The sequence below is a fragment of the Rhinatrema bivittatum genome, chromosome 4 (assembly GCF_901001135.1).
Source record: "Rhinatrema bivittatum chromosome 4, aRhiBiv1.1, whole genome shotgun sequence".
Classification (NCBI taxonomy): Eukaryota; Metazoa; Chordata; class Amphibia; order Gymnophiona; family Rhinatrematidae; genus Rhinatrema; species Rhinatrema bivittatum.
The window spans coordinates 58,859,085-59,003,263 of record NC_042618.1 but is presented as its reverse complement, the minus strand read 5'-3'; the positions used below and the strand labels follow the sequence as shown (position 1 = coordinate 59,003,263).

The 144,179-nt window shown below is 43.9% G+C and overlaps 1 protein-coding gene across 6 annotated transcripts; it reads left to right on the top strand.

Moving 5' to 3' along the window:
• Nucleotides 1–59,537: 59,537 nt before the first annotated feature.
• Nucleotides 59,538–122,996, top strand: PCNX4 (pecanex 4). Of its 6 annotated transcripts, XM_029598184.1 has the most exons (13): nt 59,680–59,966; nt 60,072–60,176; nt 63,410–63,545; nt 63,773–64,516; nt 65,476–65,652; nt 65,748–66,256; nt 66,574–66,680; nt 66,834–66,956; nt 77,853–78,216; nt 112,204–112,307; nt 113,012–114,066; nt 114,875–115,061; nt 122,240–122,996. In XM_029598184.1, exons 4-13 carry the CDS (start codon nt 63,828–63,830, stop codon nt 122,489–122,491), a joined length of 3,567 nt encoding a protein of 1,188 aa, XP_029454044.1. In that variant the 5' UTR covers nt 59,680–59,966; nt 60,072–60,176; nt 63,410–63,545; nt 63,773–63,827; the 3' UTR covers nt 122,492–122,996. The 6 variants fall into 6 exon arrangements, with proteins under 6 accessions (XP_029454048.1, XP_029454046.1, XP_029454044.1 ...); XM_029598188.1 differs by lacking the exons at nt 59,680–59,966; nt 63,410–63,545 and adding an exon at nt 59,538–59,665; XM_029598186.1 differs by lacking the exon at nt 63,410–63,545 and having other exon boundaries at nt 59,675–59,825.
• Nucleotides 122,997–144,179: the final 21,183 nt, after the last annotated feature.

Genomic DNA, 144,179 nt, shown 5'->3' with positions numbered 1-144,179 from the left:
CCGGTCCCGAGTCCCCCGGCACTGCGGCGTGTGCTGGGGGATGCGAGGCGGCACATGCAAGTTACGCCTGCTTCAAGCAGGCGTAACTTGCCCAACAAACGTAGGGGGGGAATTTAGGTAAGGCCGGGGGGTGGGTTAGGTAGGGGAAGGGAGGGGAAAGTGGGGGGACTCGGAGGGAATGGAGGCAGGCTGTGCGGCTCGGTGTGCGCAGGCTGCTGATTTTGCGCAGCCTTGTGCGTGCTGACCCCAGATTTTATAAGATACGCGTGGCTACGCGCGTATCTTATAAAATCCGGCGTACTTTTTAAAGATCTACCTCTAAGGGGTGGATTTTCAAAGGGTTACTCACATATATTACATGCGTAACCTCGAAAACCTGCTCCTGTGTGCGCCGAGCCTATTTTGCATAGGCCTGGCGACGTGCGCAAGACCCAGGATGCGCTTATGTCCCGGGACGTGGCAGAGGCCTCCGGCACAGCGGTCCAGCTAGCGGAGGCAGGTGCAACTTCACTAACAAAGGTGAGGAGAGGGGTTTAGATAGGGCTGGGGGGCCGAGGGAACATGTTATAAAATTGGGCGTAGATTTAAAAATCTGGCCCTAAGATGGTAAATTTTCAAAACGGGCACGTGGGCACACATGCCCGTTTTGAAAATTGGAGCAGGCATCTCACATAAATTCTTCTAAGTTTTTCGTACTCTTCGCTTTCTCTCTGTACTTGAGTTAAGTAAACTATATTAGGTTTTTTTTTTCTAGTTTATAAAGTACCAGTAAGTTTAGCATAGGGATTTGAAACGAATTGTATTTCTCTCCAACTTTCATTTTTTTTTGTTTCTTTTATTTTTGCCTGATTTTTTAGGTTTTGGTTTTTTTTTGTTCTAACAAAGATTGGAATTAATCAGTGCATTTTATTTTTGTAATTCATTTTTATCTTTTTAGTTGCTATTATTTTATTGTTGGCTATGTAAACCGCTTTGATTAATTATATAATTGTAAAAAACTATAGAAATTTAAATAAATAAATAAAATGAATGTGTGCGCGTTGGTGTGAGCCCAGAGACCTGGCAATTTATAATATACGTGCACATATTTATGTATGTTATAAAATAACTTGGCCGCGCTTATGTAACATAGTATTGTCAGCAGACAAAGATCACATGGTCCATCCAGTTTGCCCCGCAAACTTCCCATGGCAGCAACTGCTGCTCTGTGCAGGTTACCCCCATACTTTATTATGTTAAGGATAGTAATATTTAAAAGAAAAACCAAGCAACTGTCAAACCTATAACAAAATTACTGCACCATTTTTACATGGTGAGCAGTCTTCCTTGATAATTCAGACAATGCTTCTTGAACGTTCTTGGCTTTTGGACTTGGCCATAGAAGCTTTATCCCCACTGTCAGCATATCAGTACTCCAGACCATAAAAGTCGAGCTAGGTCCTCCAAACCTCCCTGGTGCTTTAGTCTGCACTCCCCCCCATTTCCCCAAATCCCTTTAACCCCTCAGGGATGCCTATTTTTATTTATTTATTGTTCCCCTCCTCCATAGCAGAAGTAAAGTTATGCAGCACTGGACCAGGGCGTGTGCCCAGACACGTAGATACTTGCAAGCACATCTCTTGGCCATACCCTGGAATGCCAATGCCTCGCCCAGGCCACCCCCTTTTTCCTCTGATACACGGGCATTGACACGTGCGCACATCCCTCCACTTTATAAAAACTGGGTGGACACTCTCATGACTTACATGCGAGCACATCTCCTGATTTTGGTATGCACCCAGCTTTTAAAATTCACCTGTAAGTCAAGAAACAATTATCTAATGAAACAAAGAAAACATGATAAAGGGGAAAAAAAAAAAGGAAAACAGACAACAATCAAGCTCCTGAAATAGGGAGAGAAGAAGCCAATTTTTAAAAAGAAAGAAACGTGTTGAAGAGGGCATGGGATAAGCACAGAAAATCCTTATTCACAAAAAAGTAAACAGATAGCAGAAGAATCAGCAGCTGGCTCTGTCTGCATAGGCATCACTATGGGATGGCAAGGGCCGGCAAGTGCCACCCCAAAAAGATAGCTTGCCACCCCTGAGGATCAGATTGGGCCTGCAGGAGCGATGGAAGAATGGTGGTCTCCTCCTTCCTGTGCCCAGGGGTGCAGAAAAGGAAGTGTGTTGTGGACCCATGCAGGCAGAAAGAAAGCAGCCCAATCGCATAGGAAGCAGAAGAAAATCTGGGTTCTGTGGGCTATGAAGGCTATGAGGAAAGACTACAGATGTTAGGCTGTTCAGCTTGGAGAAGAGACGGCTGAGGGGGATATGATAGAGGTGTTTACAGTCATGAGAGGTCTAGAACGGGTAAATATGAATCGGTTATTTACTCTTTCGGATAATAGAAGGACTAAGGGGCAGTCCATGAAGTTAGCATGTAGCACATTTAAAACTAATCGGAGAAAGTTTTTTCACTCAACGCACAATTAAACTCTGGAACTTGTTGCCAGAGGATGTGGATAGTGCAGTTAGTGTAACTGGGTTTAAAAAAAAGATTTTGATAAGTTCTTGGAGGAGAAGTCCATTACCTGCTATTAATTAAATTGACTTAGAAAATAGCCACTGCTATTACTAGCTTCAGTAGCATGGGATTTACTTAGTTTTTGGTTACTTGCCAGGTACTTGTAGCCTGGATTGGCCACTGTTAGAAACAGAATGCTGGGCTTGATGGACCCTTGGACTGACCCAGTATGGCATGTTCTTATGACTTGGAGGCCTTGGGAGAGCAGCATCAGCTCATCTCTGGCCCAAGGCAGAAGCCAAAGCAGCAGCCAATCTGCTGTACCACAGCAGAGAGAAAAGCAGGAGCAGTGACCACGCTCTCCCATGGGTCCGAAAGAGGAAGGAATTGGCTGCATCTATCTGCGTCCGGCTGGCTGGGCTGGTGGCCCGAGGAATAGGAAAGGTTCAGCAGTACTGTCCATGGAGCTCATATTACTAGTGGCCTGAAGAATAGGAAAAGAGGAGAAGCCTGGTTTTAGTGAGCGAATACATGCATATGTGGGTGTGGGATGTGCATTCATTTTGGACGAGTTAGACAATTTCAACGACATTATCTAATTTGTTCTGGTTCGGAGGACCCAAAAAACGATTGTAATTTTTCCGAAATTTCAGAAATATTCGTTTTTAGGGTTAGTGCGCGCTAACCCAAAAATCGGGGTCACTTGAAACCTCCTATAAGGCCTCCCACTGTATCATGGCATCTCTACATGGTTTTAGCTCTATACATGCTCTTTTTTTTCACTTTGGGGTACATTTTAAAAGACATCGCACGCGAACAAAAGTACGCTGGATTTTATAAGATACGCGCGTAGCCAAGTGCCCCAACACAGGCCGCTGTGTTGGGGCACTTGGCCACGCCCCTGGACCACCCATACGCCCCCGAACACCCCCCGATCCTAAACCACACCCCCTGGCCACGCCCCCAACTGCCCCTTTTTGCAAGCCCCGGGACATACACGCGTCCCGGGACTTGTGCGCGCCGCCGTGCCTATGCAAAATAGGCTTGGCACGCACAGGGGGGGTTTTAAAAGGGTTACGCGCGTACCTTATGGGGTAGATTTTAAAGAGATACGCGTATACCCCTCGAAAACCTACCCCAAACCCCTCTTGCATGTGCCGAGCCTATTTTGCATAGGCTCGGTGGCGCGCGCAAGCCCCGGGATGCGCGTAAGTCCCGGGCTTGCAAAAAGGGACGGTCGGGGGCGTGGCCAGGGTGCATGGTTTGGGATCAGGGGCGTGTCCGGGGGCATGTGGGCGGTCCGGGGGCATGGCCGAGTGCCGTGTCGGGGCCTGCCGCACCGGCGCGCATAAGTTACTACTGCCCGGAGGCAGTAGTAACTTTTCCGATAAAGGTAGGGGGGGTCTAGATAGGGCCGGGGGGGTGGGTTAGTTAGGGGAAGGGAATGTGCGGGGGGGGGTAAAAAGAAAGTTCCCTCCGAGGCCGCTCCAATTTCGGAGCGGTCTCGGAGGGAACGGGCAGCGCGCGCAGGGCTCGGCGCGCGCAAGTTGCACAAATGTGCACCTCCTTGCGCTCGCCAACCCCAGATTTTAGAAGATATGCGCATGTCTTATAAAATCCGGTGTACTTTTGTTCGCGCCAGTGGCGCGAACAAAAGTACGCACGTGCGTATGTTTTTTAAATCTACCTCTTTGCGCGTAACCCTTTTAAAATCCGGCCCTTTATATTTATTAAAATTTTTCAATACAAAGCTTTACACAGAAAAACTTGGAGATTCAATAAGTTAACAAAAACCTGAAGTTATGACAAAAAGAAAATAACTCCATTATAGACCACAAACTAAAAAGAGGGAAGAGATAAGAGGAGATTAAGAAATAGCAAAATAGAAACAGTAATTAGCATGAATTAGCAACAGGGATTTTAAAATATGTGGTCTGTACTTGTTCCTTGAGGACTGTCAAGCATCTAAGAAGGTATGGAGTTGTTCTAGAAGAAAAAAATATGAAGCAGTCTACTCTTAAACTTAACAACACATTTACAAGGGTACCACAGAAGGAAGGAGGCTCCAAAGGCCCTCATTTCCTGGCATAACAGCAGGTATCCTTTCCTAGGTATTGCTTGCTAACTCAGGATAAACCAATCTAAATATAAAAAGGAAACATTCATCTTTTTAAAGTAAACTGCATTATATAATGAAGGTCTTGTTCATAAAGGAAACCATTAAAGTTGCCCTTTCAATAAACGCAGAGTGGAGCTTTCCAACATAGCTAATAAATTATCAAATTCTATGGAAGATTGAGATCCCCTTCCTGCCTATTAGCAGCATGAAAATGCAGAAAGAATGTTTTATTGAATGCAAGAACCTTATCTGAGGGAACTTGCAAAACATCAATCAAATATTTTCTCAATATCACAGAAGGTTGTTCTCCTTGAGAACTTAGAAGACTTAATTTCAAATGTCTTGAAATTATTTTCAATGAATTCCATCCTTCTTGACAAAGTCTTTAATTATAGCATGTTTACTGACCATAACTATTTAACATCTTCCTTAAGACCACTGATCTCTCCCAAATGATCTTGATACTGTGTAAAGGTATCCTGAGATAGTGACTCCATTAGAGGAAATATTACTTTAGAAGAACAAACATCAAGTCCTAGATGGTATCATGTATTACTATTGCCAATTTAGTCACAGGATAAAAGGCCAAACAGAGACCAATTTTCTTATGTCTAGTGATACAGTCGATGATATAGAGACAAGAGACTCAAAAGCACTTAAAACAAGGCTCCCACCCCAAAGCAGAGCTGGGAAATGCTGAATCAGAATTCTCCTCTGCAGATGGTGTCAGCTTTTCAGAGCCTTCTCCCTCAAAAGACTACTGACACATATGCCCGATGATATCATCTGGTACCAGAATCTCTGTGGCAGGAGCATTCCAAAGGGACAGCAGTAGCCAACCATCCAAGGTGCTGAATGACACCTCTTCCCTAGCTAAACATGGCATTCCTCCACAGTCCTGGACACAGCAGAAGCCACAATCTCAGATGAAACACTGCCGTGGTAAGACTGAGAACTTGGAGGGAAACACTCAATTTCCCCTTCCTTTTTGGAGGCATTAGTGCAGGTAATATAAATAAATAATAAATATATTTTGTTATTTTGTATACCAGTTTACAGCATATAAATAGAATAAAATTCACTTAATATACAAAATATTAAAATTTTTATGTAATGTAAAATCTGATTGTAAGTAGATCACTCAAACAAAGATTAAAGTTAAAACTAAAATAAAAGCTAAAAATTAAATTGGCATTAAAATTACAATAAAAAGTTAAAAGATAGAACCTATTTCTCTAGGATCTGGTCATCCTTTATGTTGTTAACTCATTACTAAAGGCTTGTATAAATAACCAGGTTTTTAAGTTGTTTTTTTTAATTTTTGAAAATTTGGCTTTAATATTAACTCAGCTGGAATTGTGTTCTAGAGTTTAGGACTAGCTATTGATAATGCTCTTTCCCTTACTTTATTAAAATGTGCAGTTTTAACTGTTGGAATTAAAAGCAGACCTTTATTTGCTGATTTCAGATTGCTTTGGGGCATGTAAAAGTGAAGGGAGGCATTTACCCATTCTATTTTATCATTAAATAAAAATTTTTGAATCAAACAGAGGACCTTGTACTCAATCCTAAATTTTATTGGAAGCCAGTGTAAATTTATGTATTTATTTATTTATTTTGCATTTTTATATACCGACATTCTTGTATCAGATACAAATCATACCGGTTTACATTAAAAACAGAGTATGCAGGAAAATAGGTTTCCTAAGTCAAATATATTGAACATATTTAATAAACAAAGGATTGCTAAACACTATGAAAAAGGTTAATTAACAAAGGAAAACTTTATAAATTTATAAGTATTTGGATAATGTGATCGTATTTTCTTATACCCAATAACACTCTAGCTGCCGCATTCTGCAATAATTGAAGTGATCTTAGGGTATTATTAGGTAGGCCTAGGAGTAAAGCATTACAATAGTCCAGTTTTGAAAAAATTAATGCTTGCAAAAAGTTACAGAAACCTAGAAGATCAGTAGAGTTCATGGTATCTTCAGGCTGCCATCTTGACTCCTTCCTGCTCCATGAAAACTCCTTTTGAACCAACACGCTCCTGTGACCTGAAGTAACTCACCTGGAAGGTTGTATTTTTGGTGACAGTTATTTCAGTGCACAGGGTCAGTGAGCTTCAGGCCTTAATGACTTATTCACTGTCTTGGGTTCGTGTTTTGTTAGGTAGCTCTAGGTGAGTGAATTGTTAAGGAATTCACCTATAGGTCACTCTCTCTCTCCCTAGAACCTCATGTCATGTAAGTTTATCACATCATTGCTCCTTAGAGATAATGTATTAGTATGAGAGCAATAATTGTTTATAAGAACAGAGCAATTCAGACAATGATTTTATTTAAAAGAATTTTCTTATTATATAAGAGGAAAAAAATCTTATATAATCGACTATCTCAGATACAGAAATATAAAAGATGGTTATGCTTACCAAATACGAGTTAATTGCCAATCTGGACCCGGACTGCTTTCCATATGGAGTGAAATTGAAAAATAGCAGTACTCGAGCTCTGATTTCACACAATATTTATACTTGTCATTTGTTGACAATTTATGGTATTATTCTGGAAATTTAGGTACCCAATACACTGAAACTGAGAGAGTCACTTCTCAGAAATATTAGGTACTGAATTCCCAGTAACTGAGAACATCATTTTCCAAGAAATATATAACCCTAATACCCAGTTGCATAGATACTAAGTTTCCTAGAAATCCACACACGCAAATGTATTACCCAAATACACAATGAATCATCCATTCATAGTTAGCTGGCGAATGCCTAGCTTAGCTTTGCTACTCAGATATATGATTATATTATATCATGTACTGAAAAGAAAAGCTTATTGCTATATTGCAGTTATAATAAGTATTATATTTCTTAGCAGAAGCTTCTATATAGCTAGATGTTATAAGTTTTGGTTTTGCTTACAAACTTATGGGCGGATTTTAAATGCCCTGCTCGCGTAAATCCACCCGGATTTACGCGAGCAGGGCCCTCGCGCGCCGGCGCACCTATTTTGCATAGGCCGCTGGCGCGCGCAGAGTCCCGGGACGTGCGTAAGTCCCGGATTTTTTTTAAGGGGGCGTGTCGGGGGCGGGGACAAAATGACGCGGAATTTCGGGGGCGAGACGCGGCGTTTTGGGGGCGGGACTGGGGGTGTGGTGCTGGCCCGGGGGCGTGGTCGAGGCCTCCGGACCAGCCCCCGGGTCGGATGACGGCACGCCGGCAGTCCGCTGGCGTGCGTAGATTTACGTCTGCTTATAGCAGGCGTAAATCGAGGGACAAAGGTAAGGGAGGGTTAGATAGGGCCGGGGGGATGGGTTAGGTAGGGGAAGGGAGGGGAAGGTGAGGGGAGGGTGAAAGAAAGTTCCCTCCGAGGCTGCTCCGATTTCGGAGCGGCCTCGGAGGGAACGGAGGCAGGCTGCGCGGCTCGGCATGCGCAGGCTGCCCAAAATCGGCAGCCTTGCACACACCGATCCAGGATTTTATAAGATACACGCAGCTATGCGCGTATCTTATAAAATCCAGCATACTTTTGTTTGCGCCTGCTGCGCGAACAAAAGTACGCGATCGCGCTCTTTTTTAAAATCTACCCCTTAATTTTTAATTTTTAAAAAGACAAGGCTGCAGTTTCTGTATTTTTTTTCTTAACTTTGGGCAAAGTATCTAACTTTGTGACATTTGCCAAATCTGGGCTGCTTGCCAATTCTTTTCTCTGAGTTGAGATAAGCTCTTGGAAAATATACTATGGTGCCAACTGGCAGATTGTCAAAAAGGAACCTTTTAATTTCAGTACTAGTCATTTGCTTATGTTTAGGATTTAAACAGTAACCTCTTACCTGGGCTACCATTTTCATTGCCCTATCCTATACCAGAGGTAAGGGGCCTCTGGATGCTGTTTGAGATCTTGGGGACACATCCATGTCACTACCTTACGTATGCACCCTAAGTTCCTGCCTAAGGTGGCTTTTGACTTCCATCTTAACCAGTCGATTGTCCTTTCAACATTTTTTTCCCCAGGCCTTATGCTCACCAGGTAAATGAGCATTGCATAGTATGGACTGCAAAAGAGCCTTCTATCTGGAGTGGACAAAAGTTCATAGAATGTCCACCCAGCTTTTTGCTTTCTTTGATCAAGGTAAGCTAGGAATTGCTGTTGCCAAAAACAGATGCTAATTGGCTAGTAGATTGCATATCCTTTTGATATGCCCAGGCAGGATTGAAGCATGTGAGCCAAGTCAAGGCTCATTCTGTCTGATATACAAAAAACATACAGGGTTTCAACCACAGGTAATTATAATCATAAGCAATATAATACAAACCTGTGTGTGTGTATTATTCTATAAAGATTTATTTTAACAAATTGTATCAAAAATTCATTTAAATTATTAATACTAACATACAAAACAATTTATATTATTCATATAAACTCATACCCAATACATATTCATCACATATAAATTACAAATCACAAATATCAGGATAATTTGTTAGACACTCCCCCTTCAATATTTTGTTCTTATACATGTATCATCCACAGTGGTACCATCCTTTCAATATCTTTTCATTTCTTCTATTCCACTTGAATTCAATTTCTTCACAGCATATTCATCTTCCCAACAAGAGACTCCTGTTTCACCCGAGGTTTCATCAGGGGATATAACAGATATTTCACAACGGACCACCACTAATATAACAGGGAGCCATATATTTCAAATCTTCTCGTTTCTAAAAATCCTGAATAAGCAACTTTAACCCTTCTTACCCATATTCATAACTATATGATCAATGTGTCTTCCATACAAAAAACCAGAGCATTTCCCACCTATATGTCAATGTTTCTTCAATACGGCAACCTTTATAATTTTTATCAAACAGCCATCACCTAATCCAAAATGCCGCAGCATTTTTTGGATGAGGTGATGGCTGTTTGATGTTAATGGCAATGATAAAAATTGGCGGCATGAGAAAGGAGATTATAAAGGTTGCTGTATTGAAATCCTCTGGTTTTTTTGTATGGAAGACACATTGATATCCCCTTATTAACCATGTCTCGGAAGGAGCTGTGCCTGCTGGTGACCCATACAGTGCACCGCCACGCCTCCCATCCCGACACCGCTTGGAGAGAGGTGCTGGGACCAGATCATGAAGATGGGGAGGGGGGGTCCCCCCCACTGAGAGTCCTTCTACTTGGGGTTGACTCCTGGCTGAGATGGGGACCGCTCCTGGAGTCTGGTGAACAGAGTCATGGCCACCGGCAGGTACAAAGCAAACGTGTTCTGGGCAGACCTTTTGAAGGGGTGGGGTGGCCTTCAGCTTCCCCACCCAAAGCCTTGAAAAAAGGACTCTGGCCCCACCTCCTCTGGCTCATGCTTCCTGAGTTGCTGGGTATCAGGAATTCTGGGACTTATAGTCTCCTTTAACATTATCTTAGTTTTTCTTTGCTCAGTGGTGAGAATATTGGCCTTGTAAACTAGGGGTCATGAGTTCTTTTCTCATCAAAGCCTTCAACTATCCATGTGCATGTCCATAAAGACAAACTGTTGCCTTCCAAATGGTCTTCAAGTGGCTTGTTGGTCTAGAGGCACGACTCTCACTTTGGGTGCGAGCAGTCCTGGGTTCAAGTCCCAGGCGAGCTCTTTGACTTGTGCCCACAGGGATCCTGGGTGGCAGAGAATAGAAATTTTCCCTGCCTCAACAGGAACTACAAGTCCTGTACTAGCTGAGTTTTTTCCTTTGCTTAGGGAGGAATGTGGCCAGGAAGCTGCTCCTGAGTTCTCTTTTCTGAGCAGAGAGCTACTCTTGAGCTCTCTTCTTCCCTTAATTTCAAGGGAAAGCTTTTTCCCCTGGCTGCAGCTGCTTCTCCTCCTAGGAGGGGAAGAAACTCTTTTTTCGTTTGGGTAGCTTTCTTTTTGAAGAGGAGACCTGCCGCTGCTTGCTTCATTTAAGGTAAATGCTATTTTCTTCCCTTCCTAGGCTTAAGCACCTGGGGATGCAGCAACACTCCCAGCTCTCTACTCCTTTAGTTTTCAGTTACTCCTGGCCCTTTTTGTGGGCTGTTAGTTGTGTACAGAGTTTGTTTTCTTTTTTAGAGATTGTTTGCCAAGTTAAGCGTTTGTATTGCTTGTTGGAGTTGTCTTTTGTTTTGTTTTTTTGTTTTTTTTTAAGAGTTTGCTGCATTAAGAGTTGGTTTTGTTGAGTTAAATTGCTTTGTCCCTCCCTGAGTTTGTTTGTTCACTGCTCTTTTGTTTGTTAGGATCTCTCTCCTGTTTGGTGCTTTTGGGTTCTCAGGTAAAAGAGGCACTTTCATCAAGCACAGAGCCTGAGTGACCTGTACACAGCCCTTTTTTCCTAAACTCTTGTCTTCTTTCTAATTCCCCCTCCCCTTAGTCTCCTGAGCTTTTTCTTCCTTACCTGCTGGTACCCCTTCCTCCCCTTGCCCACTGCTGAACTAGGCCCTTTCAGTCCTAATATTTTTTCCTCTTACTCCCTTCCCATCCTTTATTTATTTATTTATTTTTTGCCTTTTCACACACAAACAAAGAAGAGTTGGTAACAGCAGAGGGAGGCACTACTACTATCAAAATTAAGGCCCTTACTAGAAAAGTTCCCCAGATGGCATGGGCTCCCAGAGTGGGACCCTGTGTATGGTTCCCTGGGCAGGAATCCCGATGGTGGCTCTCCAGGTGACACTTCTGCAGAAGTCCCCAGTCCTCAGGAAGAGAGACCACCAGACAATGTCAACTCATGGAGAGGGAACCCTATGAACATCTTAGGCACCCAGACCAAGGAACACCTGGAAGGACTGACCTGGCCCAGTCCGGGGAGAGCACCCTCGTGCTACCAGTGGCCCTGGAGAAGGAGAGTTGCTGATGGGGATTGAGCCCCTAGGAGGAAGCACACAAATAGCCTTCGGTCTCCAAGGGGAAAACCCAGGAGCATCCCTTAATCCCCAGGGTGGCACCAACTCCCAAGGAGAGAACAAATTCAGCACCCCCAACTCCCCAGGGAGGAATAAACTGCCTGCCCCTGAACCCCAGGGAAGGAATGACCCACATACTCAAGGTACCAGGGAAGAAACCCAAGGGGGGAAAAGAAATTTTAATGGATGGAAGGGGAGGAGCCAAGCCTGAGCACCCAAGCCCGTTATCAAATCCTATGCGGCTGTAGTAGCCAGAACCCCCCTCCCCCACCCACTAGGAATGCTAAAGCTAGAACCACAGCACCTCAGAGAGTCATCATGGGAGGACGCTGTAGCCTAAGCTGTAAACACGTTGTATGCTGCGAGATGCTTGCCTCAGGGGTTACACATTTGTAGTAGGGATGTGAATCGTGTGCCCGATCGTCTTAACGATCGAAATCGTCTGGCAGGAGAAGAAAATCATGTTTGGCACGATTTTTTAGTTAAAAAATCGGTTTTTCCGATTAGTGCGCACTAACAGGAGTTAGTGCGCGCTAACAGGAAGTTAGCGCGCACTAACAGAAAATGATACAATTTGACACTTTTCAGGTCAGTTAAGGTCAGTTTAGGAATGAATATGTATTCCTATTGGCTGCCCTCTTATTTATTCATGTTACCAAGGTTCCCACTGACAATAAATGGGGGATGGAAAATGGAAACAGTTGGTAGCTTGACAAAAAAAAGTAATGTGATCAGTCAATGTGACTAGAACTTGTGCCCTATCCCTGATACCGGGAGTGTTGTGATCTTCCTGCATGCAGTGTCGTATCCCTGATACTGGGAGTGTTGTGATCTTCCTGCACGCAGTGCCCTATCCCTGATACCAGGGGTGTTGTGATCTTCCTGCATGCAGTGCCCTATCCCTGATACCAGGAGTGTTGTGATTTTCCTGCACACAGTGCCCTAACCCTGATACCGGGAGTGTTGTGATTTTCCTGCACGCAGTGCCCTATCCCTGATACCAGGGGTGTTGTGATCTTCCTGCACTCAGTGCCATATCCCTGATACTGGGAGTGTTGTAATCTTCCTGCACGCAGTGCCATATCCCTGATACTGGGAGTGTTGTGATCTTCCTGCACGCAGTGCCCTAACCCTGATACCAGGGGGTGTTGTGATCTTCCTGCACGCAGTGCCCTAACCCTGATACCGGGAGTGTTGTGATCTTCCTGCATGCAGTGCTGTATCCCTGCTCAGTGCAGGAAGATCACAACACCCCCGGTATCAGGGATAGGGCACTGCATGCAGGAAGATCACAACACTCCCAGTATCAGGGATATGGCACTGCGTGCAGGAAGATCACAACACTCCCAGTATCAGGGATATGGCACTGAGTGCAGGAAGATCACAACACTCCCAGTATCAGGGATATGGCACTGAGTGCAGGAAGATCACAACACCCCCGGTATCAGGGATAGGCACAAGTACTAGTCACATTGACTGATCACATTACTTTTTTTGTCAAGCTACCAACTGTTTCCATTTCCCATCCCCCCAACCATCACCTCAGTGGGAACCTTGGTAACATCAATAAATAAGAGGGCAGCCAGCCAATAGGAATACATATTCATTCCTAACTGACCTGAAAAGTGTCAATTTGTATCATTTTCTGTTAGTGCGCACTAACTCCCGGTTAGTGCGCACTAACCCGATTAACGATTTTTTAACGATAAATCGTTAGAATTCCTATTGTATCGTGTTCTTTAACGATTTAAGACGATTTTAAAATTATCGGACGATAATTTTAATCATTGAAAAACGATTCACATCCCTAATGTGTAGTGGGGGCAGAGAATGTCCACTGCACCAGCAAGGACAATGGTAAGGCGGTCATTTACTTGCATTCTCTGGCATTCGTTCAAAAAGCCCTAATTACTAGGTTGGTGGTAGAGGCCATTTTCCACCATCTGGAGCCACTTGATGCGCAGGGAGTGAGGATAGTCCTATCCAATGTACTCCCGTTTCTCACGGACACTGGGCTGAGGCAGCAGCTGAGCTTCCTAGAGGAAATGAAATCCTCCATATCTAGCTTTCCCCTAGGATTCAAGAGCCAAACCATGAAATACATTGAGCCCCATAGAAGGCAGGCTTGGATCAAATTTCCCAGGGGAAAAGAGGAGGTGGAAGGATGGTTTTCTGTGTGGGATGGTGACCACTTGTATAAGATCTACTTTACCACATCTGAGGACCGGTGATCTTGCTGCATAGCGGGGCATTTCTGTAAGAACTGTCCCTGGAAGAAAGAGTAGTTCCAGAAGTGGCAGGAGACCACCTCTGCAACCGGTCCTCCCAGAGCTGCAGTGCTCATGACTGGTACCCTACACTCCAGGACCCCCTCAACCCTGGGAAGGCCGGTCAAGGAAATCATTCCAGCTGCAGATAAAATGGCAAGGCCAGATAAGCAAGCTGTAGCACCCATTTTTTCGATCTCCTAGGACCTGATCTCTTGCAGGTCCTAGAGGAAGCCTGGGAAACTGGCGTCTTACCTCTTTCCAGTCATCGCGCAGTGTGGACCCTCTTACCCAAGGAGGGAGACCCTTGTGACATTTAGAACTGGTGTTCAGTCTCCCTACTGTGCACAGACTATAAGATCTTGACCAAGGCAGTTACAACGGCTGAGGTCCATGCTAGAGTGTGCGTGGTTCACCCCGACCAGTCCTACACTGTCCCGGACCAGATCATCTTTGACATCTTTTTGGTCCAGGACCTTATCCATTATTGTCTCAAGCATGGTCTATTGGTAGACATTTTGTCCCTCGATCAGGAGAAAACCTTCCATAGGGTGGATCACAAATACTTTCATAATCTCTTTCCTTGGCCTATGCTGCACACTATATGCAAAGGGTTGAAGGGCTAGAAACCAACTCATTATTCTTGTATTGGCATCCTTATTCCTGTAAATATTTATTTATTTAAGAGGTTTGTGGTCCATTACCAAGATGAACCATCATCCCAACAGATAATGCTGCAAGGGTTTCATTGCCCATTTCACTGCCAGAGTTTTCTTTTCAAGCACAAGTATATAACCTCTCAAGGAAGGAGTTTTTGACTGATATACACTATGGGTATTCCTGTCTCTTTTCTTTTGGACTAAAATGACCCCTAACTCTACATGCAAGGCATTCATTCACAACTAAACTGGACTTGTAAAGTCCGTGCAAATATTAATTCTGAGCAAAGACTATTTTTATGGTTCTGCCATGCCCTCTCTGCTTCCTCAGTTCACTAAATATATGATATGATTTCCCTTTTTTCAGCAATCTGGTTAATGGTTCTGCCTTGGTGGTAAAGTTTATAGAATAAAGAGGTGGTACTTCTTTCTTCATGATTGATTAAGGAGCCTGTTATCTAGTACTTGACGTCTTATATTTCCATATCCTAATGAAGATATTATTTTATGATGTTTGTTTGTCATTGTATGTTCGTTTTTTATGAATGGTGGTTTGTAACTCACCCGGAATTTGAAATAAAGTGAGTAATAAATAATTTTAAACATTAATCTTTAATGAGTATTGCAGATACTGAATCTCCATCTTCCCAAGAGAAATTTCTTTTGAGTTAGCCATTAGGCTTGTCTTTCTGAGGATATTTACTAGTGCCTACTGGTATTTGAGATGAGTGGTCCAGTCTGTGTTAAACATCATCATGTTGTCTAAACAGGTGAATGCACATTTCAAATGGGGACATAGCAGATGGTCCATTAGTTGCTAGAACATAGCAATGACCTGATGTAGCCCTAAAGGCATTACTTATCAACTGGAAAAGATCCTCATGGATAACAAACTAAATATCACATTTTCTATAGTCTTTGTTGACAAAGAAATGCGCCAGTTGTCTTGGTCAAATCTAATGTGGACATAAGCGGGACAATTTTCAAAATTCCTTCACTGCTGCAAAGTATGCCAATACTTTTTACCTGTAGTCTTTGCATCACTTTTCAAAGGAAAAATAAGCATGTATTTTTACTTTGAAAACTGCCTCAGGAAAAATTACCCACAGAGATTTTCACCTCATTTTCTGCAGAAATATGTTTCAACAAAAATTCTATGCACAAGTATTCATGTAATTTGCTTTTCTGCCCTAATTCTGCCCCAGGAATGCCTCCACTGCAACACAGGTAAAAGTGTACACCTAATGGAAATATGCATGTAATTTTACATGTACACAGTGGGCAATTGTCAGACACACAATTTACATGGGTAACACACTTTTTACCCATGAAAATCCCTTTCAAAAATTTTTTCAAAGTGTGCTTTTTCAAGCTTTTCAATTTTTCATTCATTCAGGGCACTGGATATGCATCAATATAGAGACATCATTGACTTTTCTAAACTTGTCACATTTGGTGGCTCACAGGATGCTCCCATGAGCTGCCACGCTCACCTCCAATGCCGCTTAGCTGATTCCCTTCTGTGGCAGCAGGATGCCACCTAGCCTCACAGCAGGATGCCAACACTTTGCTAACAGATGACTTTCCTAGGCATGCGTGCAGAAGACTGCCTGTTAGTTAAAGGGCCTGCAGCGGGAAATGGGCCGTGGTGCCTGCTGATGACATCACCAACTTAGCCCTACTTAAGGGCCCTCCAGATAACCTTTTTTCATCTCAGCAACAGATTCCTTGGTATATACTTCGGTCCCAGTACGTGTTGCTCTTTGTGTGTGCTTTGCCTTTACCTGGTTTGTTCCTTGCCTTGTTCATCTCTTGCCTTGTTCCTCATCTCCCTGTTCCCCCCTCGGCTTGACTTCCTGGATCCTGACTCTGGCTTGGACCCGGAAGTTTTTCGATTGCTGCCTTGACCTGACCCTTTGCTTTGGACCTGGTCTTGCTCTATCTGCCGCCTACCCCAGCTTGTTCTCCATGTCTGCTGCCTGCCCCGACCTATGCTCGGCTTTGGACTCTCACTATTGGACTGACCTAGAGATCCACCTAAGACCGCCAGAACCCAAGGGCTCAACTTGCAGGGGAGGTGGTTGGTATAGGTAAAGCTCCAACTGGTTCTGCCACAGGGCTTCTCCACCAGCTGTCGGTGTGGGCCTAGTGGCCTTGCTCACTAGGTAGCGCCAACCACATCACTGCACAAAGGGGTACATTTTCAAAAACAGTGCGTGCGTGAACAAAATTACGCTGAATTTTATAAGATACGCGTGTAGCCGGGGTCGGCACACGCAAGGGGGTGCGCACTGCCTGTTCCCTGCCTTGGAGGGAACTTTCCTTCCGCCTACCCTCACCTTCCCCTCCCTTGCCCTACCTAACCCACCCCCCGGCCCTATCTAAACCCCCCTACCTTTGTCGGCAGATTTACGCCTACCTGAGGAAGGTGTAAATCTGCTGGCGCGCCATCACCCGACCCGGGGGCTGGTCCGGAGGCCTCGGCCATGCCCTCGGACCCGCCCCGAACCGCTCCCGGACACGCCCCCTCCTGCCCCTTTTACGAAGCCCCGGGACTTGCGCGCGCCGGCGGCCTATGCAAAATAGGCGCGCGCAGGGCTTTTAAAATCCGGCCCAAAGGGTTCAGACTTTCAGCAAAACTTACATTAATGCAGAACTTGATAGCTCAATTTGGTTTCAAGACTAGAATAAGAGAACCAGTTGTCTATCAATTCCTCTAGAACCCCCATTTGCAAAAAGGTTTGTACATCATATAATACTGCATCCCATTTGATTTAAAGGAATCCTTAAGGTCTCTGCTTAATTATTGCCCCCAGGGTCCATGTGAATTTTATGGTCTATCACCCTGTTTTTTTCTGTCAATTCAGAAACACATTTTTGTTAACTTCAATTAAAACCGCTGTGATCTTCATTTGGAACAATGGTATATAAAATGGCTAAATAAAATAAATAGAAATTTTAGTCAGTACTTTTCTTTGATAGCTGGTTCCCTATATCAGTGGTTCCCAACCTTTTTTTGTATCATACGGCACACCAGGCAGAAAATTCATTTCATCGTGACACACCATCACCATCATAATTTTCTCTTCTCTTCTCACTCCTCCCGGACATCATCATCTTCCCTTCCTTCTCCCCCCACACCTCGTGACACATTCAGCTTTCCTTCCATCCACACCCCTTGGCACATTCAGCTGTCTCTTCTCTCTCCTATGTCCTGGAACTGGAAGAATCGGTGAGCAGTGCTTACCTGGTGCTGCTTCTTCTGCTGCCAGCTTCCCTCTGCGAAACTGCAGAGGGCCAGCAGGTCTCACAAGACTACAGGGCCCATACAGTTTACACTGCAGAGGACAGCTAGTAAAGAGGAAAGCAGAAGCAATAGATTAGTGCTGCTTTATGATCCCCCCTCTGCTGGCAGGAGGACATCTTCTAGGCCAGGAAGAAAAGAATATGAAGACTTCCTCTCAGGCTTTTTTCACGGCACACCTGTACTGCAGCCATGGCACATCAGTTAAGAAACACTACCTTATAGGCACCCTGTATGTACCCCTTAAATGTTCTGGTGTAAAATTATTCTCCCCAGCTCCTTCAGTCACCAGTGCAGGTTATAGGCACCCTATATGTACCCCTTAAAGGTTCTGGTGTAAAATTATTCTCCCCAGTTCCTTCAGTCACCAGTGCCCAAACGATTCTCTCTTAACTATTTTTTGTACCATTTGGTATAGCAGACAGGATGGAAGTGATCCAGAGAAGGGCGACCAAAAAGGTGGATGGTCTTCATAAAATGTCTTATGAGGAGAGATTGAAGAACCTAAATATGTATACCCTGGAGGAGAGGAGGATCAGGGGTGATATGATACTTGAAAGGTTTTAATGATCCATGGTCAACAACAAACCGTTTACGTTGGAAAAAAATCAGTAGAACTGGGAGTCATGATTTGAAACTCCAGGGAGGAAGACTCAGAACCAATGTCAAGAAGTATTTCTTCACGGAGAGGGTGGTGGATGCCTGGAATGCCCTTCCGGAGGAAGTGGAGAAGACTAAAACTGTGAAGGATTTCAAAGGGGCATGGGATAAATACTGTGGATCCATAAAGGCTAGAGGATGGGAATGAAGAGAAGAGCCATGGGGGTGGCTTACTGGAATGGAGGCTACTACCTGTTGATTACTGCCCTTACTCAATAAGCCTTCACACTGTTAATGCAACTCCAACATTGCTCTCTGCTTCAACGGCAAGTGGAAATGTGGAAAAGAGGATTTGCATTCAGATAACAACCAACAAGGACTGAACTTCACAAACTGGGTAAACAAGCGTGAGGATAGCTTGCTTATTACGGCGGTTACTACCCTAAACCAATTAAGCCTGATACATCACTTTGAATGTATATACAGCGTTGCTTTCTGCTTAAACGGCAGGGATAAATGTGGAAAAGAGGATTTGCATTCAGACAACATCCAACAAGGCATTGATCTGTGCAGTCTGGATAAACAAGCATTGGGGTAACTTGCTTGATGCAGCGGTTACTACCCTTAACCATTAAGCCTTATGCTCACCTTTGATGCAACTCCAACATTACTCTCTGCATTAATGGCAGGGGATGGCAGGAAATTTGAATCAAACAGTTACCAACAAGGGCCCTGAACTTGGTGGTTGGTGAAACAGATAAGTATGGGAAAATAAATGTGGGAGCTTGTTGGGCAGACTGGATAGGCCGATTGGTCTTTTTCTGCCGTCATTTCTATGTTTCAATTCATTCTTTAATCTGAAAACAGTTGTGGCTTACGAGCTGCTCCCTCCATATATTCCCCCTTCAGACCCTCGAAAAAGGAAAACTTGAGATTTTCATCTCATATGTAGCCCTGTTAAAATTATATGCAGACCCTCCAAAGTCCTGGGGCTCTTACTCAGGGTCACTTGGGGATGTGATGGACTCAGGATTCACCTCCTCACCATCAAGATCTCCTTCCTCTTCCCTACTCTGGCTACCTGAATCCCCGGTGGAGTTATGGGATGGACCTTGTCTCTTCTACTCCCTCCACTGGAGTGGTTTTAGGGAAAAGATGATGGTTTAGTGTAACCTGCTTGCACTTTGTTACCTACCACAAGAGTCTGATGATCAGCTCTTCTAGTTAGCGGAAGACATTCTTTCAGACATCTAAAAGCCTGAACAACTAAAATTTACAAATGTATTTAGGGAGATAAAATTATGGCCAATATCACAGCAAGAGAGGGTACTACAAGTTAGTTACACCTCCTTATGCCAAATTTCCTTAGATGAGAATGAATGGAATTTTGTACCTAATGCAGATTCCCTTACCAACTGATAGGTCATAATTCTATTAGAATTAGATCTTCAAGCGGGTGCAGGTATCGTGTTAGCTGGGGAACCCTTGGGAGAATGTTTAGAATCAGGACAACAGCAAGCATGGATGTTTTGACCTTGCTAGAGGTTCCAATGCCAACAATTAAGGCTTTCATCCATGCCATACTATATCTTTTAACCCTTTTCCCGGGTTTCTAACATCTTGTGCTCTCTGTCATTCTCCCTTCCAAGGGCACCATTAGCTCTGAGCACACAGGACCTATGCCCTGACTCTAACAGTCAGTGCCCTAAGACTCTGGTAGGGTTGCTAAATGTCAGATTTTGCACCTCTAAGTATAGTGTTCTTGTTGCATTCATGGAGCCTTAGGCCGAGGCAAGGTTGACGCAACCTGCAGAGAGGAGCTCTGCAGGTTTCCACTGTTGGCAGGTGGGCCCAGACAAGGCAGAGTCCCAGCTGGAGTTTATCCTTTACCAGCCCACATTCCCCTCGGGTTGAGCCTTTGGGTGCTGGGACTGGCAGGCTTTAGGTGGAGGACCTCTGCTGTTGGTGGAGAGATACACTGAGATGGCTGGGTTGGAGTAGGCGAAGGTGGGGCATGTCCAGTGGCAGGCAGGAGTCAGAGGCAGGCAGCAGTCTAGCATATTCAGGGACAGGCAGCAGTCAGTGACAGGCGGATGTCAAGCGTATCCAGAGGCAGGCTGAGGTCAATACCAGGTATGTGTCTGAAGGGAATGGCAGGACAGATAGGCAGAGCAGGAAGGCAAGGAGAATAGGTGGGCAACGAGGGAAATGCTGAAGAATAGAAGACAAGGATGCTCTACTGAAGAACTGAAGACAAGGACACTGGAACTGAAAGCAGGAATGCTGGAACAAGAGACAGGACATGGAGCAATACACACTACTACTGGAATAGGGAGAACTGTTGCTCAGGCGCTGGAGTGGTGTCAGGAAGGGCCTTATATAGACCTGAGTGGATGATGTCCTCAGGGAATGCCTCAAAGCTTTTCCCGCCACCCTATAAATAACATGATGTCTGGCATACGTGTGCCCAAGGAGGTGTAGGGCCAGGTGCAGATGGCAGCATCTTGCTGCATGGCGTGAAAGTGACATCCTGCCATGTGGGTGCCAGGAGAAAGAGTGCCATGTTAGAAGCTTGGATGACAGGCCTTGCTGGGAAGGTGAGTATGGCGGTCTGCAGGATTAACCCGTGAACTGCCGAATGTAACAGTACTCCCCCCTCCCCAAGCCCCCTTCCTGAGGCCTGGGGTTTCCTGTTGGACCGTTGATGAAGTCCCTCAAAATATTACAGTCCAGAATGTTGGAAGCTAGCTCTCAGGAATTCTCTTCCAGTCCATAGTTTTTCCATGAAAGGAGGAATTCAACCTTCTTGCCCCCTACGGCGGGAGTCCAACACTTCCTCGACTTCATATACTGTATCCCCATCAATGGGTTCATCTTGTGGTTCTGGTGGTGCCCTAGAAGGCCATGAAAGTACCACTGGTTTGAGAAGTCATACACAGAAGCAACGTGGATCTTTAATGTGGGTGCTAAGTTTAATTTATAGGTGATGGTCCCAGTTGGCGGAGTAAAGAAAAGGTTCCAACAAAGCATGGGGCCAGGTGCATGGAAGGGAGTCACAAACATGTCATTTGCTTAGCCTGACTTTCTTTCCAATTCTGAACTGAGGGGCTAGTCTTCCATGGGCATCTATAGTCTTCTTTGCTTGATTAGTGGCTCTCTCAATCAAGTAATTGTTCCATTCCCATAGTTCATGCAATTCCTGGGCAAAGAGTTGAGAAGCTGGTGCGGGCACTGTTATGGGCAGTGGTAGTGAAGGCAGTGGTTGCTTCTTATAGACCAGCTGAAATGGAGAAGATCCGGTGGCTGCATTGATATGGGTATTGTGAGAAAATTCGTCCCATTGCAGAATAGTGGACCAGTTATCTTGGTACTTGTTATCGTATGAGTGGAGGAAGGTTTTGAGGGTGTGATTAGTGTGCTTGGGTAAGTCATGCAGACTAAATACATGGCGAGTGAAGAGGCAACCAATGATTGATTTTGCCAGTTAGAGCAATGAGAGCTTCTAGCAAGATGAGGAGATCCCAGGAATCAAGCTCGACTTTGATTTTCCCAGAGAGGCCTTCTAGGAAGATGGCAACTACACTGTCCTCTCGCCAGTTTAGTTTGGAAGCTAATGTCCAGAATTCCAGTACATATTCAGCCAGAGTTTGGGAGCCTTGATGGAGATGTAGCAAATCAAAGGCCATTACTGCTGCACAAACTGGCTCCTCAAAGATAGTATGGAACTGCTCCATGAACTGTTGAAGATCAAGTAAGAGGGGATCCCCTTGCTCCCAGAAGGGAAAAGCCCAGGCCAGCACTGTACCATCAAGCAGAAAGAAGGATGTATTTGGTTTTAGCTTGGTTGTCAGGGAATAGTGGCGCCTATAACTGGAAGTGCATTCTGCACTGTTTCAAGAATTCCTGACATTGCTTGGAATCCCTGGCATACTGGGATGGAGCTGGCAACTGGGCCACTGGCTGACTAGGTGCTTCCCAAAATTGTGGTGCTGGTGCAAGTGGAAAAGGCACTGTTGGAGTGATCAGTGCATCCAGACAAGTGGAGAGTTGATCCATTGCAGCGGCCAGGAGCTCCAGGGTACCTTGTTGGTCTTGCAGCCTACGGGCTATGCCGGGGATGGCCTGCTGGGATGTCAAGTCTGCTAAGTCTATGGCCTCAGCAACCTGTTATATCTGTGGACCCTTGGTCCAAGGCAGGATTGATTCTACCTGAAGGGAGGAGCCCTGGAGGTTCCCATCATTGGCAGGCGGACCCAGGCGAAACAGAGACTGTTCAGGACCTTCACCTATACCAGCCGTTTCTCCTCAGGTTGAGCCTTTGGGTGCTGGGGCCATCAGGACTTAGGTGGGGGTCTCTGCTGATGGCAGGAGAGAAGGTCTGTGGTAAGATGAGTCATAAGCAAGCAGAAGGCAGGCGTATCTGTGGTCCAGGCAATGGTCAGAGGCAGGCAGCAATCAGGTGTATCCGAGGTCCAAGCAATAGTCAAACCAGTTATCCATCTGAGGGAGGAGAAGAGGGATGATAGGCAGAGCAGATAGGTGAGGACAAGAACAAGCAGGCAACGTGGATGGAGCAGATGGGGATGAAGACAGAAGACAAACAGAAAACAGCTGTATGAGGACTGAAGACAAGCTGGACGAAGACTGAAATGCTGTAAACAACACGCACTATTTATTTATTTGTTTATTTAACACATTTATAAACCGTTTTACCAATCAAAGATTGAACAAAGCGGTTTACAGCCATAAAAATCAAAATCAAAATAATGAAAATTCAAATAAACTAAAATATAAAAGATAGAATAAAAATACAAATAATATCTTGATCAATAAAATTAAAATCTCTAAAAGGAATAAAACTATTACATTATAAAAAAAAAAGAACAGAGAGAAAGCTTAAAGAATTAACGTAAGAAGCCTAAAATAGATAAAGACTACAAACGGCTAAATTCCCTGAGTTAATCCACTATTGTGCCTGTTCTGAACTCTCAAAAGCTTCCTTGAACAAATAGGTTTTTAAAGCTCTTTTAAACTCCTTTCTATTATAAATTTGTCTCAAGTCATCTGGAAGAGTATTCCACATGATGGGGCCGGTCACTGAAAAAGCTTGTTGTCTAGTTACATTAAGGGCTGCTGTTTTTACTGTGGGAACTTCTAATAAATTTTTTTCCTGCTGATCTAAGGTCTCTTGAGGGCTTGTAAACTCGTAATGTAGAACAGAGCCAGATGGAATCAATATTATTTAACAGAGAATGAATGACCATAAGAATTTTATACCTTATTCTAAATTTAACTGGTAGCCAATGTAGTTTCTGCAAAATTGGAGTAATATGCTGTTTGATGGGTGTTGCAGTAAGAAGCCTGGCTGCTGAATTTTGGATTAGCTGCAAAGGTCTGATAGTCGAGTCTGGTAAGCCCAAATACAATCCGTTACAATAATCAATTTCTGAGAAAATTAGTGCTTGCAAAACTGATCTATAGTTATGTGAAAATAATAAAGGCCATAATCGTTTTAACACATGAAGTTTGAAAAAAGAATTTTTTACTATTTTGGCTATATAAGAACATAAGAACATAAGAAATTGCCATGCTGGGTCAGACCAAGGGTCCATCAAGCCCAGCATCCTGTTTCCAACAGAGGCCAAAACCAGGCCACAAGAACCTGGCAATTACCCAAACACTAAGAAGATCCCATGCTACTGATGCAATTAATAGCAGTGGCTATTCCCTAAGTAAAATTGATTAATAGCCATTAATGGACTTCGCCTCCAAAACTTATCCAAACCTTTTTTGAACCCAGCTACACTAACTGCACTAACCACATCCTCTGGCAACAAATTCCAGAGCTTTATTGTGCATTGAGTGAAAAAGAATTTTCTCCGATTAGTCTTAAATGTGCTACTTGCTAACTTCATGGAATGCCCCCTAGTCCTTCTATTATTCAAAAGTGAAAATAACCGAGTCACATCTACTCGTTCAAGACCTCTCATGATCTTATTTATTTATTTATTTATTTTAAGTTTTTTGTATACCGACATTCGTTAAGAAAACATCGCATCGGTTTCCATAGAACAATAATTGGCCAACAGGGCTTTACAATGCAACTGATAAAAGAACTAGAGGGGGGGTGGGGAAGGGGAAGGGGGTAGAGGGAAGAGGCTTTACATTGAAACTGAAAAGAACTTGAAGGGGGGGATGTGGAGGGGGGGTAGGGGGGTAAGGGAAACTAATGTTAAACTGTACAAATAGTTAAACGCAAAAAACCATACTTAAATGCAAGAATAGAATATGTACAATAATATACTAGGATGAGAGAATTGAGGGGGGGAATTCAGTCGAGGACCTGGAGGGCGAGGGGAGGGGCGGGTGGTGCAGGAGAATAGGAGTGAAGAGAAGTGCGGCTCATGTGTAGGCTCGTGTGGTCTCACCATGGAGCAATATAGAGGCATTATGACATTTTCCGTTCTATTAACCATTCCCTTCCTAATAATTCCTAACATTCTATTTGCCATAAGAAACACCTGACATGCTACGCATTTCAATTCTTCATCAGGGGCGACATTTAACTCTTCAAAAAAACAAAACAAGAACATATTAGTTTAAATAGTAAAATGACATTACATTTTAACATTTGAAAAATGTGGCAATTACTGTTGTTTGAGAATAGATCCCACTTCTCCTCTCTCAACATAAATGGCATCTACATTCTCACATCACACGCTTTACTATTTTATTTAAAAAAAGACCAATAGAAAAAGGATACTAAAAAAAAAACTCAACCAATCAATCTTCTCACATGGTAGCCAATCAAATCAAAAAGCCTAAATCAATGTATACCAGTCAATAGCTTTGTTCATTCCTGCCGGAGCAACTGTGTTTAATCTAAAAATCCACTGCTGTTCTTTAAAGTTCAAAAGCAAAGTAATGTCTCCCCTTCTGTTTGTTTTTACTACCAAGTCAATGACCATCTAATGTAAGTCATCAAAAAGGTGATTAAATTGAAGGCAATGCTTGACAATTAGAGCTTTCACTTTTTTCAAAGACAACTACAATGTTCTCTTATTCTGATTTTTAAAGAACTTGATGCCCTTCCAATATATAAAAGTGGACAGCTTCACATGATCAAATATACTACATTGGATGTATTACAATCTGTACTGTGTTTACATCTAAAGAACATTGAATCAGAACAAATATCACAATTGTTACAGGTCATATGTCCTTTATGTGATTGCTCTTCATTAATGTATTTAAATAAATCAGCACGAACAACAAGATTTTTTATATTTTTTCCTCTTTTATATGTAATCAATGGAGCCTCTGAAAAAATGGGATGTAAAGCCATAATCCCCCAATGGCATCTTATATTTGAAGCTATAAAGACTGATTTTGTAGAATGTGGTAAAATACATGTGAGTTGTGGAAATTCTGATTTTTCATGATATTGTAATAAATGACTACGATCCGAATACAGAGCTCTGCGGTAAGCAGACAATTACTGATTGTGGGTAACCACGTTGAACAAATCTCTGAAATAATATCTCTGCTTGTTGTTTGTTATACTCTGTACATTTGATGTAAACCAGTGTGAAGCTACCATGAATATCGGTATACAAAAATAAATAAACCATCCATAGAAGATCATATTTGTTTTAAACAAAAAAATTGTCCCACTGGTAAACCCTATTTAAAAGAGGAGGGTGAAATGTCTAGAAATTCAAATAGTTATTTCTATCTGTACTTTTTTGATGAATTGTAGTTGACAAACTATCCAGCGTTCTAACAATATTCAGATCTAAAAATACAATTTGCTGAGAATCAAAACCATTGTAAATTTCAAATCTGAGTTAACTGAATTCATCCATTGATGAAAGCTTTTTAATTCCTCTTCATTAGAGCCCCAGATAAAAAATTTAAAAAAATTCGATATAACATATCGATATCATTATTTTAGAAAAATAGGGAGACACATAAATGTAGTTCTCTTCATATTCTGACATGACTAAATTGGCCAAAGATGGAGCTATCAAAGATCCCATACATTATCCATCAAAGGAAAAAAATTGTTCTGTATAATCAATTTAGCCACGTTTTAACAAAAAAATGATTCAGAATACGTAATTGAATCTCTGACTTGGACAAAACATCAGTAACCACTCTCATAGCTGATTCATGAGAAACATTTGTATATAAAGAAATTACATCCATAGTGATTAATAAATACTCAGATGGTAATGATGGTAAATTATTTATATTATTTAATACATCAGTAGTATCCTGAACATATGACTTCATTTTTAATACCTGTGGTCTTAAACATTTATCCAAAAGAATGGATAATGGTTCAAAAAGGGATTCATTACTTGCCACAATTGGGCTTGCTGGAGGATTTTCTAAAGTTTTGTGAATCTTCGGCACTCCGTACATAAGAGAGAGAGAGATGTAACAAATGAATAAACCTATAAAAGGCCACGCGATATTCAAAAGGGTCATAAATATTGGTCAGTACAAACGATAATCCCAAAGTTTGTGTTACAGGTTGTGTAGATAAATTGATTACTACTGATTTGGGCGTACTTGTGAACAAGTTAGTGGACCGACCCACAAAGGCTGTGTCACATTGCTGGAATTTCTGAATTCTTTTTGTTGATAAGGTTGGCAATGCCAATGAGGACGACTGCGTCCTAAAAAATGCTGATGAAATCCAGAATCAATTTCACCAGTCTTAACACGTCCATCATCAGAGTCTTTTAAATCATTAGATAAACTTTCACTGGAGTGATCAAATGATACTTTTCTTTCTATAGGCCTTTTCTCATCTTTGTCCAACCAATGATATACTTTATTTGAAGCATAATCCATTTCACCTCTTCTTATTAACTTTAGATTGCTTCAAAAAAAGATTTAAAACAATCAAGAGCCTCTTGTAGTTGTGACAACATTTGATCCCAAGTAAGTAAAAAGAAAAATATTTTTAAAAATCACCTATTTTTGTGGATAATGTTCTGAGACCGATAATTGAAAATAAGGGAAAATTATTTATGCTGGATGTTCCAGCTTTGTGAAACCATCTTTCAGTGATTATATATATATCCCTAATATGATGGTCTCTCTAAAATCTCTATTACTTGGGTTTATTGATTTTTACTAGTGTATTTTTCACCTGGGTATTATTTGGTTCGTTTGGTGATTTTTTCCATTTGGAAAAGCGTACTTTTTTCCATTTGGCAGCGTACTTCCTTTGTTGATCCTGAGAGTGGAAGATGCACAAACCTGAGCTCTGCATAGAATATCACAGAAAATATGTGGCTCAGCACACAATTGTTCAGATGACTCAAATCCTATGGGTATTCACAACATGTTTCATGTTTTCCATTTTGAATAAGCTGAAGTTCCCATAGCAAACCCAGTTACGGCAGCGTAATTAAAACACTTCTTTGTTCCTGTCCCAGTTATGGCAGCAATAACAAAAATATATGAAAAGATCCTACTGGGTGACTTCTTTTTCTCATCCTGAGCCTTATTCAATTACAGCTACATTTTTAAAGCCCAGCGCACGCAAAAATCAGGAGATACGTGCGTGGCTGGGCCAAGTACGCACCGAGGGCATTTTCAAAACAGCTCAGCCAAGCGCATATCTTCCGGTACGCGTGGAAGTGCTGGGTCTTCGTAAAAGGGTGGGGGGCTTGTTGGGACAGCACCATTAGGCCTCCATTAGGGGGGAGGGTACGTTGAAAAACAAAAAAAAATAGGAAAGTTAGGATAGGTTTAGGGGTTGGGGAGGAGAGGGGAAAAGGGAAAAAGGACAGGTAGAGGGATAGGGAACTAGGCAAAGGCTCGATTGCCTCATCGCGTGTGGTTTAAAAAATCCCCCCCGCACACACCGATACAAAATCGGGCGCACATGGGTATCATATTTTATAAATGCGCGTGGCAATGCACCATGCTATAAAATGGTGCATCCATGTGTGCATGCCGGGAAATGAATATCTTAAAATCTACCCTTAAAAAATGTTCCCATAGGCACACAATGGAAAAAAGCCTTTAATGATGAAAGCCCATGTGCCTTGTAAAACTATAAGACTATAGTTGATCAACCAATGGCACAAACAAATGGCAGGTCACACCAGGTAATCAACCCAGAACCTTTCTGACATGCAGCAAATGATTTCCTTTTCCCCACTGCAACCAATGGAAGGTGAAGGCTGCTGCTGGCCATAACCCAGTACCTTAATCACCTCAATGGCAGGTGTTACAGAACGCTACAAGGAAAAGAATACAAGTGCTAGCTTAAAATAAAGCTAGAGAAACTACAGTAAAACAGAAGAAAAAAATAATTCACCCACTTTACAAAGCATCAATTGAACCTAACTATACAGAAGTCAACTATGCTAAAATGCAACCCCCAAATGCATTCAGTGGCACCACATGGGCAAAATAGCTTTCCATGGCTTTTCAATGCCAGTCCTCGTTTCAAGCTCACCTTCTATTCATGGTCACTAATATAGGTGCCTCAAAATAAATGCTTAGTTTAGCTGATTTATCACACTATCATCTTTACATAGGAGGGAAACATGAATTTCTAGGATATTCAGCTTTTACATCATTTATTGTTTTTTACAGCTTTTAACATTTCTAATCAGCATGAATGTCAAACTCAATTGCCCATAAAAAGAAGAGAAGCATTCTGCCAAAAAATAAAATAAAATAAAGCGAGCAAGAGAAATAGACAAAGAATAAACTAGGAATTTACTATTTCCAATTCCAATTTGTGTCAGCATAGCCTATTGTTTAGCAAACAAATCCTAGCTGGGGCTGTTTGTGTTTGTTCAAAAGCAATGAGCACTTTTCTTTCATTGCACTTGAATCCGCAGCTGCTCTAACTGCTTGGAAAATAAGGAAACTAAACTACCATAGCCAGGGTGGGCAAACTACTATGCGCTTGCACATTCAACTAAATTTGTATTTATTGATTTTTGCCCTGATGGTCACAGAAAATTCATTTTTTTTAGATGAGAAAAATAATTTTCTCCCATTTTGTCCCATTTTCCAGAGCCAAGTTTTGAAAATTCATTTACTTAGGAAATAGAAGATACAGATTAAAAAGAAAATGAATGAAATAAGAGGTTGGCTTTGCCCTGCTATACCTGCTGTGCTGTGTTATTCCTGTCTTTTCAAACAGCCTGTGAACAGGAAGACAAGGAGGAGAAAGTTTCCAGAGTGCACAGACTCCTTCTACGGGGACAGGAACCAGACAGCTGGGTAGAGCTGGCCTTGAAGCCCCCCACCCAAAAAAGGAGAGAAAAATTAGCAAAACAAACCCAAGTGTAATAAAAATGTATATTATAGATAAATCATGTCCAGCACCAAATTTGTATGGGGGGGGGGGGGCACAGAGAGGGCACTGTGAATTTCAGGGTGGGCAAGTGCCACATGCCTTTTCCTCCAACCAATCAAAATGCTCCAGCCAGACTGGGGGATGGGGGAGCCTTGCCTGCCCCCCACTGCCCCTCTGGAGTCACTCGATCATGCTTTCCCTGCACATAAGGTATAAAATAAGCTGCCAGCAGAAGACGAACAATTTCATTAAACCAAGTAAATACGCATTCTAGATTTCAGACTTTTATTTAGTCTCCTTCAAGGCTTATAATAACATTATAATGGCGATGGTGGACAAAATTGCCAAATTCTTTACAAGACAATCTTCCAGGCTCATCAGCATAGACAATCTTTCCTTTCACTTCTGCGGTAATAGGAAGATTTCAAGCAATATCTTTTGATTGGAGTTGGACTTGAAAATGACTTGGTTGGGGGCCTTATTTTAAATGCAACAAGACTGAAACGTAAAGTGCAATTTCCCATGCAGTCTGAGGAAAGAATGAGCCACTTGTCCCAGTTCTCTTAATTGTCTCTGATTGCTGTTTGTGCTGCCCAGTCACTTCTCCATCTTCAAAATCACCTTCAAGGGTTCCAGCACTTTCTGCCTGCTCTGTTTTTAATCAAGAAGGTCTAAACAGCAAATCATTTGACCATTACAGCAGCAGGGGTCTTTATCAGACTTCAAATTATGTTTATCTAATTGACCTTAAAAGAGTATTTGAGTAACAGCTTAGAGGGCACATCACTGGCACTCAACCTGGCAGTTACTACTGTATACCATGGCTTTTTGTACCAGTTATTCTTATAGAAATGGACATTCATTTTCTCTGACCTTTTTTTTTTTTTATTTTGCTGGGAGCATTTATTTAGCTATTTGCAGTCATATTACCTTATAGCAGGTTCCAGTGTGATATTTAAGGGTGTTTTTCACCTGCTTCATATTTTGTCTTTTCATACAATGTATTGTCCTTCATGTTTTTATGAACACGTTCTTTACATCTGCAGCTTCTAGTAACATGCAGTATCTTGCAAGAAAGATTTCACGCCATCAGTTTTTAATAGCCTTATTATAAATGTAAACACCTAATATAAACCTCCCCCCCTCATACACAAAATACTTGAATACCATATAATATTCCCTTGCAGGACAATTCAGAACAGAATTATAACTAGGAGAGGCTATCTTCAGATGTGTTGTTTGATATTCTTGCTCTTTTGCGTCCTGTATTTTTTACTCTTGAGTATAGGATCTGTGCATAAATTGTTCTTCATGTAAGGCATGATGCCTAAATGGCATAAACAAAATTAAAATATCAGTAATATAAAGAGGTTTAATTCTGTTGGAATTTTTTTTTTATCCCTGCTAATCTATTAGCAGCAAAATAATCTGCAGGGAAGGAAAAAAAAAAAGCACAGCTTTGACAACTTCATATTAGCTGGCTGGAAATCAGAAGGCAGTTTGTCTGCCACCCTTATCATTACCTTTACTAATGTCTGCAGAGGGCACTATAACACAGAGCAAGGCAATTCAAGCCTCAAAATACTAATTTCCTTTATGTACCTTGCTCCAGAAGATGCAGTTCTGGTAATTCAAAACAGCCACAATGTAGAAACATTCTTTCCTAGAGCACCTTAGAAACAAACCAACTTACAGTATTGGTATGTGGATATACAGTGTTCCCAGTTTTGGTGAAAATGCCTGAAATGGATAGATGTTACCAGAGATAGGTTGTAACATGAGAGACTGCCATATTTTACACTGAAGTCCTGAAAGCAATAACTATTCTGACCCTCTACATTACAGAAATGCAACACTGAACATATAAATTAATATGATACAGTCCAATATCCCATTCCAAGAAAAGAATTGAAATAATTTCTCCTTATTTTGGGGCTGGCACACACTAGGAATGTTTTCTTCCATTCCTGGAGTCATTTTATATCCTACTTCGTATATCAAGGCATTCACACTCTCTAATAGGCATTAGCTAGGGACCAGAGCATGGCCACATCCACTTGACCCACAGCAGGCTCTGAAAATGGGAAAAAAAAAAGGCTTTTATTTAAAGAGGTAATTCTTCCTTTGACAAGTTCTAAACTATACATCAGCAGGGGAATATTTTAGCCCAGCTGTTTAAAGGGTATCAAAGTAACAATGTCTTTCAAACAATTTTTATACTGGGGTTTTGAAAGTCATTCATGGCACCAAAAGAGCAAGTGCTTGACACTCCATCAGTTTCAAGTCAGGGCAAGCTGCTCCCCCTAGTTCCAGTATTACTGCTCAGTGGATACAAACTCCAAACCAGAGATTGCTTACTCTAGTTCTTATGGACCATAAGCAGGTCTGCCTATCTGGATATTCATAATGAATATTCATTGTATGCATTCTAATTTTTAGCAGTTAACAAATAGTTTGGTTACCCTGATATACGGAAAAATATTTGCATTGGTCTGATATATAGCCAATTTAATTTACACACAAACATCATGACACTTTTTTGGTATGCAAAGAAATATCTTATCGAGGAGCCTATGCATTAAAACGTATGCTTAAAATATTTGAGTGCCGTTAGCAATAATTTTCATGTGGATACTAAAGCGTCACTTAACATACAGTGCACGAACTCTTTTAGCATACATGCTAAACATTAGCCTTAATGGTGTACGCACACTATTAGCATACAAACCAATGCATAAAACTATAATGTTGTTATAATAATAACATCTGTGTGCCAAATTCCATGTGAATACGATTACACAAATTAGCACAGTCATGGGACAATGAGCATGCTTAGTTCTCTTCCTCTTAACTTTGCCTCCTTATTTCAAAGTTGTAGAAAGTAAGACCAACACATAGTTGGATGTCGGCACTGATCCGAAGCAGGTGAACTACTGGATTGCAGGAGAGGAGGTGAAGGAAGAACAGAAAAGAACAACTAGGTCTACCAAAGGCACTTCAGATGTCTGAAGAACTGCAGGAGGAAAGGGAGGAGAGTTGCTGGAGGAATCAGAGCCGGAGGCTAGACATAGCACTTTTGAAGCTGATGCACAACCACACCAATAGATATTTTACTTCGTGCATCAAGAAGAGAAAGGTCCCCCAACATCCAAACCTTTTGCAGGAAGACAGCACTTGGCTAGAATCTCTCTAATTTGCTTCATACAGTTGGAGCAACATCTTGTAGAAACATTAGGTCTAAATGTCAACAGTGCCCACTTGACTCCGCAGAGACAGAATCCAAAAGACAGTAGGGGTGTACATTTGTTTTAATGAAATGGACATTATCAACAATATTGTCTATTCCGTCTAGTTTCATGAATATCGAAAAACGAAAGAAAAAATGACAAAATTTAGTGTAAATTGGTATTAGTGCGCACTAACTGAAAATGTTACAAATGACTTAAAAAGTGTCAGTTGTGGGTTTGTTGGCTAGAGGTATGGTTCTGCATTCCTAATGGCTGTATCCTTAGTTACTTGTTTGTTTTGCTAAGGTTGCAAGGTGGTCTTTGGGGGGGTGGGGGGGGGGGGGATGGTGCGGCACGACCTGCCAAAAAGTACATAATTATATAATAATGGTTTTTCTGGTTGTTTGATTGATGCTTTTCTTCTTTGTGTGGTTTGAAGAGAGAACAATTCTTATTCAATTGAGATGAGAGTGATTTTCTTGAGATGACAAATTAAAATCATCTGCAGCTGGTGACTGATTTTAATTTAGTATCAGTCTTGGGTGGGGGGGGGGCATTCTAATTTATAACTTTTAAGAGCACTAGAATATTGTACTAGTGGCTCTGACTGTGCCTGGCTGGCAGGCAGTCAGACAGTGGTAGGTCTAGTCAGAGGTGGTGGTCATTGAGGGCCATCACTTATCCTGGCTGTGTGTATTGACTCTTGCGCACAATGCAATGGCATACTGTGAACTCAGTGAGTGAATGCTAAGGAGTAGATTTTAAAAAAGAGCGCGATCGCGTACTTTTGTTCGCGCAGCAGGCGCATAGCAGGCAATCGCGTACTTTTGTTCGCGCAGCAGGCGCATAGCCGTGCGTATCTTATAAAATCCTGGATCGGCGCGCGCAAGGCTGCTGATTTGGGCAGCCTGCGCCCGCCGAGCCGCGCAGCCTGCCTCCGTTCCCTCCGAGGCCGCTCCGAAATCGGAGCGGCCTCAGAGGAAACTTTCTTTCGCCCTCCCCTCACCTTCCCCTGCCTAACCCACCCCCCCGGCCCTATCTAAACCCCCCCCTTACCTTTGTCCCTCGATTTACGCCTGCTAGAAGCAGACGTAAATCTACGCACGCCAACGGACTGCTGGCGCGCCGTCATCTGACCCGGGGGCTGGTCCGGAGGCCTCGACCACGCCCTCGGGCCGGTGCCACGCCCCCGAAACGCCGCGTCATTCGGCCCCACCCCCGACACGCCCCCTTAGAAACCCCCGGGCCTTACGCGCGTCCCCGGGCTCTGCACGCGCCGGCGGCCTATGCAAAATAGGCGCGCGGGCGTGCGAGGGCCCTGCTCGCGTAAATCCGGGCGGATTTATGCGAGCAGGGCATTTAAAATCCGCCCGTAAATGAATACTGAGTTAATAATTAATTAATTATAATATCTGCCAGTTATGAGCCGGGCTGGAGGTGATTTTTTTTGTATTTAAACATTTTTTTATTGTCAATCCACAAGTACATGTATCTGAACAGTAATCATTCGAATGCCATACAACATTATTTTAACATGCGCATGAACAAAGTGATTGACCAGTATTATAGATACGTAGAAACTAGCCCCAACCCTCCCCCACCCCTCCCCACACAATCGGATTGACACCATGGATTATACAGATTAAAGGAATAAGATAAATGATACAAATAATGCAAAAAGGATAATAGTGAACAGTAAGTAAGAGAGTGGAGATGCTATTGACACACATAAGCACAATGCCACAGACATGTTGAAAATAGGCCTGGAGTCCATTCGAACATCAGTATGCAGACTATTCTTTATGGGATCACTATGTACAGGTAATTTTAGTATCAAATAATACTGGGTACTATCTGGGCATGCCCTTGGCATATGTCATTGCTGAGCTTGAGTATCAAGCCAAAGTTTATAGGGTTCCCACGTTCTCTAAAATGCCGCCAGTCGGTCGTGATGTATTGCAGTGAGCCTTCCCAATTGATAGAGTATATTCGTTGGAAAATGTTGGCCATAGTTGGTGTATTGGGTTGTTTCCAATGTAATGCTATCTCTGCCCTGGCTACAATAAAAACTTGCAAAACTAACCTTTGTGTGTCCTTCTTATATTCTGGTGGTGGTAGCCCTAGGAGGGTGTGCCATGACTTTGCGTCTACAGGCATATGTAGTAGCTGAGAAAGCCACTTAAACACCACTTGCCAGAATAGGATAATCTTAGGGCATGTCCACCAAATATGATAATAAGTACCCAAGTCCCTGCATCCCCTCCAGCACTGGTCCAAAATAGTTGGGATAAATCTATGAAGTATTACTGGTTTGTAGTGCCAGCGGTAGAGTAACTTATAGCAATTTTCTTGCAACCCAGCAGAGAGAGAACATTTGTGAGCCATAGTGTGGATACTATCCCATTCCTGATCTTCCAGAGTCATCTGAAAATCAGTTTCCCAGCGGGTTCGATATTTATGTGGACAAATCTTTTTTCCATTAAGAAGTGCATATATTTTTTAGATAACGCGTAGTAGTAACGTGTAGTAGTATGCTTGCAAAAATTTTCAAACACAGTACCAATTGTCTGAACCGTGCCTGCCCTAATCCCCTTGTGAATAAAGTGATATACCTTAGCATGCAGTAGGAAATTATGTCATCAATTGGGTAGAAGGCTTTAAGCTGATCCCTTGAAAGAATGGCACCCTGTTGTACAACATGCCCCAATCGCTGAATACCAGCTGCAATCCAATATTTGGGGGGATTGGAACGGTCATAGATGGGCACGACCATATAAGTAAATAAGTGTGTCATCAATGAATAGTGCTCATGCCCTACTAGCGTGGATTTCTACCTTTTCCAAACCTAGAGAGAAGCATTCAGCGCATACGGAAAGTGTTTAAGAGTGCCCCAAGAGGAGCGAGACTGCCATGGAATTGCAGAGATTGGGAAATTCCCCATTAACGCTTGTTCTAGACGAACTCATTGTGGAATATCATGTGTGCGATGAATTCCTACCAATGCACGAAGCTGTGCAGCACAATAATACCATGTCAAGTTAGGCAGTTGTAGGCCCCCTCTAATTTTAGGTTGGAATAATGTGGCCCTAGCAACCCGTGGTGGTCTTCTACGCCAAATGAACCCACAAATAATTGGCTGCCACTTTTTTAGCGTGAGTGATGGAATACTAATGGGGATTGTAGTGAAAAAATGTAAAAATCTGGGAAGAACATTCATCTTGACTATTGCTAGTCTCCCCAGCCAAGAATGAGTATGTCTCAACCACTTTTCCAAATTTTCTTGTATGGAGGTGAGGAATGGTTGATAATTTAAATCAAACAGTTGTTTTGTGTGACAGCCTAATCGAACCCCCAAGTACTTAAGTGAAATGGTGGCTCATTTAAATGGAAATAACTGGTGCAAAGCTCGTACTGGTAAAGTTAAGTTAAGAATTTCAGACTTTTCAAAATTAACCTTCATGCCTGATACAGATGTAAGCCGTCCCAGTTCCTCCATTACTCCCTGTTATGATAATTCTGGTTCTGTAAGAGTGAGTATAACATCGTCAGCAAACAGTGAAATCTTAAAGTGGGTAGCTCCCCTAGATACTCCTCGTATACCAGCAGCCCCCCTGATTCTTGTGGTAAAGGGTTCTAAAAAGAGGGCAAACAACAGGGGAGATAGCGGGCATCCCTGTCTAGTCCCCCTTCTGATTGCAAAAGAGGACCCATAGCTACCATTGGCCTTAACCCTAGGATAAGGTTGTTCATAAAGCTTCCTTATCCAATCTAGAAAGGACTCCCCAAAGTCCATGGTGAGTAAAGTCTTAAAAAGAAATGCCCAATGAACCAGGTCAAATGCTTTTTCAGCGTCCAGGGCGAGGAGAACAGCAGATATTTTGTCTTGATGAACGAGGTCTATGATGTCCACTATTCTATGGACATTATCCGCGCTGCTAGCCCTGGTACAAAGCCTACCTGATCACTGTGGATCAAGCCGGGAAGTACTCCATTTAGCTTAGCAGCCAATACTCTAGCCAGGATTTTCAGATCTATATTTATTAATGATATCGGTCGGTAAGAGCTACACCTGGATGGGTCCCATCCTGGTTTGGCCAGAACTGTGATGCCCGCAGTATTAGATTCTTTAGTAAAGGAGGCACCAACCAATAAGGAATTAAATGCTTTGGTCAAGGGTCCTATTAAAGATAAGGCAAATTTGCGGTAGTAGGTACCAGTGTATCCATCTAATCCAGGCGCCTTCCCCGGTTTTAGTTTTAGTTTTTTAATGGCTGCTAAACTTCATCAGGCTCTATAGGCTTGTCTAAAATTCTTTGGGGTAGATTTACAAAAAGGGCGCCCTCGCGTACTTTTGTAGGCGCATCAGGCGCAAACAAAAGTAGGCTGGATTTTAGTAGATACGCGCGTAGCCGCGCGTATCTGCTAAAATCCTGGATCGGCGCGCGCAAGGCTACCGATTTCGTGTAGCCGGTGCGCGCCGAGCCGCGCAGCCTACCTCCATTCCCTCCGAGGCCGCTCCGATTTCGGAGTGGACTCAGAAGGAATTCGCTAACGCCCTCCCCTCACCTTCCCCTCCCTTTCTCTACGTAACCCACCCCCCCGGCCCTGTCTAAACCCCCCCCTACCTTTGTTGGGGGATTTACGCCTCCCAGAGGGAGAAGTAAATCCCCGTGTGCCAGCGGGTCGCTGGCGCGCCTAGACGCAACCCAGGGGTGGTTCCGGAGGGCGCGGCCACGCCCCCGGACCTCCCCGGGCCGAAACCACGCCCCCGGGCCCGCCCCCGAAACGCCGCGTCCCGCCCCGAAAACGGCACACTGCTCGGCCCCGCCCCGACACGCCCCCGACACGCCCCCCTCGGAAAACCCCGGGACTTACGCGAGTCCTGGGGCTCTGCGCGCGCCGGTAGGCCTATGGAACATAGGCGCACCGGCGCGCAAGGCCCTGCTCGCGTAAATCCGGGCGGATTTACGCGAGCAGGGCTCTTAAAATCCGCCCCTTTCTGTGCAGAAGTAAGTGTTGGTAATTGTACCGACTGCAAGTAGCCATCAATAGCCTCCTCTGACATAGAGGTATCCGGAGAGTAAAGCTGAGTGTTGCATCTGGTCTTCGACGGCTTCGCCCTGCCTACCTCTCTCTATTTGTGGCTCCTCCCGCTCATCTTGGACTGATGGCCGCCGCTGCGTCTGCTTTCCGTTCTCTCCGGCATCCCCGGACCGGCTTTGGTGCTGCCTCCCGCTATTCTCCTTCAAGGTACCTCTAGGGTATGTGCGCGCACGCCGCCCTCATCTTTATCTTCATGTTGGCACGAACCTCAGGGGCATCCCCCTGTTCTGACATCATGACTCCAGGGTATATCTGCCTACAGTATTTGCTAGCTCATTGAGTTAGCAACAGGATTCTTACAGATGGGATTCGTTCTCTGTTCCTAAGCTACTCTGCCACGCCAGCTCTACGTGGAACTCTTGCTACCCTTCGGGGTCGCTAACGGGGTACCCGCTCCTTGGGGGCCTCTCTGCTTCTTTCAGGTGCTATCAGGAAACCGGTACTTGCTCCTCGAGGGCCCATGTTCCCTGTGTTGCTGCCTGCTACTTCTACCCTTCTACTTGGAAGAACTAACTTATAGTCACCATCAGTAGGTATAGAAAACATCTCTCTCTACAGTACTGCTTCGCCGGAATCAGGTACTCGCTCCTCGAGGGCCTGTTCTCTGTTCCGGTGCCAGACCTCTCGTCTAGTGGAATCTCTGCTACTACTAGTGAGTACAACACCACTAAGTCTCTCTACTCTAAGGGATCAGGTACTCACTCCTCGAGGGCCTGCTCTCCCTGTCTTGAAGCTCTCATATTTCTATTTGGGACTCTGAATGCTAATCTTATTGTGTACTCATATCTCTCAGTCTTTTTACACTACAGCACTGCTCAACAGAGGATCCGTTGTCCCAGCATTCTGTGAGAGACACACCCAGCAGGGCTCTACAACCACTACTCACTACTGCCACCTCTGATGGTTCCATAAACTGTTTAATAAAAGATTCAAATCTGTGTTTGTCTGTCTGGAGTTTAGCCTGACACTGTGGTCCCTCATGGGACTGCCCCCCGTGGCTGTGGTCAGCTGCCACAGTGTCCAAGGATCCAACCAAACACCATTAACCACAACACTGGGAATAAAAATCAGTAAAAGAGTTGCGGATTCCCTCTGACGTGGTAACTATCTGCCCCTGGGTATCGTGAATTTTGGCTACTACCATTTGAGCTTAAACAGCCCGCAACTGTTTTGCCAGATACTTCCCCGCCTTATTACCCTCCTCAAAAAATTGTTGCTTCAGCAATGTAAGGTAGTAACTAACAGTTGTGTCATCCAATGAATGTAGCTGGTCCTTAACCTTCAATATTTTCTGGTAGGTCACCTCCGAATTGGTGGTGCTATGGGATTGCGTTAAGGACGACAATTCCAATAGCCACGAAGTACGCTGGCCCTCCCGTTCTTTATTACAGTGGGCTGCCCGGGCAATGCATGTACCCCTTACAACCACTTTGGAACATTCCCAAATCATCAAGGGGGACATGTCTTCCATTTGATTGTCCTTAAAGTAAGCTTTTAATTGGTTCTCCACCTGACTGACAAAGGTAGGATCTTTGAGCAGGCTATCGTTAAGTCGCCATGGGCGATACCCCGTTTCTGGGTCCCAAAGGTAGCATTCTGCCCAAATCGGAGCGTGGTCGGACCACGTTATATTGTCAATGTCTACCTTTTGGACCTTATTTTGTAGGGATGTTGATACAAAAAGATAATCAATTCTGGTGTAGGTGCAATGTGGACTAGAGTAGAACGTGTAAGAGCTGGAGTGTGGATGTCTATCTCCGAAGAAAACTCTTGGAAACCTCAGACCAATATTCTGGACAAAGAGATGCTTCGTCAGTTCCACATCGCGCATCCTTCAAAACCCAAACCTGGTACCCGAAGAGGAGATCACCCTTTGAAGGGGGGTACTATTGCAACCGTCGCTGCCCGATGTCTCCACTCAGCCTACCTTACCTCTTTGGCGACTCCCTCTTTGGTGGAGTTTGGCTGCTGCGACATCATTTTGCCATCCTCCTCCGGCGTCCCCGGACTGGCTGGACGCTGCCTTCCGTCATGTTCTCCTGAGGCCTAACGGCACGCACGCGGCACAGCCCCGACTCAAGTACCAGCTGTGGTGTGAACCTCAGGGGCATCCCCCTGAGATGACATCATCACCAGATATTTAAGGACTCTTGTTTTGCTAGCTAATCGAGTTAGCAAAGGGTTTCTTACCTAGCTGCCTCCAGGTATCGCTGCGGATGGGATTTGCTCTCCGCTTACCTTGCTACTCTGCCTCCTCTGACTTTACCAGGGGTACCCGCTCCTCGGGGGGCCTCACTCTCTCTTTTGCTTTTCAGGTCACAGTCTGGAACCGGTACTCGCTCCTCGAGTGCCCACGTTCCCGAATCTGCTACTGAATATAACTTCTGCCAGGAAGTCACCGCTGCCTACAATACCAGTGAGTTACCATGTCTCTCTCAGAGCTTTCCCTGGAACCAGGTACTCGCTCCTCGAGGGCCTACTTCATTCCAGCTCCTGGGCTGTTCCAAGAGACTATTGTGTGAGTGTTACCACCAAGGTTCTGTTCCTGAACTCTGCATACTCTGCCTACTCACTATCTCAGTTTCTCTACAGCTCAGCCATCCTAGGATCGCTGTTCCAGTGCCTGAGGGACTACAGCCCAGCCGGGCTCTTCCAGCTCACTACTGCCATCTCTGGTGGTTCTCTAAAACCGTTTAATAAAAGAACTAGTGTGTGTCTGTCTCCCAACTCTGAGCCTGACCGGTGGTCCCTCTAGGGATCTTCCCCCGTGGGTGTGGTCATCTGCAACTGGCTCAAGGATCCACCCACAATTATCACAAATAATAACAGAGACAGAGAATACTGGCGGGCTGATGTCAGTGCAGGGGTATATATACTGTGTTGTCAGCTTTGCTCCATCTCTATTTGCTGGTAGAGGTGCATAACCCATTGATTTTGGATCCATCTGTTCGTATGCTAAGAAATCAGAATTTATAAGCGTTATATTTAAGCTCAACTTTGCATTTCAGAATTACACAATTACCACACTAAATTAGCTCAGCTGAAAAGTAATTAAGCCAAGATATTGCACAAGTTCAGGGTCACATCTGGACTTGTGCACCACGGGTTAATCCAGAGAAGCACCTTTTGGTGAATGACAGATAAAAACCCCAAAATTTTTACAAATGTCTCCATGAGATATGATGGAAGAAAAATGATGAGAAAAACTAATTGGCCAAAAGTCTTTATAGGGAATAAGTGGCAAGAACTGCCTCTCAATTATGGAGCAGACCATAGTAAGTACCTGAAACTCAGTTTAGCTTGCAGGTTTACTGCAGCAGTTAAAGTTCTGTTAACAAAGTTCTCTTGGCAGAGTTTGGGGAATCAGCGTAAAAAGCCACAGATCAAAGCCCTTAACAAAGACTCTTTCGGATAATGTTTCAAGGATAATGTCTGTCTGGGTAACTCAGAGTCTCTCTTGAATATTCAGTTCCATAAGATTTCAACGTTGATCTGGATTGGATATTGCCACCTCCAATAAATACAGGATTGGTGGGATGCAAATGATCTTGTCTGGGTCCTAATGCATAGGAATAGTCTCTGACGCTCCTTAAAGTCCATCAGCAACACAGGTTTTAGTACAATACCCATTTCATAACTGGTCTCAGGCTGGATAAAATTTTTTACCATATTCTCAGTTCTGGTCCAAGGTTCTCCTCTAATGTGAGAAGTGAATACAACTCTCTGATAAAAAGAAACAAACACAGTCATCTCTCCTCTGTGTGAAAAACAGTCTCATATAAAGTTGCCAAAATTATCACAATGCAAAACTCCATGTTTGCATTGCTTTAGGTCTGCACCTTTTATTCAGTTTGTGTGCACATCAGTAGGCCTCAAGTTCATGTTGCACATCCTGTTTAGGGACACTGTTGTTCATCCTACAGTTCCTCCCTTGTAAGATGGAATGTGCTGCAAAGGACACATTGCCTCTTGCAGCTAAACTAGCAAACATATATGTGCAAGATGAACTCAGGATAGCACAAGATAATAATGATAAATGCAATTATATAATTGAATAATAATGCAAAATTAAATCAACAAAATAAGCATCAATATCTCATTGATTAAACTTCAATGTAATATCATCAGTTAAATGTAATAACTATTGAAGAATATACTCAAAATATGTGATTAAGTAATCAGGCATGAATTATAAATTTGAGCAAAAATATTTCACTTAATATGATTATGTGAAAATTAAAATAAATGTGTTATGTGAGCTAGATAAATTATATGAGCTCACACCCTTTAAGTATCTCAAAATTAATATCACTTAAGGTATTATGTAATATCACAACTCAGTAACTTGGCATTGCACTAAGTCTTGCAAACGCAGTGGAATGGAAGTAAAATAGTTTCGCCCACAAGAAATAATGGCCTTAAACTTTCAGTTCATGAAAAACAAAATAATATAATGTATGAGCAAAAGAACGCCAAAAGTAGGAAGGGCATATGTCGAAACATAGTCCGTCTATAAAATGTCTACATCACAGGCATCCTAATGATAACTTGCAATCTGCATGGTGTCCAGGTCCACAAACAGTTCAATAGTGTAAACGTCTTTAAAGTCCAACAAATAATCTAACTCTTTACTGAAGTTACTAGCATGTCCCCGAAACACATCTAGGATCTCTAATTCAGAGGGGACAATTTCTGGTTCCAGGTAGTACAGGAAAATTTCTCCCATGTCCACTATGGACATACATTACTTGGCAGAGGCATTCTGTCAAAAAAACATCATGTTTACTATAAGAAACTTATCTAATTTTGTAGTGTATTAATTAGTCAAACATTATTTACAACAGCAGCTTTGGCAAACAGAAAAAGCATCATACTTAATCATGGTTACTTTGCATTTCTCCTGTACATTTTTAGAAGAAAAACCTCAAAAGTTCAAAAAGGGTTTACCAGGACACAACCAATGTATGTCCTTTGTGTATTGGCACAGCTCTAACCCCTAGATTTATCAAAATGCTATAAATATAGCAGAACGAGTGCCCGCAATGAAAAAGGGGCATGGTTAGTTTAATTACCCTGTTTTTGCAATTTATCGCACCTGTGCTATTTTTCGCTTCACATGCTGATTAATACACGAGAGAGAGAGAGACTCTATATAGTCAGTCTGTCACTCTCTATATATGTAGCACTGTAGAGGGGGACTTTGAAATAGGGTGAGTTTAGGAAAGTTAGGGGGGGAAGTGTTACAGAAACATTCGGAGGAATTCATAGTAAAATTTACATCACTAAAGATTTGTAGTCATTTTAATGGACGAAAAGTATAACTAGAGTAGATTTGTGTTGTTCACTGCCAATTTCAGCACTGATTGAGAGGAAGGAGGGGTAGCCACATCCTCTTCGGACCCTCGAGGTGCATCAGTGAATGGCATCAGGACTGTTGGAGATCATTGCGGACCCCCGGCACCGATAGAGGATTGGCACTCCTCACCACGGGGTCACTTTGGGGGCATCGCAGAAAAAGCCGGTGCATCCCCATTCCCGGCACCGTGCATCAATGGGGATTGGTGCCGATGCTGCTTTGGCTTACCTCTAAGCTCTTCCCAGTCCTTTCCCGGTGGCGAGGCTGATGACGAGGAACCCGATGTCCTTGGCCTGGAGGAGATCGACAACGGTCAGTTTCTGGGGCTCTTATCCACAGACAGCATCGATAGAACTGATGGTCCCATTGATGTCGATGGCTCGGTGTCCATCGATGTGGCTCCTTGGTCCTTTGATGCCAATGCTGCTGATGTCTCAGACTTCTTCGAACCGAAGAGCATCTCCATCTTGTCGAATCAAATCTGAAGTCCCTTTGGGGTCATTTGGACGCATAAGCGGCAACCTTGGATGTCATGTGATGCCCCCAGGCAGAGGATGCATATCTTATGCGGATCTGTGATGGACATGGTCCTCAGGCACCGGGGACATTGTTGAAAACCAGACGTGACCATGTCGAACGAAACAAAAGAGGCATGAACAGAAAACGATGGCGGGGGGGGGGGGGTCAATGGCCGTCAGGCACCGAGGCACTGCCGCCACAAGGAATGGACTGTGAAAGAAAACTTACCCGAATCATCAAAAACCCTGACTAGGAGATATTACAGGAAGGCTACAGAGAGGGACCCGGCGACTGGACAATGAAGAAAAACCCATAAAATACGTGATAAAAAGCAAGTTTTCCACAAGGCCAAAAAACAGCCAAAGTGAGCTCACTCACACTGCGAGGCTTACAGCTCTGCAGAAAAGAAGAAACTAGAGGAAGTGACCCCCAAATGGATGCATGCTATAGGGCATGCTGGGCATGCTCAGTGTGCCTAGTCAAAGTTCTAGAAAGTTTGACAAAAGTTTTCTGCATCAGGGCTCTTTCTGATGATATCACCCATGTGCAAGGACTACCATCTTGCTTGTCCTCGGAGAAATGCTGATAGACTGTAGAGGAGATGGACATCAGGGACAGTGAACTGCCGATATAAACCCAAGCAACTAATGCAGCCCCGGAGGAACAGATCATAGGTTCCTGCACTGTGGGATCCCAGAGTGGAAGGCTTAGTTCAAACCTCTTGCTGTGCATACAAAATGGTCTCTGGACCGGCCGCAGCACACCAGGAACCGACTGCACTATCAGCCCCACGAGAATGATCCTCCTCCAGAGAAGATATTTCCTTCTGTTCCCCAAATTCATCTCTCTCTCTGCACAGCCGTGACTCAACTCTCTCCTGCCCAATCTGCCTCTGTGTTGCGCAACACGTACAGACCACAGACTTTCCTCCATGCTCCACCAGAGAGGACATACCCCATTCACTGCGTAAAACAAAACAATCTTGTAGGATGTGTAAAAAAGTTTTTTGGGGGTTTTTTTTTTACTCACTGTGACACTTGCTGAAACACTGCTGGACAATATTGTGCATCCCAAAAGGAAATACCATCCTGTGCAGAAATCTCTCTTTGTTTTTTTGTTAACTTTATGAAAATGAACAAGGCAAAAGAAGAATCAGAAACAAACCCAGGGTCCTTTCAGGTCTTTTTTTTTTTTTTTTTTCAGGAGGGCCAGTCAGAGAAGAAAAAGAAAGGAAATGGGAAGAAGCAGAGCAGCACAGAATGAAATGTGGAGCCCAAACCAAACCCTTGGAAATCCCCTGCTCCAAGGCCATGCTCAACTGGGAGAAGGAACATACGGCCTTCACTGTAGGAGTCAGCGGCAGATTCCTGATGAAGACTGGCCCGGGGATTCGCTGCCCAGGCCGGCCCAGGAGATACCATGTGGTCTGCCGAGCGCGGCTCTGTCACGGCTACGCTCGGCAGACCACGTGACTAGTGCAACCAGCCCACCGGGGGATGCCCAATCCCCCGATAGGCCAATCCGCCCCTGGTAGGAGTTGATCTTCCGATCCAATCCTTTTCAAACATTTTAACTAGGCTTCATCTGAGAGCATGGGACATGTTTCTCCTACCATCTGCTGGAGACAGAGAATACTGGCAGGCTGAGGGCAGCACGGGAATCTATGTAATTTGACATCAGCAAGCTTGTTAACCTCTGCTTCAATCTGCTGGTTGATGGGACATAACCCATGTGTTTAGACTGGTCTGGCTGGCTGAAGAGAAAATATCAGTTTTGGGAATATGCATTTCTTCTATCTTGTACTTTGCTTAGTGTAGGAGGAAAGAAATTTCTCTTTCTAGTTCTCCAGTTTTGCACTACATGCAGACTGGCTTTTTGTGGTTTCTATTCCAGAGTTTGTCTTCACATTTGTAATTTTTGGTCTTTAATTCTTTATTTGGTGAAGGCTAGATCTGTGTTCGTGATCGAGGTGAGGTATTTTATTAGCATGTAGGCATTTGTATCAATCTTATTTGTTGTGTTTTGTCAATAGAACATGCATTGGTGGTGCTCTGTTGCCTTTTCATAGCTAGAGCTATATTGATTTGAGTCCTTGGAATTACTCTGCTATGGTATGGCAGGTTTGCTACACATGTGTGCTTAATATTTTATTTTCAGGTTTTGTATTTTACAATGTGCCTGGTAGTAGAGGCAGTTTGTTTTGCTGTTACTGACATATAACCAAAAGCAGAATATCTTTTTTGTCAGGTGTGTTGTATAGGGAAATATCCTAGTTTTGCTCTGCACGCATTGTTGCAGGTGAGGGGTTTCCTGCTGATGCAGAGGATATGGTACAATTAGATCTTACCTGCTAGTTAGCTTTCCTTGAGTCCTGACAGACCGGTAACCTGTGGGATTCTCCCTCCCATCAGCAGATGGGGCACAGCGTGAAAGCTTCCTCTTCTGTTGTCACTACCATAAAGGCTGGCCCAGCAGAAGGGAAGTCAGAAGTCTTTTGCCAAAGTATGGCTTGTTGCTTGTACTTTTATATCCTTTTTCTGAACTCCTCCCTTCCCCCCCGGCCTGTTCCCTTGTTTGTTCGCCCTCCTCAGGATAAATTCCCCTGGTATTTTACTTCCTGCAGTAAGGGAATCCAGAAAAATAAAACATAATGAAAATGGTAACGAAAAGCGGAAGAACAGTCTGCCATTGCATTCCGCTCTGCTCAAAAGGGAACTGAAACGAGGCTAAGCTAAGGAGCTATGGGAGCAAGGCGCTTGGGTTAAACTCAATTTAAACAGCCGTTGCTGACAGCAGTTTCAACTGTGGGATTCAGAATAGCACAGGAAGTCTCAGTACTGCCACCCTCATCACTGAATTTTCAGTCCCTGGATTACAGCTGTTAGAAGGATTTTTTCTATAAACTGCTTTATGATGTGAGAAACATCTTTGACGTAGACGCTACAGCCAGCATGGTGATTTTCATCCCTTACTCCAATGGCACTTTTCTCTAACTGGTTTACTTAGCCGTGTGGCATTTTAAACCTAGTTACGTCTTCAGCTCCCCCTGCAGTGGCATGGAGGGAGCATGATAAGCAATTTTTGGGTGTCCAAATCATCAGGATTTGTTCCCCCTGAGGAAGCCAGGCTGGCGAAAGGGCCTTGTCGAGACATTATAACAGCATACCCAAAGGAACACCTTTTTCTAGAGTTTCTCTGTTGGCATACTGTGATTATATGTGATGTTATAAATTATAATCTGTTTGTATAAATGCTTCTCTGTATTCTTGTCTTTTCACTTTGTGACTGTTATTGATGAGTTGTATTTTAGATCAGTCATCTCATGTGGTTAGGTTTACCATGGTATAGTTTCAAAGTATACACATTCAACAGTGTTAAGGGTGTGACACATTGTTTCTAATGCTCCTGAAGGGAATGTCAGAATAACCTTGTGTCAGGTTTAAAGTGGTTTGTTTTTGTTTACACTTATATATGCGAATAGACTTTAATAAAGAATTGTAGTTAAAAACTACATTGTAACTTGTATTTGCTGAATCTCATAAGTGCTTTTGCCCCACTCTTCTTGGAGTGGTTTTTTTTTTTTGGGTAGGAGGGATCTAGACTGATCTGTCAGGAATCAAGGAAAGCCAATTAGCAGATAAGATCTAATTGTACCTTCCTCATCTTCCTGCCAGACCTGTGGGATGTACCTAAGCTGTACTCGCCCCGGGTGGAATCCCAAGCACTACTTCTAGGACCCCTGTACTAAAATTTGTCTGCTCTCTTTCTCGTAAATATAATCTATAATGCTTTGTAAAAATGTGGATGGATGCCCACGTGGCTGCCCTGCAGATATCCCCAGGTGGAATCGCTCTGAATTCTGCCCAAGACATTGCCTGTGCTCTTGTAAAATGCGCCCTCAGCCGGTCTGGTACCGGTTTGTTTTCCATTATGTAAGCTGCCGCCATTGTCTCCCTGATCCATCTGGCGACTGAGGCCTTGTTTTCTGGGCCCTGCAAACAGGATAAATAGCCTGTCTGACTTCTTGAAGTCACTTCCAGATATTTCAACAGGCACCTGCGAACATCTAGGAACCTCAAATCTCTGTGTTTTTCTATGCACTCTGCCTTCCTAACTCTGGGAAAAGAAGGATAGATATGGGTCCCTGCAAAACAGGGCCAGCCACTCAGAGATCCTTCTGGCCGAACACAGGGCTATCAACATCACCGTTTTCAGTGTTAAATCTCTCAGGGAAACTTCCCTAATGGGTTCAAATGGTGCTTTGGCTAGCACTTTCAGTACCAAGTTCAGGTCCCATGAAAAAAATAAAAAGTTTAAAAAAAGGGCTGGCAGGGGTTAGGAAAATGGATGCTGATAAATTCAGTTTCCATTCTCCAAACCTGACTATGGGCACCAGGAGTTAATAAATCACTATTAAAGTGTCGGGCACTTAATATTAATTTATTCACTCCTTCACTTATTGCTCATTGGTCCTTTTCACTGACATGTGACAGTAAAGGGACAAATCGGCAATAAGTGAAGGAGTGAATAAATTAATATTAAGTGCCCAACACTTTAATAGTGATTTATTAACTCCTTCTGGTGCCCATAGTCAGGTCCGGAGAATGGATGCTGAATTTATCAGCATCCATTTTCCTAACCCCTGTATGTGTGCTGGTTAGGAAAACGGGATGCTGATAAATTCAGCATCTGTTTTCTTAAAACTGGCTGTCAGTCACCGACAGCGGACCACTCTCCAGCTTGCACTATCAAGGAGGTGCTAGGGGCACGCAATGGCCCCTAGCGCCTCCTTGACAGCGCAAGCCCTAATTTAAATATTGCATCGCGCCCCAGGAGAAGTGCCTGGAGGAGTGTTATGAAAGCGAGCGCTGAACACACAGCGCTCGCTTTAAGCGCAACTTTTTTGCATTGGCCAGGTACCCTGAGCTTTTTGGCCTGATAGTGCGCTCCTCACTCCAGATGACTGGCATCTGAGGTTACTGTTGTCTACTGTGTAGGTTCCAGAGGGGCTCCTATGGAAAGAATGCTCGAGTCTGGCCACCACCGCAGACTCTGCTTGCTTCAGGGCATTAACTGAAGTTTCTTGCCGTACTGTTGACTTTGTGGCAATCAGTTGTGTAAAATGTGTGCCTGAAGAGGGCACCTGTGAGCTCTCACCCGTGGCACTACCCCAAAATCACCGCTGCGATGGAGCCCAGAACCTGTAAGTACCTCCATAGATATGGGAGTGGGATTTGCAACAGGGTTTGTACTTGTTCCTGCAGCTTTCCTATTCTTCTGTCCATTAGATACACTCTTCCTAATCTGGTGTCGAAAAGCATCCCCAAGTACACCAGCATCTGAGCTGGCCAGAACTGACTCTTTGCCTTGTTCACAATCCAGTTTATTCTTGATCTGATGTTGAACTCTTCAAGTACAAATAGGATCGGTTATCCCAGAGTCATTCCAGTGGATAGCACCACATTCCAAGCTAATTTCAGTACAGGAGAAGTGAATCCTGCAGTAGAGGGGGAGACTGTCCTCAATGGATATCAAGGAAATTTGTCTTATCCTGATATGACAAACGACAGCATTGATAATCTACTTGACAAAATCATCATGGAGCTCGCTTCAATTCTTCCCAGTCTCATGGATGGATTTGATTTTAAGTAGTTTTACAAAAAGGGAAATTTGAATGTTTCCTAATCATTGTTTTGTACAGTACTATGCTATCTGTATCAAGGTAATTAATATTACTTCCGATTCTAGCTCAGAAAAAAAAAACTAGAACAAGTTGGGAAAGACATGTATACAAGAAGCATAGATTTAAAGACAGAAAGTGAAGGCTACACAGGCTTGAATAGATCAGAGGTTAATATTTTCATGGAGGAGGTGACATGGTGTCTAAAACACAGAAGTATGAAAATCACTAACCCTTGAACCATCCTGAACCTCTGAAATGACCAGTGTTGTAAGGCAATTTCTGCAGTAATGCTGTTTCTAGTTTAATTTTTTTTTTTATTCTTCAAAAGAATACTTTTTTCCCTTCTTTCTCAGAACACTTGCAGTTGTTAGAACTGGGAAAATAGCCAGCGTTTTTTAAGATAAGAAACAGAGAATGATCTTCATTATTGATGTATTCTAGCTTGGCAAAGTTCCTAGAGTTTGTCTTAATTAGCACCAAACGCTAGATGAATGATGATGTCTTTTGACCTTCTGCAATTAGTATAGACTATGTCAAATAGTATTTCACATATTTAATCATTAGGAGTTTTAGATGCTCGATGTCTATGGTACTTTGACATTTCTGTACTCAGGTGCTCTTCTGTCAATTAGATTGAAGAGGTAAGATCAAGGCATACAGGTGTCTCGACGAAGCACATCTGATGTAAAGATCAAAGAATTTTTATAGCAAACTTTTCCTGGACATGTAACCTGACATATATGTAATTGTTAAGTAATTAGAACACATGAGTCCAGATGTCTCTGATACAGTTTAATTTGACTTATTGAAATAGAATTAGTATAAGCCATAAAGGTCAGCAAGAGAAAGGGTATATATACCATGACATCTAGAAGCTGAGGCTACTGTTCTATCCAGAGTATGGCATGCCCGAGACCCTGGCTTATTTAACTCATATTTGGTAAGATCCATATTACATCTTTTATATTCATGTATCTATAACATGACTTGATCAATTAAATACTGTCCTCATGTAAAATGAAAAGCATGTTCTTTTTTAAGAATATATCTCTGACTGAGTTATTGAGTGGCTCTGATCTCATAAATAATTAAATGAGCTCAAAATAATGCATCATCTCTGAGGAGCACTGTACCTCTTTCCTGGCACTCTCCCTGCCCAGCACACCCTCCATTTCCATTCCCCTCTCCCTTCTGAACATTCCCCTGCTCCCCCATGCCCAGCATCCTACTTTAACCCCAATCTTCCCCTTCCCTGCCTAGTACTCTCCTGGTCCCTTCAGGCCTGATGCATGGCTGGCCATGAGAATGGGCAGTTTCTCCTTGAAAGATGTGACACAGAGAGCATAAGCATGTGTGTGTGTGTGTGTGTGGGGGGGGGGGGGGGGGTGAGAGAGTAAGCATGAGCGAGAGAGACAGTGTGTAAGTAAGCATATGTGTGAGAGAATAAACATATATGTGTACATTAAAGAGAGGAAAACATTTGTACATCATCTCCATTATTCCACAACAATCGAAGGGTGAATGGAAATCAAAATCTCCAGGTATAAAGCATAGGTTTTTTTTTTAATCCTTATTCATGTTAAGTATTGTGTATTATTTAATGTGCTTGCTCTTTGAAACATTGTATTGGTGTTTGGGAAATTTTTCTGCATGTTTGAGTTAAATTATTAAATTTATTCTACTCAGCTGTTTGAAATATTTATTCTTTCTATTAGTAGGGTTTGTTATGAATGTTTTATATATCTTGATTATGTTTGATGTTTCTGTTTTTCTATTGTTACACTGCATACAGAATCTAGCTTTTTGCAGTTTCTAGATCAGTTTTGGTGTACATGTTCCTATTTATGCCTTATGGGTCAGTTTATTGTATATTTGGTGAGGGTCTGTCTGTGTTCTGCATGTGTAACCAAATGGAGATATTCTGCTAACATGTAATTTCTGTGTAGGGATCTATTGTAGCCTGGCTTACTCTGTTTTTCTAATAGGAATGTATTGGTGTTTTAGGGCCTGGTGTAATATATGCTATGTTGCCTTTTTATAGGTAGTATTGTTTCTGCTTGAATGCTGGAAGTTAGTGTTGATTTGTATGAGAGGTTTACTGTATAATTCATGGCTTTCTGAGGGCTAAGTACAAACCCAGTATGTGTTAAAATAGGCCTAATATTATATGGGTTCTTTTTGAACAGGTATTTATGGCTGGTACCACAGCAGTGAATGTAAACATTTATATACATATTGTTATGACATTTTTACCTCAGAAGATTATACTTTGAATGTTTTTTTTGGTGTAAAATTTGTTATAAATGCATAATTTTTAATTGTGTGTGAAGAGGGCTGTGTGGTGGGAGAGGAGGGCTCAAGGCTGTAAGGTTTGCCTAATATTCTTGCACATGGTGTAATGGGGGTTCATTCCATGCTAGCTATGCTGCTGGCCACGACCACTGCCCCTTCCTAACTTTAGCTTTTGCTGCCTGCCACCACAGCTGCCTCTTCTACTCCCATGGTTTGTGTGGCATGACCAGGCTCACCAGTACTGCAGATTATTCTTCTCATTTCACGTGGAGTCTGGGACAAATTCAAGTAGTAGCTAGCTTCTAGGGAAAATGCAGGGCTTGGTCAGAAAAAAGCACGTTCTAAAAATTACAGCAGGAACTGGAGGGTTCTCAGTATGGATGCTAGATTAGGGAAAGTGGGAACAAAGGTATACAAGGGGGGGGGGGGGAAACTCTCTTTTTAGAACATAAGAAATTGCCATGCTGGGTCAGACCAAGGGTCTATCAAGCTCAGCATCCTGTTTCCAAAAGAGGCCAAACCAGGCCACAAGAACCTGGCAACTACTTAAACACTAAGAAGATCTCATGCTACTGATGCAATTAATAGCAGAGGCTATTCCCTAAGGCAACTTGATTAATAGCAGTTAATGGACTTCTTCTCCAAGTACTTATCCAATGGAGAAATTACTTATCTGATAATTTCGTTTTCCTTAGTTTAGACAGATGGACTCAGGACCAATGGGTATAGTGTACTCGTGCTAGCAGTTGGAGACGGATCAGATTTCAATCTGACGCCAGCCCCTAGTACATATACCCCTGCAGGAAGTGCAGCTCTTCAGTATTCTCCTCGAAAAGCATTGTGGATATATGTGTGAGTGACTGATTGATTAACTTAATAATTTGGTTAACTTGGATAACTTCATAACTTGGTTAAACGTTAAAACTTGATTAACTTGATCTGGTTGATTGACTATAGCTGGAGACCGCCAGTGTACTCAACTGGAAAGCGTCAACACCCGGCAGGGTGGATGCCCTAGGTAAATGAAAAACATGGCTTACCCTTGAACATTTGAAGGCCCTGCATGACGGCAGCCAAGGGTGGGATGCTGAGTCCATCTGTCTACACTAAGGAAGACGAAATTATCAGGTAAGTAATTTCTCCATTTCCTAGCGTGTAGCAGATGGACTCAGGACCAATGGGATGTATAAAAGCTACTCCCGAACCGGGTGGGAGGCTGCCCGTGACCCACTTAGTATTGCCCTTGCAAATGCTGTGTCCTCCCGAGCCTGAACATCCAGACGGTAGAATCTGGAGAAGGTATGGATGGAGGACCATGTAGCCGCCCTGCAGATCTCGGCAGGTGACAGCATTCTAGTTTCTGCCTATGATACTACCTGGGCTCTGGTAGAATGGGCCTTGACCTGTAGAGGTGGTGGCTTGCCAGCTTCTACGTAGGCCGCCTTGATGACTTCCTTGATCCAGCGGGCGATGGTTGCCCGTGAGGCCGCTTCCCCTTGTTTCTTTCCGCTGTGAAGGACGAAAAAGTGGTCCATTTTTCGTACGGACTCGGACAATGCCAGGTATCTGGATAGGAGTCTGCCGATGTTGAGGTGGCGGAGACTACGGGCTTTTTCTGAATTCTTCCGGGCATTCGTCGTTGGTAGCGAGATGGTCTGGTTAAGCTGGAAGTGTGAGACCACTTTGGGGAGGAAGGAAGGGACCGTGCGTAGTTGGATGGACCCCGGAGTGAGCCTGAGGAACGGCTCACGGCAGGACAGTGCTTGCAGTTCCGATATGCGATGGGCTGAACACACCGCCAGCAGAAACACCGTCTTCAAGGTTAACAGGCGAGGGGACAGGCCTCGTAGGGGTCTGAAGGCAGTTCCCGCTAGGAAGTCCAAAACAAGATTGAGATTCCACAGAGGTACCGGCCACTTTAGTGGTGGGCGAATGTGTTTGACTCCTTTCAGGAAGCGTGACACGTCCGGGTGAGAGGCTATGCTGTCGCTCTCGCTCTTGGAGCTGTAGCATGACAGGGCAGCCACCTGTACCTTGATGGAGTTGAGGGACAGGCCCTTCTGTAGTCCGTTCTGTAAGAATTCCAGGATCACGGGGACAGTGAATGAGCGTGGTTTGATGTTGTGGTCTTCGCACCAGGCTTCAAATACTCTCCAGATCCTTATGTACGTTAGTGATGTGGAGAACTTGCGTGCTCGTAGGAGGGTGTCGATTACCGCCCCTGAGTACCCGTTCTTTCTCAGGCGAGCCCTCTCAATGGCCAGACTGTAAGAGAGAATTGAGCTGGGTCCTCGTGGAGGATCAGACCTTGTTGGATCAGGTCCCTGTGTGGGGGCAGGGGTAGGGGGTTCCCTGCCAGCAGTCTTCTCATGTCTGCGTACCAGGGTCTTCTTGGCCAGTCCGGAGCCACCAGGAGAACTAGTTCCTTGTGTAGGTGTATCTTGTGAATGATTTCGCCCAGTAGGGGCCACGGTGGGAAGGCATATAGTAGTGTCCCCGGGGGCCAGGGCTATACCAGGGCATCGATCCCTTGGGACTGCGGTTCCTGCCTGCGGCTGAAGTATCTGGATACTTGGGTGTTGGATCTGTTTGCCAGAAGGTCCATGTCCGGTGTCCCCCACAATCCACTATTATCTTGAAGGCTGTGGGTGACAGCCTCCATTCTCCTGGGTCTAGACTTTCCCTGCTGAGGAAGTCTGCTGTGATGTTGTCTTTCCCGGCGATGTGGACGGCGGAGATCTCCTGGAGGTTTGCTTCCACCCACACCATCAGGGGGGTCTATTTCTAGGGACACCTGTTGGCTTCTGGTTCCCCCTTGCCGGTTGATGTAGGCCACTGTCGTGGAGTTGTCCGACATTACTCTGACCGCTTTGTTTCGAAGTCTGTGGGCGAACCGCATGCAGGCTAGTCTGACTGCTCGCGCTTCTAGGTGGTTGATGTTCCATCCCGCCTCTTCTGCGTTCCACTGCCCTTGGGCGGTTAGCTCCTCGCAGTGTGCTCCCCATCCTCGTAGACTGGCATCTGTGGTGAGTAGAGTCCAGGTTGGGGAGGAGAGACTTGATCCCCGGCTCATTTGGCTGGCCTGCAGCCACCACTGTAGCTGGGTCTGAACTCTGCCTGGGAGTGATAGACGTACGGTGTAGTTCTGGGACCGTGGGATCCACCGTGATAGGAGTGAGCGCTGTAGGGGTCTCATGTGGGCTCACGCCCATGGCACAACTTCCAGTGTGGATGCCATCAGCCCGAGGACTTGCAGGTAATCCCATGCTGTGGGATGAGGATCGTCCAGCAAGGTTTGTAGCCGGTTCCACAATTTTGATCTCCTTGTGGGGGTCAGGCTGACCTTGTCCTCTTTGGTGTTGAATCGGACTCCTAGGTACTCCAGCGTCTGTGAGGGCTGTAGGGAGCTTTTGTTTGTGTTGACTACCCATCCTAGGCGTTCCAGTAGAGTTCTGACTCTGCTGGTTGCTTGGCGGCTTTCCTCCAGTGACTTTGCTCTGATCAGCCAATCGTCCAGGTAGGGGTGAACAAGGATTCCTTCCTTCCTCAGTGTTGCCGCCACCACCACTATTACTTTGGTGAACGTCTGGGGTGCTGTGGCTAACCCGAAGGGTATTGCCCGGAACTGCTAGTGACGGTTCCGGACTTTGAAGCGTAGGTAGTGCTGATGTTCCTGATGAATGGGGATGTGCAGATAGGCCTCCGAAAGATCCAGGGATGTGAGAAACTCTCCTGGTTGTATCGCCCTTATAACGGATCGTAGGGTTTCCATGCGGAAGTGAGGGATCCTGAGGTGGCGATTGACCGACTTGAGATCCAGGATGGGCCTGAATGTTCCCTCTTTCTTGGGAATGATAAAATAAATACTGGCCATTATTCCATTTATTTCCTGTGGAGGTACTGGGGTTATGGTCCCAAAAAACACGAAGGTAGGTGGTCTAAGAAGCCGTCAGGAAGAAAACCAAGATTAGACGCCACAGTCTTTTTCAAAAGTTTATTGAAGTGGAGACGTATGTATTTTAAAAGCCCGACTCTGGCCGAGTTTCGCCGTTAACAAACGGCTGCCTCAGGGGCTTCCTTTTTTATATGAAAAACATAATCTTGTTGATGTGATGTATCTGTTGGATTCCCACTCTGGCATCACATCTATCAAACTCTGCGGTAACACCAACTTCTACTCACGTTCCAATGCTCGTCTCCACTCTGCCTAGCAAACATCATGGCTTCTTCCCTTGGATGGGTCGGCTGAATCTCATTGTGGGGTGCGGCTGGGGCCCGTACCCGAGCTGGCTCCCCTCTTGTTGTGCTTGGTCTGAAAGGACTGGTTCCTGCCCGTAGGGCGGGGCGCTTGATAGCTGTTCCTGTAAGGATTGAAGCGCTGCGAACATCTGCCCCTGGAGGACCTGGGGAAGGAACGCTGATTTCTCTTTGTCTTATCTTCCGGCAGTCGCGGCAATGGGGACTCGCCCCATTTGTCGGCCAGTTTCTCTAGTTCGCTGCCGAACAGGAGGGATCCTTTGAAGGGCATCCTTGTGAGGCGCATTTTGGAAGATGCGTCGGCCATCCAGCTTCGGAGCCAGAGTTGTCTCCTGGCAGCCACCGCAGAGGACACTCCTCTGGCCGCTTTGCGAACTAGGTTGAAGGCAGCGTCTGCTAGGAATGATATCGCTGGTTCTATGTCTTCTCCCGGGGTGTTGTTCCTGGTTTGTGATTGGCAGGCATGTGTCACAACGGTACAGCAGGCCGCAATTTGTAGAGACATAGCGGCGACGTCAAATGATTGTTTGAGGATGGACTCCAGACATCAGTCATGTGCATCTTTGAGCACAGCTCCTCCCTCCACTGGGATAGTGGTGCGCCTAGAGACCGCGCAGACCATAACATCCACTCTTGGGCATGCAAGAAGATCTTTGGTTGCTGGGTCCAGGGGGTACAGAGCCGCCAAGGCTCGTCCCCCTTTGAATGCGGACTCTGGAGCATTCCATTCCAGGTCAATCAGCTGTTGTGCTGCTTGTAAAAGAGGGAAATGGCGAGAAGTCTGTCGAAGACCCTCCAGCAGGGGGTTCGGTTTCGGTTCCCCCGAAGTACCTGGGCCTGGGATAGCGAGCTCCGTCAGACATTGATTGACCAGGTCCGGGAGCTCGTCCTTTGTGAAGAAGCGTCTCATGGTTCGGTGAGGCTCTGTCCCCGGGGGGAGCTCCCCTTCTTCTAGGGGTTCGGCTTCTTCCTCAGAGGTGTCCGAGTCCCCGTAGGTGGTGCTTCTGGGTAATGGGAGCCTGTGCCTAGGTCTTGAGGGGCCTGGAGCATGTGGGTCTTCCGGTGGAGCATGTGGTTGGACAGCCAGAGGTTCAGTTTGCATTTGAACAAAGGCGTGAATCCCCTTGAAAAACTCCACCCATGATATGGACGCTGGATCAAAGCCGAGAGGCGCTGGTTCCTTGGGGGTCCCTGTCTGTGGGGGGGTCCCCCTGGCTAGGTCCGGGGTGTCCCCTGAGGAGCTGGAACTCGGCCCTGGGTGGGACTGGTCCTGAGCTGGATCTCCCAGGGCCTCCTCGCTTTGTGTGGCTCTGATGTGGCATGCCAGGCAGAGGCCTTGTGCTTTAATTTCTGTTCCTGGGGGTGCCATGGTTGTCAGCGCATAAATCTTATGCGCTCCGGTGTGCTTAGATTGAGCGTGTAAGTTGCACGCGCGGCTGTGCCATAGATATGCGCTAGGCTATGTGCGCGCAAGGATTTATGCGCGCATAAGTCTATGCGCACAAGTGCTTTGTGCGCCTGGCTCGGAGATGTGCGCTCTGAGGCGAACGGCACGGCGAGTAGGCCAAGATGGCGACGGCGAGTACACGGGCAATATGGCGACCCCCTCAGAGAGTCTCCACGTGGGCAGACTCTTGGAATAGCCGGGGCCTAGCCCTGCTAGGGCGGATCAACCCGGTGGCACTGGTCCTGGTCGGTGACCTGTGCTCGTCCTCGACCCTCAGAGACCGGATTCGAGTAGAAGATTTCTACCTTACCTGGTCTTCGGCGCTTCCCGGTTTCGTCCCAGGCGGTCTCCGGCTACGGGGGGAGAGGGCAAATACCTTCACCACCACGCTCGAGGGTGCACCCACTGCCTCTCAGCCGCGCCCGAAGGATCGGGGGCTAGGTCCTCGCCGCGATTCAGCCGCCGGACCGAGGCTCACCTCCGAGGGACCACGGAAATCACCTCGGGAATCTCAACTGGGGAAGGGACCCGAGGGTATCACCGCAGGAGAGCGGGGCTCGTCTTCAGGTAGGTTTTCTTCTTTCAATTTTGGGTTTTCTTCTTTAAATTTGATCTAACGCTTGAGAGCGTGCAGATAGTCCCTAACTGCTATGGAGACGGAAAATATTAAAGAGCTGCACTTCCTGCAGGGGTATATGTACTAGGGGCTGACGTCAGATTGAAATCTGATCCGTCTCCAACTGCTAGCAGGAGTACACTATACCCATTGGTCCTGATGCCATCTGCTACACGCTAGGAAAATCTTTTTTAAACCCAGCTACACTAATCACACCATCTGGCTGCAAATTCCAGAGCTTAATTGTGCGTTGAATGAAAAATAATTTTCTCTGATTAGTCTTAAATGTGCTACTTGCTAACTTCATGGAGTGTCCCCTAGTCCTTCTATTATCTGAAAGTGTAAATAACTGATTTACATCTACTTGTTCAAGACCTCTCATGATTTTAAAGACCTCTGTCATACCCCCTTCAGCAGTCTCTTCTCCAAGCTGAACAACCCTAACCTCTTCAGCCTTTCCTCATAGGGGAGCTGTTCCATCCCCTTTATCATTTTGGTTGCCCTTCTCTATAACTTCTCCATCGCAATTATATCTTTTTTGAGAAGTGGCGACCAGAATTGTACACAGTATTCAAGGTGCGGTCTCACCATGGAGTGATATAGAGGCATTATGACATTTTCCGTTTTATTCACCATTCCCTTCCTAATAATTCCTAACATTCTGTTTGCTTTTTTGACTGCTGCAGCACACTGAGCCGACAATTTCAAAGTATTATCCAATATGATGCCTAGATCTTTTTCCTGGGTGGTAGCTCCTAATATGGAACCTCCCAGGGTTCTCGAGTGTCCAGTCCTGGTCTATGGAAAAATTGGCAATCCTAATTTAGGGGTGCATTGCCCCTCCCCCCAAACTCAATTTACTCTTCATTGCCTTTAGACTCAAGCTACAATAGCATGCTGGGGCTTCCAGTTCCCATGGCAACCATAGACCAGCCTATCAGTTACGGAGGTCTGTTCATTCCCTCGTCTACAGCGCAAGAACCGAGCACAAATTTACCCCTGGACCCACTGGTCTGAGTGGCTCTCGAGCTCTCTGGTCTCAAAGCAGCTTCTGCCCCTCCCACCGCCTTCACGTTCCAGACCTTCCATTCCCCACCGTCCTCCGTCAGTTGCCCTACCTTGCACCCTTTCTCTCCAACACCGTTCCGGCCGCGCTGTGCACACATTCACACCATGGCGCAACATAGTCTTGAAATAAAAAAAGTAATACTATGCATCAAAAATGGTTAACTATTTATTACCATCTTTATTTACCTGAGCTCAGCACAATCACAAATCTCCACAGCCAGTGAAAGATACGATGCTCGGTATCCTGGATACGAGCACCGGCAGGCCTTAAGGGCCATGCGCAACAGTTTCAGTCACTGCGGGACCGGAAGCAGCAGCAGCAGTAGGATTCTTTCCAGCGGGCTGTCCCCTGCAGGCAGGCTGTGACGTCTCAGTGCTGGTGCGCATGCACAGAGCACCGCTTCTACCCCTCCCCCCTGCGCCTTTCCACGGTGTTGGCCAGATTTCAACATGGAAGCAAGGAGAAAAAGATTCATGGTTCATTGTCTGCGCCAGCGCGCGGAAAAAATTACAGCATCAAAAACACCCTGCCCATAAATGTAAAAGCCAGCTCAGTTTGGTGGAAAAACCATCTCTTTAGTAATTACCGTCTGGCGGGCAGGATTCCCTGTCCGGCCTGTGTCGGGTGCCCCGTTTGACTTGTGATGTTTCGTTTACAGGCTGAGCTATAGAAACCGAAGGTGGGGCGGAAATCAAGGTTGCCGTTGCCTAGTGGACCTCCCCACAAACTTTGCCCAGGACCCTGAGTGTACAATAACTCTTGTCTCTTTTTTCCCCCCCTGTAGGCTACATCGTTTTATTGGAATCGGGATCTTCGATATGTCTTAATGTAATTCCCAAGCAGTACTTTCCTTCGCCGACAGATATGTCAACATCAGGTCAAGAATTTGGTAGGCTTTTAGAAATGGTTAGTCTGTGATGAAGTAGCCAAATTTAAGTTTTCTAAAAAGTAATTGTCTTTAATTGTATATCAGCAATTGCAGACTTTGTAGATGTTGGTTATGCTTAAGAAGATAATGGCCATTCTGGGTAACAAGTACTCAGCAGATCCCCAATAGTTGATCTATTTCTTGTATCTCACTCCTAGGGAGAAAAACAGGCTTTTCCCAAGTTTAATCATATTATTTGTATCGTGCTTTATAGACGCATAAGACATAGTCCCTGCTTCTTGAAACATACAATCTAATAAAGACACACAAAACACAAACATGTTGGGGTGGGGGGTGCATGTTCTTTGAGTTAAAAACAGTGGTACCAACTGCAAGGAATGGTGCTTCCTGAGAGCCTGTGAGGTGGCCTGTGGGTGAGTTAAAGGGCCCTCAAAGAGGTGTGTTTTTAGATTGGATTTGACTCTGGCATAGTGTATATGTTCACAAGGCTGTTATTGCAAGCTGGAACCTACAGAGTCAATACTTGGCTATGAAGGAGAAGGACATAAATAAGATCAGCTTGTCAGCTGAATGAAATCTGGAAGAAAGGAGTATGCAAGGGGAAATTAGAGAGAGAGGTAGCAAGATGCAGAGTGAATGCATTTGTACTTAGGTACAAGCAGTTTGAATTTTATATGGAAGTGGACAGGAAGCCAGTGTAGCCATTCAAAAAGAGGCGTTATGTTATCTTAATTGTGTTGGAGGAAGATAAGTTATGCTGTTGAGTTTTGAACAGACCATGCTGGACAGAAGTCATTTACTGATAGACTGCCAAGGAGCAGATTGTAATAGTCTTAGTAGAAGGCGGTGAGAAAGCTTATGAAGGTTCTGGTAGTATGTTCAGAAAGAGATTTAGGAGAAGTAAGGAAAGGAATGATGCTTCTTGGTTGTAGTGTGGATTACCGAGAGAAGGAAAGAGAGGAATTGGAGGACTAATTCTAATATTTGATTGAAGATTTTTCTCTCAGTATATGCTTTTTACATACATAGTACTGTTTTCTAACTAGTAAATTAATCCCATCTAATACTATTTTGTGGTGGACAATCTTCAAACTTAGTAAAATGTGTGTGCAACTGAAGTTTCATGATATACTGCTTTCAACATGATTTTTCTGCATATGCCACACACATGGGCAGAGCCAAATGATTTTTACAACTATTTTGTTTCTAACTTAAAAGCAGCACTTCAATCGATGTGATTCAAGTAATCTTAAATGTGAATTAAATGTTTTGAGAGAATAGTTAATCACTTATTTGAAAAACTATTTTTTTTCCAGAGCAATATATATTAGGATGTCCTCCAACCCACTGCTGAAATTATTAGGCAGTGGCTGTGGGAGCATGAGTCTCCTTAAATAGACTCAGCAAGCATGAGGACTTTTTAAGAAAGATGGTTTTTTTTAATCCTGATGGCACATGCTAAATTACAAAATTGTACAACCTTAAGCATTTCAAATCTAGCAGACTTTAAAGTTGAAGTACTGGGTTTGGATTATACTCTGAAATATTGGATTTTCTAGAATTAATTGTAAAACATCACAAACCATGAGAGTAAATCTAAAATAGGTCATAATAGAAACTTTGGAGAAGCCTATGCTTCAGAAAGGCTTACAGTGAGTTCAGGCTGCTCTCAGCAGTAGCTTTATTAAAACTTTAAATATTAAGTTTGCATTCAATTAATGAACAAAATAAATAGAACAAAGAGAAACAAAAATCAGCAATTAGATACATTAAGTGCACATATTGAGAACATTACCAAGCAGACCTGATGGAAAAAAATCACTGCACATTCAGTACAAGTTTTTGATCTAAAGAAGAGAACTCCAAAGCTCTCAGCAGTATCTTTAAAGCATCTCTCCCTGCCTTTTATTGATAGCTGATAGCATTGTTGTAAACTTTCACTTAATAATTTTATATAATAGTGAAAGTGAACATAATGTGCAAATAATTAAGAAAGATGTACATGCTCCTGGTCCCATACTTATATGCCTTCCTCCTTCAAGTAATAATATGATCAGCTTCAAAATAAATGGATTTGAATTATGTTTATTCTGACATATCTTGAAATAGGGCTTCACATACCCAAAATGTCAGTCTGTGAGCAGGGGATTTCGGATTCAGAATTCTAGCTGTTAAACCTTTTGCCAAATCTTGAAAATTGTGTAACTATCAATGCAAATGTTATCTAAATTTTTAAAAAGTCACATGAATACAATACATATTTTTATGCATTTTTCATTTTAAACATTATGTTTAATTTCTCTTTATTCACCTGTTGAGATAAGTTGAATTGGTAGTGAGATTTACACAAGCTTTTTTGGCCTCCATATTATTAGCACTTAATATACACACAATACTAAGAACACACGCAGAAAAATTGCGACTTTATCTAATGAAGTAAGGCTGGCTAATAAACAGATTCTGTCTGCTAAAGCTGTTAGAAATTTTAAGTTGTTTTGGAAATAGATCTGATTGACAAGTTTGTTTTCTGCAACGCAGATAGTCATACTATTTTCCCATTCATGACAATGTCATTTAATTGATTTTCGGTTTATCAGAGTAGAAATTGCCAGTAATCTAATGGACTAGAAGTATCCTCATACCAGTATCTCCATAGCTATTAATTTGGATACTGCAAATTTAATAATGCCCTACTTGGTAAACACATTTTATAATGTGCACAGCCCAGAATATTGCTTAATATTTTCAGCTCCATAACAGCTGGAAACAGAAAAACTTATAAAACAGAAAAGGCAGAAATTATGGACAAATTTATATGAAATTGTAAAAATCATGGCAAATCATGAAGACTGCTAAAATTAATCCATGGTACAAAGCATAACATTTGCACAGAAATAGATCTCTGTGGGACATAGACAAATACTCCCCACGCCAGCCTGAATACCATTTCTATAGCATGGGAAGGAATTGGGCAGGCCAAAGTCCTCCAAATATGACCATTTTTGTGGTTTGAGAGTTTTACAAACATGAGCCCACAATTTTTCTTGCTGTTAGTTTATGCAAACTCTGATCTTCACTCGCCTCTTTTTCTTCATTTTTATTAGAATATGTTCTATGTTTTTATTTGACCCAAAAGGGTTATTTTCTTTTAATTGTTGGTCTGGAAACCATATAGGACAGATAAATGACAATAGTCTCCTGACCTTTTTTTTTTTTTTTTTTTAATTCTATAGATTTTATTAAGCTGGTTGATGGTAACGCTGCTTGTATTTTGATTAATCTGATAGTAGTGAAGCCTGTCACGCAATACTACATCAAGTAATGATGTTACATGGTGATCAGAGAAAGAGAAGTATATCAGCATTGGGAGTAAGTTTGAATTAGCTTGTAGAAAATTTTCTAGGATCTAGCAATTTTCTAATTCAAGCTAGAGGCTTATTTTTGATATATAAAAGTGAGACTCTTAAAAATGTATTCTAGAGCATTAATGCTGTAACAGTTTGCTTTTGGAAATTAGAAGATATGTCGCTGTGATTTTATAAATCTTGTAAAATGGAGAAAATGTGATTTTTGTATTTTTTTTTTTTCCTTGACAGGTGTATCTGCACTATATAAAAGATGAGACTGACCTAGGAATTCTGAGTAATAAGAATGGGTCCAGATCTTCCTTTGCTAAATGATTACAAACAAGAATTTTTTTGGAAGCGCTTTCCACAGACTGTTCTAGGAGGTCCTCGATTCAAATTGGGATATTGCGCCCCTCCCTATATATATATAAATCAGATAATCCTTTTTCTGATGCCATGGGTCTTAGGGGGTGTAGGAACCCTTTTGTATCAGCTAAAAGTTCTGGAGGACTATTACACAGCAGCACTTTCAGGAGGTTTAATGCTGGTCATGGCATTTGTCATTCAGATGATAAGTTTATATGCAAGACGGAAAACTTTGACTGTAGAAAGACTGCAGAATCAACATACCCTAATGGATGAAGATGAATATGAATTTGTAAGCTGTATTGGCCCAGAGACTATTAAATTTATAATTCCAGGCAAGAAATTTATTGCCAACACTTTCTTTCATTCCATTCTTGCTGGGGTGCTATGTGGGCTGGGAACATGGTATTTATTACCAGACAGAATATCCTTGCTTTACAATAACATTGGTGGAACTGTTCTAATCTTTGTTTTTGGATGGGTAACTATATGCATTGGTGAATATTCATTAATTATAAATACAGCCACAGAGACTGCTACGTTCCAAGCACAGGATACATATGAAATTACTGCTCTAATGAGACCCCTCTATATTTTTGCATTTATTACAGTGGATCTTGCACACAGGTATCCTTATTTTTTCATAGTGTATTTGAACTTTTCTACATGTGAAGTTTCTTCATGAAGTGATGATTTTATAATCTTTGTTTTAACCGTGAGCATAGTGCCAAAGCTGGTTACCATGGAGACTGCTGTCATTAATGGCTCATGGCTGCAAGGGTCACACTGGCTTTTCAGAATACCAACCCGCCTCCTAACGTTTTGGGCAGTGCCTCCTGCTTTCCAAATGGTTCTATAACAGACCACAAACAGTGGGTGAATTTGCAATGTACAATGCATAGAAATTTGCTAGAGATCAACAGGTCAGCATAGAATATTTAGATATAGGTCACACTATATTCAGGAAATTGTACGTCGTCATTTATAGAGCCAAACACTCAAAACGTGTTTAAATACATTTAACAAAATACATTTTTTTAGGTCATTACAGACCTTTCAGCCCCATTAATATGGCTGTAAGGTCTTATTCCCAAAACACAGAGCCATTCTTTATTGTGCGATGTGCCGGTATCATGGCGGTGGTATTAAAATTAGGGGAAGGGGAGGAGAATGGGCGAGGTTTGGGCGGAGTTATCTCCTGGCAGTGCTGCCGGCGATAATGTTTTTCACATTATCGCCGGCAGCGCCGCAGGAAATAACCTCACCTTTTTCTCGTGGCACTATGGGGGCGATAGTGTGTGGTGCAGCCGCCTGCCCACTATCACCCCCCTCCTGCCCCCTTTTTTTTTTCTGGCGACACATTCTGTTGTAAATATTCTGCTGCAGAATGATGAATCTAGGGGTTAGTCTTTTGTGCTCAGAAGGATCAAGTGACTTGCTTAACGGTTCATGGACAGATAATGATGAGATTTCCACTGTTCTTCGTGGATCAAATGTACTGAAGGGTTTATCCCATTTTCTGTCTGTGAGAAAAATGCTTAGTGCAATAGCCCTATAATGGCTTACTCAGATTTTGTTTTCCGCAGGTTTGTCGACATAACAGCTTTAAAATGCACAAACCAGGTTTTGCACATTATATTTCTTTTTTTACCCTTTCTGTGGGCAGTGGGAATTCTGCCTCCAATTGATGCACTTTTCCTATGGGGCATGGAGCAAACCTTGGAATTTGGCTTAGGAGGCTCTCCAATGTCAAGTCATGTAAGGTGAATGTCCTAATATGTTGCCGTGTGCTTTAGTATATATTTATGATCTTTAATTATTTAAGCAAATCTTTTTATTTTTATTTTTTTTTCTACAGGTTGTTTCTAATGTTCCTTGTATCTACTGGAACAGCTATTGCTTCTTACTTCATTCCCAGCACTATTGGTGTGGTCCTGTTCTTGACTGGCTTTGGCTTCATTCTGAGTCTTAATCTAGCAGAAATTGGCTTTGCCTTTCAGCGCTTCTTCAACAGACGGTTGTCTTCCAATGGGCCTAAGCATATACCCAATGGTCTTGGAAGGCAATTTGGTTGGAGGGAATTTGTTTTGTATTTCATTGTATTAATTCTAGCTCTTACTGAAGCCAGCCTGCTGCATCACTTTTGTTTTACTTCATTTTCCATAACAAGTCCCCAGGCTATTGTTAGTTATACTCTTATTATACTGCTAGTTCTTATGTGGGCTTTAAAAGAAATTCAGAGTGCCTACATATTTGGAATCTTTCGAAACCCTTTCTACCCCAAGGATATAAGAACTGTGAATTTGTTTATGGAGAAGCAAAGACGACTGCTGAAAGTTGGTGTTGCCAGAAGAATTTTAACTATAGGTATGATGTAGTAGTATTGTAAAATATACTTTTCCACATACTTGTCTAGACAATTTATTTTATTTATTAGATTATTTTATTCCCCTGCCGCCTCCCCTCCAAAACTATTTAACTATGTTTTGTAAAGAAAAACAAATGGCTGTGTCTAAGCTAAAGTAAAAGATGCTTTTTAAGATTAATTATACTAGATAACAGAAAAGTGTTACCCAGTGAGTATGCATCTCTATTTTATCCTCAGAAGTTAGATACATTTATTCACAGTTCTTTATTAAATTTTGTTTACCAAAGGAAAATAATGTAATGTATTTTTATTGCAGTGTCTCCATTTGCTATGGTAGCATATCTTTCATTAGACAATTCATTGAAATCAACAAATCTCCCTTCTGTATCAATGTGCATTGGATTCACAAGAGCGTTTAGAATGGTAATGTCTGTTATATACATACTATATGTTTTTTTGGATGGACCTATACAGTTTTCCTACGGCAGAGATAGAAACCTGACTTAACTTGTCATTGCAGGACATAGTTTGAAGATCAAGAGACACTTTGGTACTAATGATCAATCTGTGTTTCAGGTTTGGCAAAATACAGAAAATGCTCTAATGGAGATGGTGGTTGTGTCGATAGTGCAGCTGCTGGTGTTAGATACAGACTTTTGGTGGAACATAAGCCTTGATACAGGAATCCGTCTCTTACTGGTAAACAAAATTCAATCTTATAGTATTAAATATTGAAAAATTGACCAAATTGTTACATATCTTGACTATTTATCCATCTTACACATTTTTTAAAAATATCCCTCATAACTAAGCCCAATTTGGTACATGCACTGTTTAACTAGACTGTCTTAATCATACTACCTTCAGCTCTGGTTTGATGCAGAGCTCCAATTTTCAGATAGAGTATTTTGGATTATCTCTTTTGGTTGCACTGCTTGACCTTGGATGGCCAAAACATCTGCATCTCTTAATAATTTAACATAGCAAAGAAGATCATTTTACTGATTTTCCACAGTTTAAGGATATTTTGGTTTGCTTATGGGAGATTCAACTGATTTGATGAAGACTGTGCCTAGGGCATGCAACATACTGAATAAAATTAGGTTCCTTACAGGGAGGTATGCAAGTCAAACAATGAGTAAAGAAAGCTGCAGGAAAGAAAAATGATATCTGTGAGACTTTAAAAAGAGATATTAAAATAGAGATGTATATACGCACGCACTACTGGATAAAGAAAAATGAGAGTATGGTAACCCATAATTTCCTTTTACAAGAATAACACCCTTTGGAACCACATGGTAGTTTTTAAGGAGCATGTTCTTTTAAGGCAAATTCTCTTTTAAGATGAGGTGAATCACCATTTAGACCAGTGGTTCTCAACCCTGTCCTGGGGACCCCCCCAGCCAGTCGGGTTTTCAGGCTATCCACAATGAATATGCATGAGAGGAAATTTGCATACACTGCCTCCATAACATGCAAATTTCCTCTCATGCATATTCATTGTGGATAGCCTGAAAACCTGACTGGCTGGGGGGGTCCCCAGGACAGGGGTGAGAACCACTGATTTAGACTAATGGATGACATCATTTGCATCCAGATATCAAGTAGGTTTCCAGAGATCTCTTTTGAGACAACAAAGGTCCCCACTGAGCACATGCTTTAGTTCCTACTCTCCCACAGCTGCTTGGTTTAGCCCAGCTCCTTTTTATTCAGTCGGCATTGACTAATGCATTTGTTTTAACCATTGTGTTTTACTGCTGTATTTGTGCTTCAGAGCTCCACTTTTTGTGGTCTTTTTTTTTTTTTTGCTAAGTGTTCTCTTTTTTTTTTGTCTCCTCTAGAATACCAGTTCGTTTATGTATTTATATTCTGCTTTTTCGCACTTCAGAGCAGATTACATTTAGGTGCTGTAGATATTTCCCTATCCCCAGAGGGCTTACAATCTAAGTGCCTAAATTACTAAGTCTTTTCATGGAAAAAATGCTTGGTAAATAAGGCCATACTTTTATACCTGAGGCAATATAAGGTAAAGCAAAGTTGCTTACCTGTAACAGGAGTTCTTCATGTACAGCACAACAAACAGCCCCACAAGATGGGTGATGTCATCCGATGCCTCCATTCTTTCCTAATCCTAGAAACTCCAACACATACCCAGAAAGGACTCAAAGGAGTTCCCACACTAGAATCGCCATGTGCCTTCTCAGTATTTCCTCCAACTAGTGTTCAACTTTCCTGGGAGGAAGGAAGGATTTTGTGGCTGTTTGTTCTGCTGTCCCTGGAATACACCTATACAGGTAAGCAACTTTCCCTGTACATCCCAGGATCAGTCCAGACCGCTGGGTGAGCCATGGAGAAGCTCTACCCACTGCCAGATGAGTCCTTGGCCGTCCTTAGGGTCCCAAAAGTGGACGTGGCCGTTTCAGCCATCACTAAGCGGACGACCATTCCAGTTGCAGGGGCTGCCACTCTTAAGGATCTTCAGGATGGGAAGCTGGAGGTCCTTCTTAAGAAGATTTTTGAGGTCTCGGCGCTTTGCGTTAGGGCAGCAGTCTGCAGTAGCCTCATGCACGGTGCAACAGTTGCTCACCATGCAGGAATTGCCTCCAGGGGAAGCGGAGCAGGCATATCGCGTGGAGGCGGCTGTGGCTTACACTGCAGATGCCTTGTATGATCTTCGGGCAGCCTCACACACTATGGCTTCGGCGGTCTTGGCTAGAAGGCTTCTGTGGTTCCACAACTGGTCGGCCGATGTTTCCTTCAAGGCCCAGCTAGGCAATCTTCCCTTTAAAGGGAAATTCTTGTTCGGGGATGATCTGGAAGCCCTTATCAAATCCCTAGGGGACAATAAGGTGTACAAGTTGCCGGAGGACAAGCCTCGAACCTCCAGGGCTTTTGGGTCGGTGCGCCCTGGTTCCAGGGACAGTGCAGGTTTTGGCAGGGCAGGGCTCCGGCCTTCACTCCATGTCAGCCGTCGACGAGGTCTCAGGCTTGATCTCATTCCTTTCGCGGCTGCAGGCCTCTCCATGATGGGGGTCCTCAGGAATCTTCCGGGGGCAAGTCCTCCCAATGAAGGTGTCCTGGCCCACTCCTCTGTTCTGATGATAGGCGGCCGCCTGTCTCTCTTCTAGGAGTGGGTCAAGATTACGTCGGACCAGTGGGTTCTAAGCATCATCGAACACGGCTACGCTTTGGATTTTGCGTGCCCATTGCGGGATCTGTTCTTGATGTCGCCCTGCGGGGCCCACTTGAAACGGACAGCGGTGACTCAAACCCTGGGCCGGTTGAAAGCGCTGGGAGCCATTGTCCTGGTCCCGCTGGAGGAGTTCAGGACTGGCAGATACTCCATATATTTCGTGGTTCTCAAGAAGGAGGGCTCCTTCTGCTCGATCTTGGATCCGAAGAAGGTGAACAAAGCGCTTCGGGTACCCCGTTTTCGCATGGAAACTCTCCACTTAGTCATTGCGGACGTCCACTCCGGCGAATATTTGGCTTCTTTAGACCTGACGGAAGTGTATCTTCACATAGGGATCAGCGAACAGTATCAGCGGTTTCTCAGGTTTATGATTCTGGGCAAGCATTATCAGTTTCAGGCGCGCTCCCATTCGGATTGGCGACAACTCCCCGCATCTTCACCAAAGTAACGGTGGTAGTAGCTGCGGTTCTCAGGCGGGAGTGGATTTTGGTTCATCCCTATCTGGAAGATTGGCTCATCCGTGCAAAGTCGGAGGAACTTTGCAGGGCAGCGGTTCAGTCAGTAGTGGACTGGCTTCAATCCCTCCGTTGGATCGTCAATTTTGTCAAGAGCCAATTAGTCCCATCCCAGGTGCTGAACTTCTTGGGTGCACGGTTCGGCACATCGGTTGGCAAGGTCTTTCTCACGCAGGAGCGAATTGACAACGGCGCAGATCTGGCGGCTGTTATCTCTACCGCTACCCCGGGTTTGGGATTACTTGCAGGTGCTTGGTTCTATGGCATCTACTCTAGAGTTAGTCCCTTGGGCCTTTGCTCATATGAGACCCTTGCAGAGGGCGTTACTTTCTCGTTGGGACCCGAAGTCGGAAGAGTTCCAGATCCGATTGCCGCTCTTGGAACCTGCCAGGTCCAGTCTCCATTGGTGGTTGATTCCGGCCCACGTGCAGCACGGGATGGACCTGGAGGAGCCCCAGTGGGTGATCGTGATGACAGGCGCCAGCCTCTCTGGCTGGGGTGTGGTTTGCCAATTGAGGGCAGCACAGTGCCAAGGGACAGTTTCAGGCGAAATGGTCCATAAATCGCTTGGAAACCAGGGCAGTACATCTGGCGTTGCACAGTTTCCTCCTCCTAGTGAACCGTCTATTAGTGCGAGTATTTTCCGACAATGTGACAACGGTGGCTTACATCAATCGTAAGGGGGGAACCAGAAGTCCTCCAGTGGCATTGCAGGCCGACCGGCTAATGCTCTGGGCAGAGCGACATCTGGTCCGTCTAGCAGCTTCTCATATAGCCAGGGTTGACAACGTTCAGGTGGATTTTCTCAGTCACCAGCATCTAGATCCCGGAGAGTGGGAACTTTCCGAGGAGGCGATGCATCTCGTGACTCGTCAGTGGGATGTTCCTCGCCTGGACCTGATGGCGACTCAGAGAAATGCAAAGGCGGCTCGGTTCTTCAGTCGCAGGAGGGAACACGGGGCAGAAGGTGTTGACGCTCTGGTCCTGCCGTGGCCTCGCGACATTCTGCTACACGTCTTTCCTCCCTGGCTGTTGGTGGGCAAAGTCTTGCGAAGGATATAGGCTCACACAGGCTCAGTCATTCTCGTGGCTCCGGAGTGGCCACGGCGGCAGTGGTTTGCAGATCTGATCAACTTAGTGGTGGACGGTCCTCTTCGGCTTGGTCATCTTCATCAGGGTCCAGTATTTTTCGATCAAGTGGATTGCTTTTGTCTAGCGGCTTGGCTTATGAGAGGCGGCAGTTGAGAGAGGTTATACGGATTCAGTTATTTCCACCCTTCTGCAGGCGCGAAAAACTTCTACTTCGCTCACCTATGTTCGAGTCTGGAATGTTTTTGATTCCCGGTGTAGCGGGTTGAATGTGTCCTCGCGACACGCATCAATTGTCCATATTCTGGTGTTCTTACAGGAGGTCTGTAGAAAGGCTTGGCGTGCAGTTCTCTCAGGGTTCAATGGCGGCCCTGGGATGTTTGCGGGGAAAGATTGATGGGACATCCTTGGCGGCTCATCCGGATGTAACGTGTTTCCTGAGAGGTGCTAAACATTTGAGCCCTCTGGCTCGTCTAGTGTGTCCTTGGAGTTTGAATCTGGTTCTCTGTGGCTTGTGCGGTCTTCCATTTGAACCTTTGAAACAGGCCAATTTGAAAGACTTGACACTTAAGGCGATTTTCCTGGTGGCTATCACTTCGGCACGGCGCATCTCTGAGCTTCAAGCGTTGTCCTGTAGGGAGCCTTTTCACAGGATTTCGGATTCAGGGGTGTCCCTTAGGACGGTGCCCTCCTTTCTACCGAAGATTGTGTCTGAGTTACATTTGAATCAGACCGTGGAGTTGCCTGCCTTCACGGATTTGGATCGGAATTCGCCTCAGGCTCGTGACTCGCGAAGATTAGATGTGTGGCGGATTCTGCTTCGCTATCTGGAGGTCACTAATGCTTTTCGTTTGTCTGATCATCTGTTTGTCTTATGGAGTGGTCCTAAGAAAGGACATAAGGCAATTAAAGCCACTATTGCCCGATGGTTGAAGGAAGCCATAACTTCGACATATATATGTCTTGGGCGCGCAGTACCGGATGGTTTGAAAGCGCATTCAATTCGATCTCAGGCGGCGTCTTGGGCGGAGAGTCAGTTTCTTTCGCCGCAGGAAATTTGCAGAGCGGCTACTTGAAAATCTTTACACACTTTTGCTAAGCACATTACCGTTTGGATGTCCGTGCTCCGGATGGCGATTGTTTTGGCAGTAGTGTTCTTTGAGCGGGGACTCTCCAGGTCCCACTCCATTTAGGGCAGCTTGGGTACATCCCAGCAGTCTGGACTGATCCTGGTACATACAGGGAAAGGAAAATTGGTTCTTACCTGCTAATTTTCGTTCCTGTAGTACCAAGCAACTTTGCTTTTTCTGTGGACAAGCATAACAAGCGAGTCATGCACGATGGCACTCCCCAGCTAAGGGTTGCTTATTGTTTTTCTTCTCTTTCTTGCAACCTGTGGCAATTGAGCAGGATGTTAGATGATTGTTAAACTGTTACTGAGCACATACGGTCCAAATGTACAGTTTACATGAGACTTTTACTCCAAACTATAGTGCTCAGCAAAGGTATGTATTGACCATGTTGCTGCTTTGAAAATGTTCTGCATGGATGAAGAGTTCAGATGGGCTAATATTGTGGCAACAGCTCCTAGCTCATGCGCCTTGAACTGATTGTGGGACTTGAGAATTCTGTGCAAAGATAATATATATATATATATATATATTATATATATATATATATATATATATATATATATATATATATTTGTTTTTACTGAGCTCCCTTTTGTGTTTTTATCAAAAGCTATAAATAGCTGAGTCGTCTTTCTGTGATTTCTTTCTTTCTAGGTATTACAAGAGTGCTTTTCTACAGTCCAGTATGAGAAAAGCTTATTCCTTTGATGCTGAATGTGGGTCTGGGGAAGAAAACTGGTAACAAATTGGTTGAGATGGAATTGGGATACTATTTTTGGCAGAGATTTGGGACGAGTATGTAGTACTACTCATATTTTTTAAATATTCGGTTATACAGAGGATAGGTCACTAGAGCTTGTAGTTCCCTTGCTCTCTGAGCCAAAGTTATGGCTATGAGGAAAAGTATTTTTGATGTCACAAATTTCAAATCTTTCACCAAAGGCTCATATGCTGATTTCACTAACCACTAGAGTACTGTATTGCGAGACCATTGCAGAGGAGGTGTCTTAATTGTAAGCTTTAAATTGTAAAGTCCCTTAATAAACCTAGAAGTTATTGGATCATGGAAAATTGGTTGGCCTTCATGCTGTTAAGTAGCAATGACATTCAGATGTACTTTTACTGAGTTAGATTGTAAGCTGGTATTTATGAGATGCATTAACTAGTTGAGAAAAACTGGGATGGCACATGTGAAAGAGTCTGTCTTCTGTGTTTAACACCAGTGAATAAATCTTCTCCATTAATAGTTTATATGATTTTCTTGTGGTTAGTTTCCTTGCTGCTAGTAATATTTCATTTACTACTTGTGAAAGATGAAAATTCTGAAATAGTTTGTTTTTAACATCCATGCTGTTAGTGCTAGAGACTTTAGATTGGGATGGAGAACTGTTTCTCCATACTGAGTTAGATGATTTGGTTTTAATGGCAATCTGATAGGTGTGAAGTCATGAGAACCAATTTTGGTGTAGACAAAATGGGGCTATTAGAATCATTCCTCCCTTGTGTTTTTTTCAATTTTAGAATTGTCCTTGATCTTAACGGAATTCGAGGGAATGCATATAGCATTGCTATGAGAATTGTCTCTTGCCAGAGCTTGGTCAGATGGTCTTTTTGAACAGTACTGCTTTAACTTGTGATGTGAATAGGTCGGTGGTTGGTGTACCCCCAAATCTTGAAGAGGTACCTCAGCATGTTGTCATTGAATGACCATTTTTTGCTGTTGAAATTGATAGTTCAGCCTGCCTGCTAGGACATTGTTTTTCCCCTGGGAAATAGCTGACACATGTACATAAGAACATAAGAAATTGCCATGCTGGGTCAGACCAAGGGTCCAACAAGCCCAGCATCCTGTTTCCAACAGAGGCCAAAACCAGGCCACAAGAACCTGGCAATTACCCAAACACTAAGAAGAACCCATGCTACTGATGCAATTAATAGCAGTGGCTATTCCCTAAGTAAACTTGATTAATAACAGTTAATGGACTTCTCCTCCAAGAACTTATCCAAACCTTTTTTGAACCCAGCTACACTAACTGCACTAACCACCTCCTCTGGCAACAAATTCCAGAGCTTTATTGTGCGTTGAGTGAAAAAGAATTTTCTCCGATTAGTCTTAAATGTGCTACTTGCTAACTTCATGGAATGCCCCCTAGTCCTTCTATTTTGTTCATCATTCATTGCTTCCTTGCAAAGTTGGTAAGAGCCTGTTCTTCCTTGTATGTTGATTCAAAACATTGCCACCTGATTGTCTGAATTTGTATTGTGGTGTTCTTCAGGCAAGATTTGAACACTTGAAGGCCATTGTAAAATGCTCTCAACTCTAGGATAGTGATATAAAGTGTTAACTCTTGCTTTATGTGCCTTGCATGCACATTAAATCAATATGTGCGTCCCACTCTAGGTTTGACACATCTGGTGTTTATTTTCTGTATTTGTAAGGGATGTATATTTTGTGCCCAAATTAAATTGTTTATTCTTGTCCACTATTTCAATGAGTTCAGAAATTCCTTTGTTGTTGGTATCTTGTAATTTGAGTTGGACAATGGCACCTAAAAAGCTATTGAGATTCTCATCTTGAGCTTTTCTTGGGTCATAACTTGTACTGATGAAGCATATGCCCCAACAATCTCATGTACATTTGAGCTGTAATCCATTTCTTTTGGAATAAGGATACTGTCAACACTTTTTTGCTGTCTGTATAGACAGGTAGGCCTTCACCTCAACCATATCCAGTCTTGAACCAATAAAATCTATCTACTGTCTCGATACAAGGCTGGACTTTTTGAAATTCACTACAAATCTGAGATTGTATACAGTGTCTATTACTCAATTCACATTTTTGTAGTTTTGTTTTTTTTTTTTGTGTAAGATGTACTCAATATTAGCAAGTCATCTAAGTATGGAAACGCCAGCAAATTTTGTTTCATGAGGGGCGCTGCTACCATTGCTAGGCACTTTGTGAAAATTCTCGGAGCTGCTGCTAGACCAAAGGGTTAATACTCTGTGGGCCTGATTTTAAAAGGGTTACGCGTGCCGGGCCTATTTTAAAAAGGCCTGGCGACGCACGTAAAGCCCCGGGATGCGTGTAAGTCCCGGGGCTTTACTAAAGGGGCGGAGAGGGGGCGGGGCATGGGTGTCTGAAGATGGGAATCATTTCCTCTTTCTATGGTGTCTGTCTGGTCTTTTTATGCTCCACAGCCTTTAAGCTCATATTTGAGCTTGAGGTTGCGATAATCTAACACCCTCGGGACATTCTGCTTTAGGGGCCACGACTTGAGTTGTCATGATCTGGGCCTAAACACTGAAGGCACCGGTTGTGCACTACAAGATTTAAATTGGCTTTTCCCCTTTTTCTCCGGGAAAGATTTTGAAATCAACATGGATATTGATTTGCTGGAATATGGAAAGTTTCTACTTTATTCTTATTTTCGTCTCCTTTTTTTTTTTTGACACAGTTGACACAAAAGGAGAAAAACATGACCGTTTACATAGTAGATGAAATAATACTGAGGGCAATGCTAGCATGGGAACTCCTGCCCATGCCCAGAAAGGATTAAAAGGAATTTCTGGGCTAGGAGAGAATGGAGGTAAACTTGGTGCTATCAGATGACATTAGCCATCTTGTGTGGTTTCTTTGTTATGCTTGTCCACGGAGAAAGTGACTTGCCAAAGTGAAAAGGCATTAGGGGTTTCAAGATCTTTCAAGCTTTTTTTTTTCTTTTTTTGTCCTAGTCAGTAGGCCTGGGTTTTTTTTTTGTTTTGTTTGCAATCTCTTTTGGGCCTTTTGATCCATTTCTCTTTTTTGCCTTTTTAGGGTTGTCTGTTTTTTTCAAGATTTCTTTTGCCTTTTTTTCTGATGATGTGGTGATGTCATGGAACCTTTAATGTGGTTTTGACCAAGCTAATGAAAGCCCCTTCTCAGCCTCTGGTATCGTGAGCCATATTTTTGGTAACGGTCTTTTCTGCTTGCAGAATCACAGACCTCCAGACCTTTGTAACTTTTCCACTTTCATATTATATTTAATCAAAATAGGCTGGTGCTGTGCAGGCATCCCAAGTTTCTGCTAAGACTGTGCCAGAATGTCATCTTTAATCAGTTTTGTTTTTATGAAGACCACATGCCAACAAAGATGAGCAAGCCATCACCTTCAGTCTGGAAAGGACTAAAGCCATTGGGAAGTCAACTCAGCTTTTTGTTTCCGTTTGCCCCAACAAGCAGTGTTGAATAGAACCATTTCTAAGTGGATAACGGGATTGCATGTTCTTACTTACTATATACCCAAGCAAGGTCTGACTCTAGAAGACATATATACAGGCCCATATAATAACATGGTCATGCAGTATTGGTTCAGCTAAGGTATATATTTTTTTCAAATAGGGCGTTCTAACCTACCAAAAAAAGCTGACATTCTATTGGTGGGTTTCTTGTGGTTGCTGCTATTCTCCTCTCACCCACCGTTTCTTTTTTTTTTTCTTTTTTTGTAAGACAGCTCTTAACTAGGGAGTTTTATTAATGTGATTGGCGATTCACATGGTCTTCAGAGAAGGCAGCGTTTCTTACCTATAACAGGTGCTCACTGAAGAGAGGGGAGTTCCCAGTCACATCCTTGCTTTTTCCCATTTGGAGCTGAGTTCATTAGTTTAATGACAGAACTAGAGTGTGCTACACAGCTGCAGGAACTATTGCACATGCTCAGAGGAGATCTGTCTCTTAAAAGAAAGCTTTGAAAACATGCTCCAGTGCTGTTGGCAATGTCACTTATTAGTGCGACTCACAATTCTGACTTCAGAGAATACCTGTTACAGGTAAGCAACTTTGTTTTATTTCCATAGAAATGAATGTCAGTACATTTTAAAAAGATTATTAGTAAGATGTCTTTTGAAGAATTTTTTTAGATATTGTAATATTTTATGACCGTGTGTTTTCTGTTCCCCAACTGAGATCTTTCTGGGTTGGTGGAATACAAATGTAACAAAAAAACAAACATTGCACAAAAAAGGAACAGTAAATATCAAATCTAACGTGGGTGAAATCAATTATCAAAATCAAGCCATATCAGAGAACTTGAATGTGGGTGTCAGCAAACCACGTATCCATGCTAGACCTCTTCACAAAAGTTACCTGGACCACTTAATCATCCATCCAAACTGCTCACAAAGCGGTGCCGTAAAATATTTTGAAAACATTTTTAGATGCAAATAAAACACAAACATATTGTTCCCTAATAGAACATAAGACAAAATATGGTCACAAAGCATAAAAATATGCTATGTGTTTTATTTGCAGCTAAAAAAATATGCTATATGTTTTATTTGCAGCTAAAAACCTTTTTTCAAAACCTTTGCTGCACCACATTGTGGACCGTTGGGTGAATGATTGAGTGGTCCAGGTAACTCCTTTGTGAAGAGGTCTAGCTCTCTGATATGCTTGATTTTGATAATTCATTTCTCCCCCGTTAGATTTGGTACTTACTATTCCTCCTCTTTTTTTTGTGCAATTTCAAGTTTAGGACAGTTGATGGGCTCTTTTCTTTTTCTAAAAAAAAAAAGATTTTACATTTTTAAACATTGGAAAGGGGAGATTTTTATGCTAATAGGAAGCTTCACAAAGCTTTTTGTATGATACAAAACCAAAATAAAATGTTCTTGGTTTTAATCTCCACAGGTTGCTATAATGCGGGATCGGCTGTGTCAGTTGATCTCAAAACTGCAGTTTGCAGTAACTGTTCTTTTGACATCTTGGACAGAGAAGAAACAGCGCCGGAAATCTACCTCCAGCCTAATTACACTCAACATTATCTTTTTCCCCTTTGTGCTGACTGTTATCATCCTTTCTGCAGTACTTTCTTCACCCTTACTTGCACTCTTCACTCTTCCAGTGTTTCTGGTAGGGTTTCCCCGACCTATCCGAAGTTGGCCTGGAGCGGTTGGTGCAACAGCATGCATTTGTCCAGATACAGTATATTACCAGCAAATCGCCCCATGTCTAGCTGCTGCACTGCAGTCTTCATTTGCAACTGGGAGTCTAGGTATGTAAGACTGAGGTTTTTATTCAGAAAGCATCAATTAAGAGGGTTCAGTGGTGTATTTACAGCCTTGTACAGGCAGTATTTGAAGAATAAATAACCAAATAGCTCTTGAATATTAAGGGGTAGATTTTCAAAACTTATGCGCACACACGCACATGGACGCGCATGTTATAAAATGCCAGATCGGTGCACACAAGGTGGGGGTCAGCTTTCACAAATACACGCCGCGATGCATCGGGGCCTTCTCCAGTTCCCTCCCAATGTGCTCCAATTAAGGAGCAGACTGGGAAGGAACGTCCCAACCCCCCCTAGTCTAGCCTCCCTTCCCCTATCCCTATCCCTATCCCTATCCTAACTACCCCAGATTTTCTTATTTTACCTTTTGCTCCTTCCTTGGAGCAGGAACAAGTTGCGTGTGCCGGCACAGCGGCAAATGGCCGCTGTGCTGGGCGCCTCTAACCCCGCCCCTTTTTCAAGCCCGGGGACTTACACGCGTCCCAGGGTTTACGCACGTGGCCGGGCCATTTGAAAATTGGCCCGACATGCGTAAGACCCGGCCACGCGCGTAAACCCCGGGATTTACCTGCACTGGGGTTTGAAAATCTACCTCTAATTGATTAAAGGTTTACAGTATGCCATGAAATTTGTAGTACAGACACTTGTTAATAAATGCACCAGATTTCTGTTTCAGCTAGTGATAAAACTACCTCTTAAGACCACCAAATGTGACATAGTTCTAATCCTTAAAGCATATAGAATATGTATTTTTGTAATTCAGTTCTTAGTTATAGTATTGTTTAGCCTTTATGGCTATGATGTTACTGTAAGAATTTCATGTAAAATAGCTATCCATAAATGTTAATGCAGAAAAATGAGAACATGTGTGAGAGACACTTAGCTCATATCTGCTCAGATTAGGTTATAAAGTTTATTTTATTTTTATTTTTTGCAAGTGTCCTTTTTAAGAGTGATTAAAATATAAAGCTCCAGATGTCTTCCTGGAGCTGACGTTATTGGACAGTTAACTGATATTACATAACATCTCTTACTGCCCAATGATAGTTTGGGGACATCCCTTTCCTTACAAAATTGTATGGAATGCAGTTGGCAGCCATAAGGCATTATGAGGAAATATTTCACTCTAGCCAAAGTTCTGTTGGTAGTTTGAAAGTATGCCATAAACGTCTTATATAATGGAAATTCACTAAAAATCATCCAAAGACTTTGCATGAAAAGTGCAGAATTGTTGACAAAATCAATAGTTTTCTTTTTTTTAAAGGCCAAGCTGGGGGCATGGCTCTTCCACGTTACTCTTGTATATGGGAACATAGGTATAATGGATTTATCTGTATGTCTAGTTAATCAAAACAACTGAATTATCTTTTTCATCCAGTATCACTGTACATGTTAAAATAAAAACAAAAAAACAACAAAAAAAAACAAAACCCTATTTGGAGGCCAATATGAATGGTAAGAACATAAGAAATTGCCATGCTGGGTCAGACCAAGGGTCCATCAAGCCCAGCATCCTGTTTCCAACAGAGGCCAAACCAGGCCACAAGAACCTGGCAAGTACCCAAACACTGTCAAAAAACAAAATAGGCGTTACCATCAAAAATTAAACTGTTAAAATTATCCAAAACAAAAGTCAACAAGTTATAACCATTTTCTATAAAAACAAAAAAAATTTAAGATGGAAAAATAGTGATAAAAGTGAGTGAAAAATGACACATTCATACCTAGATTAATAATAATCCCTCTATTTTTTTCATCTTTAATTAATGTTTTTGTAGAAAATAATTATAGTTTATATAGGTTAGATAATTTTTTTGTTTTGGATACTTTTGAGATTTTGTTTAATAGTTAAACTTTTTTTGAGCAAAAAAATTAAACAAAGTCAGGAAATGAAGCATCCCAATTTATTTATGGCCAACATATTATCTGGTTGCACCAAGCTTCTCAATATTTTTTTTTTAAATATTAAAAAAGAAAAGAAAAAAACACCCTAACATGACATCAGAGTAGCTGCTCTGAATATTAGGTCTTGAATCTATTTCTTTTACCAGGTTTTGTTTTTCCTTTTGATTTTTACCCTAGCATTGTTATGAGGAAGGGACAGCCCAGAATTTTTCCCTTCTGAGTCCTGGATTTTAGTTGTGTCTGGCCAGTTGATCAGTACCTGCTACAAGTGGTACATGCGGGGAATTCATCCATCATATGTTCCGTCCTGCTGGATAGAACAGTACCAGCCGTATCCCTGAATGAAGTCTCTCTCTACCCCAGAGAATGTGAGCTGCCAAATGAATCCATGATGAGAGTAGCCATGTGTGCCTCCATTAGTCCCAACAGTGCCATTGCTGCTTTTCGTTCTGTGGCTGCCCACAGCAGCGATGCCAAAGGTTTTGTGGGAGCAGTAAGTAAGGCTGGGCTAATGCAGATTTGAATGAGGGTACCAGAACTGATAACACCATTGTGAACCAGGGGAATCTTTCTTTCCAGCTGGAATGTTTGAGATTGGTGACAGTCATGGGGAAATCAGCTTTAGGGGGAGAACAGCTGCCTGTGGTGCCCCATCAGATCAGTGCTTGTGAAACCTAAATTCATTAGTTTGGAGGACATTTGGCAGGCAGTTGTAACTATGGAAAAGTCTTTAGATACATTTTCTTCATCAGTATAATAAAGGAGGATGCCAAGTTCTTACTCTGTGACCAAATTACACAGGAAAATAAGGACCAAGTTTGTTCACCTGAAACAGAAACTAGAGATGTTTCTAGTTAGTGAGTGGTGCTTTGTTAAAGAGAGAATAATTCTTTGTAGCAAGGTAAATGTCTAAAGAATGGAGTAAGGAAAAGGAACTTCCATTTTGCAGATTTTCCTTGCGTCTATCTCCTATATAAACATGTTCAAGTGGTATTTAACTGAAATTTCGATTGTGCCTTCTGAAGCAATGTTCCCGACCTCTAATGTTTCTACAAGGACAAGCAGGATGGTAGTCCTCACACAGGGGTGACATTTTCAGATGGAGCCCGGCACGGAACTTTGATCTCAAAGAAGTCTAGAGCTTTCAAACATGCCCTACTGAGCATGTGCAGCTGTAGTTATCACCCTGCTCCCTAGGCAGAGTCCCTCAGTCTCTCTCTTTCTGCAGAGCGCAGGATCTGTGTAGTCATGGTATTCAGCTTTGCTCTCTCCTCACAGTTTAGTTGTGATTTTTTTCTGGAGCTGAAGATGTTTTTTTCCATAGATAAGCAGCTGAATTAGCCATGCTGTCTGGGTACGTCCTCCATGCCACTAGGTGGTGGAGCTCTCTAAGATCACTCAAAGCCTTTTGGTGAGGTGCTCCCTCCTGCCTGTCCCTGCTCGAGGCTCCTCAGTCCGTTTTTTTCCACACGACTGACCGCACGCGGAACTCTACTCTCTTGGAGGAAAAAACATGACATGATTTGTTTAAAAAATTTCTAGAATTTCACACAGGATACTTAATTTATCATGCCTCGTCCAGGCTTTAAATTTTGTGACTGTGGAAAAATAAAGGGGCAGATTTTCAAAGCCTACGCATGTAAATCCAGGTGGATTTATGTGTGTAGGGGGGTTAAGCACGCCAGGCCGATTTTTCAAAAGACCCAGCAGTGTGCGTAAAGCCCCGGGACGTGCGTAAGTCCCGGGGCTTGAAAAAATGGGCAGTTCAGGGGCGTGGCCAGAGGCCTCTCTTCGGCCGCTGGGCCTGGGAATCGCGCGCCGCCACTCATAACTTCTGGGATAAAGGTACGGGGGTATTTTTTTTTTGGGCTGGGGGTGGGACGGGTAGGGGAAGGTGGGGGGGGGGCCAAAGGAAAGTTCCCTCAGAGGCCACTCCGATTTCATGATATGGAAGAAGGACTAAGGCACCTTGTACGTTCCATTTATGAGGGATTTGAAACCTCTGCTAAAACAGCTAATGCCATAGCAGCCAGGCGACTGGCATGGTTACTTGCAAGTGCCATAAGAGAAGACGTTCACGATAAGCTGACCAATCTTCCTTATCGCACAGATAACTTATTCGGTGATAAACTCACAGAAACTGTGGCGAAATTAAAAGAACAGAAAGTGGCGGTACTTTCGTTAACTCAACAAGACACATCGTCTTCTAAACGTCATTTTGGTTCATATAAAAAATCTTACCAAAGACTTCAATATCGGCCTTATACTACCTATAGGCCCCAGCAGTATCAATCAAACCGCCAACAGCCTTACCAGCAGCCAGCGTCCCATCAGCGCCCACGCGCTCCTTGTCAACCATGCCAGAATACAGACCTTCCACCCCCTAAAAACTAACAGAGTTTTTAGAAATGTTTCTGCCACCACTGCCCACCCAAAACAGTAGGAGGATGACTGTCCCACTTTCTTGCTCAATGGAGCACCATCACAACGGATTCATGGGTCCTGAATATAATACGGGACGGATATTTTCTCAATTTCACATTCCCTCTTCGTCTTCCGCATTTGATTGTCACCAGACCTCAGAGTATTCATCGGGAGACTCTCCTTCAAGAGATCAGTCACCTACTTCAACATCACTGTAATCAGGAAGTACCTCAATCCCAACATCTAACGGGATTTTATTCACAATACTTCCTCATTCCCAAGAAATCCAGAGGTCTGCGACCAATTCTGGGCCTACGCTTTTCTTCAACAAACACATTCGGAAAGAGAAATTCAAAATGACATCTCTCAAATCAATTCTTCCCTTCCTACAACCCATGGATTGGAGCTCCATAGATTTATAAGATGTATATGCTCACATTCCAATGCACCCCGAATCTTGGAATTACCTCTGTTTTCAGACAGGAAAGAGACACTTTAAATACAAAGTCCTTCCCTTCGGTCTTTCATCTGTTCCCAGAGTATTTACGAAATGCCTAGCGGTAGTGGTGGCACACCTCCGTCATCGGGGGATTCAAATATTTCCTTATCTGGACGATTAGCTATTAGTAGCCCTAAATCCCTTTCTCCTCAAGGACAATTTACTTCAAACAATTAATTGCTTGGACAATCTGGGTCTCCTGATAAATTACGAAAAATCTTATCTTCAACCCTACCCAGATCTTAGACTTCATTAGAGCATCTATAAACACCATTCGAAACAAAGCTTTCTTGCCACAACCCTGAGCAATCGCTCTTACTTCTCTAGCCCAATGCCTAATAAATCTTGTGACTACCTCAGCCCCCCCAAGTCTTGACTGTTCTGGGTCATATGGCAGCATGTTGCCAAAGGGATGTGGTTAGTGCAGTTAGTGTAGCTGGGTTCAAAAAAGGTTTGGATAAGTTCTTGGAGGAGAAGTCCATTAACGGCTATTAATCAAGTTTACGTAGGGAATAGCCACTGCTATTAATTGCATCAGTGATCACTAACCAACCTCTTTCCCTTTATAATCAATTCACCAACTTAAACCTTTTCAAGGGAAACCGTGTCTGGTGGTTTTTTGTACGGAGGTTTCTAATAAGGGTAACCAATTTGCAGTTATCCTTGTCTTCACCTCCGTTTATTATTCTTTTATTAATTTTTGAAGATATTCACTTTTTTAATTTTTATTTTTCTCATTAATTCTTAAAATCCCTTCTCCCCGGCAGCTTTACCGACCCACTTCAGTTTTGATTTTATACTTATCAAGGTCGCCGCTTTTATTGGTGTTTATGGGTACGGAGCTGCTCGTCCGACATCGGCCATGTTTTGGCACTGCGTGCCTGCTTCAGGGACTGCGGGAGAATTTTACTGTGTCCTAAACCGGGTTCACAGTATCTGTATTACTCTTTAAGATGCTTCATGTTAATTGTGCGACGAACACGGCTAGGCTAGAATATGAAGTGAATACAAATAGTTCTTTATTGAGCTGGAAGCTGGACCACCAGTGGTGGCAGTAGTGAGTCGAGGTGTCCGGTAGGGCTGAAGTCCTTCTAATACTGGAATATAATCTCTGGGTCGCTGAGCTGTAGAGAGAGACTAGAAGTAGTGAGTAGACAGGGTATACTGGATAGAAAATGGTACACTCACAATAGTAGATGTCTGCAATGGTCTCTATGCCACAGAGAGTCTTCAGTATATTCAGGAACAGGAGCCGTAGGCAAGCACTGGTTCCTCTAAACAGTCTGTAATAAGAACTCACAATAGCTGTATAGGAAATGGCTTCTAAAGTCGAAGAGAGTCTGTAAAGGATTCTAGGAACATGGGCCCTCGTGGAGCGAGTACCGGTTCCTATCTGCAATCTTGCCATTGTAACTCTCGATCTCCGTACCTGCGATAACGTCTTGGACGGAAGGGAGTCTTCAGAGCTATAGGAATGTAGGCCCTCGTGGAACGAGTACCGATTCCTATCTACAATAGAACTCACTGTGTTCAAGTCTGCGATCGCTTCCAGGCTATGAGGAGTCTTCTGAGTATTCCGGCAATCTGAAATCAAGAATAGAGAGCGGAGCCCCCGTGGAGTGGGTACTCCTGGTAAGTTTGAAAAGGCTGAGCAGTAGAGAAGGATTCCCCTGGCTGACTCGGATCGTTGTTGCAACTATCGTGGACTGCCGAAGCAAATCCTGTTGGAGTTCCTTGCTAACTCGTTAGAGGTTAGCAAACAAAGACCTTTTAAAGTGAAAATGGATGACGTCACTACGGGGAGATGCCCCCGAGGTTCGCACACTTGCTGGAACAAAGTCTGGAGCGTGTGCCCTTACATCATCAGGAACATGGCAAATCCGTAGCGTCAAGCCAACCCGGGGACACCGGAACCAAGAAGCAAGGAGAAGCCGCGGCTGCATCTGTCTGTCAGAGCCGAAGGGAGTCGCTCCCAAGGTAGAGAGGGTGGAGCTAGAGGCGAGAAGAGGCACGAACGCAACATGTACATAGTATTCAAGGTGCGGTCTCACCATGAAGCAATTCAGAGGCATTATGACATTTTCCAATTTGTTAACCATTCCCTTCTTAATAATTCTTAACATTCTGTTTGCTTTTTTGACTGCTGCAGCACACTGAGCAGAAGATTTCAAACTATTATCCATTATGATGCCTAGATCTTTTTCATGAGTGATAGCTCCTAATATGGAACCTGACATCGTGTAACTACAGCAAGGGTTATTTTTCCCTATATGCAATACCTTGCACTTGTCCACATTGGGCATCCAAATGGCAGATGAAATTTAATCTTCCAGTCTCACAAGGTCCTCCTGCAATTTATCACAATCTGCTTGTGATTTAACTACTCTGAATAATTTTGTATCATCTGCAAATTGGATAACTTCATTCGATGTATTCCTTTCCATATCATTTATAAATATATTGAAAAGCACCGGTCCAAGTACAGATCCCTGAGGCACTCCACTGTTTACACTTTTCCACTGAGAAAATTGACCATTTAATCCTACTCTGTTTCCTGTCTTTTAACCAGTTTGTAATCCATGAAAGGACATTGCATCCTATCCCATGACTTTCTAGTTTTCTTAGAAACCTCTCATGAGGGACTTTGTCAAACGCCTTCTGAAAATCCAAATACACTACATCCACTGATTCACCTTTATCCACATGTTTAATAACCCCTTCAAAAAAATGAAGCAGATTTGTGAGGCAAGACCTCCCTTGGGTAAATCTTGTTGACTGTGTTCCATTAAACCACTTCTTCCTATATGCTGTGTGAGTTTAATCTTTAGTATAGTTTCCACTATTTTTCACAGCACTGAAGATAGGCTCACTGGTCTATAGTTTCCTGGATCGCCCCTGGAACCCTGTTTAAATATTGGTGTTACAGTGACCACCCTCCAGCCTTCAGGTACAATGGATGATTTTAATGATAGGTTGCAAATTTTAACTAACAGATCTGAAATTTCATTTTTTAGTTCCTTCAGAATCCTTGGATGCATGCCATCTGGTCCAGGTGATTTGCTACTCTTACTTAGTTTGTCAGTCTGACCTACTACATCTTGCAGGTTCACAGTGATCTGTTTTAGTTCATCTGACTCATCACCCTTGAAAACCATCTCCGGAACTGGTATCTCCCCAACATCCTCATTAGTAAACACGGAAGTAAAGAATTCATTTAGTCTTCCTGCAATGGCCTTATCTTCCCTAACAGCCCCTTTAACCCCTTGGTCGTCTAACAGTCCAACCGACTCCCTCACAGGTTTCTTGCTTCGGATATATTTTTTAAAGTTTTTGTTATGAGTTTTTGCCTCTACAGCCAACTTCATTTCATTCTCTCTTCGCCTGTCCTTTCAGTGCTTGACACTTAACTTGGCAATGCTTATGTTTTATCCTATTCTCTTCAGATGGATCCTTCTTCCAATTTTTGAAGGATTTTTTTTTTTGGCTAAAATAGCCTTTCACCTCACCTCTTAACCATGCTGGTAATCGTTTGCCTTCCTTCCACCTTTCTTAATGCGTGGAATACATCTGGAATGCGCGTCTAGGTTTGTATTTTTAAACAATGGCCATGCCTGTTGAACACTTTTAACCTTTGCAGCTGCACCTTTCAGTTCTTTTTCTAACTATTTTCCTCATTTTATTTGTTTCCCTTTTGAAAGTTTAGGGGCGGATTTTAAAAGCCCTGCTCGCGTAAATCCGCCCGGATTTACGCGAGCAGGGCCTTGCGCGCCGGCACACCTATTTTCCATAGGCCTGCCGGCGCGCGCAGAGCCCCAGGACTCGCATAAGTCCCGGGGTTTTTTGTCGGGGGCGTGTCGGGGGGCGGGACGCGGCGTTTCGGGGGCGGGTCCAGGGGTGTGGTTTCAGCCCGGGGTGGTCCGGGGGCATGGCCGCGCCCTCCGGAACCGCCCCCAGGTTGCGTCTCAGCGCGCTAGCGGCCCGCTGGCGCGCGGGGATTTACTTCTCCCTCCGGGAGGCGTAAATCCCCGGACAAAGGTAGGGGGGGGTTTAGATAGGGCCGGGGGGGTGGGTTAGATAGAGGAAGGGAGGGGAAGGTGAGGGGAGGGCGAAAGCGAGTTCCCTCCTGGATTTTAGTAAATTCCAGCGTACTTTTGTTTGCGACTGGTGCGCCAACAAAAGTACTCGAACGCGCATTTTTTGTAAATCTACCCCTTAGTGTTAGAGCTGTAAATTTACCTAGTGGCCCCTTTCCAGTTATTAGTTTAAATTTGATCAAGTTATGACCACTATTGCCAAGTGGACCCACCACAGTTACCGCTCTCCAAATCCTGTGTTCCACTAAGAATTAAATCTAAAATAGCTCTCTTTTTCGTTGGTTCCTGAACCAATTGCTCCATGAAGTGGTCATTTATTACATCCAGGAACTTTGTCTCTGTTGGGGTAATTGAAATTTCCCATTATTACTGCACTGCCAAATTGGTTAGCTCAGCATTTCATCTGTCTGACCATTTTGTCCAGGTGGATGGTATATACTCCTATCACTGTACTCTTACTCAACACACATGGGATTTCTACCCATATAGATTCTACTGAGCATTTAGTGTCTTGTATGATCTTTATCCTGTTGGACTCTATACCCTCCCGGACATAAAGTGCCACACCCCCACCAAGTTGATCCTCCCTATCATTGCAATATAATTTGTACGCTGATATAGCACTGTCCCATTGGTTATCCTCCTTCCACCAGGTCTCTGTGATGCCATTTATGTCAATCTCATCATTTACTGTTATACACGCTAACTCTCCCATCTTACTTCTTAGACTTCTGGCATTGTCATACAGACATTTCAAAGTGTGTTTTGTTTTGTTTTTGTTTGTATTAACAACCTACTTTTCAGTTGATAGAGATAATTTGGAAATCTTTAGCTCAGGTAATTTTTTAAATATAGGCACATGGAATACATTTGCTTTTATTGGAACCTCTCTGTTGGGATGCCCTAACTCTCCTGTTTCATTAGTATCCTTCAAGGTTACATTCCTCCGAACCATACACTGCTGAGTGACTGTCGGCTTTCCCCCTTGTTCTAGTTTAAAAGCTGCTCTATCTCCTTTTGAACCTTGCCTCGCAAGCAGCCCAGGGCCAACACCTGCACTCTCAGGGAACTAAAGGACAAACCTTTCGACGGGCCTCTCTGCACAAAGGCCAAAATCTGCGACCTCGAAGCTCACAGAGGATCAACCCCCTGCTCCGTACACCAAGCCTCAAAAACTCTCCAAACCCTGACATATGCGAAGGAAGTAGAAGTCTTATGAGCATGCAACAGAGTAGAAATAACATCCTCAGGACATCCTTTCCTTCTTAATTGCTTCCTTTCAAAAGCCAAGCCACTATACAAAAGTGATCTTATCTGAAATGCGGCAGAGGCTTCTCCCAATCCTCCAGGAGGTGAGGGAACTGGATCATCAGCTTTCACCTCAGGCAAAATCCAGTGAGCATTCTAGGGTTCCCAAGCCCTGCTCGTCCACCTCTGCAGCCAGGAGGGATGATCCTACCCGGACCTGCCAACTTTCTGGGAGAGAAATCTTCGCTTGATCGAAAACTTCTTAATTAAAAATCACACTGGCAAACATTGTTGAAGGAGATGGATAGTTTCTCTCTATTAAGATATCTGTGTCTGTGTTCATATGTGTGCAGATCTGGAAGGCTCAACAGCTGGGTGCAGGCATCTCAGGTCAGCATCTGTTCGATTGGTAGTAGCGTGAAATTTTCTCTGGGTTGCTTTTCACTTTTATAGAAATGATGTGCATAGTTAATACATATGGATGAGAGTCAAGCTTAGCTCTTGGTTTGAAGCTTCATTTTTATAAGAAATGAAAGTTCATTTTTGCATAGAGAATGGCATGGGCTCAAAATGATGCTAGAGATAAGATTCCTTAAATCGGTGTCCAAGATCTTTGTTTCAGCAAGGCTGAATGTAGGCAGTCTAGCGCAGTGCCAAAAATGTTTTATAACATGGGCATACTTTCTGCAATGTCTGCATTTTTGTCACTCATACCGAAGAATATCAATAGTATTTCATTTTCTGCCTTCCATCTTGTTTAGTAAAAAGAGAAGCTCCTTTAAGATATTGTCAGAAAATGGTGGCCTGAATTGTGGCTACAGGTTACCTTGAGCGACTATGGTTAAAATTTGCATATCAATGAGCATTATTTGGACTGATATAAATGTTAATAGCAGGAACAAAGTTGAAAAACCAGTAAAGATGGTGAGGGAGGAGGAGCTAGTATTGCACATATTGCTTCCCATTACTTAAACCATCTATTCAAGGTGGTAGAACACAATTGAGAAGATTGTAAGTGCCATTTTTTAAAATCTGCCATCAATTGTTACATGATGGTTATACTTACTGGTTTCTTTTTTTCTTTCATGATTTTGGCTTAGGCCTCTAAATTTTGGGGAAATGATGCAACATAAATCATTTTCCTAGTGTGCAGACAGATGGACTCAGGACCAGTGAGTTATGCTCCCCTGCCAGCATATGAAGACGGAGCAAGCTGACGTCACAGTATATATACTCCTGTAGTGACCCCTTCCTGCCAGTATTTTCCATCTCCAGCAGATGGTGGATATGCATCTCCCTATGGGGATTGCTTCAGATTTTGGAAGGAGAATTTAAATTGAATAAAGAAAAGCCCCCTCTCCTGCAATGATACCAAGTGGTCCCTCCCCCAGTTGAGAATTTCTGGTGATTTCCGTGATCCCTCAAATGTGTGCCTTGGTCTGGTAGCTGAGTTTCCCAGTGTGGACTTAGCTGATTGTACAGCTTAAAGGTAGCGGGTGCAGGAGGCCAAGCATGGCAGTGACAGCAGATGCCCTCTCCCCCTTGTAGCCAGAGACCATCTCCGTACTCAGCTAGTAAGCTCAGTATAGAGCTCAGGTAAGTTTAAAAAAAAAAAAAAATTTTACCTTCTGAAACAGGCAGTTAGAAGGGTTTTAGAACTTCCTCCATTTTCCTTGCTCGGCACGCCGTTCCGATGTTTGTTCCTGCTCCCGTTGGGGTTAGGGGAACTGGGCAGCTGGCAGATTGAGCGGCCCGTGAGGCTAGGCCCCGCAATTATCTTTTTGCCTGTGCATTGCATGGTAGGCCGCGGCAGTGTTTTTTTCGTGTGCTTCTGTGCGTGCTTTCCCACCCTCTACAAGCATCAGCTCTGTGCATGTGTGCTCAGTTTGGGCGCACTTTTTGCATGCAAAGGTTTTTAGTGTGGTGATACACTTAAACCTTGGCACACAAGTTGTGCGTGTTTTGGGCGGTGCTTACTTGTGAGGTGCCTAATTTTTGTGCACGTAAATCTTTGAGCGTGAGCCATTTGGACGCACATTCACTCCACTGATGGCGCCGGTGAACAAGAAGCTTAAGCGCCTTTCTCTCTGTATTGCTTGTTATATTCAGCCTGACCTGACCTCTTAACACGTGTCAGTGCTATTTTGGACGCTCGGGGGAGTTGTCTTCCTCTGATTTCGCTAAGCCTGGATACTCCCATCCTGATGATGTATCAGTTATGGCCTTGTCCGGAGGGACGCCAGACCTTTGGTCTTCCCTTGACTGGCTCCTCCGCAGGAGATGGCCGTGCTATGGGCCCTGCTCCAGTTCCTTCTGAGTTTGGACTGGATCCGGCTGCCTTTTCTTGGGTGGAGTTTTTTCAAGGCTTACAAACCTTTCTTCAGGCACAGTCCTCCGCTTCGCCCAATCCTGTCAGGTCAGACCCTCAGCCAGTGGCTCCTCCCTCTTCCAGTCCTATGATTAAGTGCTGGGGCTCTCCTCTGTTCGTGGCGGGTATCCTTGACAGGAACCCAGATTGCACTGATGAGGCAGACCCAGATTCCCTGGAAGATGTCGAAATTCCTTTGGGACTGGAACCGTTTCGGACCATGTTACAGTTCTTTCATAGAGATGAACTGCCAACCCTGATTTTCCAGTCCTTGAAGCTGGGTGTTCCTAGTATGGATGCCATGTCTGAGCCAAAGAAGAATCCCATTTTGGTTTCCTTGTGTAAAGCCTCGTGTTTTTTCCCTTTTATGGACGCCATTCAGGATCTGATTGATCTTGAATGGGACGCCTGAGAGGCAAATTTCAAAGGGGGTCGGACCTTGGAAGGCCTGTACCCCCTGGATCCAGCTGAGAGAGAGCGTTTGCATTTTCCCAAAATGGATGCGTTGATCTGTGCCGAATCTAAGTGGACGACTATCCTTTTGGAGGGAGGAGCGGCCTTGAAGGATGTGCATGATAAGGAGGATTGAGGCTATCCTTAAGCAAGCCTTTGAGGCGGTGGCAGTGACTTTACAGATAGCTTCCTGTTGCACCCTAGTGGCACGATCTTGTCTGCTTCTCTCTCAGGAGGTTGATGATTTTGGAATGAATTCCAGAGTGGTTATGGAGCCTGCTGCCGCCTTTTTAGCAGACGCAGGCTGCGATTTGGTCCGTATCTCGGCCAGAGTAGTGGCTTCGGTGATAGCGACCAGGTGTCAACTATAGTTACGAAATTGGTCAAATAACGCATCCTCCAAAGCTAATCTAATAAAAATGCCTTTTAAACTCTCACTCTTGTTTGGGAGCGAGTTGGTGAAACTGGCCAGTAAGTGGGGCGAATCTCCGGTTCCTCAGTTGCCAGAGGATAAGAAGCAATTGCAGCACCCCTTTGATATGAGGGGTCGTCTCCGGGGTTCCAAGTGGTTTCGTCCCTACAGAGGGTTGCAGGAAATAGATCAACTTTGGAATGGGCAGAGGTGCATCTCCAGATGATCTCAGCCTTGCACATTGTGGGCAAAGACAAAGTAAGTGCAGACCTTCTCAGCTGGGAGAGTCTGGACTCAGGAGAGTGGGAGTTGTCAGACGAGGCGTTTCAGCTGATTCAGAATTGCTGGTTTCTAGACCTGTTGATGACTTTGTGCAGTGCAAGAGTTCTGTGTTTCTTCAACCATAGGAGGAAGTCATTGGGGATCGATGCTCTAGAGCAGGAGTGGCTGGAAGGCAAGTTTCTGTATGCCTTTCCTCCATGGTCTATGTTGGGAAGACTGATTCAGAGGATCAAACACTACAGAGGGTTGGTGCTCTTGGTCCCTCCAGATTGGCCCAGGAGACCGTGGTATGCAGATCTGCAGATGCTCCTCGTGGATTCGACTCTGACTTCCAGCGCACAGGGACTGTTCTTCACGAAGATCCAATTCTATTTTGTATTATGGTTTGGCCCTTGAAAGGGCTCACTTGCTGAAATGTGGATATACTGTGGCATTGATTTCCACCTTGCTAAGAGCTAGAAAGTTCTCCAATTCCTTAGCCTATGTGCAGGTTTGGAGAGGGTTTGAGGCTTGTTGTGAGGATTGAGGTACTCTTCCTTTCCTTGGTCAGGATTCCGCTCATATTGGAATTTTACAGGATGACTTGAATAAAGACTTGGTTCTCAATTCCTTGAAGGTTCAAGTAGTGGCTTTTGCCAGTTTCAGGGGTCAGGTAAATGGTGGATCCTTGTCAGCTCATCCTGATGTGGCCGTTTTCTGAAAGGAGTGAAACATCTTTGTCTTCCTTTGTGGTTTCCGGTGCCCTTATGGGATCTTATTTGGTTTTGGATTTTTTGGCATGCCCTACAATTAGACTGCTACATACTCTGTCCTTGCGGTTGCTGACCTTGAAAACAGTGTTCCTTGTGGCAATTTGTTCTGTGCGTAGGGTTTCTAAACTGCCAACCTTGTCTTGCCAGGAGCCATTTCTCCATGTGATTCTAGGGGCGGTACTGCTGCATACTGTTCCTTCCTTTTTACCGAAGATGGTCATTGAGTTTCAGTTAAATCAGTCCATCTCCCTGCTGTCTCTGGACAGAGAGAGAGATGTAGAGGAGTGTCGTCTGTTGAGACCCGTGGATGTCAAAAGGCATATTATCAGGTATCTGGAAGCTACTGAGCCTTTGCAGAAGTCAGATCGCCTGTTTGTCCTTCATGGCGGTAGTAGGAAGGGAGAGCCGTGGATTAAGGAGGATGCTGGGAAGCTGTTACCTAGTCCAGTTAGGGCTCATTCCACTAGGGCTCAGTCAGTGTCATGGGCAGAAGATAGATTGTTGTCACCCATTGACACTTGCCGAGCTGCTTACACACCTTTTCCAGGTGTCTGGATGTTTAGCCCGGGAGGATGCGTCTTTTGCACATGCTGTTTTGAGTGGACCGCAGCAGCCTCCCACCCTATTCGAGAGTAGCTTGGGTACATCCCACTTGTTCTGGATTCATCTGACTGGATGCTAAGAAAAGAGAAATTACTACTAACCTGATAATTTCCTTTTCTTTAGGACAATCAGATGAATCCAGCTTCCTCTTGGCTGCCGAATGATTATATAATGATCCTCCTGTGTGCCTACGTTTTACAGGGATAACTGGTAAGTGTTACATCCTGCTGTCCTAGGAGAACACCTGTTACAGGTAAGCAACTCTGCTATATATCTTATTGGGCTGACCATTTTATCTGAGACATTCAATTTGATTGGGTCATGCACTTGTAATTTTTACAGAGTAGCGAGCCAGAATATGAATATGCTCCCGTTCTCGCTCCGAACTATGAAGAAGCAGGCTATAACTACTTATAAATAAATAGTATTTTGATTTTGCCAAGAAAAAGAGGAAGCGGATCCTCTATGAAACTTTTAAATCCTCACTACTTTTCATTTCTTGATGGCAAGAGGAACAAATAGCTTCCTTGAATGTTGAAAAGTAAGGCTAAAGGGCATTCACCCAGCAAGTTTCCAGCCGCTTAAAATAATTTTAGCCCTCATCTTAGAGTTCATAGGACTATTTTAAGCACTCCATAGACCAGTACTTTATCAATGTTATACACCCTGTGGCAGCAATAGATCAGCCACTGAAGACAGAACAGCCTGCACTGCAACAGAAAAGCCTGCACTAGATTAAATTGCGGCAAATAAACTACTGAATGTGTAAAAATAAGGTATTTATGACTTTGATAAAGCTCTAAAGTCAGTTATCTGTTTACCCTGCATTGTTAGAATCAACAATTTCATCCATTTTGTAGATCCACGACGATGGATTTTAGTAACAACGGTTGTAAGTTTGCCAGGCTGGGAAGCTCTGTTTTGAAGATCACTTTGTGCACTTTATTTATTTATTTATTTAACTTCTTTTACTATACCGATACTCAAGACCAGGTCTTATCGTACCGGTTTACAATAGAACAGGGGGAAACCAATTAACATCTAGGTAGAAGGTAAAGTTACATTAAACAGGGAGCGTAAAACATGGGAGATGGAAGACAGGACAGATTTTAAACTATAACAACTGGAGAGTGATAAATATAATCAACAAAAAACAATAAACGATATGATTAGTGATACATAAACAGAGATTTATCCTAGGCGATTATTAACATGGTATGTCCAGTGGGAGGAGGGGAGGTGAGTAAGGGTGGAGAGGGAAATGGGGAGGGGGGGAGGGATTAGGGAGAGGTCGAAGGGTGAGAGTCAGTGTTGGTTGAAAGAGGTTCCTTCAATGGTAGGCTTGTGTGAACAGCCAGGTTTTCAGTTTCTTTCTGAATGTTAGATGGCATTGTTCCTGGCGTAAGTCTTGGGGAAGCGAATTCCAATGTAGCGGACCTGCTGTCGAAAGTGCTCGCTTGTGAATAGAGTTGTGGACCGAGGATTTGTTGGGGGGGGCCTTGAGCGAACCTTTGTAGGCAGTTCTGATCGGCCTTGCGGAAGTATGTAATTCGAGAGGGAAGGTGAGTTGGAGTGTGGATTGCTGGTAGACGGATTTGTGGATGATGGTGAGAGCCTTGAAAAGTATTCTATATTGGATGGGAAGCCAGTGTAAGATTTTTAGGATTGGTGTGATATGGTCCTTGCGACGTGTGTTTGTAAGGATCCTGGCTGCTGCGTTTTGCAGCATCTGTAGAGGTTTGGTAGAAGAAGCGGGGAGACTGAGTAGTAGAGCGTTACAATAGTTGATCTTTGAAAACAGTATGGCTTGAAGCACTGAACGGAAATCCTGGAAGTGTAAGAGCGGTCTTAGTTGCTTCAGAACCTGTAGCTTGAAGAAGCATTCTTTGGTTGTAGCGTTAATGAATTTTTTGAAATTCATTCTAGAGTCAAGGGTGGCCCCAAGGTCTCTGACCTGGCTTGCTAGTGGGATAAATGCATTATTGGCGAAGGGGTTGTTACCGCTAGGGGAGATAACCAGGAGTTCCATTTTGGACGTATTTAGGACCAGGTTGAGACTCGAGAGAAGAAGGTTGATGGCGTGTAAGCAGTTGTTCCAAAAATTTAGAGTAGAGGAGATGGGGTCCGAGATGGGGATTATGATTTGCACATCGTCCGCGTATATAAAATGGGTGAGGTTGAGGCTATTGAGTAGCTGGCATAAAGGGAGTAAATATATATTGAACAGGGTAGGGGAAAGTGAAGAACCCTGAGGTACTCCTTGGTTTGATGGAATGGGGTGGGATTCTTTGTCATTTATTTTAACTTTGTAGTGCCTGTTGTTCAGAAAGGATTTGAACCAGAGCAGTGCAGAGCCAGATATGCCTATTTCCATTAGACGGTTGATGAGGATAGAATGGTTTACCGTGTCGAACACCGCAGAAATGTCAAGTAGGGCTAGAAGGTATGATTGTCCCTTGTCAAGGCCCATCAGGATGTTGTCCGTTAGAGAAAGAAGGAGGGATTCTGTGTTTAGGCGTTTCCTGAATCCGAATTGAGAAGGGTAGAGAATATTGTGGGAGTCAAGGTAGTCTGAGAGTCGGATGTTGACAAGCTTTTCCATTAGTTTGGCTATAAAAGGTAGGTTTGCAATGGGGCGGAAATTTACAGGGTTGGCTGGATCCAGGTTGGGTTTTTTTAGTAAGGGTTTCAGCGAAGCAATTTTTAAGGAGTCAGGGACAGATCCTTGATTGAGGGAGCAATTTATGATGTCTGCCAGGGGTTTAGCAATGATGTTAGGGATGGTGAGAAGGAGTTTGGTTGGTATTTGGTCCAATGGATGTGAAGAAGGTTTCATTTTCTTGATCATGATCTCACATAAAAGCATCGTGTTCAATTATCAGAACTGAGAACAGAGCAACAAGTTTTAGTGTTATGTTTACTTTTTTCTGCATCTGAAGAGTAAAGTGAAGAGACTATGTGACAGCGCTACTGCGGTGGCTTGTATAATCAAGCAAGGTGGAACCGCTGCAATAGTTTTACTGGAGGGCAGTATATAAATGTATTATATAGATAATCCTACAGTCAAGGGATATCCAGTGTCACATAACATCATTTCCAGCATTTCATATTAATTGAGGTAAGAATTTTCAAGCTGATTTCCAAAGCCCAAGGGAGCTCCTTTAGGAAGCCTATCAATCCTAATACCAATTAACAAGATACAAAGATGTGGTTTTTTTCCTGTGGAAGCAAGGCATTAGGCATTATGGGGATAGTTACACTATTAGGCATGGCAGAAGGGGAACTTGAGGTGTGTGTTTCCCTCCATGGCCTCTTGATGGGACCTATTTTAACTTAAAAAAAAAAATAAAAATAAAACTAAGGTGGTACCATAGAAACGTTCAGGTGGCCTTATTATGCACATTCAATGGCACTGAGGTTCGATCGACCTCTAAAATGCCTAGAAGCCAGAGATCTTCTAATCCAAGAACATTATTGTAGAGCAAATTTTCAATTTTCTCTTACAACATTACTCTAGAGAGCTTTAAGTTTAGTTAATAAACACTTTTTGGCCTTGCTAATCTCTAAGCAAAATATTAAAATTTAATAATAAAAAAACCCCACTTCCTTAGCATATATTTGTTTGACATTCTTTTGAATTATTTTAAAAAGCTTCCTCAAACTCTCCTAGCCATGCAGATATTTCTGCAATTTTTATTGCACAATTAAATTTGGACGCAAGTATTGGCATGTTACAAAGTCAGAGTCAAGGGAAACTTTTTTACTCCGACTTGTCATTGTCTCAGCACATTTCCTTAACAGTTAGAAATTCTTTTTACAAATTACATCTCTTAAAACGCCCATGTCCACTTCTATTCTGTCGGGATTTCTGCTCTGTCCTTCAATCTTTAATCTTTTCAGGACTTGACTACTGTAATGGCCTTTACTTGGGACTACCGGACTCGGCAGTCAAGCCGTTACAACTAATACAAAACTAAGCTGCCCGTATCCAGAAACCACATTTCTCCCACATTCTACACTTTACATTGGCTGCCTATCAAATTTCGTGTACAGTATAAAATCCTGACCATTGTACATTCACTATTACATAATCCATCCTCAATCTGGCTTTGCACTATTCTTCGACTTTACAAACCAACCAGACATTTAAGGTCTCTGAACAAAAACCTATTAGATATTCCATCAGTACACCTAGCACGTCAAAATATTACAAGAAACAGAGCATTCTCAGTAGCTGGCCCACAAATATGGAACTCATTACCTACACCGCTTCGTCAAATTTCAAACCCAAAAGAATTCAAGAAATCATTAAAAACCATACCAGATACAGATCTATTGTAAACTTAACACAGCCATCATTTTTTATGTTGTACTCCAAAGTCATACGGAACTGATCTTCTTTTTTATCTCTTGTTTGTAAAGTTTAAAGTTAGTTATTATTTTAAAATTTTGTTTTATAACTTTTAATCTTTATTATAATTCGATTGTATTGTTTCTATTTTTCATTTTTGTTTGCTTATGAACATTGTACACCGTTTTGATCAATATTTTATTGTTAGACGGTGTATAAATAAATACTTAATAGGAGTTAGAGCCTAAGCACATCCTAAAGAGCGGTTTTATCTACTGTGGATGCTAAATTTCTTCATGAAGACTTCAGTAGCAGTGTCTTTTGATCCTATTACAAGGATGGTAATAAGTTCTTATCAAAAACATTAGCAAGATGTTTTTAAATTAATCTGCCAGTTCAAATTGAATTAATCCAGCTCATTCTAATTAATCAAAAGTTATCTCTACTTTTTACTTAGAAGTAATCCAACTCTTACTGAGATGTTTAAAGGTCTCAGTTTTTTTCACAGAAAATTAAAAAAATTAATTTATTTTGGAGGATATAAAAAGTTTAGGTTACAGCAAACCAACCATAGCAAATTGGACAAAGAAATCAATAGGAACAGCACATATGTTTAAAGGAAATCGGGCTCTATCAGAAATCAGAGCCTATTCAACTAAGATCAGTAATCCTTCTAGGCATAAGAAGGAGCTGGATATCTGGCAAAGATTTGTAAAGTAGCCACATGGTCCACACACGGACATGGCTATTTTATAATGCGCGCGTCGGCGCATGTGTGTTATAAAATACAAGGAGCGTGCATACATGCGGCAGACTGGGAAGGAACTTTCCAGAATACCTAACTAACCTTCCTCCCTCTTCTCCCCTATCCTATTTAACCCCCCCACGTTTTTATTTTACCCTTTGCTCCTCTTTCGGAGCAGTAGCAACTTGTGCGTGCCGGCAGAGCAGCAAATGGCCGCTGTATGCTGCCTCCAGCCCCACCCCCGGACCGCCCCGTTCTCTGGGCCCAGCACTTCTGCGCATAACGGGTTTACGCGTGTGGCTGTTTTAAAATTCAGCCATAAATTTATGATCAAAACATTACAGATGGGATGTTTTCATGAAAAAGAACACAGCTTATAAAGCGAGCATTCTATATACAGCTGCTTATCCTCTCACCCAGAATAATTGGGCGTTGGTATTTCCCAAGGAAAAATTTAGACTTGCCTCTTTATTTCCTGTCCCCTATTTCTGCTACAGCAGTCAGAAAGCCACCTGAGAAGTTAAAACCTAAAAACATAGAGATTTTCTAGAAAATGAGTAGATTAAAACAAAAAAAAAGATAAAGATAAATTATAAAGTCTTTTAACTTAATTTTAAAGAGGACCTTCAGCTACAAAAGGAAAAAATAGGTGGTATTTATTTTTTACATCTGCTTTGTCATGGGAATACTGTACTACAACACATGTAGGAGTAATGATGTCACAGAACTAAAAAAAAAAAAACCCAAAAGGAAATGTTCTCTGCTTCCATCAACTGAATGAGGGATTAAATCAATCGACATGGACTGGTGTAGCAGAAATAGAGGAAAGGAAATTCAGGAAAGTCTATCGCAAATCCCATTTCAGGCATAATGCCAGGAAAAAAGGAGTAGTTATTTCCGGTGTTAAATCCCGTGGTAGCGTGCTTTACGCTATCGCATGCAGCATTAAGCACCCTTCATTTTCATAAACTCTGCCCAAACCCCTCCCATTTGACTAAATTTTTTAAATGTGCATGCGCATCTCAGAATGCGTTATTTATCGCAGGCGTTAGGGCCCTAATGACATTTGATGAATAACACCCTTAGCTTGTGAGCCTTTTGGGGACAGAGAAATATCTCCAGTGCCTGAATGTAATCTGCTTTGAAGTGCCTGAAAGATAAAATGTGATTCAAATAAATATAAATAAATAGGCTGCAAGGCGGTTTATAAAAACAAAAACACAAACCCAATCTGTCAAACATAAGTAATACATATTATATAATCAGAGGAAAATAATCGAACAAAAGCTGTTCTAAAAAGCTGTGCTTTATATATTTTGAAACGTTAGAAAGTCATCTATAGACAGTAGCAGGGGGCGAAGTGTTCCATAGCCTTGTTTTTGTTCCAATTAGTTTAAAAGCAGGAATCTCCATCAGATTTTGTTGGGAGCAAAGCAAGGGATGTGATGGTTGATATCAACCTATATTATTATCAGATTAGTGAAGGACAGAATTATGCACAATTCAAAAAGTCTTGCAGGAAAAATTTGAAATTTATAATTTATTTATTGTGTTATAAGTAGCCAGTGAAACTCCTCTAGCACTGACTGAACGTGTTCCCATGGTTTGTTTGTTGTTTTTTTTTGGGGGGGGGGGGGGGGGTTTGCTGTAATTAAACGTGCTGTCATGTTTTCTACTAGTTGTAGCCTGTGGATTTTTTTTTTTTTTTTTTTTTTTTTGTAGAAGCCCTACTGATTAAGTACTGATTAAGGCCTGTGTGATTAACTGTCAATCAGTTATAGATAAGGACTCAACTGTCTAATGTTCCAAAGATGATAGAAATACTTTCACAATATTGTTTTGAAATAATGGATGGAAGTCCAGCCCAGACCCCTAAGACTTTAACCTCTGAATTGAAAGGAATGGGTAGGACACCATTCATAATTTTGGGGATTAGCTAGACCTGTGTGTAGGTGTTTTGCCCACAACAGTTCCATTTTACCATTCAGTTTTAATTTGTTATTAATCAACTAATATTCTTTCTCACAAGGCGATTATTTAACTTCTTTATAATTTCCAATTTTTCACTAGATTGCAATATATCTGTATGTCAGCATACATAGTATAAGAAAGGCCTAAGGTGTTGGTTAATTTAATAGCATTGGTGAAAGCATTGAACCTTGGGGGTACACAGGCTAAGGGTCACAAATGTGAAAAACTGTATCTCCAGAAAACACATTGAGGTACATCTTAAAAAAGTTCGCACAACCGGCGCAAACAAAAGTATGCCGGATTTTATAAGATACACGCGTAGCTGCGCGTATCTTATAAAATCTGGGGTCAGCGTGCGCAAAATCGGCAGCCTGCGCGTGCCGAGCTGCGCAGCCTGCCTCCGTTCCCTCTGAGGCCGCTCCGAAATCGGAGCGGCCTCGGAAGGATCTTTCCTTCCGCGTCTCCCCACCGTCCCCTCCCTTCCCCTATCTAACCCACCCCCCAGCCCTAACTAAATCTCCCCCCCCCCCACCTTTGTTGTGCAAGTTACGCCTGCTCGAAGCAGGCGTAACTTGCGCATGCCGCCTCGCCATCCCCCGGCACAGGCCGCAGTGCCGGGAGACTCGGGACCGCCTTCCCGGCCCGCCCCTGAACCGTCGCCACGCTCCCGGACACACCCCTAGACTGCCGACACGCCCCCTCGGACACGCCCCCTCCCGCCCCTTTTACGAAGCCCCGGGACTTACGAGTGTCCCGGGGCTTTGCGCGCCAGCGCGCAGGGCTTTTAAAATCTACCCCATTGCATTCTGTCCCCCAGAAAGGATGCCAGCCATGCCAGTACTATGCCATTTATGCCAATAGATTCTAAGGGCCGAATATTCAGAATTATGCGAGCTCGTAGATTTGTGTGCACAACCCGGCGCACACAAATCTACGCCCGATTTTATAACATGCGCGCGCAGCCGTGTGCATGTTATAAAATCCGGGGTTGGTGGGCGCAAGGGGGTGCACACCGAGCCCTAGGGGAGCCCCGATGGCTTTCCCCGTTCCCTCCGCTCCCCCCCCCCACCTTTGTTGTCCTATTTATGCCTGCCGGCTAGCTGCCGGCGCGCGATTCCCCTGGCACGGCCGCTGTGCCGAAGGCCTCTGTCCCGCCCCTGGACCACCCCCAGATCAGCGCCACGCCCCCGCCCCTTCCCGCTCTTTTTTCAAAGCCCCGGGACATATGCATGTTGCCGAGCCTCTGCAAAATAGGCTCGGCACGTGCATGAGGGGTTTTAAAGGTTTACGTGCATAACCCTTTGAAAATCCGCCCCTAAGTGTTTTAATAGAATAGCATGGTCTGTCATATCAAAGGCAGCAGATAATTTTAAAGAAACCAATACGGTCTTGCCTAGCACCTAAACTCTTATGAAAATCATTGACTAATCTCAATAGAGTGGTCTCTGTACTATGGCTGGATCTGAAGCCAGATTGCCCTACTGCTAAGATATTGGTATCCTCTATATAGTCAGATAGTTGTCAAGCTATGGCGTGTTCACTTATTTTTCCCCACATAGAGCAGGTGGGAAACAGAATACAATCCTGAGAAAGCCATGAATCCTCTCTTTAATATTAGGGCAGTGGTGACTTCTTTTAGCTGAGTTGGAAATGCATCATCTCTCAAGGAGTTATAATGGATGATAATTGAGAGAGCAGAGTGTCTCCTGTCCCTTTTAATATATAAGCGATACTTAAGGTGAATCACAGAGTCTGGTACCTGACGACAGACTTCTGGGTTAGTAAATAAAATAAAATTAAAGAGGGGGGGGGGGGGGAATCGCATGAATTGAGAATTCCTCTCAATATCTGAGAATTAGTAGTAACTTTTTGTGGTTATAGAGTGAAGCTATTTGAATTGCTCCTGGTTTTTAGAATTAAAATAGAGTGCCATTGAGTTAGCAACTGTCCCATCATCTTCCACACTAGTAAGGCTAATAATACACGAGGCAGAGGAATGAATCCCTCTTAAGGTTTTAACAATTTGAAAGAGTTCCTGAGGTTTGCTATATAATATTGCAAGTTTAGTGGAAATAAAGGCCTTCTTATATAGATAGTTGCTTTTAGAGTAATCTATCTTTAGTTGCTTGTGACTTCCTCCATTTCCTTTTTAATTTTCTAGTTAAATGTTTTAATTTCCTTGATTCTTTTGATAACTATGGTGCTTTGTTATTGAATTTGATCTCACGGGTTTTAAATGGAGCAATATTGTTCATAATAGTGAAATGACTATTTGCCACATTTCCATCTGCTAGGTTGCTGAGTCTTCAAAAGTAGACTTTGCTTCTTGATCTAATTGCTCTTAAAGAAAAAAAAAAAAAAGGATACTGTAAATTACAATTTAAAGTGGAATAAGGTTGTATTCTCACAGGATAAGCGAGATGGTAGTCCTCACATATGGGTGACGTCAGTGGACGGAGCCCTGCTACAGAAAACTTTTCTGTCAAACAGGCCGATGGAGCGCACTGTTAGCCGGCATTTGGACGTGCGTTTTCAACGCGCTAGCTTTACCCCTTTTTCAGTAAGGGGTAATAGCGTGTCCAAAACGCACGTCCAAACCCCCCCCCCGAACCTAATAGCCCCCGCAACATGCAAATGCATGTTGATGGCCCTATTAGGTATTCCCGCGCGTTTCAATAAGTAAAATGTGCAGCCAAGCCGCTTTTCTGTGCACCCTCTGACTTAATATCATGGCGTTATTAAGTCGGAGGTCCCGAAAGTTTAAAAAAAGTGTAAAAAAAATTTGGAATCGGCTCGCGGGTTGAAAACCAGACGCTCAATTTTGCCGGCGTCTGGTTTCCGAACCTGTGGTTGTCAGCGGGCTCGAGAACTGACGCCAGCAAAATTGAACGTCGGCTGTCAAACCCGCTGACAGCTGCCGCTCCTGTCCAAAAAGAGGCGCTAGGGACGCGCTAGTGTCCCTAGCGCCTCTTTTTGCCACGGGCACTAATTTAAATAAATTAATTTAGTGAATCGCACACACAGGAGAGTGGCCTGTAAGCATAGCGGTTAGGAGCTCTGAGAGAAATTCTCACACTTTTTCATCACGGAAACACTTAAACTTTTACTTCACAAATGCTTTTTCCCTGTGCGGTTCTCCCTTCGCGTACATTTAATCGACGCTCTGTGAGTAACTATGCCCTGTTTTTCGGTCGATTCCTGTCACCTCACTGCGGTTCCCCAGCCTACCAACCGAATTGTGGCCTCCCTCTCCCTATGTTTTCACAGTTAGCCCCACATAGCTTGCGAGTGTCCTTCTGTGACCCTCTGCCTGGTTATTAGCGCTAGTGGGATAGGGACTTCCATGGTTACCGTTGCCGCCAGGGCCTCTGTCGAATTCATACCTTGGTACCTTCCTGCAGTCGATGCCCCCATTGCTACCGTCGGTACTCCCATCCAGGCTGTCCTGCCTGTTTCGATGCCATCGACACCACTCTCCCCGCGGTCTGTCGATACCATCGATCCCCACATCGATTCTTTCGGTGCCATCAATGTTTTTATCCATAGCGCTGATTTTTCCATCGGTGTCGTCGATGCCCGGGCGAATGCCATCGATGTACACCTTGGTGTCATCGGTGCCATCAATGCCTGGGTCGATGCCCAGGTCAGTACCATCGATGCCCAGGTTGGTGTCATAGTCTGTGCCATCGATGCCCAGGTCGGTGTCATAGTCTGTGCCGTCGATGCCCAGGTCGGTGCCATCGTCTATGCCATCAATGCCATCGATTCTTTGATGCCACATCATTTCCATCGATACCTACGCTGATGCCGTCGGTGCCTCCGTCACTGTTCTCGTTGCTCTGCCCGGGCCATCGATGTTTTTTTCATATATATTTTTGACGATACCCTCGAGGCTGCTCTATGCCGCCATTGATACCGTCAATTCTGACATAGCACCTACACGCAATGCCCTCGCCTAAACACAGTGCTCCATGCTTTGGGTTCTATACTAAAGCCCCATATCAGCCTACGACACTACATAGTGCCAGGAGCAGTGCAGGCATGCTGACAGTTCGTCATCATTCGCCATCCAAGACAGTGAGGGCATCTACCTCGGTGCTGGGGAAAGACCGGGCCGAGCACCGTGGCACTCATTGTCACCGGCACGGTGACCGTCCGCCACCGAAGCCATCCAGCACATCGGTGATATCCTACTCGGTGCTGGAGAATGCCCGGGCCGAGCAACATCGCTTCTGCCATCGCCACTGTTCCACACAGTGCTGGCAGTCCTCGGTGCTCTAGAATGACCGGACCGAGTTCCGAGGAATTCTGCACTGGCGTCACGATACATCGAGCTGCTGCAAAGAGGACCGGGTTCATGAGTCAAAAATGGCTCCCCTGTATCCGAGGCGTTCCCCACCGACACCGGTGCGGGGTTCTGAACCTCCACAAATTACTGTGGTAGCGCCAGACACGCTCAGCCTGTCTCCTCTGTGCCTGCGCTACCATACCAGGTTACAGAGTTGAGTCTGACGTTTACGTCCTTCAGGCTATCCCTCGATGACTCCTGAAATCCACGGAGCCATCAATCTTCACCGGCTCGTCCTTCTGCGACCCATGACGGATGGTAAGTACTCTAATCCTGCTTCAGCGACAATCCCATTGAGACCTGTTTTCTAAATCGGGCCATATAGTTCTAAAGGTTCTAGGTCGTCTATTCTACAAGAACAACATTAGTGTCACATATCGCTATTGCCAGCTATGTCAGACACAATACCAAGAGAACCTCTCTACCAATCATTTGGGATTGCATCAGGACATCCTCCCGTTGTCAGCAACGGGACTCTGTACTGATTAATACTCTGGCTTCTGGTTCCTAATTAAGGACCGAAATTCCAGATGCATTCGCTGATCTACTAAACACAAGATCCAGCAAACACTGCCTCAATTGCAAATCCACCTCGAGACCTGGCGACAGGTCTCGACGTTTTCTTGCACAGCACACCGAAATGCGGGTAAGACTTTTACTGCTCACGCTCCCGTGGGAGATTACATGATATCCAGATTACATCAGCCCGCCAGTTGGACACCTCCTGGTTTCTCAACTTGCCACCCCACTTTGTACCAAGGTTCAGGGTACAGTCCCCCGGACGCTACAAAGCTCAGGGGAGCGGGGGGGAGGTAATTTCCACCCATCCTGGACCTCAGAAATATCAGCTTTCTTCACAAGGCACAGGTAAAATGGTATCTCTCGTCACCATGCTTCCATACCGCAGTAAGTAGGTTGCCTCTCTCCTCTAATCTTTCTATGTGGTTCATGGTGAGTCAACAATATTACAATCCCAAGCTCTGCCGGTTGCACCAGCTTCGGCACCTTGGGTATTTCATTAAATCACTAGCAGTGACTGCTGTTTCTCTACGGAGTTAAACAGCATTCATGCTTTTCCTTGCATGGACAGCTGCATAACAGTCTATCCAAGCAAGGAGCTCTATCTTCTTCATGACTCACTATAAATCTACTACCTGGGATTGCTGTTAACTACATAGAACACCTCTGGACACCACAGTCACAACGAACTTCCTGTCCAACAACCGCGCAGCATTCTGACAAATTCTTATATGTCTCTGCGAGCATTCACCATAACCTCAGCCCCTCAGTTCTTTCAATGTTGGGCCACGGCATTTTTTCATCATGCACTTTACTCATAGGTCCAAATTTGCTATGAGTAAGATTCAGTGAAATTCAATTGTCAGAGGACCTAAGCTGTTCAACCGTTTTCGTCCCTAATCCATATTGCAGATCTAGAACCAAAACCTACACTGGTCCTGCTCATGTTCGCATTTACTCAGGGTTGCAGAGTTCGAACTGACATCTGCTCAACCCAGTATGCGTCTATTCCACTCCATGCAGAGTTTCACATCAACTTCCTGGAGCTTCGAGCCATGACTTATGCCTTTATGCCTTCCACTACTGCCTCTGCAACAAACCTTTGTGCATACAGGCAGACAGCATAGTGACAATGTGGTATTTCCAACACACAAGCACGCACAACCTCTTAGCTGCTCTGCTAGGAAACTGCGCAGCTTTACCCTTGGCCCTTGCTCACTCCATGCATCCCCGGGCCACTTATCTAACAGACTTACTGAACCCACTAGCAGACCTTCTCCATATAGGTTTCCATCCTCTCAGATGGTCTCGGACTACATGTGTAGCGAGGAAAATCTTCTAGCGCTGAGGTCAACCAACCTTACCCTCTGCGTCTGAATCGAACCATATGGTGAACAGATTCTACTCTCTACACGTCTCCAATGCGTTCCCATGGTCGCCTTTGCTGCAACAAAGGCCTCTTATATGTGTCTGTTTCGATGCCTCTCATAGCCAGGACCCCTTATTATGCTGCACCGGGACGGGGTTCACTGTTCTCAGACCCACTTCCTGGCCGAGACCAGTATGCTTTCCCATACTTCTCAATCTCTCATACCAGTAACCAATTCGCCTTCTCACAGGTCAGTCTCATATCATGGACTCACTAATGTTCTCAGGTACTGGTAGTGTCTCAAAAACCTTCTACACATAAATCTTACCATTCAAAATGGCATGATTTACCACATGTCGAATAAAAAAAAAAAAAAAGGGTATTACCCCCTTTTTTTCTACACCACTCTTTTCTCTTACTCCCTCAGATTCTGCTCCCCAGACATCCTCCACATGGGTACGCCTCGGTTCCAATTGGCGTACTACTTGGTACTGGGGATACCCGATTAACAGTTCAACCCCTTCCGAGTCAGCTTACCATGGGTTACCCAGTGATTAAGCCGCCTCTATTTTACTGGTTACGGAATGGGGTATGTATGTGTATGTGTGTATATATATATATATATATATAATTAGTGCTTATAAGACTCATGCATTCCCCGTTCGAACCTTGCCATTCCTCTCATGTAACAGTCTGCAATGGGATATTCTTTCCCTCGTAGTCATCACTTCTGCCAACAGGGTCATTGAGTTCCACACCTTGTTACATACTCACCCGACCCTCCGTTCCTCCGTGACAGAGTGGTTTTACATACTCAACCACATATCGTTCTTAAGGTAGATGCAGCATCTCACCTTACTCAGAATATACTCTGCCCACTTTTTCCCAACACCTCTCTCTCCCAGAGCGAGAGGGTTTTCCACTCCTTGAACTGTAAAAGTGCACTTGCATTCTATCCAGACCGCACTACACTCCATAGGAATTACACCTAACTCTTTCCTCCTGTGGCAAAAGCCAAGCTGCGAGTTCCAGTGGGCAAACAGACCTATTCCTCATAATTAACGTTCTGTATCTCTTTTTCCTACCAACAAGCAGGCATTTCACTACAACACCGTGTGTAACCACACTCTGTTAGGGCCGTACCAGCCTCAATAGCCCACCTTCGGCCAGTGCCGCTTGTACATATTTGTAAGGCTGCGAGCTGGAGCTCTCTCCATACCTTTGCAGCTCATTATCGCTTAGATAAGACTGGCCGGCATGCTTCCATGTTTGGCCAGTCTGTCTGCTCCTCCTCTTTTCGGTTTAACTACCCAACATCCTTCCACCAACCCGTTAAGGGTTTCAGGATGCCCTCCTTACCAAATTCCACCCCCGTCGTTGCGACTTTTGCACGTCTTTGGGTGCATTTGGTGCACTCTCGGGCATCCTCAGCTTGGTACTCACCCATATGTGAGGACTACCATCCTGCTTGTCCTGTGACAAGCAAGTGTTGCTTACCTGTAACAGGTGTTCTCACAGGACAGCAGGATGTTAGTCCTCACGAAACCCACCCGCCACCCCACAGAGTTGGGTCTACATACCTTTTATTATTTTAGTTTCACTTGCGCTTTTTGCTATAAGACGAGACTGAGGGGAGACACCTGTGGTCACAGGGATAATTGCAGGCTGAGCATGCTCAGTGCACTCAGTGTGCCAGCGTCAGTCAAAGCTTTATAGAAACTTTGACAGAAAAGTTTTCCGTAGCAGGGCTCCGACCACTGACGTCATCCATATGTGAGGACTAACATCCTGCTGTCCTGTGAGAAGACCTGTTACAGGTAAGCAACACTTGCTTTATCAGAGGTGTTTTTAAAGGTTAATGAGAAAAATACTAAAGAAATAGTTGGATCACTCAGCTGAAATTGCTAAGAAGTTCTGAAAGAATTCTTCTGATTGAAGAATGCTCAGGAAATCAAGATCCAGGGTTGTCCCTCCTTATGCATGGGTGTGGTTACCCATTGAATAAAACCTAAGACGATTATTTTAAAACAAGCACGCAAGAGCCCACAAATGCATGAATTTTATATTGTGCATGCAAGTGCACATGCATTATGTAAAATACGCCTGTTTGCGCATACATGTGCTCCTAATTTTAAGCATTTACACAAGGAAATGTTTGCATATTTTCCTTTGCATTTGTCAGCTTTTATGCACGTAAGTCAGCACATTTTATAATATGTGCGTGTGAAGGAAATTACCAGTTTTACCAATTAGTCCACCAGTTTGCCCTCAGGTTATTCAGTCTACATTTCCTGCAGTTTAACCAGATCTTTCATTCAATTATTTTTGGGCATAAAGAGTTTTATTCTGACATATATCTGATAAATAGCAGGTAACAAGCAATGAACGATGTAAAGTAGAAATAGAACTTATATTTGCAGTTGGGTTGATCTAGAAACTGTATGAATATGAACTGGATTTATTAGCTGTTGACCTATGACTATGAACCAGAATATGTATTTGCTGTGATGCTGACCCAGTATGCGAATGCTGTCCATGAATATTAACGCTAATTTTGTAAACCGTTGTGATCTTCTTTTGGAAAGACAGTATATAAAACGCCTAAATAAATAAACAGCTGTACATGTGCTGTATTTGCAGGTTGTAAAATCGCAATTTATGCATGTAAATGTTGGCCCTGCCATGGAACAACCCTGACCTGCCCCAATCCACCCCTTTTTTTTTTTTTTACATGAGCAACTTTATTTGTGCAGCAGTATTTACATTTGTAAATGTGCAATGTTTACAAAAATAGTTCTAGTGTGAATAAGCACTATGGGGTAGATTTTCAAAGAAGCTGCGGGCGTACATGTACGCGCGCTACCCAGCACACAGGTGCATGCATGTTATACAGTCGAGGGTTGGCGTGCACAATTGTCCACCCTGTGCGCACAGATGCCCGCAGCCTTCACCCATTCCCTCCCAGGCTGCTCCGATTTAGGAGTGGCCTGAGAGGGAACTTCCCTTCCCCCTACTCTATATTCCCACCCCCTAGCCCTATTCTAACCTCCCCCCCCCCCGACCTCTATCTTACCTTTTGCGCCTGCCCTGTCCCGCCCTGGGAGTTAGACGCGTCCCGGGGCTTTACATGCGTCGCCGGGCCTTTATAAAATAGGCCCTGCACGCGTAACCCCCTCTCCGCACGTAAATCTTTGAAAATTCGGCCCTATTTACGTACGCATCTGCTATTTTATGTGCACACATCGCTTTTAAAATTCACCTTAAAGGCTGCTATTAATCTTGAGAAACCTTGAGCTGTGCTGTCAGCAGGGTTATCTGGGTGCACATTAAAAGTCTCCCAAAAGAAGAATATTTTTATATTGAAAATATATTTGACAGCAATTAAAGAAATAGATAAAATTGCTGCATAGCATGCTCTATATATTAACAAAAGTGCAATAGTTTGTGAATTTTCAATTATTAGCAGTAAAACTTAGATTACTTTACTTGATAAGACTTAAGCAATGAGTGGATTACCATTAGTACTTCACCCCCTTTATTTAATTCTTGCTGAAGAAAATATTGAATAAGGGGGTATAACTCCACTGTTGTTAGTGTCATTGCTATTTAACCATGTTTTAGTGACACGGAATGTTTAGTTTATATTCATTAATTAAATCCTTATGCACTGCCACTTTTGAGCGTACCACATTAGTGTTAATCAGTTGTATATTAAGAGAGGAAACCATACGTGAGTTTGGGTTTTGAGATAAGGTTGCAATGGTTTTAGTATCTTTGTATAATGGATTCAACGTCCTCATAGGAATTAAAGGCCTTTTAAGCTGTTATTTAGGACAGTGTGAGCATATTTTCCTTCTGCAGTTAATATTGGGATAAAACTGTACATTGGACCGATGGTTATGCATAACCCAGGAAATAAGGCTCTGTTGAAAGAAAGCCTCATGCTAATGTATGAAGGTCCTCTATACCAGGGCTTCCCAAAATTTTACCCAGTGTGATCCCATTTTAGCACTTAAAAGTTCACATGACCCCAAAAGATGACCAAAACAAATTGGCAGAAGTGTGGTCCCCTCCAATAATTACTCCTCACCCTCCCTGCACCAGCTGATCCCCTCTCAACCTCCAGTCCCTCCTGAGGACTTCCTCTCAACTCCCCTGCCCTTTTCACATCTGCCCTTCTGCTCCTCTCTCTCCCCCCAAGCCTTTCTTTAATCCCCAACTGATCCTCTGTCATTCCTTCCCATTCATCCCATTTCCTCTCAGCATCACCTCTTCCCCTCCAACCCTTTTCTCACATTCCTCCCCAGTTGATCCCCTCTGACCCTTCACTTCCTCTAAAGCTGCTGGAACTAGAAGAATGCTGCCTTTGGAGGCACTTCTGACCCCAGCTGAAGATTCTGTGACCCCCATCTGGGATCCTGACCCATAGTTTGGGAAGCCCTGCCCTGTACATTCAAAGTATTTTTGCCTGCAGAAAAAAATGAATTGGTTTAATAAAAAAGGAACAACCACTGAATGCTTTTTATAAGTAATAAAGAATATAACATAAACATGATGTAAAATAACCAAAGCCCTTTCATCTTGAGACCTTACAGTGGATTCCCTGAAAGAGAATCAAAATTCTTCCTATACCAACTATTTGAATTCCAATCTTGGAACTTACTTTTCTTTATTGAATGATTTGTCTGTTAAAGACAAAAGCAAAAGGTCCATGTCGGGGCACACAAAGGAGTGTTCCCCTTTGCTGGGCACCTTTGTGCTGTGCTGGTGTTGGGTAGGCTTCGAAATACAGGCGCTGGGGGAGAGTGGAAGGAGCTTGACAGTCAGCATCAGGGCAGGGTCGTCAGCAAAAACAGTTTATCTCACCTGAAAAGAGAAAGTAGCCCTGTGTGCTGCTTCAGTCTACCGAGGTCTTGCCAGAGATGGGGGGGGGGGGGGGATGACAAGTAAATGCTTTTACTGGAGTCTGATAGACTTTTAAATAGAGGTCAACAATAGTTCTGTTTTATCACAAAGGCTATTTCACTTCTGTATCGATCATTTCTTCACAATTTTTCCCTAGACTGCAATATATCGTATGTCACCAGCATACATGGTGCCAATCACTTCCTTTTATGTTTCTTTCAGTATGTATGTGCACACAGTTCCTGCTCTTAAAAAAAGAAAAATCACAAAATGCTATAAATTAAATCTACTCCTAGGTTGTTGAGAGAATGCATTCAATTAGGAAAAAAAAGTGTTCATAGCAAAGCATTACCAAATAGAAGAAATGTATCTTGGTTACTTATCAACATTTGGCAAAACATGTGGCCATCTTAGAGGATCCAGAATTACAGAAGGCTCCAGCATAACCTATAATTTCAGAAGATCATTGCAATGAAAATATGGAGAAAAGGCATCAGGACATACCCAAAGTTATGCCTGAGGGTTCTAAACGTGACCATTGCAAACCTCTACAATATAGCCAAGTGTACATGTTTAATGGTCCAAAACTGTGCCTTTTCTCCATTGGTTTAATCACTGGATAGATATTGGACCTGTGGTGTATGTAGAGTTAGAATTAAGACTTCAGATGAGGGAGGAAGAGGGTAAAAATAGGAAAAAAAAATGTTTTTCTGTTCATTTTTAGGTCTCCTTTCATCTGGCTCTCACTACTTATGCCGCTTTCAGGATCGTTTGATGTGGATATTGGTGCTAGAAAAAGGCTTCACATATTGCTGTGTTAATATTAAGGTGAAAATTTGCTAAAAATGTATTTAGTTATGTTTTCCAAGATAGAAACTAAGGCATATTATTTGGTATATTCTATTGCTTTGCCACTAGAAGAGGTAAATTTTACCATGGAAGAGTTCTATTGAATTAGGAATGTGAATGTTATGACAGTATGATGTCCCCTACACCTTCAGCTGTAGATAGTGAAGAACTAAAAATATCAAATGACAGCAGCAAACCATTTCAAGCATTCAAAGAAGCAGGGAACAGATGGAGGATCAAGTTGAGACAAGCAGAGAATGCTTAGGCCTGTGGAAATGCTGAGTGAATGTATTCATTATTCCTATAGTAAAATCATGTACTTATAAAACAAATAGAGATTTTACCCAGTTGCAAAAGACGCACACACTATAAACAGGTAATGGATCTAGCTATATAGGGCCATTACTGTTCTTACTAATTAGAGATAATGACTGGTACAACTCTATTACAAAGTTTAATTATCTGTTAAATAACAGGGAGAGTAAAAATGAAATGTTGGCTATGGACTTGTTTGTAAAAGGAGACTATACAGTGGCATTACAAGGTTAAACTTTTTTTTTTTTCTGTAAGAAAAAGATCTGATGCCAATAAGTGTTAAAATAGGTTAGTAAATATGCTTGTTGGCTTTGCATAGGGCATCAAAGCATTAATGAGTAAACCCAAAATTTCATTTTCTGTTTTAGGGACTCGAATTACAGGAGACATCATGCCATACTGCTGAGGCCCGTAGAGTCGATGAAATCTTTGAAATGGCCTTTGAACAGGAACATGAATCAGCATTTTCTCTCAACCACCATTTTGGAAATATTTTAACACCTTGTACTGTGGTTCCAGTGCGATTGTATTCAGATGCCAGGAATGTTTTATCTGGAATAATTGATTCGCATGACAACTTGAAACAATTTAAAGATGATTTTATTAAAGTACTTCTATGGATACTTGTACAGTATTGTTATAAAAGGTCTAAAACACACAAAAAACTTAATGAAGTGGCAGAAACTGAAGAGACTCAAGCTACACAATCTCAAATACATCAGGCAAAAAATATCAATACCATGCGAATGTCTGAGACAACAAAAGACACAGAAAGTTTTAATGTAGATGCACTGGATGAATGGTCTGATGATGATGAAGATGATCTGTTTGACCTTGAGGCCAGCAGACAGAAAAAAAGAGCAAAAGAAACTGAGCAGTCAACAACCAAATCTCTGTTCATTCCAGGAGCTGTAGAAACAAAAAGCTTAGGTGGCGATTCAATGAAGGATGCCTTTACAGACAACTTACTTAGTGCTATTGGATTTGGGTTTCCTGCTGTTGACAGAGGAAAACAAAACAAACCTGTAAATTTTCCAGTGGTAGAATTTAGCTGCTCATATTCAAAACTACTCAGCCTACCTGAGGATTGGAGATCAGGACCATTGGGTAGTGCCAAACTGAATGATATGAAGCAGATGTTTCCTGAAGACTGGTACCAGTTTATTTTAAGGCAGCTGGATTTCCTTCATTTGAAAGAAAAACCCTCAAATTTGCATGAAGAAGTAATAAAAGACAAAGGCTTGAAAGATATATACACCCAAGGAGTATTGTTGTCTTATTTTGGTATATTTGGAGCAGATCATGCAGTTCCTGGACCTAGTTACATATATAGAGCATACTCTGGTGGCATTCCATGGTCAGTTGGTTTGGACTGGCTCAAAGGAAAACCAGAGCTCTATCAACTTGCACTGAAAGCATTCAGGTAAAAAGTAGTTTGCATTATAAAACCTTTCACATACCCAAAGCCCTAAACATTTTCAGTATGTATTGACAGCAACATTGCATTCTGACTGACCAAATGACAGACTGGCGTGTAGACATGTAATATTATAGCACAGTCGTTTCCAATTCTGTCCTAACTGTTCTGGTCTTCAGGATATCCATAATGAATATGTTCAAGAGATCTTCATACTTTGGAAACCCTATCTAGGCAAAACTTGTCTTGTGAAGATTTCTTATGAATAGTCTGAAAACCAGAACATTTTGTGTGTCTCAAGGACAAGGTTGCAAATCATAAAAAAAAGAAGCCAGTTGATGTACTCCAAACTGTAAGCTCTTTCGTAGCTTCTAATCTGGGGTACTTTGGAGTGCAGCTAGGTAAATAGATACAGCCAGTGACTGGAATGCTGCTGTAGAAGGAAAGCATTCTTCATGTGGGCCAGCCCCCACAATTATAGAACAGATGTGTTCAGGTTCCTCAGCAACAGAATGTATCATCTATGCCTAAATCTTGTTTCAAAAAAAATGGCAAGTAGGAACACTTAAATAAGTAATTAAATGGAGGGAGTCATTTTTGTTTCTAAAATCTTATTGATTTGCAGAGTGTAAAGTTACTTTGCTGTAACTTCTAGCATTTTAGACTTTAAGATCTAGAGTGTGAAGTATAATTTTCAGCTTGTGAGAACACTTTCAGCAACAGTTTTATTTTCAGTTTCATCTTCTGTTGCACCAGAAATGAAGATGTAGAAACTTTATACAGTGTAATTGTATTATAAATGCTGTCTTTTTAGATATTCCTTTAAATTAATGGTTGATAAAGCAAGTTTGGGCCCACTAGAAGATTTCAAAGAGCTGCTTAACTATTTGGAAGAATATGAAAACGATTGGTACATTGGTTTAGTATCCGATGCTGAATGGCAGCAAGCGGTTTTGCAAGAGAAGCCATACCTTTTTTCTTTGGGGCATAATCGTAAAATGGTAAGAATGCATGAAAAAAGAAACTGCATTTATTAAAGTAGTTTTTCTATTACAATATTCTTACTTTAATGATTTTAATTTATTTCCAAGTTGTTGGCCTTTTAGGTAACTCTACATCCACAGAACAAGTTTATCCTTGACAATCTTGGGTGCTGGTGGTGCTTGAAACAGCTGGGTCATCTGCTATGTGCACATAGCAGAGCTTATATTTTTTGATCAAATGGTAATATTGTATATCAAGCTGGATACTTAGTTAAAACTGTCCAGACATGTCCCTGGTTACCATTATGCAACAAATCACTTGCTTCATAACCTAAGAAATGCCATACTGGTGAGACCAAGGTTCATTGAGCCCAGTAGCCTAACTTGACAGTAGCCAATCCAGATCACAAGTACCTAACAGATCCCCTAAAATAGATCTATTTTCTGTTACAGTTTCTGTCAAGACTTTAGAGTTTTAGAATAATATCAATGGAATGACAATGGCCAGATCAGGTAGCAACTGCTGAGAAGGGGGCAGGTGGGACAAAAATCAGGTGCAATAAATGTGACAACTTGGTTTTATTGAAAAAGCAATAGTTTATCATTTAAAAATATGCCTCTGTAATAATTTGTCCTTTTATGACCTATTTCCACTTAAATGTGTCCTTAAGTTATTAGGTCCTTCATTTGATATATTTTAGTTTTAATTTTAGAACAGAAGCAGTACGATTCTGAGTCAGGAAAGTGGTCCATCAAGCCCAGTATCTGTTCTCCAGCAGTGGCCAATCCGAGACATACTTCAGTTCTTAATGCGAACATCCCTTCCCAATTCCTTTCTCACACGTGGTGGCAATCTCCACACCTGTCATCCAGAAATTTGTTTAAACCGTTTTTAAACTCTGCTATATTATTAACCTTGACCACATCCTTCAGCAACAAATTTGATAGTTTCTTGGCGTCCAGATAAATGAATCCAGAATATGTGGGTTATGCACCTCTACCAGCAGATGGAGTCAGAGCAAAGCTGACATCGCAGTATATATACTCCTGCAGTGACATCAGCCCGCCAGTATTCTCCGTCTCCAGCAGATGCTGGACGTGCATCTCTCTACTAGGGATTACTTCAGGTTTTAGAAGGAGAAAGAAGAAGGACATTTAATTCTCTCCATTCTCCTGCGGTGATACCAAATGGTCCCTCCCTAGTTGAGAATTCCTGTGGTGATTTACGTGGTCCCTCGGATGAATGCCTTGGTCGGATAGCTGGTTTTTCAGCCGGCGTGGACTTAGCTTTTGAAACAGCTGAAACGCAGTGGGTGCAGGAAGCGAGCACAGCAGTGAACATATATGCCTTCTCCCCTTGCAGCCGGAGACTAACTCTGTTCTTCGCTGGGATGGGCTGAGCTCAGGTAAAAAAAATACAAATTTTTTGTTATTGTAAGCAGAGAGTGAGTTTTGTGTAGAGTTCCTCTCTCCTTCGGTCTCTGAGCTTGGTGTGCCGATCCAATGTGCGTTCCCACTTCTGTGGGAGTTGGAGAACGCAGGCAGCTGACATTTGAGTGGCCCTTTAGCCTAGGCCCTACTGTCAGGCTCCTTTCTTGTTCACCACGTGGTAGGCTGTGGCAGCATTCGCAGGCTTCTTACCTGCACGTTAAGCTGCCCTCTTCAGTTCCATCAGATTGTGCAAATACATTCGAGCTTAATTGGACATCTAGTTGGTTGAGAGTGTCCATCTGTGTGCCTAATTTTATACACTCTGATATCTGCACCCAAGCAGTATGGCCTCAGTGCCCATCAATTTTTGGTGTGGAGCGCCTAAATTCGAACGCCTATAATTTGGACGTTTGGTGCTCGCTTCAGCAGCACATGTACTAAATTTGGATGCCCAGGATAATTTAGACACCTAAATTTTGGACTCCAAGATTTTCTCTGGTAGCTTCAGCTGGACGCACACATCAGAAGCTTATTCAGTGTACTGATAGCTTTCTTAGTCATAAGTGCTATCAGTCTAAGTGCCTTACCCTCTGTGCTGCTTGTTATATTTGGGTGTCTCAGCAGGGTGTTCCCTATAATTGAGCCAGCATTACTTGGAGGCTCAGGAAGAATTGCCTTCATCTGATTTTACTAAGCCTGGCTCTTACCAGCCTGGTTTGTAACAAAAAAAAAATGCCAGAAGGGTTGCAGTACTTGGACCTCCCCTAACTGGTTCGTCAACAGGGGATGGTAGTTCAGTGGGCTCAGGATAGGTGCCCCTGGTTTTGGCACGGTTCCATTTGCCTTCATCAGCCGAAGTCCTCTGCCCCAACCTCTACTGTTGGTTCTAGGTTGTAGGCAGTGAAACTCCGCATGCATGGTGGTGTGGGTAATTATTGGGGCATGCCTAATTGGCTACTGGTCTTTCTGATGGAGATCCTGATGGCATGAATTATGAAACCAATCATTTGTTCCCTGGAGCATGGAAACTCCTTTGCGATTGGAACCGTTTAGAACTATGTTGTAGTTCTTTCATAAAGATGAGTTGCTGGCCCTAAATCACAGACATTGAGGATGATGGGTCTGAATACATGTCTGAGCCAAAGAAAGATCTCATGTTATGGATGCCATTCAAGAATTAATTGATCTTGAGTGGGGTGCCCTGGAAACTAATTTCAAAGGGGGATGGGTCTTGGATGGCATGTACCCCCCTGGATCCGGCTGCGCAAGAGCAATTACATTTTCCAAAGATGGAAGTGCTTGTGTGTGTTATCACCAAGCGGATGACTATTCTCGTAGAATGGGGAACGGCCTTAAAGGATGCCCATGATGGGAGAATTGAGGCTATCCTCAAGCAGGGCTTTGAAGTGATGGCATTGAGTTTGCAGATAGTGTCCTGTTGTTCCCTGATTGCTTGCTCCTTATTGCTGTCCAGGAAGTCAATAAACCTTGGGCAGTGATGAAACCAGCAGCTGCCTTTTTTGGTAGATGTGGGCTGCGATTTGTTTGCACCTCGGTCGCAGGAGGGAAATCAGAAATAGTGGCTAGGCATCAGCTATGACTGAGAAATTGGTCGGCCGATACAATCTAAATGACTATCCTTATGAAGTTGCCTTTTAAAGGTTCGCTCTTGTTTGGAGGTGAACTGGAGGAGATGGACAATAAATGGGAGAGACCCAGGTTCCTCAATTACCAGAGGATGAGAAACAGGTGCCACGAGCCTTCAGGATAAGGGATCATACAAGGGGATTCATACGTTTTCAACCCTATAGAAGAGCGGCTTTTCGGAGGACTTGACTTTTGGGTAGATCCCAGTCCTTTGTCTCAGGCTGCTCAGACAAGTTGAAGGCTCCGGAAGTGGAGCATCCAGAGCTTCCCACTGAAGGTGTGCCGACCTGCCTCCAGTGGGTTCTGGAAGTGATTTGAGAAGATTATGTGCTGGAGTTCTGCAGTGTTCCTCAGGACATGTTCATGGTGCTCCTTGCCAGAAGAGGCAGGCAGTGGGGTGTACATTGCCAAGGCTCCTCAGTCTGAGGGCTGTGGTTCCAGTGCCCACGTCTCAATATACAGGTCGGTATTCCATTTATTTTGTGGTGCCCAAGAAAGAGGGCTCTTTTCGTCCCATCCTGGATCTCAAAGGGGTCAACAGTCATTTGCGGGTGACTCATTTTCACATGGAAACCTTGCGCTAAGTGAAAATGGCCGTGCAGTTGGAGTTTCTGACCTCCTTGGATCTCTCCAAGGGTACTTGCATATTCCCATCTGGCAATTCTACAATTCGCGGTTTTGGGACATCAGTTTCAAGCGCTGTTTTTTGGTCTGGCTTTTGCACCCTGAACTTTTTCCAAGGCTGTGGTGGTGGTGGTGTCAGAGTAGAGAAAGGATGGGATTCTGGTACATCTGTACTTAGATGACTGGCTGATTAGGGCCAATTCTCTGGAAGAAAGCCTCCTGGTGTTGTGTAAAATGATCTCCTTTTTGCAGGAGCTCGGTTGGGTGGTGAACCTGGCCAAGAGCACTCTTCGACTATCTCAGTCGCTAGAGTATCTTGGTGTTCAGTTCGACATGAAGAAGAGCAGGGTATTGGCCCAGGTGCGTCTGTTGATGAACACAATACACCTGACAGTGTGGTCCTATCTACAGGTATTCGGATTGATAGCGGCGACCCTGGAAGAGGTGCCATGGGCGAAGGTGCATATGCATCCTCTTCAGTGCTCACTGCTGTCTCGAAGCCCACAGTCTCAGGACAAGTCGATTCGGCTCCACCTGCCAATGGAGGTTTGCTCTCAACTACAGTGGTGGTTACAAGCGGATCATATAAGAAAAGGGGGCTTCCCTGAAATCAGCTTCCTTGAAATCACCGGACTGGCTAGTACTCACAACAGATGCGAGCCCCCAGGGTTGGGGAGCTCACTGTCAGGAACTGACAGCACAAGGGTGCTGGAGTGCAGAAAGGTCTCTCTGGAACATCAGTCGGCTGGAGGTCCAGTTAGCATGCTTGCAGTTCGGTAACAGGCTGCAAAATTGAGCAGTCTGGATAATATCGGACAATGCAACAACAGTGGCCTACATCAATCAGCAGGGAAGAACCAAGAGCCAGCAAGTATCGCAGAAAATAGCCCAACTTATGGAATGGGCGGAAGTGCATCTTCAGGAGATCTCAGCCTCGCACATTGCAGGAAAAGACAATGTAAGAGCAGACTTTCTCAGCATGCAGAGTCTGGACCCAGGAGAAATGGGAATTGTCAGACGAAGCATTTCAGCTAATAGTGGATCACTGGGGCCTTGTGTTTCTGGACTTGCTGGCGACTTCTCGCAGTGCAAAGGTTCCTCAATTCTTCAGTTGCAGGAGAGATGCCAAGTCATTGGGCATTGATGTTCTTGTGCAGGAATGGCCAGAGGATGAGCTGCTATATGCCTTTCCCCAGTGGCCCATGTTGGGCAGAATGGTTCGGAGGGTTGAGAGTCACAGAGGGATGGTGCTTCTGGTGGCACAAGATTGGCCCAGGAGACCATGGTATGCGGATCTGCGAAGGCTCCTGGTAGACTCCCTCTCCTGTTTCTGGCGCACAGGTATCTGTTGCAACAGGGGCCAGTTCTTCACAAAGATCCGACTCAATTTTTGTTGTACAGTATGATCCTTGAGAGGGCTTGCTTGCTGAAGCGTGGATATTCTACTGCGGTGATTGCCACCTTGCTGCGAGCAAGAAAGGTCTCCATTTCCTTGGCCTATGTTCAGATTTGGTGAGTGTTTGAGGCTTGGTGTGACGATCGAGGGGTTCTTTCTCGTTCGGATCCTGCTCATTTTGGAATTTTGCAGGATGAATTGAATAAAGGGTTGGCCGTTAATTCCTTAGAGGTATAGGTAGCGGCTTGGTAGACCTTTGTCGGCTCATCCACATGTGGCCCGTTTCTTGAAAGGAGTGAAACATGTCGTCCTCCCTTGCGGTTACGGTGCCATTGTGGCGTTTTAATCTGGTTTTGGATTTCTTAGTGGACCCTAGGTTTCGACTGATGCATAAACTTCCTTGCGGTTACTGATCTTGAAAATGGTGTTTCTTGTGGCGATTTGTTCTGCATATAGAATATCTGAACTACAGACCTTGTCTTGCAGGGAGCTGTTCCTTCAAGTGACTTCAGGGTCGATACAGCTGCGTACTGTTTCTTCCTTTTTTTGCAAAAGTGATCTCTGATTATCACTTGAATCATTCCATTTCTCTGCCGTCTCTACATAGGGAGATGTGGAAGAATTTCGCCTGTTGTGGTTCTTGGATGTTCAGACACATCGTGAAGTATCTGGAGGTTTCTAGATCTCTCAGGAAGATAGATCGCCTGTTTGTCCTCCATGGTAGAAGTAAACAGGGCGCTCTGGCTTTGTGGGCTACAATAGCTTGCTGGATTAAAGAGGTAGTCACGGTCGCGTATGTAGATGCTGAATGGCCATTGCCCAGTCAGGTTAGGGCTGATTCTATTAGGGCTTAGGCAGTGTCATGGATGGAAGTTAGATTGTCTCCCATCAACATTTGCCAAGCTACATGGTGGTCCTTACACACCCTTTCCAGGTATTATCGTCTTGCTGTGCAGGCCCTAGAGGACACAGCCTTTGCATGTGCGGTTTTGACTGGACCCGTGGGCAGCCTCCTGCCCTATTCGGGAGTAGTGTGGGTACATCCCACTGGTTCTGGATTCATCTGTCTGGATGCTAAGAAATGAGAAATTACTACTTACCTGAAAATTTCCTTTTCTTTAGGACAGACAGATGAATCCAGCTTCCCACGCTTGGCTGCTGAATGATTGTGTTATGGTCCACCTGCGTGGCTACATGTTCCAGGGGTTACTGTTAAGTGTTAATCAATTCCTAGACTAGTATTAATACATTCGTTGTCTGAGCTCAGTGTTTCTTGGCTGAGTACTGGCATGGTTATCTGTTATTAATCAAGATTTTGTTAGTCTGTCCGCAGTTGGCTTTTGCAGAGAATACTGGCAGGCTTTTGTCACTGCAGGAGTATATATATATTGTGTTGTCAGCTTTGCTCCATCTCCAGCTGCTGGTAGAGGTGCCTAACTTGCTGGTTCTGGATTCATCTGTCTGTCTTAAAGAAAAGGAAATTATCAGGTAAGTAGTAATTCTCATTTGTATATTAACTGAAAACTTTCTTAGATTTGTTTTAAATCTGATGTTAGTTCCTCTAGGCCTGTTTAAAGGAATAAATAACTGTTCCTTATTGACTGTAGCTGGGTTTAAAAAAAGGTTTGAATAAGTTCTTGGAGGAGAAGTCCATTACCTGCTATTTATCAAGTTGACTTAGAAAATAGCCACTGCTATTACTGGCATCAGAAGCATGGGATATACTTAGTTTTTGGATACTTGCCAGGTACTTGTAGCCTGGATTGGCCTCTGTTGGAAACAGGATGCTGGGCTTGATGGACCCTTGGTCTGACCCAGTATGGCAATTTCTTATGTTCTTAACTTTATCCACACCACTCGTAAGTTTATAATTCTCCCCTCCCCCATTATCTCTTCTGCAGGCAAAAGAGCCTCAGCCTGTTTAGTCTTTCAACACAAGACATTTTGTCCTTTTTGTTGCCTTTCTTGGTACCTGTTCTAATTCTGCTGTCTTATTAGATGATGTTGAAGTACCATTATTTTCCAGGTGTAATTATTTTAAATGTACTGTTCTTGAAAAATACCACTCTGCAAGATATTGATTGTCATTCTTTCTTAGGGAGTGTACACTGGGAGAGTGCTCACCCTTCAGGAATTGTTGGTGCAGGTTGGGAAATTAAATGCAGAAGCTGTCAGAGGTCAATGGGCAAATCTTTCTTGGGAGCTTCTGTACGCCACAAATGATGATGAGGAGCGCTATAGTATACAAGCTCATCCAGTGCTTCTGAGAAACTTAACTGTGCAAGCAGCCAACCCACCTCTAGGATATCCAATTTATTCTTCTGAACCGCTCCATGTGCCTTTGTTTTGAGCTCTTTATATAAATGTAGCTTTATAACATCTACAATACAAAAACAAACCCAGATTCTTCAATCATATTTTAAATTGACTTGTGTGACACTAAGGAAAAAATGTGGGTTATTCAATAACAAATATTAAGGGCTTGGATTCTGCTGTTTGGCAAGCAGTTCAAGTACTAATCAACCCCAAATCTTGTGCAATTTTGGACTGTTCTAGTGGTGAGCAATGTTAAGCCTCAATCTATATTCATTGCAATAACTTTTCTACTTTATCTGAACAGAACATTTTTTTGTGCATTTATTTTTTATTTAGCAGAATTGGACAAGTAACTTGTATAATCAAGCAAGTTATAGCTTAAATGTGAAAGATGTTTTTTGTAAAAAGGCCATAGGTTAACTTGTTTGACCAGAATGTATACATAAATATTTATATTAAATATAATTTTGATATTTAATAATCTTTTCTGAGCTGATAGGTATTTGTTTTGTTTTTTTTAATAAATTATTTGATATGATTCTTTCTACCGGTGCTGTTTTTGTAAAGTAGGCTTCAATTTATCTGCATGTGTATAGGCACTTTGTGAGGTCTGTTTGGGAGTGGGTCAAATGGTTTGCACTGTTGTGCCAATGGCTGTAGTTCATAGTTTGAAAGAGTGTAGTGCTACCCAGGTAGGGAGCCTAGCAGGCTTCAAGGAGGGAGGTGAGGGGATTGGGCTGGGGTGAGAAAATGTATCTGGCATCAGCAGTATATATGTAAAGAAAATGTCTATATGTGAGATGTGTATAGAACATTTTCCCTACAGGTTTACCATCACGAGTGATTTACACAAGAAAAATTATAAACCAGCTAACAATAAATTCTCTTGCCATAGCATTAATTGCTAGTTAATGCTGTGTATCAACCAATATAGAATACATTAAATTACAAGTTCAGGAAAGAAATTGCGATAGGGGCCACCAGGGGAAGATTGGGAGGAATGGAGACGAGCTAACCAAATTCTGTGCCTGCCCACATTCCCCCATCCCCTGCCCATTTTTCTTGTCTCCATCCCCTCTCTCTCTTCCATCTTCCCTCCTCTAGGCTGTGAGTCTGACTAGCAGTTACAAAACTCCCATCCCCTCCACTCATCCCACAATTTAGCCTGACAATCCCACGTCTTCATTCTCTTTCCTATCAGTGCCAGGAGGACAGCTGGGGTGCCTAAGGGCACATCCTCCTCCTGTTGTGCTTGTCCCAAAGAGGTGAGACTATCTGGCCTATGTTAGCTCTGAGTCTAACCCAGGTTATCCACATACTGCCACTCCACACTTTAGAACCTTCTTTCCATTAGTTTCCCTGTTGAGGTATAGGGAAGTCTCTTATCTACCACTGGAGGACAGTGCTCTCATTTGTTAAACAAGCTGAGCCTTAGATGCTTTTGTACCCTGAAATTCTAATTCTGGGGCAAATGCAGTAGCCTGTGTTACCCTGTTTTCTTCCTCTTGACCATGTATGTCACACTAAATGATGATTAGGGACATGGCAAATAAAGGGAGAAGGTGGCAGCAGCTGCATAGTTTCAATCACTGTGGTTGAAACAACGCTAATTCTAAAATGGGATAGCTTTAGGGAAACAGCCTTTATGTGCAGTGCCTTTAACTATACTGAGAGCTGTCATTTTTGGGCTGCAATAAAAAGAAAAATATTTCCTTGAGTCCTAGCAGAGCAGTCTAGATCCATATATTTTGCTCACCTACAAGCAGATGGAGACAAAAAGAAAATTGATTCTTACCTGATAATTTTCGTTCCTGTAGTACTGCGGATCAGTCCAGACTCCTGGGTTTTGCCTCCCTTCCAGCAGATGGAGACAGAGCAAGTTTCGACAGCCTCTGCCTTATATACCTAGGTGCCACCCACAGTCTGCCAGTATTATGTATTGACAAAGCAGAATGGTATCAAAACCAAACTAACTATATACAGGAACCATAAACCAAACTGGATCACTAACCCCAACTGCGAACCTTGTTCATTAACCAGGGTAACAAGAATAATCTGCAGACCCGAAGTGTAAACAAATACTGAAGAAGCGGACTCCTTTCTACAGCAAACTGACAGGACTCTGGCCTGATCCTTGGTATATTACAGGAACGAAAATTATCAGGTAAGAACCAATTTTCTTTTCCCTGTACGTACCCGGATTAGTCCAGACTCCTGGAATGGGATCCGGAGAGGCCCGCTCTGAGCATACCTTCTTCAAAATTCCCCATACCTGGAGCCTGAACATCCAGTCTGTAATGCCTTGCAAAAGTATGCAAGGATTTCCATGTAGCCACTGTACAAATCTCCTGCGGCGAAATGCAAGAGCATTCAGTCCAGGAAGTCGCTTGAGAACGTGTAGAATGCGCCCATAGGCCTATCGGTAAAGGCCACCTCATAATAAATATGCGAAATTTATCGCCTCCTTGAGCCACCGAGCTATTGTGGTCTTAGATGCCATATAACCTCTTTTTGGACCACTCCAGAGAACAAACAGATGATCTGAAACCCGAAAATCATTACTGACTTCAAGATAACGTAGTAAGGTCCTGCGCACATCCAACGGTGTGATCTATATTCTTTATAGGAATATCGGTATATAAAAATTCTAAATAAATAAATAAATAACTTCTTTAAGTCCTTAGAAAGTAGATCTGACCTATCCAGATCTGAAAAGGACGGAAGCTCCACCGATTTGATTGAAATGAAAGGTGGAAACCAACTTTGGGAGAAAGGACGGAACCGTTTGCAAGGAAACACCAGAATCTGAAATCTGCAAGAAAGGCTCACGACAGGACAAGGCCTGAAGCTCAGATACCCTACGAGCTGAGGAAATCACCACCAAGAACATCACTTTCAACGTGAGGTCCTTTAGCATGGACCAATTTAAAGGTTCAAACGGTGCCAAGCACGAAAGCGGAAAGAACCAAATTTAGATTCCAGGACGGACAGGGATGATGTATTGGAGGACGTAAACGTTTCGCCCCTCTAAGGAAAGAGAGACATCAGGATGCGCAGCCAACGGTAACCCCTGAATGGAACCGCGCAAACAACCCAGAGCCGCCACCTGCACTTTCAAGGAACTGAACGATAAACCTTTAGCTAGCCCTGCCTGAAGGAAACCTAAAAAATCCGATACGGGCACCCAGGTGGGCACCACCTCCCGAGCTTACACACCAGGACTCAAAGACCTTCCAGACCCGGATGTAAGACAGAGAAGTGGAAGGCTTACGCGATCTCAACAGAGTAGCTATCACCGCATCCGAATATCCCCTGCTTTTTAGACGCTGCCTCTCAAAAGCCATGCCGCTAGACAGAAGCAATCTACCTGGTCGAAACATACGGGCCCCTGATGAAGATTCGGCAGACACGGAAACCGCAGAGGACCCTCTACCACCAGGTTGACCAGATCCGCGAACCATGGCCACTCGGGAGCCACCAGGATCACTTCGGATGGGTGAGCCTCTACCCACCTGAGCACCTTGCCGATCAGAGGCCAAGGAGGGAAGACGTAAAGCAGTATCGTCGACGGCCACGGCAGCACTAGGGCATCCACCCCTTCTGCTCCCGTGTCCCTTCAGTGGGCATAGAAGCGCGGGGCTTTGGCATTCTTGAATGTCGCCATCAGGTCCATGCAAGGTGTTCCTCACCTGTCACAGATGAGTTGAAAAGCCTTGTCCGCCAGCTCCCACTCTCCGGGATCAAGATGATGGCGACTTAGAAAATCCGCGTCCACGTTGTCGACCCCAGCTATGTGGGATGCCGCAATGCTGAGTAGATTCCGCTCCTCCCAACTGATTAACAGTCAAGCCTCCACTGCCACTGGATAGCTCTTGGTGCCACCGTGGTTGCATTGTCGGACAGTACCCTGACCGACTTCCCCTTGATAATTGGGAGGAAGGCCTGTAACACCAGCCGGACCGCTCTAGCCTCCAGGCAATTTATGGACCACCGTACCTCCTCCGGGGATCACAGACCCTGCACCGATTTTCGCAGACAAACGGCGCCCCATCTGAAAAGGCTGGCATTCTTGGTGACCACCGTCCAGTCGGGAACAACCAAGGGAACTCCCCGGGTCAAATTGTCCGATACTAGCCACCAATCCAGGCTGGACAGAGCGGACTCAGTCAACAGCAAGGGTCGGTGAAACTGTTTGGAAACAGGGTTCCAACGGGAGAGCAAAGCTGACTGCAAAGGACACATATGAGCGAAAGCCCAGGGAACCTATTCCAGAGTTGAAGTCATGGAACCTAGAACCTGCAAGTAATCCCAAACCTTCAGAGGATGCTTGGAGAGTAACACTCGCATTTGCCCACGCGATCAGAGGTTAGGAAAACTCTCCCCTACTGGGTGTCGAACAAAGCTTCCAAAAATTCCAAGGACTGGGAAGGGACAAGATGACTCTTGGCCATGTTTACCACCCAGCCTAGCGTAGCCAACAACTGTAGTACCCGCTGGATTGCTCGTTGACAAAGTACCTCTGATTTTGCCCGAATCAGCCAATCGTCCAAATACAGATGCACTAACAACCCCTCTCTGCGGAGCTGCGCTAACACTACTATCATTATTTTGGTAAACATCCTGGGGGCTGTAGCAAGACCGAAAGGCAGAGCTTGAAACTGGTAGCACAGACCCAAAGCAGCAAACCTCAGAAACGTCTGGTGATCCGCTCGGATCCCGACATGTAAATGCGCCTCCATCAGATCCAGAGATGCAAGAAACTCCCTCTGCCGAACTGACGCAATCACTGACCACCACGTCTCCATGCTGAAGCGTGGAATGCGAAGACATTGGTTGACCCGCTTTTAAATCGAGAATGGGCTGGAAGGACCCCTCTTTTTTTTTTTTTTTTTTTTTGGCAATACGAAATAAATGGAGTAACGTCCTTGACGTTGAGCGAACCGGGGAACCGGTACAATAGCGCTGAGGTCGAGAAGGCGCTGCAAGGTCTGCTTTACTGCCCCATGCTTTGCTGCGTACCCGCAGGGAGATATCAGAAACTGGGGGCGCGGATGGCATGCAAAATCTAACGCGTAGCTGTGTCTTATCACAGATAGAACCCACTGGTCCGAAGTGATCTTGGTCCACTCCTCGAAAAACAGACAGTCTGCCCCCCCGACCATCGGAACGAAGGAGTGGACCGGCAGTCCGTCATTGTGTCGATTTTCTGCTTGGGGTAGACTGGGAGGTACCGGGTCTACTGAAACTCTGGCCCTGAAAGGACGGTGACAAGGCTTGTGGCCGGGCAGCATTCTGCTGAAAGGACGACATGGCGTTCGGGTCCTGTGACCACCCCCCCCCCCCCCCCCGAAAGCGGGATCTGGACGAAAAAGATCCTCTAGACCAGGGATGGGCAAGTCCGGTCCTCGAAGGCTGCAAACCAGTCGGGTTTTCAGGATACCCCTAATGAATATGCATGAAATAGATTTGCATACAACTGAGGCAGTGTGTATGCAGGTGTCTCTCATGCATATTCATTAAGGATATCCTGAAAACCCGACTGGTTTGCAGCTCTCGAGGACCGGACTTGCCCACCCCTGCTCTAGACCGAGGTCTGTCTTCAGGTAATCTGTGGACCTTATTATCGCCTAAAGACTGAATCATATCCTCCAGTTCTTTGCCAAAGAGCAACTTGCCCTTAAAAGGAAGAGACCCCAAATTGGATTTGGAAGACACATCCGCAGACCAGTTTCGTAACCACAACAACTGACGGGCCGAGACAGCTGAAACCATGGAACGAGCGGACGTCCGTAGAAGATCATAAAGGGCATCCATACTGTAGGTCACCACCGCCTTGAGACGGCTGGCTTGACAAGCCTCTTCTTCAGAAAGAGCCTCATTGGCCAGCAGCTGCTGTACCCAGTGAAGGCTGGCCCTCAAACCAAAATTTCTACACATGGCCACCTGGACTCCCAGTGCAGAGACCTCAAATATCTTTTTTAAGCTGCAGCTCTAACTTTCGATCCTGCAGATCCTTGAGAGCTGCAGACCCTGCGACTGGTACTGTAGTCTTCTTGTGACGCGGACACTGCTGCATCCACCTTTGGCACCCAAAGAATCTCCACGGCCTCCTCCGGCAGAGGATACAGCTTGTCCATTGCCTTTGTAATTTTCAACCCCAAATCAGGGGTGTCCCATTCCCTAAATAAGAGATCCGTAGCTGAAAAATGGAAAGGGAAGGATGTAGGCAGACCTCGCAGGCCCAATAAAACCGGATCCATAGACCCTAAACGAGGTTTGCCAGAGGCGCCTCAATCCCCAATTCCCCCAAGATGGGACTGAGGGGGCCCAGTTCCTCCTTGTGGAACAGGTGGACGACCTTAGGATCATCTCCCTCGATGGCCTGGGACCCTCTGCCAGCAATCTGCTTGCGGTCCCCATCTCCCTCTACCTCCCTCAGGGGCTGGGTTGTAGCATCCTGACCATCCGGATCTACGTCCTCCGAGGACGTTTCTGAATCCTCTGGCGGAGGTATAATCCGGAAAGGGGGCTTAGACTTGGCGGCTCCCCCCCTCCTGTCCCTCAGACTGGGGCCACTTCCTAGACTGAGAAAGTGGGACAGATAAATTCCCCCTGTCAGCCTTGTGCTTCCTACTGAGTTTCCTGGCCTTAAAAGCGCTGGGGTAGATTTTATAATTTTGTGCGAGCACGTACTTTTGTTCGCACACCAGGCGCGAACAAGAGTACGCGGGATTTCAATAGATACGCGCGTAGCCATTAAAATCCGGGATCGGCGCGCGCAAGGCTGCCGATTTTGGGCAGCCTGCGCGCGTTGAGCCGCGCAGCCTGCCTCAGAGGCCGCTCCGAAATCGGAGCGGCCTCGGAGGGAACTTTCTTTCGCCCTCCCCTCACCTTCCCCTACCTAACCCCCCCCCCCCGATCTAAACCCCCCCCCCTACCTTTATCGACGGATTTACGCCTGCCAGCGGGCTGCTGGTGCGCCATCACCTGACCCAGGGGCTGTTCCGGAGGGCGCGGCCACGAACTCGGAACACCCCTGGGCCGAAACCACACCCACGGTGCTGCCCCCGAAACGTCGTGTCACCCGCGCCACACCCCCGAAACACTGCGTCATGACCACCACGCCTCTCCATGCAAGCCCCGGGACTTACGCGCGCTGCTGAGCCTATGCAAAATAGGCTCAGTGGGGATTTGGGGTAGGTTTTTGGGGGGTACGTGCGTATCCCTTTGAAAATCTACCCCTTTGTGCATTAACAACACAAAGTCAGATGTAAAAGAGGAAGAATCATCAGAATCCAACTCTGGGATCTTCCCCCGTGAATTTGATACCGGCCCATCAGGAGATTTAGTCCGCAGGGCCAGCTGCTGTGGCGATAGTGTTTGCGGGAGATTCCTCTCTCCCTCCGCTATATGCATTCTAAGTGATGTATCAGGCTTAATTGGTTTATTAACTGCTGTAATAAGCAAGCTACCCCACGCTTATTTGTTTACCCAGCTTGTGAAGTTTAGTCCTTGTTGGTGGTTGTCTGAATGCAAATCCTCTTTTCCACATTTCCCCCAGAACTTACTACAGCAAGATCAAGTCCTGGCACAAACACTTCAGGTTGTCCTCTTTCACATGGCAGCAGCAGTGTATGTGATCCCCATGACTCATCTGGTCATGAGAGCCCTTCAATGGAGTCTGTTGTCAGTATGATCAGCTCAACCAATATCTGTTGCATTCCATAATGGTAATACCAGAGACAAAGGCATGCTTGCATTGGTGGCTAGACCTGTTGATGCTGGAAAGAGGATCACCTCTTTGAGCCTTACCTCATCAACTGTCACTAGTTTCAGATGGGGGGGCACACATTCAAGATCCTCCCATACTCAGGTAACATGGTTGGCAATGGACATTCCCTGACCTGCTTCAGGCAAAGAATTATGATCCAAACAATTAATTAAGCAATGTTCTTATCTAGAACAAGCAAGGGGGCCACAGGATCCTGGGCTCTCTGCCAGGAATCTCAAAGAATTTGGGAATGGGTTGTCTAACACAGAGCCTTCTTTCACATATCCTACCTTACTGGAATCTTCCACATAGTGGCAGATTGCCTCAGCAGAGTATTCTGACCACATGAGTAGTCTTTGAATCAAGAAGTAGAAAACAGGTTGTGGGATTGACAGTCAATCAACTTGCTTGCATCAGAAAAAAACCAGGTAAAAAAAAAACACTTGTGCTTCGTTTTTTTTTAAGCAAGTTCAGATCCACTCTGAACAGTTTTCTGCTGTATGCGTTTCCACCACTTCCGTTAGTAGCGAGGACAGTTCAGAAAGTTTTCAAAGATGAGGCACAACTTATTCTCATCACTCTGCCATGGGCCAGAGAGGCGTGTTTCTCTTATTTCATCAAGTTGTCCATCTGCCCTCCAAACCCTCTAGGGACTTATCCAGTACTACGAACACTGGAGGAGGGTCAACTATCACCAAATCCTTCCCTCCCTCACCATAATGGCATAGATTTTGAGCATTTGGTAGTGGGTCATCTGTGTCAGCCGAACCTTCCCTCCCTTAACAGGACAGCATGGGTGTTGAGCATTAGGTAGTATATGCACTGTACTATCAAAGAAGGTTGAGGGCATAGTGATCTTGACTAAAAAGCTGTTTCACTAGAAGCACATATTGGTTTTTTGGCCTGATGCCAGCCACAGTCCCTAAACCTAGGCATCTATACTCTCAAGGATCTCCTCCCATGCTTGTACACCCTCTCCTCCATTGGCCTCAGTACATACTCATGAAGGTGCACTATACTGCTATCACTGCTTACCATAATCAAGTGGATGGGAAACTGATGTCCTCTCATCCCCTTGTTTCAAACTTCATGAAGGGCTTGTGACAGGTAGAGCCTCCTGTTGTGAAACCAGCTGTGCCACGGGATCTCCTCATCATCTTACCACAACTGCTGGAGCTTTACACGCTGAAGGGAGAGTAATATTCAAACCATTGGGAAGGTTTGGGAGATGAGGGGCAGTATCCCCTTCCAGACTCCTAAAGAACGGTACCATCTCATGGACAAAGACGCATTTCCCTATATACAAATAAGTCACTTCCTACGAGCTAGCACCATAGCGCAGGATCTATCTTAAGGGGGCGACACAAATAGAAAGTTGGTGCGGACAAGATAAAAGGGGTTATCTCAAAAGTCTATGACTTCCTTACTACTGGTAACAGTCTCACACCCTCATTTGTAATGGCATGGGAGAAAGATTTAGGAAAACAGTAGATACGGACACCTGGGACCTCATTTTTATCAACACTAAATGCAGCTCAATATCAGCCTCCTTGACAGAAAACAGTTTAAGGTTATCTTACCATTTACTTGATTTATTTTGAGCGTGTAAATACACATGCAGACCAAGAGTTAATAAGAGTATTTGGATTTTCAGAATGGATTTGACAAAGTCCTTCATGAGAGGCTCCTCAAGAAATTGGAAGGCCATGGGATAGGATAGGCCAGTTACCAGTCCTATTATGGACAGGTAACTGGATAAAAGACAGGAAATAGATGGTAGCACTAAAGTAGAGATGTGAATCGGAACTGATATCGGATCCGATTCTGGTTCCGATTCACATCTCTACTGAACAGTCAGTTTTCCGAATGGAGAAACATGGTTAATAGAGTGCCAGAGGAATCTATTTTGGGATCTGTGCTATTTAGCATATTCCAAAATGATCTGTAGGAGGGAATGACCAGCGAGGTGATCAAATTTGCAGATTCACAAAATTGTTTTGAGTTGTTAAAATGGCAACGGATTGTAAAGAACTGCAGAAGGACCAGGAGATTGGACTTCTAAATGGAAGATGCAATTTAATGTGGACAAGTGCTAAGTAATATACGTAGAAAAAAATAAATAATCCCAACTACACGCATGCTATGCAAGGTTCGTGTTAGGTGTGACCCCCAGGAAAAGTACCTCAGAGTACTTGCGGATAATACTTTGAAATCTTCAACTCAGTTTGCAGTAACAGTGAAAAAGGCAAATAGAACGTTAGGCATTTAGAAAGGAATAGAGAACAAAACTGAGAATATCATAATGCCCTTATAAAGATCCATGGTGCAAGTGCACCTTGAGTATTTTGTGCAGTTCTGGTCGCCCCATCTCAAAAAACCCATAGCAGATATGGAAAAGGTAGAGAAGGGTGACAAATGATAAAGGGGATGGGAAAAGCTTCCTTATGGAGAAAAGTTAAACAGATTAGGACTCTTTATTTTGGAAAAGAGATGACTGAAGAGATATGATTAAAATTTATAAAATCATGAGTGATGTGGAATGGGTAAATAGACATCAGTTATTTATCCTTTCAAACAGCAGTATGACTAGTGGACATTCCATGAAATTAGCAATCAGTAAGTTTTAAACAATCAAGCTATGGAATCTGTTGCTAGAGGATGTGGTCAAGGCAATTAACATAGTGGGGTTCAAAAGAGGATTGGACAAGTTACTAAAGTAAAAAAATCCATATTCAGTTTATCCAGCTGGACATGGGAAAACTGCCACTTAATCAACTATTGGGGATCTGACACATACTTGCGACCTGAACTGGTTACTGTCAGAATCAGAATGCTGAGCTTGATGAATCTTGGTCTGACCTAGCATGGCATTACTTATATTCTTAAATTTGTGACATGGAAGGTAGTGTTTTAGGTTGCTAATCACTTTGACTAGAAGATTCCGTGAACTACAGCCATTGATTTCATACTCTATGTGCAATTTTTCATAGAAGGGTGGTTGGTGCTCAGCACCTATCTTAAATTTCTGCCACTCTCTCTCACTCCCACCCGGGGTGGGAGTGAGAGAGAGTGAATCTGCTCGCTCATTCACTCTCTCTCCCCCCCACCCCCACCCCGGGAACCTGCGGCAGCAGCAGCCTCCTCCCAACGCTAACCTCTTCATTTTCAGCCCTCGCGGAGGCGGAGTCCCATCGGCCGCGGTTGAACCTCTTCATTTTCCTCCGAGCCGCGCTGCAGTCTTCTTTTCTTCGGGCCGATGCCGAGCGCACTAGCGTGGCCTCTTCTTGCCGTGCACGCACCCGATACTCTCCACTTCCTCTTCCGGGCCGCAGGGGGGGGGGGGGCCCTGTGTGTGTGTGTGAGTGAGTGAGAGATGCATCTCCACTTCCTTTTGTGTGTGTGTGTGTGAGATGCATGTATGTGAATGATTGAGAGCCTGTACATGTGAAAGAGAGTATGTCTGTGATTGAGAGCCTGCCTGTGAGAGAGAGCATGAATGTAAGTTTACCATTGGGAACCTGTATGTGTAAGTTTGTGATTGAAAACCTGTTTGTGTGAAAGAGTATGTGTGTATGATTGAGATCCTTTGTGTGTGAGAGAAATCATGTGTATGTATGATTAAGAGCCTGTGTGTATAAGTAAGAGAGAGATCATGTGTGTCTGTGTGATTGAGAGCTGGTTTAGGTGATGGAGCATGTGAGTATGTGATTGAGAGCCTTTGTTTAAATGAGAGAGAGAGACCATGTGTGTCTGTGTGTGATTGAGAGCTGATTTAGGTGAGGGAGCATGTGAGTATGTGATTGAGAGCCTGTGTGTAAATGAGAGAAAGAGAGGACACGTTTGTAAGCATGTGAATGAGAGTCTGTGTGTGAGAGAAAAAGACAGCATGTATTTATGTGATTGAAAGCCTGTGTGTGTGTAAGCGTGAAAAGATAGCATGTGTGTAAATGCGTAATTAAGAGCCTATATAAGTGAGAGAGAGAAAAAACATGGGTATATGTGAGTACTGAGAGCATGTGTGTATAGGTGTGTCATTGAGAGCCAGTGTGAGAGAGAGCGCTGGTATGTGACTGAGAGAGGAGAAAGTTCCAAGCAAACCACCCCACCTCCTGCTAATTCAGAACAATCTCAGGACACCTGATATCAAACGTTCCCAGGTATGCAGAGCAAAACAATTTTTGTATCCTTATTTTTCGTTACTGGGTCTTTGTGTCTGCTATTTTGAAATATTTTGTTGGTATCTGGAAATGTTTTATATGAGTTTTTAATTATTGGACATTCCAATCATCAGCTGTTTCGAAATATGTTCTTTTTGTTAGTACAGTTTTACTGCTGATGATTTTATATTTCTTGATTTGTTTTATAAGGATGGGTGATGTTTCTTTTTTCCTTTGTTACACTGCATACAGAGACTCTGGCTTGTTGCAGTTTCCAATTCAGTTTTTTCTGCATGCTTCTTGTTATGCGTTTTGGTCTCTTTATTCTATGTTAGGTGAGGGACAGCACGTGATTCAGGTGAGGTTTTCTGCTGGCGTGTAGGACTCTATAGCAGCCTGACTTGGTCCGTTTTCCTAATAGGAGATGTATTGGTGTCTTAAGGCCTGGTGTAATATTTTCAGAGACTTATTGTACTTTAAAAGTGTGATCTTACATAAAATGCACACATTTACTTGTATTTAGTTTTAAACATATTGTATGGCTCTCATGGAATTACATTTTAAAATATGTGGCGTTTATGGCTCTCTCAGCCAAAAAGGTTCTTGACCCCTGCACTAATCCTTTGCATTATCTGCCTCGTCTTTCTTCTTGAAGGCTGATTAATACCATTTGACTCAAAATTGTGAAACGAACCTTTGGCAAAAAGGACTGGACCATATGCAGCAATGCTTCAGAGTCCAAAATATTCAGAAACTTGTTTCCTGCATGAGAGGGCCTGTAATTCAGACATGCGTCTTGTGGAACAGATCACTACTAGAAATGCTGTTTTACATATAAGATTGTTGATCGATGCAACCCCACACAAGACCCAAAGTGCCAAACTGAGATCCCAAAGTGGTATGTTTGCTTATATAAGCAGACTGAGCTGCTTCATTCCTCTTAGGACATGCAAAACAGCCAGATGAAAATCCAGAGATACAGAGGGCTGGTCCAGGGAATAACAGGCAATTTCCGCCACTTGAACCTCAATTGTATTATAGAATAGTCTGGTCATGAATTCTGCTTGCAAGAAGACCAAGATCAACAACAGTGGTACCTTGAAAGGTAAAAAAAAAACCCTCTTCTCTCTCTGTACACTATGGGGCAGATTTTTAAAAAATATGCGCCGCGTACTTTTGTTCGCGCAGCAGGTGCGAACAAAAGTACGCTGGATTTTATAAGATACGCGCGTAGCCGCGCGTATCTTATAAAATCCGGGGTCGGCACGCGCAAGGAGGTGCACATTTGTGCAACGTGCCTGTTCCCTCCGAGGCCGCTCCGATTTCGGAGCGGCCTCGGAGGGAACTTTTCTTCGCCCTCCCCCCACCTTCCCCTCCCTTCCCCTACCTAAACCCCCCCCTTACCTTTGTCGGCAAAGTTACGCCTGCAAGCCCGCTCCGTCCTCCGGTCCCGGGGGCTGGTCCGGAGGCCTCGACCACGCCCCCGGCCGGCGCAACGCCCCCTCCCGCCCCTTTTCGAAAGCCCCGGGACTTGCGCGCCAGCGGCCTATGCAAAATAGGCGCGCGCGGCCCTTTTAAAATCCGCCCCTATGTCTCAAAAACCTTCCACACCCTCACACAGGCAAGAGAGGTGGATTTCTTCTATGCTTGCAAAAAAGGTGGTTATAATCTTCTTTGGATATAAGAACATAAGAAATTGCCATGCTGGGTCAGACCAAGGGTCCATCAAGCCCAGCATCCTGTTTCCAACAGAGGCCAAAACCAGGCCACAAGAACCTGGCAATTACCCAAACACTAAGAAGATCCCATGCTACTGATGCAATTAATAGCAGTGGCCATTCTCTAAGTAAAATTGATTAATAGCCATTAACAGACTTCTCCTCCAAGAACTTATCCAAACCTTTTTTGAACCCAGCTACACTAACTGCACTAACCACATCCTCTGGCAACAAATTCCAGAGCTTTGTGCGTTGAGTGAAGAAGAATTTTCTCCAATTAGTCTTAAATGTGCTATTTGCTAACTTCATTGAATGCCCCCTAGTCCTTCTATTATTCGAAAGTGAAAATAACCGAGTCACATCTGCTCGTTCAAGACCTCGCATGATCTTAAAGACCTCTATCATTTCCCCCCCTCAGCTCGTCTCTTCTCCAAGCTCTTTCTTAGCTTCCTCTTCTCACTAACCAGGAAGACATAATGAAATTGATCTTTCAAGAGACCTGGGCCCTGGAGCCGAAGACCTTTGGCAACTGTGGCAACTTCAGTGGGGCCCTGAATCTGAGCCTCATCAGATCTGCGTACCAAGGCTGCCTGGATCAAGCCAGAGCCATCAGGACTATTAACTCCCAATAGGCACCAATCCTCTGAAAAACATGACCCACTATAAGTCATTATGGAAAATCATATAGAAGTCTATGGCAAGGCCACAACAGATAGGGTAATTTAATCTCAAGGAAACCAGCGCTCTCCTTCAACTGAAGAAGCCTGCAACTTTTGCATTCTTCAAAGTAGTCATGATTTCCATCAGTGGCTCGCCCATCTCTCCACTATGGTCAAGAAGGCAGAGCTCATTAACTCCAATTTCCCTAGAATCCACCTGCACATTTTCCACTCCCACAATGTGGACTGCAGAAATAGCCTGCAAATACTTCTGTCCACCTGAGCAAAAGACCTATTTCCAGAGCTACATGAAGGCTTCTGGTGCCTCCCTAATGGTTGACATATGCCCCCACTAAACCAATGTTCAAGAATACTCATGCCTCTCTCCCACAGATCACTGGTAAAAACTCCTGTAAGGCCTCTCTTATGGCTCTGGATTCCAAACAGTTGATTGACCACTTTGTCTCCATGACATTCCAGAGTATCTGAGCAGCCCATCGCTAACAGTGTGTGCCCCCATCTGCTGTTACTGTTATCCAAAAAGATGCTTTTATATCCAGCTCTTTTTTTGGGTTCTGCTCAATTAACTGTTCCTGGCTTTGGTCTGAAGTGGCAGCCTCATTTCATCCTGCAATTAAGCTCTCCACCAAGAGGGCAGAAATTTCTGCAATGGACATAGATATATGCACGAGCCCACAGAACCAGATCCAATACTGCCACCATGGATCCCAATACTACAAATAATCCCAGACTCTGGGAGCTTGCCTTGACAGCAGGCTTCTTGAATACAGAGTTTGGCAATCTGTTCTGTCATAAAGCCACATAAAGATACACATAAAGCCACATAAAGCCTTCTGTGTATCTAAGAAGGCTCCCAAGTATTCCAAGGACTGAATTGGTACTAATTTGCTCTTGTCAAAATTTATCACCCAGTTGAGACTCTGAGGAATATGAACCACAGAGGCTGTGGATGCTGGCACTCTTCTGCCAGTTCTGTGCAAATCCTCTAGTCCTTGATAACAGGATAAGCCAGATTGCGCTCCTTGTGAAGCACCAAGCTATCACCACCATCACCTTGGAGAAGGTGCGTGAAGCTGTGGCTAATCCAAACAGCAGCTCTCAAAACTGGAAAAAGTGTCTTCCCAGTACTACAAACCTGAAAAATTTCTGCTGGTCTGGCCCATTAGGTATGATAAGCCTCCATGAGATTTAATGAAGTGAGAAACTCCCCTTACCACTGACTGCCCACAGGGTCTCCATTTGGAAATGATGTACACAAAGAGCAAGGTTTACCCATTTCAAGTTCAGAATGGGAAGGCACGTAACTTCTTTCTTGGAATATCTTCCTCAGTACCAAAATCACTGCTGTCAACTGAAGAAGATGGTTCATTGTGAACCTTGTACATAGAGATGTGAGAAAATAAAGTAGATTCTGCTCAACCCTTAGAAAATTAATAAAGATTGTCAAAGACTTCAAATTCCTGGCTGAACAGATTTATTACAGTGAATATTTATAATCAATCCAGTGCCGCAACTCAGTCATGTTTCACCATTGGGGCTGGGTCGGGAGGGACCCATAATTGTTCTAAACATAAATAAAAACAAACATAAGTGAACAGAGGCTAATATTGCACTAGAGAATAAAGTATTACATTTTTTTGAGGTGAATAAGCATCAAGGCAAATGCAAGGACATAAATCAGTTAACCCAAATGAAGGAAACAGGCAATACAAAGGTGAAGTGGCCACCCAGACAGTAGGTGCTTGATAATAACCTTGCAGGTACAAGACGTGATACATCCAATTGAGCTGTGAGGCATTTATATCCACATTCAAAAACTTGTAAACTTTATAAGAATATGTTATAGGAGGAAAGGGTAACATAACACTGTATATGAAGGAGTGCAGTGAATGCCGATCAATAACAATATGGGCAAATACGTGAGCTAGCAAATGAAGCTGTGCAGAAGTCAGGCAAAAAGCCAGGGGTCATCCAGCACGGTGTACGACGATGGAAGAAGCGGCTGAAAAGTAAAAAAAATAGCAAAACAACATAAAATTGATCTACCCAGTAATGCCCATGTTGACTCTTGGAAGGGGATTTAAAAAACAAGATCCAGTGCTAATATACCTGATTTAAAATAGATTTTAGTCTAAGATGATGAAAACAGAATATTGCTGTACAGATCATTCGTGCCGCTCATAAGCATCTCCAAGAAAAGTAAGAAATAAACAGGAACACTGCCAGAGTTGCGAGTATAGAAGAAAGGAGTCTGATGACACTTACTTCAATTTTCTGAGAGGGGTATGTTCTGCGGCAACAGTACACAGACTGAGCACATCCTATCTAAGGCAGGGAGGATGTAAAGCAAAAAAAAAAAGAAAAGGTGCCAAAAGGAGATCCAAACAATGAAGAGAGATGACATGCTGCAGCCAATTGGGGCTAAGGCATTGCCAAAAGGGACATCCTAGATCATATGAGACAGGTATGATCATTAAGGCATCCGCAATGTGACGAGAAAACTAATCCATAACCATTTCTGATAAGGATTAGAGCACACTAGTAGAAGTTGATTTGAATCCACTCCCCAAGAAAGTCTGCCTATTTATAACATAGGAGAGCATATCACCCAAATCTCATTGTGAATGCCACAGGCTTTATAGTGCTTCTTGCATTCAGGTGGGGCCACAATGCACCGCACTCACTTATCCTTATTCCCCATCCCCACCCTGGACCTCTACAGGTGGAAGAATAAGAAGCCTTCTGTGCTGCATCTCTGGCCTGCTGATCTTTTAAAAAACAAAAAATGTTTGCAGAGTTCAACCTGCAGGAATTCCCTTCACCCTTTTTTGAATTTGGGGGTGCGGTAGGGTTTAGCAAGGGAAGGCAGTGTGGGAAAGGCCCTCTAGCTGTCGCTTTACCCAAGCCAGAGGCCAAAGTCAACCAGGGGCTGTTCGGTCCTACTCCACTGAAAGGAAGACTTCAGTCTAACCCTCCAGGAAGTATTTCTCCTAGTCTGTCCTCATAGTGCATGGGCTTGCACGGCTACCATCTGCTGGAGACAGATAATGCTAGACAGCAGCTGCCTGCACAAAACCCTATATACAGCAGTTCAGGAATATAGCCATTCTGTCTCCATCTCTTGGTAGGTGGTATGTGAGAAAAACCCATGGGTCTAGACTGGCCACACTGCTTAACCCTTAGAAGAACAATAAAGGTCATGACAGAGTGTTTTTCTGCTGTAGCCACAAAACCACCTCATTTTTGTACTTGCATTTTATTTGCCAAATGGAGAAATTACTTACCTGATAATTTCATTTTCCTTAGTGTAGACAGATGGACTCAGGACCAATGGGTATAGAGTACCCATTGGTGTAGTTTGCTAGCACTGACTACTGTAATGCCCTTCTACTGGGCCTACCGTACACCACTACAGGTATTACAAAACACAGCTGCAAGAATTCTAACTGGTAAAAGTAAGAGAGACCATATCACAGATACCCTAATTGATCTACACTGGCTACCCATTGAGCAAAGAATACAATACAAAACTCTATGTACCATACATAAATTAATACATGACGAAAAGGCAGAATGGCTGAACACGGCCCTTCACGTATACGTCCCTAACAGAAACCTGAGATCAGCAAACAAAGCACTGCTAACTATTCCCTCAGTAAAAACAGCCAGACTAACTCAAGTAAGGGATAGGGCCCTATCCCTAGCTGGACTTATAATATGGAACACCATGCCTTTAGAAATCAGATTGCAAAGAGACATCAAAACTTTCAGAAAAAGTCTAAAAACATGGCTATTTAAGCAGGCATACCACAAAGAGAAGGGAGAGTAGAATCCAGGTAAATATAGGATGCAGCCAGTAGAACTCACACACACACACATCATCTTACTCAAATTGTGTGTATTTTATTTTTATTTCAACAACAAAGGACTAGATTTAAGTATTAGTTTATCTTATATCCTACCCTGGCTACCCATCAACTATAGAATTCTCTTCAAGACTCTTACCATCATTCACAAATCCGTCTACCAGCAATCCTCACTCCAACTGTCCATCCCTCTCGAACTCCATACTTCTGCAAGACCAATTAGATCCGCATACAAAGGCTCTCTCCAGGCCCCCCCAAACAAATTTGTGGTTCACAAATCCATCCATAAACGAGCTCTATCCACAGCGGGACCTCTCCACTGGAACTCACTACCCCCACATCTACGCCAGGAACAATGTCATCTCACCTTCAGAAAGAAACTGAAAACCTGGCTGTTCGCTCAAGCATACCACTGAAGGAACATTTGACCAACCAGTACCGACCCTTTCACTTCCCCCCCTTTTACCTTCCCACCCATTCCTTTCTCCCCCGTCCCCCGTTTACCTCATCTGATCCGTCACCCACAGAATTTTATGCTAGAAACTGCTTAGGACAATTCTACCCATCAAAAATTCAGATACTCTATATGCAATCAATTGTTCGCTGACTGTTTTGTTACATGGCTCTCCAATTGTACTCGTCTGATCTTCTTCTTCTCTTCTAACGCCCATGTTTATGCTCCCTGTTTTTTTGTAACTTTGCCTTCTATATCGTTAATTGGGTTTTTTTCCCCCTAGTTATACTGTAAACCGGTACAATAAGACTTGGTCTTGAGCATCGGTATATTAAAAGAATTTAAATAAATAAATAAATAAATAAATAAATGATGTTATGTGCCTTATTGTGAACCGTTGTGACGGCATCTAGCTTAACGACAGTATAGAAAAGATTTTAAATAAATAAATACTCCTGATAGCAGTTGGAGAGGGATCAGATTTCAAGCTGACGTCAGCCTTAGTACATATACCCCTGCAGGAAGTGCAGCTCTTCAGTATTCTCCTCGAAAAGCATTGTGGATATATGTATGACTGAATAACTTGATTAACTTTATAACTTGGCTAACTTAATTTGAACCGGTTGAATTGGTTATAGCTGGAGACTGCCAGTGCCCTCAACCGAGAAATGTCGACACCCGGTAGGATGGGTGTCCTAGCTGAAGGAAAGCATGGCTTACCCATGAATCACCCGAGAATTCCATGAGTAACGGCAGCCGTGGGTGGGATGCTGAGTCCATCTGTCTACACTAAGGAAAACGAAATTATCAGGTAAGTAATTTCTCCATTTCCTAGTGTGTAGCAGATGGACTCAGGACCAATGGGATGTATAAAAGCTACTCCCGAACCGGGTGGGAGGCTCCCCGTGACCCACTTAGTATTGCCCTTGCAAATGCCATGTCCTCCCGAGCCTGAACATTCAGATGGTAGAATCTGGAGAAGGTATGGATGGAGGACCATGTCGCCGCCCTGCAGATCTCGACAGGCGACAGCATTCTAGTTTCTGCCCAGGATACTGCCTGGGCTCTGGTAGAATGGGCATTTACCTATAGAGGTGGTGACTTGCCAGCTTCTACGTAGGCCGCCTTGATGGCTTCCTTTATCCAGCGGGCAATGGTTGCCCGCGAGGCCGCTTCCCCCTGTCTGTCTCCGCTGTGAAGGACGAAAAGGTGGTCCGTTTTTCGTACGGGTTCCGACATTTCCAGATATCTGGATAGGAGTCTGCCAATGTTGAGGTGGCGTAGACTACAGGCTTCTTCTGGATTCTTCAAGCCATCCATCGTTGGTAGCGAGATGGTCTGGTTAAGGTGGAAGTGTGAGACCACTTTGGGGAGGAACGAACGACCTGTGCATAACTGGATAGTTCCCGGGGTGAGTCTGAGGAATGGCTCGCGGCAGGACACTGCTTGTAGCTCGGATATATGACGGGCCAAACAGACTGCCAAGCAGGAAGGCTGTCTTCAATGTTAATAGTCGGAAAGACAGGCCGCGGAGAGGTCTGAAGGATGTTCCTGCTAGGAAATCTCGGACCAGGTTGAGGTTCCAAAGAGGCACCGGCCACTTTAGGGGTGGTCAGATCTGCTTGACTCCTTTCAGAAAGCGGAAGACATCCGGGTGAGAGGCTATGCTGCCGCTCTCGCTCTTAGTTCCGTAGCATGACAATGCGGCCACCTGTACCTTGATGGAGTTGAGACAATCCCTTCTGTAGGCTGTTCTGCAGGAATTCCAAAATTGCAGGAATTTTGACTGAGTGTGGTATGATGTCGTGGTCCTCACACCAGGCTTCGAATACTCTCCAAATCCTTATGTATGTTAGGGATGTGGAGAACTTGCATGCTCGGAGTAGGGTGTCAATTACTGCCCCCAAGTATCTGCTCTTCCTCAGGTGAGTCCTCTCAATGGCCAGACCGTAAGAGAAAATCGAGCTGGATCCTCGTGGAGGATTGGTCCCTGTTGGAGCAGGTCTCTGTGTGGAGGTAGTGGGAGGGGGCTCCCTGTCAGCAGTCTTCGCATGTCTGTGTACCATGGTCTTCTTGGCCAGTCCGGGGCCACTAGGAGTACTGGTCCCCTGTGGTGTTCTATCTTGTGGATGATTGCGCCCAATAGGGGCCATGGCGGAAAGGCGTATAACAGAGTCTCCTGTGGCCAGGTCTGTACCAGTGTATCGATTCCCTGGGACTGGGGTTCCCGCCTGTGGCTGAAGAAACTGGGTACTTGGGCGTTGGACCGGTTTGGCAGGAGGTCCATGGTTGGTGTTCCCTATTGGTTTACTATCAATTGGAATGCTGTGGTCGACAGCCTCCATTCTCCTGGGTCTAGACTTTCTCTGCTGAGATAATCTGCAGCAATGTTGTCTTTCCCAGTGATGTGGAGAGCCGAGATCGCTTGAAGATTCACTTCCGCCCATGACATTATGGGGTTTATTTCCAGAGACACCTGTTGGCTTCTGGTTCCACCCAGACGGTTGATGTAGGCCACTGTTGTGGCGTTGTCCGACATTACTCTGACCGCTTTGTCTCGGAATCTGTGACCGAACAATAGGCAGGCTAGTCTGATTGCCCAGGCTTCTAGGCGATTGATGTTCCATTGCCCTTGGGCGGTTAGCTCCTGGCAGTGTGCTCCCCATCCTCGTAGGCTGGCATCCGTGGTGATCAGGATCCAGGTTGGTGAGGATAGTCTTGTTCCCTGGCTCAGATGGCCTTCTTGTAGCCACCATCGTAGTTGGGCCCGAACTCTGTCCGGGAGCTGAAGACGTACGGTGAGTTCTGGAACAGTGGATTCCATCGTGATAGTTGTGAGCGTTGTAGGGGTCTCATGGGAGCCTGTGCCCATGGCACTACTTCCAGTGTAGATGCCATGAGGCCGAGGACTTGTAGGTAGTCTCATGCTGTGGGGCGAAGTTCGCTCAACAGGATTCGTAACTGGGGCATCAGTTTTGATCTCCTTGTCTGTGTCAGGATGACTTTGTCTTGTTTGGTGTTGAACCAGACTTCCAGGTATTCTAGAGATTGGGAGGGCTGCAAGTAGCTCTTGTTT

Excerpts from the sequence above, each read along its gene's own strand:
- PCNX4 (XM_029598188.1), top strand. The coding sequence starts at position 63,828 with ATGGGTCCAGATCTTCCTTTGCTAAATGATTACAAACAAGAATTTTTT. Across the intron at positions 64,517-65,475 it reads ACAGTGGATCTTGCACACAG|GTTTGTCGACATAACAGCTT; the intron begins GTATCCTTATTT and ends TGTTTTCCGCAG. Across the intron at positions 66,957-77,852 it reads CAGGAATCCGTCTCTTACTG|GTTGCTATAATGCGGGATCG; the intron begins GTAAACAAAATT and ends TAATCTCCACAG.